This window comes from Tachyglossus aculeatus, chromosome X1, assembly GCF_015852505.1.
Source record: "Tachyglossus aculeatus isolate mTacAcu1 chromosome X1, mTacAcu1.pri, whole genome shotgun sequence".
NCBI lineage: Eukaryota > Metazoa > Chordata > Mammalia > Monotremata > Tachyglossidae > Tachyglossus > Tachyglossus aculeatus.
In genome coordinates, this window is record NC_052101.1 from 85,533,484 (window position 1) to 85,676,138 (window position 142,655).

General features: G+C 48.0%; 2 protein-coding genes and 1 non-coding gene across 4 annotated transcripts; 1 reads left to right on the forward strand and 2 right to left on the reverse strand.

Moving 5' to 3' along the window:
- Positions 1-13,341: 13,341 nt before the first annotated feature.
- On the forward strand, positions 13,342-73,060 carry PSKH1 (protein serine kinase H1). Of its 2 annotated transcripts, XM_038772868.1 has the most exons (4): positions 13,342-13,413; positions 24,813-24,919; positions 28,614-29,648; positions 72,257-73,060. In XM_038772868.1, the coding sequence occupies exons 3-4, from the start codon at positions 28,701-28,703 to the stop codon at positions 72,572-72,574; spliced, it is 1,266 nt and encodes a 421-aa protein (XP_038628796.1). In that variant the 5' UTR covers positions 13,342-13,413; positions 24,813-24,919; positions 28,614-28,700; the 3' UTR covers positions 72,575-73,060. The 2 variants fall into 2 exon arrangements, with proteins under 2 accessions (XP_038628796.1, XP_038628797.1); XM_038772869.1 differs by lacking the exon at positions 24,813-24,919 and having other exon boundaries at positions 13,396-13,413.
- On the reverse strand, positions 66,733-66,870 carry LOC119920686. The gene has a single exon (XR_005448415.1). It is a non-coding gene; the product is annotated as a small nucleolar RNA SNORA7 (small nucleolar RNA).
- A 7,809-nt stretch (positions 73,061-80,869) lies between the features above and the next one.
- On the reverse strand, positions 80,870-84,712 carry CTRL (chymotrypsin like). Its single transcript, XM_038740380.1, has 7 exons — positions 84,661-84,712; positions 84,102-84,205; positions 83,608-83,690; positions 82,857-82,938; positions 81,910-82,090; positions 81,402-81,535; positions 80,870-81,031 (listed from the first exon to the last, which is right to left on the reverse strand). The coding sequence occupies exons 1-7, from the start codon at positions 84,710-84,712 to the stop codon at positions 80,870-80,872; spliced, it is 798 nt and encodes a 265-aa protein (XP_038596308.1).
- Between the last annotated feature and the right edge of the window lie 57,943 nt (positions 84,713-142,655).

Genomic DNA, 142,655 nt, shown 5'->3' on the forward strand with positions numbered 1-142,655 from the left:
ATAAGAAGATAACACAAATCAAGGCAGTTTTGTTTATTTGGCTGGGATGATTGGGAATGATCAATCTGATTTTTGGATGGCTTTCGCTGGTGAGCATTTTAACTTGACGAAAGAGGCAATGGAAGCAGAATGGGGAAGGAGTTTGAAAACACATCTTCCCCAGATGGGAAAGTGGTGGGAATGCTCCTGTGGGCTGAAAAGAAGTTAGGACCAGGAGGGAACCCAAGGAGTTGTGGCAGAGATATTTCCCAAAGAACAATGAATAGTGAAGACTGATCTCAAACTAAAAGAACGGTATCTTTTATATGAAGGCATTTTAAAGAAACAGTAATATTGGCTCTTAAGTGGGAAGGATGTACAGGAGAGGAAATTGAAGAAACTTTTCTTAATTTAACTATGATGAACCTGGGACTGAATGTAAAGGTGTGGTGTGATTTGTCATGCAAAGGAGACAAGAGTAAAAGCGAATAATAATATTGAAGGTAACGTGGACAAAACATGCCCAAGAAAAGGATGCGAGGAGGAAATTCAAGAACACTTGATAGCTAGATGTCAAGTTGCCAAAAACGTTTGGACAACGCAGGTTATTTTTTTTTTAACTTTTATAAAAAGACTGCATGATGTTTGTAAAAACAGGAACTGTGGAGGAAAATAGATGTGGTATTATTGTATAGAAAAGTAGGAATACAATGTTATTTAAGGGGAGATCCGAGGATGGGTGGGTGGGAATGAAAAAGGCAAGGGGAGAATGACATAAAAGTAATCTACAATGAGGAAAAATGCTGTTAGTAGTACTACTTACTGTTTCAGAGACAGTTGTGGCTGCCGGTAGGGATGGGAAAAGGACAGGGGAGGGAGGAAGAGACAGGAGTGGATTATTTTAATGTCTGTCTCCCCCTCTAAAGTGTAACTCTGTTGTACTGTAATAATAATAATGGCATTTATTAAGCACTTACTATGTGCAAAGCACTGTTCTAAGCGCTGGGGAGTTTACAAGGTGATCAGGTTGTCCCACGTGGGGCTTACAGTCTTAATCCCCATTTTACAGATGAGGGAACTGAGGCACAGAGAAGTGAAGTGACTTGCCCAAAGTCACACAGCTGACAAGTGGCGGAGCCGGGATTTGAACCGATGACCTCTGACTCCAAAGCCCGTGCTCTTTCCAATGAGCCATGCTGCTTCTCCTGTACTCTCCCAAGTGCTTAGTACAGTGCTCTGCCCACAGTAAGAGCTCAAATACCATTGACTGACAGACTTACTGAGTGCCCATTTGGATGCAGTGCAGTGCACTAGGCATTTGGGAAGTATTGTTGTATTTAAAAGATATGTAAATGTCATTGGCTTCATAAACTGATTTCATAGGATTTTACCAAACTCATCTTCCCACCCAAACCTTGTCCTCCCCTAGACTTTCCCAACCCTGCAGAAAATACCACCATTCTCCCTGTCTCACAAGCCCGTAACCTTGACATTATCCTCGACCCATCTCCCATTCAACCCGCCTATTTGGTCATTCACTGAAATCCTGATGGTTCCTTGTCTTCCCTCCCAAACCCTGTCCTCTCCCTGACTTTCCCATCTCTGTTGACGGTACTACCATCCTTCCCGTCTCACAAGCCCGCAACCTTGGTGTCATCCTCGACTCCACTCTCTCGTTCACCCCTCACATCCAAGCCGTCACCAAAACCTGCCGGTCTCAGCTCCGCAACATTGCCAAGATCTGCCCTTTCCTCTCCATCCACACCGCTACCCTTCTCATTCAAGCTCTCATCCTATCCCATCTGGACTACTGCATCAGCCTTCTCTCTGATCTCCCATCCTCGTGTCTCTCCCCACTTCAATCCATACTTCATTCTGCTGCCCGGATTGACTTTGTCCAGAAACGCTCTGGGCATGTTACTCCCCTCCTCAAAAATCTCCAGTGGCTTCCAATCCATCTGTGCATCAGGCAGAAACTCCTCACCCTGGGCTTCAAGGCTGTCCATCACCTCGCCCACTCCTACCTCACCTCCCTTCTCTCCTTCTACAACCCACCCCGCACTCTCCGCTCCTCTGCCACTAATCTCCTCACCGTACCTCGTTCTCGCCTGTCCCGCCATCGACCCCCGGCCCATGTCATCCCCCAGGCCTGGAATGCCCTCCCTCTGCCCACCCGCCAAGCTAGCTCTCTTCCTCCCTTCAAGGCCCTACTGAGAGCTCACCTCCTCCAGGAGGCCTTCCCAGACTGAGCCCCTTCCTTCCTCTCCCCCTCGTCCCCCTCTCCATCCCCCCATCTTACCTCCTTCCCTTCCCCACTGCACCTGTATATATGTATATATGTTTGTACATATTTGTTACTCTATTTATTTGTTTTACTTGTACATATCTATTCTATTTATTTTATTTTGTTAGTATGTTTGGTTTTGTTCTCTGTCTCCCCCTTTTAGACTGTGAGCCCACTGTTGGGTAGAGACTGTCTCTATATGCTGCCAACTTGTACTTCCCAAGCGCTTAGTACAGTGCTCTGCACACAGTAAGCGCTCAATAAATACGATTGATGATGATGATGATGATGATGATGATGGTTCTACCATCACAACATCTCTAAAACCCACCCCTCACTCTCCAGCTATATTGCTACCGTGCTGGTCCAAGCACTTAATCACATTCTGCCTTGACTCCTCGCTGATCTCCCTGTCTCCTTTCTATCCCCACTCCAGTCTTACTTCACTCTGCTGCCTGGATCATTTTTCTACAAAATCGGTTAGTGCAGACCTCCCCACTCTTCACAAACCTCCAGTGGTTGTCCATCCATCTCCATGTCAAACAGAGACTCCTTACTGTCGGCTTTAAGGCACTCAGTCAGCTCACCGTCCTCTTACTATGACAGCACCCATGCACTTCACGCACACACACAATCTACTCTCTCTAACTCAATCTCATCTATCTCACCAACGACACCTTGCCCACCTCCTCCCTCTGGCCCGGAGCTCCCTCCCCCTTCATATCTGACAGACCATTATATCACTGTTTATCCTCAAAGCCTTGCCCTGCTGAGAGCCCTGCTGAGAGCTCACCTCCTCCAGGAGGCCTTCCCAGACTGAGCCCCTTCCTTCCTCTCCCCCTCGTCCCCCTCTCCATCCCCCCCATCTTACCTCCTTCCCTTCCCCACATCACCTGTATATATGTTTGTACATATTTATTACTCTATTTATTTATTGATTTCACTTGTACATAGCTATTCTATTTATTTTATTTTGTTAGTATGTTTGGTTTTGTTCTCTGTCTCCCCCTTTTAGACTGTGAGCCCACTGTTGGGTAGGGACTGTCTCTTTATGTTGCCAATTTGTACTTCCCAAGCGCTTAGTACAGTGCTCTGCACATAGTAAGTGCTCAATAAATACGATTGATGATGATGAAAGCCTTATGAAAATCATATCTCCAAGAGGCCTTCCCTGACAGCTCTCATTTCCCGTACTCGCCCTCCCTTCCACATCATTACTCTTTAAGCACTTGGATATTTACACCCCCACCTTCCAGGCCTGTATCCTTAGACTCTGCCATTTCTCCAATCTGTAGTTGATTTTAATATCTGCCTCCCCCATCAGACTGTAAGCTCGTTGTGGGCAGGGATAGTGCCTACCTACTCTATTGCATTGTCCTCTCCCAACTGCTTAGTACAGAGCTCTGCACACCGAAAGTGCTCAATAAGCAACATCAATCGATTGATCTACCTGTGCCAGATGGACCCTATTCCCACTCATCTCTTAAAAACGTTTGTGCTCACCCTCCTCCCCTCCCTTTCTGCTATCTTCAGATTCTGAGATGGCTCCACAGTGGCATGGCCGATTGTGTCAGAGCTGAAGGAGCTCTGTTTGATCCACTCCCCATTGCCAATGGGGCAAAGCAGGACTGCATAATAGGCCCAGTCCTGTTCGATTTATTTCATGGACCCATGCTGGAACATTCAACTTGGGTCTTGGACACCGGCATTAGACTAGGCTTCCGATCTTCAGAGAAGCTTTCAGCTCAGGCTATGAGCAGCATCAGAGATTTTAGAAATGTTCAGAAATTGCTATATGTGAATACCCCTCCAGCGTCTGAGCCACATCTCACTGCAGTGGCAGGGTGGAACAGCCATGTTAAAGAGCAGGAATGCCTGCTGGACCTCTGCGAAGTGTGTGTCCCACAACTAACAGGACATACACTTGGTTGGTTTCTGCAGTAGCGGTGATGATGGCTCTGAGCCATCCACGCTCTCTCTCTCTCCCGCTCTCCCAGTCCTCAGCGGCACGTGGTTGGAAATGGCTGGTAGGAAGAAGGGGTACGAGCTGTGGCCGCACAACAGAATACCCCTGAGACCTCAACAGCAGCTGACATTACTGCGCCCTCGCCCATTCCTTAAACCATCTTTGAGTATGATACACACAGTGGCTTAGTAAGGCATTCCACGGGATAGGCTGGCTCAGCAGGAGTCCTGTAAATAGCTGGTTAATGTGGGCAACGAAGACTGCAGTGGCTACGAAGGTGGCTACCCTGGCAGTTCCCCACCGAACTACGGTGCTTGGGCACAGCACTGGCACTCTGTTGCCGCCACTTTGGCTGCAAATAGGTTTTGTACCTATAATTCTTACAGTGTGCTACATCCCGGCCCACCGACTTGTTTGTTGCACTCACTGCCCTAGGGGAAACATGACTAGCAGGGATACGAGAGTGAAAGTAGCAATGCACAAACCACTGTCAGAATAATCAGTTCCTTTGGGCAGATCCTTGGGCCCAAGTTTCTGGGACTCAACTGACTGGGTGATGACAGAAGATTCCATCATCACAGGTGGGTGATTGTGCCCTAGAGGTACACACCAAGGAAGATATACAGAAGACCCACTTTGCAGAGTCGCCCTAGTTATGAACTGACAACAGGACTGAATAAAACCGAGGTAATACATCAGCCTGTCCAAGCAAACCCTGCATGCCACTTCCACTGACCACATGGAACTGAATACAGTCACCGAATTCTGTTACCTAGGCAGCATGCTGGCCAGGTATGCAGTGATAGACAAGAACATAGACAAGGGTCAGCATATTCTTTGGGGGACTGTCAGATGAAATGTTGTGGTAATGTGATAACCGCATATGTGGTGGTGAGACTTTGATCCACCACAACCAACAAACTTGAGCAGCTCCAGCAACTTCCTTCACTTACCGGCTTGAGAATGCCGTGAGAATAATTTCCTTAATCTATCCTGCTTCTGGCTTTCCCATTTCCATTTTTTTAATAAAAAAATTTCCGAGTACTCGAGCTCAAGGAGCTGGCAGGATCATAAGCAACCAAGTTCCGGGAGTCAAGTTCTTCGGTTCAGTGATGCTGCTGATAGTGAGACAAGTCCCACTGATACGTGTTACAGAAAGAATCTCTTGCACATTTTATCCATTAAAATACAGTGTTGCGCCTTCCTTGATCCCTTGCCATTCAAGTGACTTCACCCATAACTAGTTAAGAAGAGAAAGGCCACAACCAACAGGGCATACACTTGAGCTGTTTTTGCAGTAGAGGTAATGGTTGGCTTTGAGCCATTCAAGCTCTCTCTCCTGCTCTCCCTGTTCTCAGTGGCACGTGTTTGGAGATGGCTGATAGGGAGAAGGGATGCAAGGTGTGGTCGCAAAACAAAATATCTTCGAGACCTCAACAGCAGCAGACGCTACCGTGCCCTCACCCATTCCTTAAACCGTCTTTGAGTATGATACTCAGAGTGGCTTAGTAAGGTGTAGGGGGTCTCCTTCACTTTCTTTTAAAAGACAGCAGAAAGGCAAAAACAAGACACCCCCCAAAATATAGCAATCCCTATATCTGGCTTCCATATGTGAAAAGATTAGGACTAGTCTATAAAAATACAGACTGAGAAGGTATGTGATTGAAGTCTACAAGATCATAAAGGATATGGACCTGGCAAACACAAAATTGTTCACTAAATCCCACAGAATAGCATGAGGGAGCCTCTCTATCTAAGCTTGAAGATAGTAGATTCCAGAAAAACAGAAGGTGACAGATAGTTGTCTTCCTAGAGAATAGTATGCACAGTGAATGGGTTACCACAGGAAATAGTACAGGCAGAAAATACCACTGGGTTCAAGAAAGGTCTGGATGAATTCATGGATGAAAGGTCTGTAATGGGTCATACGAGAGGATAAAGGTAGTGAGGTCAAATAATGCACCCCTAAGTCATGCAGAAGAATGTCAAGGAGAGCAATCATCACATTCTTCTTCAAAACCATTTCTGGTGTCACTCGCAAATTGGGACACTGGAAAATGGATAGCAGTAAGATCCCCAAACTCTATGGTGAACTGAAATGGGGCTACCAAAATACAAAAGGGACAGAGGAAATATTTTAAGGCACTCCGTAAAACCCAACCTCAGACGATTTGACCTCACAGCTGAAAGCTTGGCATAGTGCAGTCAAAAAAAGAACAGCTCTTTTAGAGCAGAAGATTTGAGAGGATTGTGAGACAAAGGGGCAAAAACAATCAACGGGCTGCAAACATGTCATCACAACAAGGAATGCTCTTTGTGTGGGCATGATGTGGTTAAGATGGCCAATCCCCGCCTTGGTTTTATCAGCCACACCTGCATTCATAGTTAAACTTCACAGTGTATAATTAAATTCTTCAAAGAGGTGGCAAACACCTGCTGCCTCCATTTCCTCCCTTCCAACTCTCTTCTCAGCCACTAAGATCTGAAAATAGCCCTCAACTTTACTGAGACCAAGGTTTCCAATGAATTTATTCTGATACGATCTAAGCATCTCTCCTCTGTTGTAATGAGAGGCAGCATATCTTAGTGGAAAGAGCACAGGTCACGGAGTTGGGAGATTTGGGTTCTAATCCTGACTCCACCACTTTCTTCCTGTGTATCCTTGGGCAGAATACTTATCTTCTCTGTGGCTCAGTTTCTTCATCTGTAAAATGGGGACTCAATATCTGTTCTCCTTCCCCCCCCCGCCACCCCCGTGAGCCACCTCTGGGACCAGGATTGTGTCTGATCCGATTATAGTGCATCTACCCCAGACCCGAGGACACAGTAAGCACTTAACACACACCATAATTATTATTATTATTCATTCTGTTAGACCTTTGGCCTGTTTTGACACAGTTGACTATTCCCTCCTCCTAGAAACTTTCTTTGGACTTGGTTTTACAGACCCAGTGCAATCCTGGCTTTCATCCCACTTCTCCAATCAAGAGGAATCAGCATCTTTCTCAGTCTCCTTTGCTGAACTCCTCTTCCTCTCCTCACCCTTTAACGGTGGTGGGTGTCCTTCAGGACTCAATTCTGGGAACTCTACTCTTCTCACTTTACACTCATTCTCTTGGTGAATCGATCTGCTCAGTTTCTATGCAGATGACTCCCAAATCTTCATCTCCATCCCTGACCTCTCACCTGGTCTACAATCTCCCATTTCCTCCTGCCTTTAGGACATATTTTTTTTTCTAAAGGCATTTGCTAAGCACTTACTAGGTGCCAGGCACTGAACTAACCACTGGGGTAGATACAAGACAATCAGGTTAGACACCGTCCATGTCCCACATGGAGCTCCCAGTCTTAATTCCCATTTTGTAGATGAGGTGACTGAGGCACTAAGAAGTGAAGTGACTTGCCCAAGGTCACACAGCAGACAAGGAGCGGAGTCAGGATTAGAACCCAGGTTCTCTGATTCCCAGGCCCGTGGACTTTTCACTAGCCCACACTGTTTCTCATCTTCTGGATGATCTACTGGAAGAGAGGATTGAGCCCCGTGAGCCCACGTGACATCTTTATGTCACACTGTACATCCTGCACCCCTTCTGAGAAGCAGTGTGGCCTCGCGGAAAGAACACAGGCCTGGGAGACAGAGGCCCTGGGCTCTAATCCCAGCTCTGCCACTTGTCTGCCGTGACCTTGGGCAAATCACTAACTTCTCTGGGCCTCAGTTCCCTCATCTGCAAAAGGGAATTCAAAACCTGTTCTCCCTCCTACTTAGACTGTGAGGCCCAGGTGGGACCTGATTGTCTTGTATCTATTGTCGCACTTAGGACAGTGCTTGGCACAGAGTAAGCGCTTATCAAGTGCCACAATTATCATTAATTATTATTCTGTCTCCACCCCAAAACCACAGCTGGAGCCTGTCCAGGGAGAGGAGACAGAGGGGATTCCACAGCCAAACCTCAACTGCTGGCTCCTCTGGGAGATATCGAGGTTCTTCTCATGGGCTGCCCTCCACCCCTTTTAAGAGACAACCACACCAGTCAGCAGGGCTCCGGAAGCCTCCATCCTGGGGCTGGGCTCTGCTGAGAAAATGTGAAGGAGTGGGGGACACCATTGCCCAGAATTCTAGAGTGAGCCCGTTGTTGGGTAGGGACCGTCTCTACATGTTGACGATTTGTACTTTATTGAGCATACAGTAAGTGCTCAATAAATACGATTGAATGAATGGATGAATAGAAACATTTGATCCCGTACCTGGGACTAGGCAGAAACAGACCAGCTGCAAACCAAATGGTCTGGTGTAAACCTGGACAAAAGGCCACCCTAGCAGTCTCCCTCCTCGCCCTAAACACCACAGGAGTGAAATATGGAGAACGTTGCGGCAGTTCGGAATCAAGGGGAAAAAAAAAATCAGAGTAGTGAGGCGTCTTTACTTTTTGAAAGCATGTAGCAATAATCAGAAAGGGATAACTCACTCTTCTCCATTTAACTCAAGCAAGGGGAAATCTAGAATATTCAAACTGCCTCTGGGAAAATCTTTCGGATTAGTACAGCTCCCAGTTAACAGAGCAGCAACTCCTCCATCTCCCAGATTTTTTTTTAATGGTATTTGTTGAGTGCTCACTGTGTGCCAAGCACTGTATTCAGCGCTGAGGTAGATACAAGTTAATCAGGTTGGACACAGTCCATATCCCACATGGAGCTCACAGTCTTAATCTGTATTTTATAGTAGAGGTAACCGAGGCACAGAGAAGTTTTTTGTTGTTGATGTTAAGCACTTACTATGTGCCAGACACAATTTTAAGTGCTGAGGTAGATACAAGTTTATCAGGTTGGACACAGCCCATAACCCACATGGGGCTCACAGTCTTAATCCCCATTATACAGATGAGGTAACTGAGGCACAGAGGTTTTTAGGGGGTTCTTTTTTGCTATTTGTTAAGCTCTTACTATGTGCCAGACACTGTTCTAAGCGCTGGGGCAGATACAAGGTAATCAGGTTGGACACAGTCCATGTCCCACATGGCCCTCACAGTCCTAATCCCCATTTTATAGATGAGGTAATAATAATAATAATGGGATTTGTTAAGCACTTACTATGTGCCAAGCACTGTTGTAAGCGCTGGGTTAGAGAGAAGGTAATCAGGTTGTCCCACATAGGGCTCGTAGTCTTAATCCCCATTTTACAGATGAGGTAACTGAGGTACAAGGAAGTTAAGCGGCTTGCCCAAGGTCCCATAGCAGACAAGTGGCAGAGCTGAGATTAGAACCCACATCCTCTGTTGCCAATTTGTACTTCCCAAGCGCTTAGTACAGTGCTCTGCACATAGTAAGCGCTCAATAAATACGATTGATGATGATGATGATGCTCTATCCATTAGGCTATGGTATTTCTCCGTTAAGTGACTTCATTCATTCAGTCGTATTTACTGAGTGCTTACTGTGTGCACAGCATTCATTCAGTCGTATTTATTGAGCACTTACTGTGTGCAGAGCACTGTACTAAGCGCTTGGGAGAGTACAATATCTACCTCTGACTTGCCCAAGGTCACCCAGCAGACGAGTGCATTTTAGAGACTATCTAGTGTATAGAGCATGGGCCTGGAGGTCAAAAGGACCTGTGTTCTAATCCCTGCTCAATCATTTGTCTGCTGTGTGACCTTGGGTCAGTCACTTCACTGCTCTGTGCCTCAGTTATCTCTATCTGCAAGATGGGGGTGAAGGCTGTGAACCCTCTGTGGGACGGGGGCTGCGGCCGGCCTGATTAGCTTGTATCTACCCCATCACTTAGTAAAGTGCCTGGCACATAGTAAGTGCTCCACAAATACCATAAAAAAGTGGCGGAATTGGAATTAGAGCCCAGATCCCTCTGACTCCCAAGGTCCATGCTCTTTCCACTAGGCAACATTTGACACCCTCTAGCCCCTTCCTCCACCCACTCCAATAATAATAATTGTGGCATTTGTTAAGCGCGTGGCTTAGTGGCAAGAACCCGGACTTGGGAGTCAGAGGTCGTGAGTTCTAATCCCCGCTCTGCCACTTACCAGCTGTGTGACTTGGGGCAAGTCACGTCACTCCTCTGTGCCTCAGTTACCTCATCCGTAAAATGAGGATTAAGACTGTGAGTCCCATGTGGGACAGCCTGATGACGCTGTATCTACCCCAGTGCTTGGCACATAGTAAGTGCTTAACAAATACCGTCATCATCATCATCACGTGCCAAGCACTGTCCTAAGCGCGGGGTAGGTACAAGGTCATCAGGCTGTCCCACATGGGGCTCACAGACTTAATCCCCATTTTCCAGATGATGTCACTGAGGCACAGAGGAGTTAAGTGACTTGCTTTCTAGACTGTGAGCCCGTTGTTGGGTAGGGACCGTCTCTAGATGTTGCCGATTTGTACTTCCCAACCGCTTAGTACAGTGCTCTGCACACAGTAAGCGCTCAATAAATACGATTGAATGAATGGATAAATACAATTGAATGATAAGTGGCAGAGTCGGGATCAGAACTCACGACCTCTGACTCCCAAGCCCGGGCTCTTGCCACTAAGCCACGCTGACAACCCCTGGGGAACGAGGATGCGGGAGACACAAAGTCAAAGAAAGAAAAGAAGGAGAAGAAGAAATCTGCTAAGAGTAAGTAACCCCGCTGCTTCCAGGGATCTGGGCTATAACAGGGGTGTTGGACCCTACAGCGTAGCTCAGTGGAAAGAACCCGGGCTTGGGAGTCAGAGGTCGTGGGTTCTAATCCCGGCTCGGCCACATGTCTGCTCCGTGACCTTGGGCAAGTCACTTAACCTCCCTGAGCCTCAGTTACTGCATCTGTAAAATGGGGATTAAGACTGTAAGCCCCACGTGGGACACGCTGATCACCTTGTATCCCCCCAGCACTTAGAACAGTGCTTCGCACATAGTAAGCGCTTAACAAATGCCATTATTATTATTATACGGCCTAGTCAATCAATCAATCGTATTTATTGAGCGCTTACTGTGTGCAGAGCACTGTGCTAAGCGCTTGGGAAGTACAAGGCAACATATAGAGACAGTCCCTACCCAACAGTGGGCTCACAGTCTACAAGGTTTAGGGGCTGAGCCCGCAGCATGGCTCAGTGGAAAGGGTCCGGGCTCTGGAGTCGGAGGTCATGGGTTCAAATCCCGGCTCTGCCAATCATCAGCTGGGTGACTTTGGGCTAAGTCACTTCACTTCTCTGGGCCTCAGTCACCTCATCTGGAACATGGGGAGGAAGACTGCGCGCCCCACGTGGGACAACCCGATCCCCCCCAGCGCTTAACTCCTCACCCTGGGCTTCAAGGCTGTCCATCACCTCACCCCCTCCTACCTCACCTCCCTTCTCTCCTTCTACAGCCCACCCCGCACCCTCCACTCCTCCACCGCTAATCTCCTCACCGTACCTTGTTCTCGCCTGTCCTGCCGTCGACCCCCGGCCCACGTCATCCCCCGGGCCTGGAATGCCCTCCCTCTGCCCATCCGCCAAGCTAGCTCTCTTCCTCCCTTCAAGGCCCTACTGAGAGCTCACCTCCTCCAGGAGGCCTTTCCAGACTGAGCCCCTTTCTTCCTCTCCCCCTCGTCCCCCCTCCATCCCCCCCACCTTACCTCCTTCCCTTCCCCACAGCACCTGTATATATGTATATATGCTTGTACATATTTATTACTCTATTTATTTATTTATTTTACTTGTACATATCTATTCTATTTATTTTATTTTGTTAGTATGTTTGGTTTTGTTCTCTGTCTCCCCCTTTTAGACTGTAAGCCCACTGTTGGGTAGGGGCTGTCTCTATATGTTGCCAACTTGGATTTCCCAAGCGCTTAGTACAGTGCTCTGCACACAGTAAGCGCTCAATAAATACGATTGATGATGATGATGATGATGATAATCTCCTCACCATACCTCGTTCTCGCCTGTCCCACCATCGACCCCCGGCCCACGTCCTCCCCCGGGGCCTGGAATGCCCTCCCTCTGCCCATCCGCCAAGCTAGCTCTCTTCCTCCCTTCAAGGAGCTCACCTCCTCCAGGAGGCCTTCCCAGACTGAGCCCCTTCCTTCCTCTCCCCCTCGTCTCCCTCTCCATCCCCCCCATCTTACCTCCTTCCCTTCCCCACAGCACCTGTATATATGTTTGTACATATTTCTTACTCTATTTTACTTGTACCTATCGATCCTACTTATTTTATTTTGTGGATATGTTTGGTTTTGTTCTCTGTCTCCCCCTTCTAGACTGTGAGCCCACTGTTCATCATCATCATCATCAATCGTATTTATTGAGCGCTTACTGTGTGCAGAGCACTGTACTAAGCGCTTGGGAAGTCCAAGCTGGCAACATCTAGAGACAGTCCCTACCCAACAGTGGGCTCACAGTCTAAAAGGGGAAGCCAGAGAACAAAACCAAACATACTAACAAAATAAAATAAATAGAATAGATATGTACAAGTAAAATAAATAGAGTAAGAAATATGTACAAGCATATATACATATATACAGGTGCTGTGGGGAAGGGAAGGAGGTAAGATGGGGGGATGGAGAGGGGGACGAGGAGGAGAGGAAGGAAGGGGCTACCCTCCCCCTTTTAGACTGTGAGCCCACTGTTGGGTAGGGACTGTCTCTAGATGTTGCCAGCTTGGACTTCCCAAGCGCTTAGTACAGTGCTCTGCACATAGTAAGCGCTCAACAAATACGATTGATGATGATGATGATGATGATGTTGCCAACTTGGACTTCCCGAGCGCTTGCTCTGCACACAGTACGACCGATTGACTGTTGGGCAGGGACTGTATATGTTGCCAACTTGGCCTTTCCAAGCGCTCTGCACGCAGTAAGCGCCCAATAAATACGATTAGATGGAGTGATTAACAAATGCCTTAATTATTATTAGTATTATTATTACACGGCGAAGTCGGTTTAGGGGCTGAGGCGGACATTGGGAGCAGCTTTTCGCCAGCCCTAGGGGAGGCCGTCCACCCTCCGTCCGGCCGCCGTTGACTGACGGGCAGCTCTCCCAGTAGCGGCCGAGCCCCGAGCCTTCCCTCCGCCTCCTCGGGGAGCCGCCGGTTTGTTTTGGCGTCCGGCGCGCACTAATGTGACGCTCAAGGCGCTGACGGAAGACGATGGCGGCCGCAGCCGCCACCCCGGGAGCCGCCGAGGAGGCGAGGAGCCTGTGGGGGGGGTCAGAGGTGAGCGCGGCCCGGGCCGCCGGGGACAACAGCCCGAAAAGCCCCATTGTCGCCGTCCCCCCCAGTCCCCTCCCGAATAACAACAATAATGACGGCATTTACTAAGCGCTTACTATGTGCAGAGCACTGTCCTAAGCGCTGGGGAGGCCCCACAGTCTTCACCCCCCATTTTGCAGGTGAAGGCCCGGAGGAGTGAAGTGACTTGCCCAGAGTCACACCGCAGACAACTGGCGGCGCCGGGATTCGAACCCGTAATAATAATGGCATTTATTAAGCGCTTACTACGTGCAAAGCACTGTTCTAAGCGCCGGGGAGGTTACAAGGTGATCAGGTTGGCCCACGCGGGGCTCCCACTCTTCATCCTCAGTTTCCAGATGAGGTCACTGAGGCCCAGAGAAGTGAAGTGACTTGCCCACAGTCACAGAGCTGACACTTGGCAGAGCCGGGATTCGAACCCATGACCTCTGACTCCAAAGCCCAGGCTCTTTCCATTGCTCTGCACACAGTAAGCGCTCAATAAATACGGTTGATGGTGAGCCTCGCTGCAGTGACTGTTGCCTCCGTGAGTCCCCGTGGTCCTATATCATCATCATCAATCGTATTTATTGAGCGCTTACTATGTGCAGAGCACTGTACTAAGCGCTTGGGAAGTACAAATTGGCAACAAATAGAGACAGTCCCTATCCGACAGTGGGCTCACAGTCTATATTCCTGTCACTCCCCCTCCCCACGGCAGGAGTTACTTTCCCTGCCCTGCCATCTGAGCCACAGAATGCAGATAAGAACAGGGCTTGAAAGTGAATATATTCTGTGTTTTTGATACAATCTGTTTATTACAGGCGTAAGCATGTGTCTGCTAATGCAGTTTGAAATTATTTTCAGTATTTACCACTTTCGGTATAATCTGACTCTAGTGAATTCTTGGGGTTGTTAAAACGATAGTTTACAGTCACTGGAAGTTTATTATACCATAACCAAAACAGTGTCACCCTAGATAAACTACTTTTAAGAGAGAATGGTGAAGTTTGCATGCCTAAAATCCAAACGGGCACTTTAAAAAGAACATAAGTCTGTTAAATGCATGAATGAAGAGCTACTTACTCTTCATGCCCTCCGACTCCAAAGTCCGGGCCCTTCCCGGACTTATAGACTGTGAGCCCACTGTTGGCTCACTGTGAGCCCGCTCCAGAAGCAGCGTGGCTCAGTGGAAAGAGCCCGGGCTTTGGAGTCAGAGGTCATGGGTTCAAATCCCACCTCCACCACTTGTCTGCTGGGTGACTTTGGGCAAGTCACTTCACTTCTCTGTGCCTCAGTGACCTCATCCGTAAAATGGTGATTAAGATTGTATATATGTATATATGTTTGTACATATTTATTAAGCGCTTAGTACAGTGCTGTGCACACAGTAAGCGCTCAATAAATAAGATTGATTGACTGTCTCTATATGTTGCCAACTTGTACTTCCCAAGCACTCTGCACACCGTAAGCGCTCAATAAATACGATTGATTGATTGTCTCTATATGTTGCCAACTTGTACTTCCCGAGTGCTCTGCACACCATAAGTGCTCAATAAATACGATTGATTGATTCCCACTGAGCCACGCTGCTTCAGCGTGGTAGCAAGCAGCAGCAGCAGCAGAGCTAAATGGAGTTTGGTGGACAGATCTATACAATCCAGATTTCAGGGAGGTTAACCTGGGTTTTTAGAAGAGTGGATTGGAGGACAGAAAATAGGGGTAAAATGGGATAAAACACCAAAAGTCTTAAATAGACACAGTCATTCCTGCTACAAGGTGAGAGCTGCATTCTTGAAAAAAAAAAAAAAAAGCCCACCAGCTAAACCAAGGGTTAAAGGGGGAAGATGGAATGCAGACAATTGAATCAATTCACTGGAGGAAGTTCAAGGTATCCAGGATTCTGTCTTCCAAATTTTTTTCCAAACCGTCTGCATAGTTCTGATTCAAAAACATTGTGCAAATTTATTAGCATTTTACAGGGAACTGATCTGTAAAAGCTTTAAGTTCAGGGCTTCCAGTAAGCATATGGGAAGGGTGATCTTTAAACAATAACAATCCAATTCCTATACAACGACAGTGAAGGGATACAGAGATTCCAAGAAGGTTGCATCCCGGTCCCCCCCTTCACCCCACTCCAAGTTGCTGGGGGGGTCCTGCCTCCAGCCGAGTCCCGTCCCAGGCGGAACTGTCGGGCCCGGGTGGAAGATAGAGCCCTACATCCTTTCCCCACTCCTCGAAGCCGAAACTGTGTGCAGGACGAAACGACCTCGCTGTGTCCGGAGATCTGTTCCCCTGTCCTCCCACCTAGGTGGGCGGGATGCATCTGCACCGCCCCAGGAACTCACTTTCAAGCCCTCGGAAGCTCACGAGCGGCCCGGCAGTCTTGTTCTGCCAAAGCGATTTGTAGGCAGCTCACCGTTTCAACGTGAATTCTCTTAAGTGTGTTTCTGTCATTTGGGTTCTTGGGCATCTTGCACCGCCTTTGTTTGTGCCTGTCATACTGTTTCTGCCCGGTCTCATCCTTAGATTCTTGAGGGCAGGCTCTGTCTTCTCCCCAATCCAACACAGGGCTCTGCACAAACTGAGCCCGAAGCGTCTTCCTCACTCGAGTGCGGGAGACCAACCCAGACTTGTGAGATAATAATAATAATAGTGATGGCATTTATTAAGCGCTTACTATGTGCAAAGCACTGTTCTAAGCGCTGGGGAGGTTACAAAGTGATCAGGTTGTCCCACGGGGGGCTCACAGTCTTCATCCCCATTTTACAAATGAGGGAACTGAGGCACAGAGAAGTTAAGTGACTTGCCCAAAGTCACACAGCTGACAATTGGTGGAGCCGGGATTTGAACCCATGACCTCTGACTCCAAAGCCCGGGCTCTTTCCCACTGAGCCACGCTGCTTCTCAATGGCGGGGTAGGAGATGGAGGGGTAACCCACTTCCGTATGACTTGTATTGACACTGGAGTTGAAGGGGAGGTCCCCAGTTCTCAAGAACATCTCTTTTTCCCCTTCTCCTTTCTAAATCCCCGATTGCCATTCTATTCATCCATTCATTCGATCGTATTTATTGAATGCTTACTGTGTGCAGAGCACTGTCCTAAGCGCTTGGGAAGTACAAATCGGCAACATATAGAGATGGTCCCTACCCAACAACGGGCTCACAGTCTAGAAGGGGGAGAACACTGATGTCTTTTTTTCCTCCACTAATGCAGTCTGGGTGTCCCAACAGAGTGTCACCCTTGTTCACTGGGGTAATAATGCCCCAGGGGTTAGTGTTGGAGAGCTGCAGGTTCAGACAGTTACTTGGTTTCCTAAATTCTGGAGGGGCCTGACCTCTCTATGCTGCTGGCCGAAACGAAGGGCAACTAGATTGGATATGTGTTTAGAAATGTTTCCGTGGCCACACCACAGTCAGCAGCTAGCTCAGTACAGTGATTCTCTTCTTTGGAAAGATGGGTTGTGAGGGGCCCTTTGTCAGACCCAGGTTTGTTCAGCAGAACCCACTGAAGACATGGAAGGTAGGAACTGAGAGCTGAAACTAGAGAAGCATGGGCCCGGGAGTTGGAAGGACCTGGGTTCCAATCTCGAGTCCGCCCTTGCCTGCCGTGTGGCCTTGGACAAGTCACTTCACTTCCCTGTGCCTCAGTTACCTCATCTGTAAAATGGGGATTGATACTCTGAGCCCCATGTGGGACATGGACTGTGTCCAACCTGATTAGCTGGCCTCTACCCCAGTGCTTAGTCCAGTACCTGGCACACAGTAAATGCTTAACAAATACCATTAAAAAAAAAAGATGATGAAGAACTTGTTCTTGATGAATGCGTTCTTTTGGTCAGATTGTTTCCAACTTGGTGAGTGCATTCCTCCAAAATCAGGCTGATGGGCAAGTCTTGTGCCCAGCTTGGAGATGTATGATGCTAACACCTGCAGCCATTAATGGGAAAGTGGCTCTTAGTGGAAAGAGCCCAGGCCTGGGAGTGAGGCCCTGAGTTCTAATCCTGGCTCTGTCACTTTGCTGTGTGACCTCGGACAAGTCACTTAACTCCCCTCTGCCTCAGTTTCCTCATCTCTGAAATGGGGATTCAGTCATTCAATACGTGTTCTCCCTCCTACTTAGACTGTGAGCCCCACGTGGGACCTCATTATCTTGATTACCTCAGCGCTTAGTACACTGCTTGGCACATAGTGCGTAACAAATACCACTGTTATTGTTATCATTATTATTAATGGCGAGGAAGGGTTTAAGAGATCCCTGAGGACTTGTCTGAAACCAAATAGTGACTTGCTTTGGGTGACCTGGCCATTATGTGCTTGGGTGGGGGTTGGTAAGGGCAGCAGAGTGTGCCTCTTTGTCCCTTGTTCCACAGTGTGCAGCCAGCAGGTTTTCTGGCGGAGAACTTGATTTGCCTGATTATTTTAATCTGGCCCACTGAGTGCTCCCGAATCAGCAGATCAGTATATTCTCATTACATTCTGAGGTGTTCTTGCCAAAGAAATGGATAGTCCAACTAGCAGCTAGCTAGGTTTTTTGTTTTTTTTTTGGTCGTTTTTTTTTTTTTTAACCAAATTCCAGCTCCCAAGCCATTGATTCTCTTGACCCGGTGTCCCTGTATGGCTTATCAGCCCTCACTTCAAGTCTTGTCCATTGTCTTTCCCCTGGCTTTTGTAGGAATGTACCCTGGCACCTGACATCCCTGGCAGCTCTGTTTTGTTCAGTGGACTAGAAACAAACTTGAGCTTGACTTCCAGGAGGGCTCCCTTTAATGGGAAATTCATTCATTCAATCGTATTTATTGAGTGCTTACCGTGTGCAGAGCACTGTACTAAGCGCTTGGGAAAGTACAATGCAACAATAAACAGTGAGATTGCCAGCCCACAACGAGTTTACAGTCTGATGGGGGAGTGGTGAGAGTACCTTGCATTGTTCTGGAGCTAATGGAAATTACAGTTTTTGCGAGAAAATGAGCTGGGGTGGTATCACTATTGAAACATCATTACCTGGTGCTTAAGTGGGCAAACCCCTCTGGGTGATTTCATCGTTGTAGGCTGAAAAAAAGGTGAAAGATGTGGAAATGCTCAACTTGGCTGAAAACCTTCAGAGAGAGCGCCACAGGAAGTGAGGTTTGAAAATGTGAATCAACTCCACTGTCCAAATTTGGAGGTCCATGTTAAATTTATGTCATCTTCCCTCTGGGAAAATTTCAAATGGCTTTGTCTGCCTTAAAAGGAAACTTGACTTTATTAAGATGGTCGATGTCATATCTTTGAATCAGAGCTGTCCTTCAGTTCGAAGATGAGGCCGCCTACGATGCAATTGTATTCATGGTTGTGAGTGTCACATGCTAATCTCTTGCACACTCATTCACTGAGTTCATGAAAATACAGTAGGGCACCTTTCCTGGCCATTAGCCATTCAGGGTGTGCTTGGCTCAGCCACTAATGGTTAAGAGGGGAAAGGTATATATGACTGCTAGCAGGACATGTGCTTAGGTGGTTTTGCTTTAGTCACAGGGAGCCCTGAGCTCCATTGATCGATGGGATTTATTGAACACTTACTGTGTGCTGAGCACTGAACTAGTTGCTTGAGATCCGTAGGGGAGGCACCCCTCTAAAGAGGAACCTCACAAATAAAGTCCCTGCCTCGCAGATCCGCCTTTGCAGTCCAACTGGGTGACTTGTCTATTTACCTCAGAGAGTGATGCTTTTTTTCAGGATAGGCCGCTTGCCAAATAACATTTTATCTATTCTGTCCCCTTCTAGACTGTGAGCCCGTTGTCGGGTAGAGACCGTCTCTATATGTTGCCGACTTGTACTTCTCAAGTGCTTAGTACAGTGCTCTGCACACAGTAAGCGCTCAATAAATACGATTGAATGAAATGAATGAATTTTGATCTTCTTAAATCAGTTTTTTTGCACCCCAAAGTGAAAGGCAATTCTTCATATTTGTTTAATTAGGCTTACCTAGAATCAGTCAATGGCATTTATTGAGTGCTTACTGTGTGCAGAGCACTGTACTAAGCGTAGGGGTAGATACAAGCTAATCAGTTTGGCCACAGTCTATGTCCCACATGGGACTCAGTCTTAATGCCCATTTATTTTGCAGATGAGATAACTCAGGCACTAAGTCAAGTGATTTGCCCAAGGTCACGCAGCAGACATGCGGCAGAGCCGGTATTAGAACCCAGGTCCTCTGACTCCCAAGCCCAGGGTCTTTCCACAAGGTTACGCTGTTCCTGTGAACCAGGGATTCCCTGCATGAGTTTGTGTCATAAGGATAGGAAGACTGACTTTCAGGCTGAACTGCATTCCTCTCTGGGAAAAGTTGGAGAAGAGAGGGCAGTGCTGAATGGATGGTTGTCCAGTGAGTAGAATAATTGTGAAGGCAATGGACTTACTGCTCAAATATGTAGACCCAGGTTTCTAATGAGCTGCCTGGTACACAGAGGGCCTGTGATGTTGCCTGACTCCCTGTTGACCCTGAGGTTTGGCCTCTGTTAAGGTTAGGACTGAAGTCATCTTAGCATGTAGAATTGGTTGTAATGTCCAGGTTCCAGGGCTGCTGCTTTAAAATCGATTTCTTTCATTGTTCTAAGGTGGAATTTAGATGTTGGATTGTGTTTCCTTGTGCATCCCGGTTCGCTCCGGAGGGGCTGGCAAGTATAAGTCCGTCGTTCTGTCCTGCAAGATGTGGGAGTTATAATCTGCTTGATGAGGACAGAAGAAATCTTTGTCTTTGGGCTTTAGGTTTGCTTGTCTTCTGGAAACCCTATTTCTCTGTCTTATTTGAGCAGGCCGTGTCCCGGATCAGAAAGACAGACTTGAGCTAATGTTTGGTACTTCCCCTTTGTAGCCAGGGTGGCCAGGAAAATGGGACTGAAGGGGAAGGATGGGGGCAAACCTATAGAGTAGAACCCCCTACACCTTACGACCTTGTTGGAAAGGGGTTCTCCTTGAACAGGAACTCTTTGGAAAGACCAGCACAGGCATTAGATTTGGAACCCATACCCGCCCCGCACCTGTAGACCATTGGTCCTGAACCTGCATGATAAGTCTACTTAGCCGGCCCAGTCCACAACTTTTTTGCTACTATGAGTCTGGCCCAGTAAACTTCAGGTCTGTGCCGCAGGGAGGCTGCGGACCAATGGGCCAAGGTCTGCCCTTCTGCTCTCCCCGCCGGGCAGAGAAGATAGCGGCAGGGCTGGGAGGGGAGGAAAAAGGCTCAAAAAAGGAGGAAGGGGGTGGGGAGGCCTCAGGGTGGCCTGCCGTGCATCATCAGTCTGGCACCGGCCGACCTTTCCCGCCCCGGCCTACCCGTCTTCTGACCCAGGTTATCCGACCCGCCACTTCGCTGCGGGTATCTTGTGGGTCAAGTAAAGTGTGGGTATAGAGGTCTCTACCATGAGTTCTTCTCTGGGGTGGTGGTGGGGGAGATATGTGACAGAGTTTGACATTTCTTTAAGTGGTAGTTCAGTGAATCTGGTGTGGAGAAAGGGAGAGAGGGGTAGGGGGAGTTCCTAGAAACTGTCCTCTCTGACAGGCACAAAGGTGGAGATCCCCCTGTGTTCAGAAAGGGGTAACAGGTGGAAAGCGCTTAGTACAGTGCTCTGCACACAGTAAGCACTCAATAAATACTATTGATGAAACCATGATGAGCTGGCTCTACGCACTTCCTTTGCCTACCTCAGGAGCTTGCCTAAAGGAACCAATACAACTCTTGCATCAGGAACAAGAATGACCATGTTACCAGGGGTGGTCTTCCATGCAGCCATTTCGATGTGGAAAAATGCCATCAAATAACTGGGGAGGACTTGTAATGCAGCGCTTAGAACAGTGCTCCAATGCTTAGAACAGTGCTTGGCACATAAGTGCTTGACAAATACCATAGTAATTATTATTATTTTTTTTTAAGTACTTTTATGCTAAGCTGTGCAGTAAGTACAAGATTATCAGATCATATGTATTCTCCATCCTACACGGAGCTCTGCCTTATTCCCATTATACTGACAAAGAAACTGAGGCCCAGAAAGGTTATGTGACCTGCTCAAGGTCACCATAGCAGGCCAGTGGAAACTGCTTCACTGTGCATTTTCATCTCCATTAGATAGGGTCAGAAGTCAGCTGCTCAGGAAAGAGCTTCTTCAGGAGGGCCCTCACTAATCAGATGCTTTAAATGTGAGCTACTTGACCCAAATTCATCAATAGCTGACAGGTTTTCTTGGGCATATTATGTTTGTATATGCAGATGGCCAAGGAGGATGCTTTCTTAAAACAACAACAAAAAGCGTGTCTCCCTTATGCCATTTGGAAGGTTTCAGCTAACCAGAGAGCATCTGGCACTCTTGCCGTGATATGACTAGATCGTCCAGAACCCTTGCCCCCGGACCCCTGGAAGTAGGGACTTTTCATTTTCTTTCACCAGTGGTTGGTTGGTCCCTGCAGAACTTGGGTTCTGTGGGCTGGGTGTTCAGGGGACTATGGGTCACCGTGGTGGTCAACTTTCTGGGGGTGGGCCAAGGGGTCAGCCAGACTGCAGTACGGAGGGTGGTGTTTGTGAGCATGGTCGGAGCAGGGGGCAGAGAGAGGGAATCCATTTATCAATGTGCAGCTAAGAAAGAAATGAATTCTAAAAGGAAATGGCCTTCTCTTACCCTAGGTTACTGATCTTATAGTTCAAAACAACAAAACTGGATCTTTTCTCTGCTCATTTTGTTTATTTTTTTTGGTCCTCATTCAGCCAGCAAAGTGAAACTAGGTGACTGCCGTGATTGGTTATTAATCATCAGTGTCAGTCCCAACAACGCTTGTGGCACTCGACCAAACACAGAAGACAGGGGTGGCCAAGACTCACAAAGCAAACTCATAGTTCAGCACAGTGGCCGGAAATGGTAAAAGGAGGGCAACCCTGGGAGTCAGGAGACCTGGGTTCTAATCCTGGCTCTGCCACTTTTTTTTTTTTTTTAATGGTGTTTGTTAAAGGCTTACTATGTACCAAGCACCGGGGTAGAGACAAAATTATCAGGTTGGGCACAGTCCATGTCCCGCATGGGGCTCACTGTCTTAATCCCCATTTTACAGATGAGATAACTGAGGCACAGAGAAGTGAAGTGGATTGCTCAAGGTCACAGCAGATGCTGGGATTAGGACCTCTGACTCCCAGATGCATGCTCTTTTCACTAGTCTATGCCACTAGCCTGCTGTGTGACCTCGGGCCAGTTACTTAACTTTTCCGGACCTCAGTTTCTCCATCTGTGAAAATGGGGTTAAGATAGCTGTTCTCCTTCCCTTTTAGACTGTAAGCCCCATGAGGGAAAGGGACTGTGTCCTACCTGCTTATCAATAAATCATATTTATTGGGCGCTTTACTATGTGCAGAACACTGTATTAAGCGCTTTGGAGAGTGCAACAGAATTAGCGGACATGTTCCTTACCCATAACGAGCCTATGGTCTAGACAGGGAGACAGACATTACAATGAATAAATAAGTAAATTATAATATATAAATTACAGATATGTAAATAAGTGCTGTGGGGTTGGGAATGGGGTGAATATCAAATGGCCAAAGCTCACAGATCGAAGTGCATATATGATGCAGGAGAGGGAGAGTGAGTGTTGAGGAAAAGAGAGCTTAGTCAGGGAAAGCCTCTTGGAGGAGATGGGACCTTTGAAGGTGGAGAAAGTGGTGGTATGGCATATATGCTGCTATTGTATCTACCCTAGTTCTTATTATGGTGCTTGACACCTAGTAAGCACTTAATAAATATCAGCATTATTATTATGATAAGGCCTAGAACTGCAGGTCAAAACAGTAAGCGGGCGTTCCAGTGACAGTGGCAGAGAGGCTGGTTTGGTGGTGAATGGCAGAGAGCAGGCATTCCTAGGTGGGATGGGGCTGGTGGAGGTCAGTGGCAGCAGCAAACAAGATGCTTGGGGAGCCAGGGCTGGAGGTGGAGCCCATGTGGGTGCTGATACCATCACTACAACGTGGCTTAGTGAATAGAGCATGGGGCTGGGAGTCAGAAGGCCCTGGGTTCTAATTCCGGCTCTGCCACTTGTCTGCTATGTGACCTTGGGCGAGTTACTTCACTTCTCTGTGCCTTAGCAGTAAAACGGGGATCAAGACTCTGAGCCCCATGTGGGACATGTACTGTGTCCAACCTGATTGCCTTGTATCTACCCCAGAGCTTATAACATTGCCTGGCACATAGTAAGCAGTTAACAGATACCACACAAAGGAAAAGTGGCACGCTGCAGTCCAGTGCTGCTGCCACAGCCATGAACATGAATAAGTCACTAGTCTCATCATAAGAGAAGAAGAGATGTGTGAGACTCGTAAAACATGGTTCAGCCACCCCTCACCGAAGACCTGGGCCCCTGCTAGGGGTCAGTAAGACAAGAGGAGGCTTCCCCTACAAAACAGAGAAGCAGTGTCTGGGGATAAAGACAGGAGGTGTTAGGTTGCCTGCCCTCCATACCCCACAGCTGTTGGACTCTTCCTCAACAGAGAAAGGGTTAATTAAGGGGATGGATCATGAGTTTCTGACCCCAGATAGGTTATGACTGAAGATCCAGTCAAGCGCCCACCTTGGCAAGAAAGGAAGAAAAGGAGGTGATTTGGCCGTTGCCGTGCTCTGATGAAGTGGGTGGTGGGAGGTATGAAACTAGGAAATCTCCTGGGTTGAGTGAATGCTCTCTAGTACACTTTTTGTGGGATTTTTTTGGTTGGCTAATTGCCAGGTCTTTCCTAAGCCCAATGCTAAAATGCTAGTTACTCCTCTAAACGGAAGTATCCTCTGCTGAAGACTCAGCAGATTTGTGACTTTCCAGTAGGCTACATAGAAAAAATTCCCCTTTAAAATGGTAAGAAAATAAAACAATCTAATACAGTTTTGAAAGGCAGGAAAGGGTGCTTCATTCTCGGAAACTTGGTTAAAAGCTGGAGAAGGGCTCTGGCCCATTCATCCTGGAAAATGCCTCGAGAGAGTTTGCTGCCCAAGGAGACTGAGGGGAAGTTCTTGCCAATTTTCTCTCTTGGGTTGCTGCCCCCCTCTTTCTTTCTTTCTCTCTCTCTCTCTCTCTCTCTCTCTCTCTCTCCCCCTCTCTCTCTCCCCCCTCTCCCTCTCCCTCTCCCTCCCTCTCTCCCCCCCTTCCCCCCCCACCCCCCTCAGAGTACATAGTCAATCTGATTCATTCTAAACTACCTCTGTGGAACTTTCCCAGGATTTCCATTGCTTGAAAGACTGAAGCCTGTTTCTCACTTTGAGTTCAGGAAATTTTCTCTGAAAGGGAATGGGGATGAAGTTTGGGGTGCTTTTGGCTCTGGCTACATGTAAACCTTCTCTCACAGTTCTCTGTGTATGCCTTTTCTTCCTGTTTCACAGTTCCATCAACTCTGCCCAGTCAATCCAGCCCAGCATTGCCCCTCTTCTTCAGTCCTATGATTTCTTCCAGACTCATCTTCCGTACGGTAGAAACTACTGAACATGTGGTGAGATTTTAATGTTGTAAAAACAGAGAATTGTGTGTCTTGTTCCATCTGTGTGGATGGTACCGGGTCATCAGTTGGGACTGAGAGTGAAAATGGATGTATTATGAAGGAGCAGCGGCGGTAGCCGCTGCATTGTTGCTTTTTTTTTTTCCTTTTGGAGTTTTTGTGGTATTTGTTAAACGCTCGTTATGCACCAGGCACTATACTAAGCTCTGGGGTAGGTACAAGATAACCAGGTTGGACACAGTCCCTGTCCCACAAGGGGCTCACAATCTTAATCCCCATTTTACAGTTGTTCTCACTTGTCTTTTCCCAGATGCCTGTCCCATTGAGCTTTTGGATTTCTCTCCCTGTGCCTTTGGCATTTTCTACTGCCATGACTGAGGTGAAGCCCCTTTTACAGCGAGCTCTGGCTGTGTGGAGCTCCTGGCAGGGGGGTGTTTTGCTCTTCCTTCCCAGAAGTGGTTTCAGCAGCTGCCCAAAATATAGTTGTGGTCTGACCCTACTCTTCTGCCAACTGCAAAGAGGATTTGTTAAATGTGATTCGAGCGAGGAGCAGCTGTGGCCGTCTGGGGTCCAGTGATGCGCTGTGTCTGGGAAGGTGCAGCACCAGTATCTGCCTGGATTTGATGATTTCAATAGACTAAATGAAACCAGGAGATTATATCCCAGGAAGGAAGCAAGGTTGGAGGTCAGCTGGGGTAAATAAACCCTTGGCTCTCATTCACAGTTGACTTCCCAGGGCAGATCAAGATTTGCTTTTCAGAGAGAAATGGAAAATTATGTATTTTTGTCTTGCAAAACTTTAAATATTTCACGTCAGGATTGAAGTGTTAGATATGAAAAAGGGAGTGCATTTAACTGGAAAGTGGAAGCTACTTTTCTATGTAGCTGGAGCCTAGAATTTGGTCCTTCCCCAGAAGGAGCAAGACACCTTTGTGACCCCACCGTTGTGACCCTTGAAGTGAAAGCTTTGTCCTGAATTATTTTCTTTTGGATCAGAGGGGCAGGGGGGACTGCTTTTGGAGTTAGCACAGTTTTTGGGTTTGATTACTTCAGAATAATAATAGAGATGATTTATTTGGTTGTATTGTTGCCCACTGGCCTGAGAATTGGGGAGGCAGCTCCTTCCAAACCGTAGGGACACTAGTGGAAGTAGCATTTTTCCTGATCTATTGGCTTTCTACTCTGCTCTATTCAGTGCTCATGTTTCCTTTGTGAAGGAGATGAGACCACCAGATTCCAAAGTCTTTGCTCTGAGCTTTAAACTCAAGGAAGGAGGAATTCATTTTCAAATTGCTTAGTTTAAAAATTAATTTTTTGAGTCCACTGCTCGGGTCTATTGTGGCTGTGGCTTGTTGCTTACTCATGGGCAGTCAGACAAGAGTCCGGGCAAAACCTGAGCAATTTTGCAAGAGGAAGAGAGTGAGGAATTGCCCCATTATGGAAGAAAAGGGAAAGGAAACCTCATTTTAGCTGAGGAGCATTCTGATGTTTTCTTTCTAATGGAGACTCTAACCGTTGGCCTGGGTTTCTTTCAGTGCGTTTAATTGGTTTGGTTGGTTTTCATGCTGTATTAGTGAATAATTTAGCTACCTCTATTTTAGTATCTGTAAGAGTGTGTTTTGAATTCTTCCTCTCCCTCCCTTTCATTTCAAAGAGTACTTTGGGAGAGTTGAGGGGGCGACAAAAAGGCCTCGGCTCTTGGCAAAGAAAGGTTCGGGGCCTCTGCTTGAAACAGACTTTTTAATTTGGCATTTCTCATTTGCATGTGCTTTGCCATCAACAGTGAAAGAATTGTCACAGTAACCCTGAAAAGTGGGAGGGTGACACATCCCATCTTGTCTCTCCCCCAGGGGAACAGAGTGGCCAGCCTCTGGTCTCTCAATCAGGTCAGAACTCAGAATAAATGGTTCTCTTCCTGCTTTCCAGTGCCATTATTTCTCTCAGCTGAGGGTGTAGGTAAGGAGTGGGTGACAAGTGAGCTCTTGTTAGATAGGGCTACTCCTTGGGTTCTACTTCAGACCTGTGAAGCGGGCAGTTTTCTAGTTAGATTATTGGAAGCCGGGAAGAAGTGTAGGCCCTTAAGTGCAATATGTGATCTTGAGGAACAAGAGAAGTAGACCGAAAATAGTAGAATGGCCTCCTGAGAATGAAAGGACTAGTCAGACACTCGGGACAAAATTCTGAGGTAACTGGTGGGGAAATTTGCCCTTGGCAGTAGATCTGGAGCCTGTCTCCTGACTGAGCTGTTGACTATTCGGGTCAATTGCCATGCCGAGAGCCTTTGTTGGGAGCATGCTATTATTATTATTATTGTTAGTCTTATTGCGTGGCACAGTGGAAAGAGCCCGGGTTTGGGAGTCAGAGGTCGTGGGTTCTAATTCTGGCTCCACCACTTACCAGCTGTGTGACTTAGCAAGTCACTTAACTTCTCTGGGCCTCAGTTACCTCATCTGTAAAATGGGGATTAAAAGTGTGAGCCCCACCTGAGACGATCTGATTACCTTGTATCTACCACGGCGCTTAGAACAGTGCTCGGCACATAGTAAAAGCTTAACAAATACCATTATTATTATTATTATTATTATCATTATTCTATTAAGTACTATTTGTCAAGCACTGTTCTAGGTGATGGGGTAGATACGAGTTCATCAGGTTGGATACAGTCCTTGTCCCACATGGGACTCACAGTTTAAGTAGGAGGGTCATATACGGTCAAATCCCATTTTTCTAGAATCCTCTTTCTTTAGAAAGCCATCTCCATGGTCATTACTGTGTCCCCTGCTCTCTGCACAAGCTGAAGTCATCTGTCTTTGCCTGGAGTCAAAGAAGCTATGCCCACAGCCTCTTGACCTCAGGCTGGGTCGATGGGCAAGTGACTCGTGACTCCCAGCCACTTTGAAAAGACTCCACCATTCCCTTGCTCCTTCCCCCATCACTCCTGATGTAAATTTGACTGAAATATGGCTTCTCTAGAAAATCTCAAATGTTTCGGAAGGAGTGTGACAAGCCAATAAAAAAAACCAGCTAAAAATGAAGGCCATGAAGATTTGGTAAAGGGAACAAATTCTTCCACTCCTCCCAGAGCTGAGTGAACAGGAGTGGGATTAAACTGCGGCAGGAGGGATGTAAATTGAAAGTGGTTTACCTTTGGTTCAATCAATGGTATTTAATGAGCACTTACTGTGTGCAAAGCACTGTATTAAGTGCTTGGGAGAATACAGTATAACAGAGTTGGTAGACATATGTTCCCTGCCCACAAGGAGTGTACAGTCTAGAGGTTGTCTTTTGTTGTTATTCCTTCTTTCATCTCATGTGTCACAGTATCAAGCAGCCATTTGATCAAAGTCCAGCCAGGGAGCTTTAAAGCAGTCCTCCCCTTCCCTCCCCACAGAATGGCATTCAGGGGAGAAAGCTTTTCGAATGTTACCAGGAAGCCTCCTTGCAGTCACAACAATTCCTTAATCTGAAATGGCAGCCAAGCATTGAGACAGTTTGTGAGATCTTTAGGGATGGTCAGAGCTTAGGCAACAAACATGCCGGTCACAGTCTGGGGAATGGGATTTTTTTGAGAGAGAGAGAGAGAGAGAGAGAGAGAGAGAGAGAGAGTGAAAGTAAGTGCGTGTGTGTGTCTTCTCACCAAAGATTGGCCTTCTCTGATGACTCCCTCCTTCTCTTTGTCTCTGCCCAGGTCTGATCGGGGGCACTGCCCGAGAAGTGGGTCCTGCTGGCACTGACCTGAGAGAATGCCTCCCCGGCTGGGTGGCTCCCTTCCGTGATGGGCTGTGGGACAAGCAAAGTCCTCCCTGAGCCTCCCAAGGACATTCAGCTGGACCTGGTCAAAAAGGTCGAGCCTTACACTGGCCACAAGAATGATGTGTACAAACATTTCATCAAGGACGATGGAGGGTACACCATCAAAGCCGGCTCCCCTTCGCCCCCTCATAATACCAACCCCTCCCCTGGTGGACCCCTGGCTGGCCAGATGGAGTCCCCTGTGCCCCGCAGGAACAAAGTGGCCAGATACCGGGCCAAGTTTGACCCCCGAGTGACAGCCAAGTATGACATCAAGGCCCTGATTGGCCGGGGCAGCTTCAGCAGAGTGGTCCGGGTGGAACATAAAGCCACCAAACAGCCCTACGCAATCAAAATGATCGAGACGAAATACAGGGAAGGGAGGGAAGTGTGCGAGTCTGAGCTGTGTGTGCTGCGACGGGTCCGCCACACCAACATCATTCAGCTCATTGAGGTGTTTGAGACTCAAGAGCGGGTTTACATGGTGATGGAGTTGGCCACCGGCGGAGAGCTGTTTGACCGAATCATTGCCAAAGGCTCCTTCACCGAAAGGGATGCCACCCGGGTGCTGCAGATGGTCCTAGATGGGGTTAAGTACTTGCACACACTGGGCATCACGCATCGGGATCTCAAGCCAGAAAACTTGCTGTACTACCACCCGGGCACTGACTCCAAAATCATGATCACAGACTTTGGACTGGCAAGTGCCCGGAAGAAAGGGGATGATTGCCTGATGAAGACCACGTGTGGCACACCAGAGTACATTGCCCCCGAGATCCTGGTCAGAAAGCCCTACACCAATTCTGTGGACATGTGGGCCCTGGGAGTGATCTCGTACATCTTGCTGAGTGGGACCATGCCCTTTGAAGATGATAACCGGACCCGGTTGTACCGGCAGATCCTAAAGGGAAAGTACAGTTACTCAGGGGAGGTGAGTGTCCTTGCTGGACCCCTGGGGCATTTGCTCTTGTTTGCGAGGAGGGATGGGGACTCGGGGGCTGGCAAGCCCTTATATCTGGTGGGGAGCCACTGGGTTGGGATTTCTGAGGCTGTCGGCTAGGTGGGTAGTGCAAGGAAGGGAGGGAAGTGTGTGAGTCTGAGTTGTGTGTTCAGCTGTGTAAGCTGTGTGTAGTTCTAAAAGAAATTGCCTCTTTCTTACCTACCTTCACTCCCTCAGATTATCATTTTTATTCCTCTGGTGTCTCTTCTAGTCTGACTCCTCCTTCTTGTTGTCCTCCTATTGTCCTCCTCCTCTTCATTCTCCCCCCCCCCCCCGTTCTCCTCCTCCTCCCCCTCCCCGTTCTCCTCCTCCCCCTCCCCGTTCTCCTCCTCCTCCCCCTCCCCGTTCTCCTCCTCCTCCTCCCCATCCTCCTCCTCGTCCTCCTCCTCGTCCTCCTCCTCTTCCTCCTCATCCTCCTCCTCCTCCTCCCCATTCTCCTCCTCCCCGTTCTCCTCCTCCCCATTCTCCTCCTCCTCCCTGTTCTCCTCTTCCTCCTCCCCGTTCTCCTCCTCCTCCCCGCCCTCCTCCTCCTCCCCATCCTCGTCCTCCTTCATTCATTCATTCAATCGTATTTATTAAGCGCTTACTGTATGCAGAGCACTGAACTAAGGTTTGGGAGAGTACAATACAATAAAGAGTGACAGTCATTGCCCACAACGAGCTCGCAGTCAAGAAGGGGGGAGACCGACATCAATACAACTAAGCAGATATCAATACAAATAAAATTAGATATATACATAAGTGCTGTAGGGCTGGGAAGGGGGAAGAGCAAAGGGAACAAGTCAGGGCGCTGCAGAAGGGAGTGGGAGACGAGGAAAAATGGGGCTTAGGCTGGGAAGGCCTCTTGGAGGAGATGTGCCTTCAGTAAGGCTTTGAAGGTGGGGAGAGTGATTATCTGGCGGATTTTAGGAGAGAGGGTCTTCCAGGCCAGAGGTAGGACGTGGGCCAGGGATCAGTGGTGAGACAGGCGAGATGGAGGCACAGTGAGAAGGTTAGCACCAGAGGAGTGAAGTGTGCGGGCTGGGTTGTAGAAGGAGAGAAGCGAGGTGAGGTAGGAGGGGGCAAGGTGATGGAGTGCTTTAAAGCCAGTGTTGAGGAGTTTTTGTTTGATGCAGTGGTGGATAGGCAGCCACTGGAGATTTTTGAGGAGGGACGTGAGATGTCCTGAACATTTCTGAAGAAAGATGAATCTGGGCAGCAGAGTGAAGTGTGGACTGGAGTGGGGAGAGGCAGGAGGTTGGGAGGCCAGTAAGGAGGTTGATGCAGTAATCTAGGTGGGATAGGATGAGTGGTTGTATTAGCATGGTAGCAGTCTGGATGGAGAGGAAAGGGCAGATTTTAGTGATGTTGTGAACTGGGACCGACAGGATTTGGTGACGGATTGAATATATGGGTTGAATGAGAGAGAGGCATCAAGGATAACGCCAAGGTGACATGGGAAGGCTGGTGGTGCTGTCTATAGTGATGGGAAAGTCCAGGAGGGGACAAGGTTTGTGTGGGAAGATAAGGAGCTCTGTTTTGGACATGTTAAGTTTGAGATGATGGGAGGACATCGAAGTAGAGATGTCTTGAAGGCAGGAGAAGTTATGAGCCAGGAGAGAGGGAGAGAGATCAAGGGAGGAGACGTAGATTTGGTTATCATCTGTGTAGAGATGGTAGTTGAAGCCGTGAGAGCGAATGGGTTCTCCAAGAGAACGAGTGAAGATGGAGAATAGAAGGGGACCGAGAACTGAACTTTGATGGACCTCCCACAGTTAGGGGGTGGGAAGCAGAGGAGGAGCCTGTGAAGGAGACTGAGAATGAACAGCCAGAGAGTTAAGAGGAGAACCAGGAGAGGACAGAGTAAGTGAAGCCAAATTTGAATAACGTTTCCAAGAGAAGGGGGTGGTCCATAGTGTCAAAGGCAGCTGAGAGGTCGAGAAGGATTAAGATGGAGTAGAAGCTGTTGGATTTGGCAAGAAGGAGATCATTGGTGACCTTTGAGAGAGGCGGTTTCAGTGGAGTGAACGGATGGAAGCCAGATTGGAGGGCATCCAGCAGAGAATTGGAGGAGAAGAATTGGAGACAGTGGGTGTAGATGATTCGTTCAAGGAGTTTGGAGAGGAATGGTAGGAGGGAGATGGAACAATAACTGGATGGAGCTGTGGGGTTAAGGGAGGGTTTTTTTTTTTAGAATGGGGGAGACAGAGGCATGTTTGAAGGCAATGGGGAAGAAGCCATTGGGGAGAGAATGGTTGAAGATGGCTGTGAGGGAAGGAGGGAGGGGGCAAGAATTTGAATATGGTGTGAAGGAATGGAGTCCGGTGCACATATGGAGGGGGTAGCATTTGAGAGGCGGTAGATCTCCTGTGGAGATACTGCTGGGAATGATGGGAAGTTGAGGGGGAGGGATTGTGGAAGGGAAGGGGCCTGATGGTGTTAATTTTCTTAATAAAGTAGATGGCCAGGTCAGCAGGGGCAAGGGATTGGGGAAGCATGGGGACGGGGGGCCTGAGAAGGGAGTTAAATGTCTGGAACAACTGGCGAGGGCACTGAGCATGGGTATCAATAAGGGAAGGGAAATAGTTTTGCCAGGCAGAGTTAAAGCAAGCAAGGATAAACTTGAAGTAGACAAAGTCAGCTTGATATTTAGATTTCCGCCAGCGGTGTTCTGAGGCTTGGACACAAGAGTGAAGGAGGCGGACTGTGCAGGTGATCCAGGGCTAATGGGTAGTGTTTCGTGCTTGAAGGGATGGGGGTGTGGGGGCAGGCAAGTGAGTTGAGTTCATCTATTTGGTCATCAAGAGTGGGTGGACTGGATATGGAGGCTGTGGGGTGTGATGAGTTGAGAGCTGGATGGGGTCGAGAGATCAGAGGTCTCTGGGGGAATAGCACAGATTTACAGGGAGGAGTGTGGGAGAGGAGGCAAGTGAGAAGTTTGTGGTCAGAGAGGGATTTCAGAGTTGGTAAGCGTAGAGATTGTGCAGTGGTTAGAGATGATATCAAGTGTGTGTCCAAGTTGGTGAGTGGGGAAGGTGGGGTGGAGCAGGAGGTTGACAACCTCTCAAGCTTCTTGAAGCAGGGTTGGAGAAAGAAAGGGAGACATAGCCACACTCCAGGATATACATATATTTTTATTATTATTAAGTGCCGTCAAGTCGTTTCCGATTCATAGCGACTCCATGGATATACTTTCTCCAGAACGTCCTGTCCTCTGCCATAATCTGCAACCTTTCTAATGGTTCTTCCATTATCATTATGGTCTCTGTCCATCTACCTGCTGGTCGGCTTCTTCCATGTTTTCCCTGGACTTTTCCTAGCGCTAGTGTCTTCTCCAGAGAATTAGTCGTCCTGATTATGTGTCCAAAATATACTAATCTAAGTCCAGTTATTTGGCCTTTCAAAGACCACTTTGGTTTAATTTGCTCTAAAATCCATTTGTTTGTTTTTTCGGGCAGTCAGTGGTATCTGCAAAAGTCTTCTTCAGCACCACATTTCAAAAGAATTGATGTTCTTTCTATCATGAAATATATACGTATGTGTGTCTCTCTCTCCTGCCTCGTGAGGGCTGCATTTTGGGCTTGGTGAGAGCAAGGACCCAGGCCTCTTCTTGCCTTGTCCCCACCCCCTTGTTCTCTTTCTGCTGTTTCCCCTGGGGCCCAGCTAAGGCAGCAGTGAGTGCATGAAGAATTGTTCTCCAGAAGTAAGTATCCCCCAGATCAGATTGTAGGCTGGAGGTCAGATGCAGGACTGGTAGATCCTCAGTAGAACCGAGTCATAGCAGGGGTGGGAACTGTGCTTTCCTGGCCTCCTGGAAGCTCAAGCAGCTTGGGGAGCAGCTCGGGGCAAGGCTAGGCTTAGTGGGAGGGGTGGAAAGTTGGGGAGCTCCCAAATACTGCGCCATTTGGTCCCTCGGCGATACCGGTTTGGAGCATTGCATTTCTCTCTCTGCTCCAAACTGTAGCAGCAGTATAAACTCTGGAGGCCCTGAGGCGTGAGGTGAACTGCCAGGCTTTGGTGTGGTCAATAATAAGAGGAAATTCCAGCTCAAATCCCAGACTCACACTGGTCAGATCACAGCAAGGGCATGATGTGCTGATTTAAACATTAGCAGAGTGGTTGCATTTTAACTTACAATATTTCATTCCTGGAGCTGCTTTGGCTGCTGAGACCTCAGAGCAGGATTCAGGGTCTCTCCTGGCACAGTTGAAGGCAGGAGGGATCATGCCTACCAGAACTATTGTATTGTGCTTCTACCAAGCACTTAGCACACGGTAAGCACTCATTCAGTAGCATTGATTGATTTGGGCACCCCATGGCCATGTGTTTATTTTCTTTTGACTTGGGTGTCTGATTACAGGAGAGGCATTGATCTCAGGAGTTCTTTAAGCAGGTGCTCAGTCAATTTTTTAAACTTTACAAGCTCCTCCTAACTTCCTATTGATTTTTCAGAAGCTGAATTACAAATGAAGGCAGTGGTGATTTAACTTCTGTCATCAATGGACAGGGCTTGGATTGGGCAAGGGAGTTTTCTCTTCTAATCTTTCCAGACGAGATAGCCTGCCTGGTTCCAGATTGATGCACAGCTCTTACGTACATATCTGTAATGTATTTATATTAATGGCTGGCTCCTCCTCTACACTGTAAGCTCACTGTGGGCAGGAAACATGTCTGCCCTCTCTGTTGTACAATACTCTCCCAAGAGCTTAGTACAGTGCTCTGTACACCTCAATACATGCCATTGAGTGATTGATTGGGAAGTGATTTAGGCTGCTTTGTGCAAAGGGTTAAGAGGATCCTAAAGTCACTGTAAGCCTCACTGTGCGGTTCCCATGGCTGTACTTGAAGCAGCTGAAGCCTTGTCAGTCTGTAGTAAGCCCTTATACTTGCCAGTAGATGTGAATCCCCCATTTCCCTTAGCTAGGGACTCCTTATATGCCTTGTCCTCTGGCAGAATGGAAGGGACCATGCTCTAATTGTGATCTGTTCCCTTTAGCTCGCCTTCTGACTCTCCTTAGTTTAGAGGCAGGCTACCACTAGGCATCTCCCAGTCAGAGTTAGCTGGCCTTGGGTGGGGTGGTCGGACAAAGGAGAGGTGCCTGCTTTGAGGGGAGCGTGCCGTGTCCTTGTGGGGAGGAACGTCAAAGTTCATCTGAAATGGTCACCTCAGGTGTAAACGTCAAAAGCTCATCCACAAATTTAGAGCAGGAAAATCTCTTGTCTCCCGAATCTCCGAAACACAACCCTCTCTTCCTGGGGATGAGACTGGTGAGAGCCCTTAGCGCAAGTGATAATTTGGGGTGGGGGTTGGGGGCGGGGATTACAAGGGTAGGTTGAGTTGAAGCACAGAGTTCCGAGTCTTCTGCCTGACACTGATGGGGCCCGAGTGTGGATTCTGACCTGACTGTGCCGTTCCACCCTTCCCCTCCCCATTCCCCAGCGAGAGCTGGTTAAAAGGCCAAAATGCACGTTGTCTGGTGAAGTAGTCCCATTTTCTTGACGTGGCATGAAATGTCACCCAAGCTAATGCTGTGGCTTTCAGTGAGAGTTCTACTTGCCATTGAAGTTCTATTCCTGGAGTGCGGGCTGTGCTTGAAGAGGCTATTAGGAGGAGATCAATAGACAAGATATCTCATAATAGGTCTTTGAAGTCCTGCTGACGTCAGCTGCTCTAATTATCACTCCCATATCCTCTGGTAGCTTCTCCCCCATGCAGAGGGCAGGGTTCAGTGGAGTACAGAGATGAGCCAATTCGGGCCAGGCAGACCTGGGAAGAGCTCCTGTTGGCAGCTCGTTTGGGAAAGGGTGCCCGCAATTCCTCAGGCCACAGGGCCACAGGTCAACAGGAGGCCCTCTGCAGACAGAAATCAGCCTCAACTGTCTTATCAGCAGCACTCAGTTAAGTAGGTGGCAAGTCCAGCCCGATGGTAGAGTATCGAAAAGGACTTTCACATTACTGAATGTCCAAAGCAGGAAAGAACTGGCTTCCGTCGCATTCTGGATGCGCCCTCTAGACGCTAAGTTCGTTTTGGGGAGGGAATGTGTCTGTTATATTGTTATAGTGTACCCTCCCAAGTGCTTAGTACAGTGTTCTGCACACAGTGAGCACTCAGATACTATCAATTGATTGAACTCGACTGTCAACATAGTACCCCTCTCTCTTCCCCCTGCATGGGCTGGAATTATAGCCTGAAGAGTCAGAGCATCCAAGTGTTTACTTACCCCAGTGGCTTGAAGAGAAGGTGAGTGTTTGTACGAACTGAGAGATCTGAAGAGAGCCCCCCTGCCTCAGTGGTCAGAGTAAGCAAGCTTCCCCCTGAGAGGCTTATGTGCCAGCTTCTGGGCCATGGTCTTCTCATCCTCCTTTTCCTCTCTGTAAAGCCCACTCCCTGTCACCTGGGCTGCAAAACTTTCTCCCACAGATCCTATGGTCTTCTGACCCTATTTCAGAATGAGGCAGGAATGGGAGCAGCATCTCCATCCCTGCCAAAGCTGAGGCAGAGAACCATGTGTCAGGGAACATGAGTTAAAGGGCTTCTTCTTTCATTTCCTTCGCTGGCCCTGCCTGAGATCCCCACTGCAAGCTCCGCATAGCTAGGGAGCAACTCCCAAAGGTGAAACCATTCCTGGTGCCTAACAATCCCAAATACAGGTGGCCCCACAAACAGAAGGGTATAGGGTAGGTGGGCATGGGAGGGGGACAGTATGTATGTTTTGGTGTGTGTGTGTTTTGGGGGGGAGAATCCAGGGGGGGAAAAGGCAGAAGGGAAGGGAACTAGGCAACTGAATGGAATAAAATGAATTTCCTTACATTCAACCCTATCCATTTGGCCCAACATGTTTGAACCCATTCCTTTTTTCCTCTGCTGACTCTTTGTGTTGCTTCTTCAAACTCCTCTATTCACAGGGCAGCCAACTTCCTTTTCCTAATTTTAGGCTGTGGTGTGACAGTTCAAGAGAGCCAGATTGATTTCTGATTCCTGTTATGCAGTTGGGTGGCACCTTGATGACTGCAGCTTCTTGGGTTATAATGTGCATCAGTGCCTGGGGAGACCGAGGATTAATTCAGTCGTATTTTTTGAGCGCTTACTGTGTGCAGATCACTGTACTAAGCGCTTGGGAGAGTATAATACAACAATAATCAGACACATTTCCTGCACACAACGGGCTTACAGTCTAAAAGGGCACAGGGTTGTGTCAGCCTGCGATAAGTAGTGGAATCAGCCACAGTCCTGCCAGCATCCAGGAAAGGGCACAGATGTTTTTCACCTAGTTGTGGTCAGGGAACGTATCAACCAACTCTCTTATTTTGTACTCTCCCAAGTGCTTAGTACAGTGCTCTGCACACAGTAAATGCTCAGTAAATACCATTGATGACGATGATGCCTGCTTGTCTCAGGCAATTAAGAAAGACATCGTTTGAGGTCTTGCATCATGTCCGTGACTAGCTGGAGCCAGCATGGGTCTAATACTTGCTGTCACCTCTATTGTTTTTTTCCTCCCCGCTCTTCTCCTCCCCCCTCCTCCTCTTCCCCTCCTCCCTCTGTCTCGGCCTCCTATTATTGTTATTAATACTAAAATGTATTAAGTGCTTACAAGTATGCCAAGCACTAGGGGGAATTAAGACAACAATCAATTAAGATGCTTCCTAGCCCCAAGGGGCTCGCACTCAAAATGGGGGAGGATAGAAACATGAAATAGGAAGAATATTTAATCTAGTCATCAGTGAAAACAAAGCACATTTTTGCCAAAGTATCAAGAGTACAATTTGAGTTAAAGACAAATCTGGAAGTTAAACCCTACTGGGAGGAGGCAGTCCTTGGGCTCTTCCTCTCTGCTCCAGGCCAACAGTCCTGAACTGTGTGAAGGTGGCTTCTGTCCTCTCCTTCCATCTTCTTTCTCCCCAGGCCCCACCTTACCCTGTTCCTGGGGAGGGTGAGCCTTCGCACTCCCGTGGCGTTGGGTAGGAAGAGGGAGGGTGTCCCATCCATGGGGGAGTTTGTGTGGAGAGAGGTCTCTGTTACTGCCCCAGGGTCTATTGACCTGTTAGCCTCCAGCTCTTGAGGGATTGATGGTAAGGTCTCCTACTGGCCTGGGCCACTCTGGTGCTGGGTTTGGGGAACACCTGAGTGCAGCAAGACTTCTAACTGCCTGTGATTTATTTTGTCCTCTTCAGGCAGAATAGTATGGCTGCCTCATTTGGATGCAGAAATCGTTACTCATAGACTGACATAGCGTAGCCAACTGCCTCATGGGTGGGTGGGAGTGGGAAGTAGGGGAAGAGGAACAGCAAGACTACTATTTCTGTCTCAGGGCAGGAAGGGAGCTACAGGCAGAGCTCTCTTGGGCTGCCTTTGGCTCTCCAAATCACATATGAGCTTTTGGGCTCTAGCCCCTTTTTCCTTGGATATGTTGGAAGCCTCCCTGAGAACCTAGACTCACTTACCCCTCTGACTGCCAACAAGGAGCTTCAGTGAAGGGAAACTGCTTCCGCTGTGGGTGACAGACAGGGGCCTCTCCCCACGGCAACTCTTGTTCCTACAGCAACACTGCAGTCTCTGACCTGCCAGAGCAGTTCATTAACCCTGAGGTCAGAGTTGCTTTTAATAAATTCTGTCTCTTGTTCCCCCTCCTCCCCCACATGACTGTGAATGTACATTTGTCACCATTAATGAAAGATGATGTGCTCTCATGTTTAGAAGCTTCTGTGCTTACCTGCCAGAGATCACCTTTTCTCAGTTGTTTCTCTCCCACCCAGTCTACTGTAACCTTTACCTCACTGGTCCTCCAGCCTCTCTCGCCCCTGCAAATTGTCTATAGAACAGCTCCCACAGCGATCTTTCACTCCCCCGGGTCTTGCCTCTTGATGCCCTTTCTAAACCCTCCAACAATTTCCTTGTCCTTCATCATATTGCAGCCGTCTTTCACGCTGAACTGAGAAAGAACAGGATTGGAATCATGAAACTTCTTCAACAATAGGTGGTACTTGAATGGAGACTGCCTTTTTTGTTCACTAGCCCTAGACTACTGACAAGGGAATTTTTCCAACTCCACTTGCCAAGGGACTTAATGGACTCTTCCGCTTTTCCAATGCAGCAGAAAGATTTGCTCATGAACCTGGATTTTGGCAGAGGAAGAGTTCAGGTCCCTGATGGACTAGAATTTGCAAAGAAGAAGAATTTCAGTGGCTAGTTAGGGTTGCTGTTCAGCCCTGGCCCCATTGCCATCCAGGCCACTGAGTGACACTTGTGCAAAGGAGAAGCATACCATTGAGGGTGATGCGGGGAATTCTCTCCAGCTTTTTTTTAAGGTGGTATTTGTTAAGCGCTTACTGTGTGCCAGGCATTGTACTAGGTGCTGGAGTAGATACAAGATAATCAGATTGTCTGCATTGTTGTAGTTCTCAGGCACCCTCCTGAGTACAACTTAGAGGATCCACTCATTGAGAAGGAATGAGGCCTAATGGAAAGAGCCCGGGTTCTAATCCCAGCTCTGCCACTTGTCTGCTGTGTGACTTTGGGCAAGTCACTTCACTTCTCAGTGCCTCAGCTACATTGTCTGTAAAATGGGAATAGTAATAAGAATAATAATAATGACATTTATTAAGTGCTTACTATGTGCAAAGCACTGTTCTAAGCACTGGGGAGGTTACAAGGTGATCAGGTTGTCCCACGGGGGGCTCACAGTCTTAATCCTCATTTTACAGATGAGGTAACTGAGGCCCAGAGAAGTTAAGTGACTTGCCCAAAGTCACACAACTGACGATTGGCGGAGCCGGGATTTGAACCCATGACCTCTGACTCCAAAGCCCGTGCTCTTTCCACTGAGCCACTCTGCTTCTCTAGTACTGTGGGCTCCATGTGGGACACAGACTGTGTCTGACCTGACTAGCTCGGTTGTACCCCAGTTTTTTAAAAAATCCACTGGAATGAATTCTCTCCAGTATTCTCTCCAGTCCGAGATTTTGTAACTTTTTAACATTCCATCCCAGAACTGCCCTCCCTCTTGCTGCCTATTGCATTTACATCTGGAAAATTAAGTTCAGTTCCACCTTGAAATGGGGAAACCATTTAGGGGTTTCTGGTTTTGCATTTTTTCTTTGGACTTTCTTCCTTACGTCTTTGCTAGCCCTACTGAGAGCTCACCGCCTCCAGGTAGGCCTTCCCAGACTGAGCCCCCTCCTTCCTCTCCCCCTCCTCCCCCTCCCCGTCCCCCGCCTTACCTCCTTCCCTTCCCCACAGCACCTGTATATATATATATATATGTTTCTACGTATTTATTACTCTATTTGTACATATTTATTCTATTAATTTTGTTAACATGTTTTGTTTTGTTGTCTGTCTCCCCCTTCTAGACTGTGAGCCCGCTGTTGGGTAGGGACCGTCTCTATATGTTGCCAACTTGTACTTCCCAAGTGCTTAGTACAGTGTTCTGCACACAGTAAGCGCTCAAATACGATTGAATGAATGAATGCTAGGTAAATCGTTTGGTCTTCTGCTTATTCCCCTGCTCACTGTTGATGACATTCATTCTCAATTAACCTTTAGCTGGTGAGGTATCTTCATAAGAACACAAGACCATAAACAAGGCCAGATCAGTGGTCCATCAAGCTCAGCAGGCTGTCTCCGACAGAGACAACAGGATACTTGAAAGAACTATGTGATGGCTGCCCTCCTTAGCTTCCATCCTAATGTTTGGGGACGAACCATGTAGCATCCTTAGCTTTCCTTCTAGTAACCCATTATGGGGTTTTTGGTTTTTTTTTTTAGTTTAGTTTTAATGGCATTTGTTAAGCACTTACTATGTGCCAGACACTGTGCTAAGTGCTGGGGTAGTTACAAGATAATGAGGTTGGACACAGTCCATGTACCACATAGTCTTAATCCCCATTTTACAAAGGAAGTAACTGAGGCATAGTTACTTGGTTTACATAAAGTGACTTGCCCAAGGTCACATAGCAGACAAGTGGCAGAGCTGGGATTAGCACCTAGGTCCTCTGTCTCCCAGGCCTGTGCTGCTTCTCCTTGTCCAAATATTGATCCAAACTTGTGTTGAACCTGTTGCTGTTTTCCACCTGCACAACATCTTTTGATAATGTGTTCCATATTCTTACCTTCTGCGGTGTGAGGAAGTGTTTCTTTTTGTTTTGAACCAACCATTTTCAAGATCCAGTGGATGCCCCTTTTCTGCGGTGTGAGGAAGCGTTTCTTTTTGTTTTGAACCAACCATTTTCAAGATCCAGTGAATGCCCCTTTATCCTGCTGCTGTTAGATTTGGGGAACAAGAATTCCATGTTCGCTTTATCAGCTCTCTTTATGACATGGTAAGCTTCAGTCATGTTCCCTTTCACCTTTCATATTTCCAGAATGCAAAGCCTTAACTATGTTCAGAAGCTTCTCCATTCCTCTGATCATCTTGGTTATCCATGTCTGTACATTCTCCAGCTCCACTGTGTTCTTCCTAAAGACAGCATTCCAGATGCGGGCATACAATGATCTTACATCTTGGCAAAATTATGCTTTTTAGTTTGTCTATCCTTTTCCTTCCGGCCCCCGACATTGATTTGGTCAGTTGGCCTGATGATTTAAAGAGAAAAAAAAAGGCATCCGTGACTCCTAGATTTGCCCTGAGGCATGCCGCCCAATAGCTCACTCAGTTTTAGGAGTCTTTTTGAGGTATACCCCATCTGCACAGCATTTCACCATGGGGGAAAAACAGTATCATCTTGCAAACTTGTAGCTTTTTCTGTACACTCCCTCTTTCAGGCCATTTCTGAGGAAGTTAAAGAAGCACAGGGGTAGCACTGATCCCTGAAGGACGCCACCCATATCACATCAGTGCTCTGCACACAGTAAGTGCTCAGTAAATACCATTGATTGATCTCCATCCCCAAAACTGGCTGTTTATCCTTACCATCCATTTCCTGCCTTTGAGCCAGTTTTCCATCGACTGAACATTTCTTCCAGTTTCCTGAGTACTCAGATTTTTGAAAAGCCTTTGGAGTGGTACTTTGTTGAAGGCCTTTGGAAATCCCCTCCCATGCATGTTGATTCCTTGAAAGAACTCCAGCAGAGTAGTAAACTAGACTGTAAGCTCGTCACTAGACTGTAAGCTTGTCATGGGCAGGGAACGTGCTTGCCAATTCTGTTATATTGGACTCTCCAAAGCGCTTAGTATGATGCTCTGCATACAGTAAGTGCTCAATAAATATCATTGATTGATTAGTGAAACCTGATTTCTCTTTACAGAAACCATTTTATCTTTTCCCCCAATAGATTATGTTTTTCTAAATGCTCATTGATCCTACTAATTTGTCTGGTATAGAGTGAGACTCACCAGTCTCTAATTTTCAGGCTGTTCTGAGGAACCTTTTTTGAAGGTGAGCTTTGCATTAGTACCACCAGTACTCTGGTGCAGTGGTCCTTTGAAACAGTAGGCTGCACTCCCTTGACAGGGTTTATTTTAATTTTAACGGTATTTGTTAAGCACTTACTGTGTGCCAAGGACTGTATCAAGCCCTGGGATATAGATACCAGGTAATCAGATCGGACACAGTCCCTGGCCTACCCGGGGTTTAACCTCCCCTTCATGTTCCTAAGGTGAATGTAACCTGATTCTGGTGAATTGCTTATGCCCAGTTTATCAAGTCACGCTAAAAGATTCTATATCTTTTGGACTTAGTTTGATCAAGTTCTTCCAGCTCATCGTATTACAAAACAGATTTTGGATGTAGCCTCACGGCTATCTTCAGTTCCTCCTTGGGTGCAACTTTTAACCCCACAATCGTCAGACAACTCCGCTGGCTTGCTTTTGCTACAGTGCATGTTTTCATTACACCTTTTGGCTAGAACACAACTGAGGGCTTAGGGAGTTCTCTTCCGACAATGATTGACTAGAATGTGATGTGGGTGGCTTCCGTACTTCAACGTGACTTCTCCTTAATGCACGGTCCTCCAAGAATGCAACACCCACATTAAAGAACTGACTATTTGATGAATCTTTTGTTGTTCTTTGGCGTTTCGTACAAAGTTCTGCTCAAACTCCTTTGTGGCCTGCGTAATTTCCTGTTTGTGACTGACCTGGCACTCTCTGCGGACTTGCCCATTCTCAATTAAGTGAGATTTTTGTTTTTTAAAGAGATGACTTTTTCCTCCTCTAATGACTTATTTTGCCCTGCCGGATATCCTTACAGGGTTTCTGCTTGGTCACCAGGGTTTTTGTTCAGGGGCACTCACATGACCTGGGCTTCTTAAACGTTGGAATTAATTTTTTTTTTCTCTTCTATTCAGCTTCTTGACTAAATTTTGTTTTTGTTTCTTAGTTTCCTTTTCTAAAATGAAAAAAATCTATGTGGTTTTTTTTGAACATGTCCCCCTTAGGAAGAATGTTAAATTTAATTGAGTCACTATTGCAGAGTGGCTCTCCCGTATCTTGTCCACTACTCAAAATGAAATCGAATATATTGTTGGCTTTTTGAAGAGCAGTTCCAGAAAATGGCTATTTAGTCTATCCAAAAAACCTTCTCTCCACTTCTCTTCCTAATGAGTTATTTGGGCAGTCTATGTGTGGATAATTTGGATCTCCCACTCACTTGTCCTTTAGTTTGCTGTTTATTTTTCTTCTTGATCAAGTTGTGTAAAGTTAGAGACCTCACTCATTCCTAACCCCACCTCCTGAAAGAGTCTGCTGGATCTCTCATCCAACTTGGTACTGTAAATTGCCACTTTTTTTTTTTAAAGCTTTCTTTATCTCTTTCCTGAAACTTCATGCAGTTTGGCGTCCATGTGACAGTTCTAAGCCAAACCAATTTTAACTAATTTAGTGAGTAAAATTGGGTAGACACTGCATCATTTCCTGCAGTTAAATACGATATAGAACCTTTTTGGTGTTCCCTTCGTCTGAATTGAAAAATAACACGTTGGTCTACTGTGATTTATCCTGCGTATGCTACCAATTTTACTTATTGCTCACGACTCCATTATGTTCCAGGTGCTATGACTTTTTCAGTATTTGTTCCATTATTTTATTAAGTCTGGTCGTCAGTCTTTACTTACCTCACTGTTGCTGGTCTGTCAATATCGAAGTCCCCCCCCCCGCCCCAACTTCCCCCATTAGCAGAGATTGAACAAGACTGAGTCCTCCACATCTTCTGAGTCAGCTACCCATTGCCTGCCTGCACCTCAGTCCCCCCTGCCCCCCAATTCTCCTGTGTGATACCATGGATACGGACAGGTGGGGGCCCACAGTCTCAATTTAGTACTCATCTGAAGTTGCAGAGATGAGCAGGATGCTCACTAAAAAGGAGTTTTACTAACCGTGTTGTCACGTCTTTCCTTATTTTATTTTTGTGTCTCTAACTCTAGCAGCTTTCACTATCTATCATGTTTCTGACTCCTGGCTCCCCAATTCATACTCTTCCCTTCACTCTAACCTCAAGGGATGATGTCTCAGGTTTTTTTTTTTTTGGGGGGGGGGGGGGGGCGCGTTAATGGTATTGGTTAAGCATTTATTATGTGTCAAATGCTCTTTCTGAGCACTGGAGTAGATACAGATTCATTAGGATGGACACAGTCCCTGTCCTGCAGGGGACTCCCAGTCTAAGAAATAGGGAGAACAGGAGAACTGTGGCACATGTTAAATGACTCGCTCAAGGTCGCACAGCAAGCATGCTGTTCTGTCCCACCACATATCTTGGGTTAGAAGGAGGAAAGGGTATAACCTAGGTAGGAGTAGGATTGAGACCCATAGTCAGTTGAATTGGTGAGTCCAGCCAGAGGGCAGAGAGGTCGAGGTGTTTTTGGTGACTCAGTCTCAGGGAGCTGAGGAAAGGAAGGAAATCTGGGTTAGGCCGCCTCGCCCAGAGCTGGTGGTGTTTGACTCAACCTTATCATCCTGGGGTTTGGAATATTTGAAACCTAGGAATCTGGGATTAACCCTGTTTTCCAGGATTTCCTTGGACTGTTCTTCATTCCTCCTACCCACCCTTCATCTCCTTGTTCTGATCACTTGAGGCAGGAGCATAGACCAAGGAGAAAGTTTAGCCGAAGTATGAGTGAAGGCCAATGATCTGGCAAATAAGAAAGAATCCTAGTGAAAAAATTGGAGAAGAAATGCCTGAGGGAGACATTAATGGGCAGCCCTGAGAAAGAGCACTGTTTTTCTCTAGGACCCTTATTGCAAATCTTCCCTTTCACTGATTTGTGTGTATGTTTTTTCCTTGAGCGGCTGGCCAAGCTCCCCATCTCAGGAGGGTCTGGGAAATCCCCAACTCAAGAAAGCCCAAGCAGACCCTTGTTCTGGCTGTGAATCTGGTGGGAGTGATCCAGTTGGTTCCCTTCTACACCATGGCTGAAAAGAGCCAAGGAAACTTATTTTCTCTCCCTTTCAGCATATTGGTGGTAGCCATTTGTCTTTAATAATGATGGTGTTTGTTAAGCACTCGCTGGGTGCCAAACACTGCACTAAGCTCTGGGGGTAGATCATCCGTTCCTGTCACAGATGGGGCGCACAGTCTAGGTGGGAGGCAGAACAGGTATTGGATCCCCATTTTACAGAGGAAGAAACTGAGGCCCAGAGCAGTTAAGTGACTTGCCCGAGGACACACAGCGGCCAAATGGTGGAGCCAGGATTAGAACACAGGTCGTCTGACTCCCATGCCTGTGCCCTTTCTGCTGGGTCACACTGCTGTTACCCAAAGAACAAGAAGCCGTGTCAGTTGCAGTGCCTTGAAGAGTATTCCTGTTGCAAGTGCTTTATTATCAGGCTGACATTTTGAATACATTTGGGTGGGAAAATCTGTCATCTGAGCTGAAGGGAGATTTGGATCTTTTTTTCATTTCAGTTTTTAAACGCATCTCTTCCTTTCAGCTTTAGGGATGGGATCCAGTTAGTCCAGGAGAGCTTAAGAGGAGATGAGGTTGAGGGGGCCAGAGGGCACCCAGACCTCCGGATCCCAGTTGGCCTGCCGAGACCCTATCAAGTGATACTCCTCCGCCGAAGAGGTGCAGGGTGTTCTGGAATCAAGAGCAGGCACGGCGAGTCAGGAGAGCGTCTCTGCAGCCTCTCGAGGAGTTTGGGTCAGCTTGGCAGGGGTCGGGCTGCTGCAAGCATCTTAAACCTCCCCTTTCCTCCCTTTAGGGTTTCTTTTACTCAATCAAATCAATCAATGGGATTTATTGAGCACTTACTATGTGCAAAGCACTGTACTAAGTGCTTAGGAGAGTACAGTTGAACAGAATGAGCAGAAATGTTCCCTGACCATAATGAGCTTTCCACATGCAAAGGCCCTGTAGGCTTTTGTATGTAGGTAGCCAGCAAGGCTCCCCCCTGAAATCTCGGCACATCCAGTAGGAAAGCTTGGCACTGATACACTTTTAAAGGTCTTTTCAGCTTCCTGCCTGGGATGCTCCAGCGGTCCTTTGGAAAAGCATTTAGAAATGGACTGGAATGCTTTTATTTAATTTTGTTTTTGAAGATGTTAGCTTTGATCCCACCGCACTAACCTGAGGTAGCTGGAGCCTTGAGGATGCCAAAATATTTTAGAAGCGTAATGATGACTTTCCCCTTGTGTTCCGAGTTCAGAATTCAACAGCTGAATGCAGCAGGTGATAGCAATTCCAGGTGCAGGGCCGATGGGCTGCTGGAGCCAAGCCTGTCATCCTTCTGCTTGCAGACAGCCGGGCTCCTGCTTGCAGCTGCTGGAAATGGAGAAACGGGTTTCCAGAAATGGTGTTGGAAAGAAGATGTCTGGGCCGCGTGTGATGATGATGGTGGTATTTGTTAAGCGCTTACTATGCGTCAACTACTGTTCTCCGCGGTGGGGAAGATACAAGTTAATCAGGTTGGAAACAGTCCCTGTCCTACACAGGACTCACAGTCCAAGCGGGAGAGAGAAGGGGTCCCCATTTTACAGATGAGTAAACTGAGACACAGAAGTTAAGTGACTTGCTTGAGGTCGCAAGGCAGACAAGTGGCAGAGCCGAGATTAGAACCCGGGACTCCGCTCTTTCCATTAGGCCTTGCTGCTTCTCCACAAAAGCTTATGCTTTTTTGCTGCTGATGTGGGATCTTCAATTTACTTCGGTATTCCTTTTACCTTTGGTCTGTCCTGGGGGTGGATATTACGGTATTTGCATCGAGTGCTAGTTAGCTGAAGCTAGTGAGGGCAGCCGCTGCTGTCCTCCTTTAGTATTTTGGCCCGAGGGCTTGATTGATCTCAGAGCCTTGGGAAGGAAAGTGGAATGTGAGAGCTTCCTTGACGCAGCCTAAGGGGAGGAACGAGGAGCCTGGAAAAAAGAAATCCACATTGTGTACGATTACATTTTCATTTCTGCATTCCTGGACCCCAGAAAAATCCTGTTACTGGTCTGGGCAGGTTTCCTGGAAAATGAAGAGGACTTTATTTTTTATAGGGTCCCTGCTAAGATCACAGTCCTCCGCTTAAAGAAAATCTGCTCTCTTCCTCTGTTGCTTCTGACAGGATTTTAAAGTGCATATTGCCTTTTCCTTGCTTGCTTATTTGATTTGTTTTTGCCCTTCACTCAGTTTGGGACTAAAGACCGAGATACCCTTACTGCATCTTTTATGTAATTTTAGGCCTTGGCTCTGGGATGTTGTGCAGGGGCTACTGTAGAAATCTTAGTTTAATAATAATAATGACATCACTGTACTTAAGTCCTTTTATGTGCTATACACTGGGGTAGATACAAGAGATCGGACACAGACCCTGCCCAGCACGGGGCTCACAATCTATCTTCTCACTTTACAGATAAGGAAAGCGAGGCCCAGAGAGGGGGTGACTTAAGCTTGAGTTCACACAGTGGTGGAGTTGGGACTCAATCCTGGGTCTTCTGACTCCCAGCCCTATGTGCTTTCCGCTAGGCCATGTCTCTCTTGGAAACCTACCACAGAGTATTCCCTGGAGTCAGTAGAAATTGGCACTGAGTCTCAGGACAGCTAGGGAATGGATCACTAATATCAAACATATCAAATGTCTCCATTAGCATTCCCCCCCACCCCCTTGGATTAGCAATGCTTTTGGTCCCTGTGTATGAACATGAGGGGTGGATCAGTGCACCACCTCTTGGAAATCAATCGCTTGCCATTTGTAGAATCAATCAATGAGTGGTATTTATTGAGCGCTTGCTGTGTGCAAAGCACAGTACTAAGTGCTAGGGAGAGTACGGTATAACAGAGTTGGTGGACATATTCCCTGCCTGCAGGGAGCTTACAGTCTAGAGGTGGAGAGACAGGCGTTAATATAAATAAATAGATTAAATTACAGATATGTACACAAGTGCAAGTGCGGTGAGTCTGAGGGAGGGATGACTAAAGAGTGCAAATCCTAATGCAAGGGTGACACAGAAGGTAGTGGGCGAAGAGAAAATGAGGGCTTAATTGAGGAAGGCCTCTTGGAGGTGATGTGTTTTTAATAAGGATTTGGAGGTGGGGAGAATTGTGGTCTGTTGGATATGAAAGGGGAGGGTGTTTTAGGCCAGAGGCAGGATGTGGGCTAGGAGTCGATGATGAGATCGAGGTTCAGTGAGTAGGTTGGCATTGACCCCATGACTCCTTCCAGTTATCACCCCATCTCTCCCCTACCATTCCTCTTCAAACTCCTTGAGCGAATTGTCTACACCGGCTGTCTCCAGTTCCTCTCCTCCAATTCTCTCCTTGACGCCCTCCAATATGGCTTCCAGCCCCTCCACTCTATGGAAACAGGTTTGAGGTGTCAGCCAAGCCAAGTGAAGGCAAGGTTTTAGGATAAGGGAGACATGAGCTTGTTTGAAAGCATTGGAGAAGAAACTATCAGAGAGTGAACAGTTGAATGTGTCGGCCAGGGAGGGGAAAAAGGAAGTGGGAAAGCGTTTTGATAAGATCCGAAGGGATGGGGTCGGAGGTGCAGGTGGAGGGGGAGGATTTTGAAAGGAGGCGGGTGATCTCTTGCAATGCTGCTGGGAAAGATGGGAGAGTTGAAGGACGGGCAAGAGGAGGGAGGGACTGAAGAGAAGCAAGCGAGATTTTAGGGAAACCATGCCTAATGGTTTCAATTTTCTCAGTAAAGTACGTGGCTGGGTAATTAGGCACAAGAGATGGGGGAAAGCAAGAGGACGGAGGGTTAAGGAAGGACTTGAACACCTGAAACAAACGAGAACAGCCGGGAATGTTATCTTGGGTGAGAATGCTATTTTGTAGGTGCCGTCTGTTAGTCACACACAGTCAGCCTGGACCAACTCTGAATTGAGCCACAAAGCAGTACTTGTCTTGCATCACTGAGGGAGCAGCTCACCTTCACTGGCATGTCTGGATCAGAAGTGCAATCGGTAAAGAGCATACCTTAGTACCCCTTTCTTCGAAGGTAGATTGGAGGCTTTGCGTATGTTCTAGTTTGTTCACAAGGATCGCTGTGAAGCATAGACAGGGCATAGATTGGTCTTCCCATTTTACAAATTTTGGGTGCCAGGGCCCAGAACAACATGGTGGTTTGGATAACGTCAGTCAGCAACCGTGGGATTAGAGCCCAGACTTCCTCGCTTTTTGTCCAGTTCTCTTTCCTCGGCTTTGTGGCTTCCTGGGAAGAGTGAACTGTTTTCCAGTGTGGTGCCAGGGTTCTGTGATACCTGGGCTCTGAGGGTAATGACTGTGCCCTCCGGGGTATGTGGCGGAAGTCCTAGTGTGCGATTGAGTCTGGTATCATCCTGTCCACCCATCGTGGTGTGGGCTGAGTGGGGTGGGAAGTCTTCAACAGAAAGGGAAGAGGAAGGGCCCTTGGGAAGCAATCAATCAATTGTATTTATTGAGCCCTTACAGTGTGCAGGGCACCGTAGTAAGCGCTTGGGAGGGTATTATGCAACACAGTTGGTAGATGTGCTCCCTCCCCACAAGGAATTTACAGTTTAGAGGGGGAGACAGACATTAAAATACATTACAGATATGGTTCGTAAGTGCTGTGAGGCTGAGGGTGGGGTGAATATCAACTGCTTAAGGGGTACAGAGTCAAATGCATAGGAGTAGGGGAAATGAGGGCTTAGTTGGGGAAGGCTTCTTGGAGGAGGTGGGATTTTTTAATAAGGTTTTGAAGCCCTGGGAAAAGGTGGGTGCCATAGGTTGAACTCCAGTGATTCTTGTGGCCAGTGGCACTGAACTTGCAGATTGGTTGCTTTGGTGCCTTTGCCTACTCAGCGCCATCCTGAGGGGTTTCCCTCCACACTACCATCTAGTTTAGCTAGTCAGTGAATATTGGTGGGGCACCTCATTTGTGCCCTGTGTTTGCTGGGCATGATATAAAATTCAAGCTAAAAAAGACTTGCTCCGTTGTAGGCTAGCTCTGCTGTAAAAAAAAATAATAATTGCAAGAGCAGGGTGAGGAGAGGGAAATGAAATACTTATTAGTCAAATACTAGAAAGTAATTTAGTGTCATTCAACTCCCTTGAAAACTAAATAACATCAAGACTAGTAGTAATAGTATTTATGAAGTGCCTACTGTGTGCCGAGCACTGTACTCAGTACTGGGAACGATTGAATGAATGAATGAAAAAAATTATCCTTCAAATGCCATCTAGTCGTTTCCTACCCATAGAGACTTCATTGTCACACCCTCTTCAGAACGTCCCATTTTCTGTCATAAAGTCATTCTGGTATATGTATCCATAGAGTTTTCTTGGTCTAGATATGGAAGTGATTTACCATTGCCACCTTCTGTGCGGTAAAAACCTGAGTCTCTGCCATCGTCTTTGATCAATGTTGTGATCACTTGAGCATCTGTCTTTGACTCTTTCCCACATCGCTGCTGCCCAGCACAGGTAAATCGACTTTTCTGACGCTTCGGCATAGTCTTTTCCATTATGGGTAATTCTTTATGGCATAGCTCTAAGCTTCATCAGCTTATGCAGACTCTCCTGCCACAGTAAGGCATTGATTCATAGGAGAGGGGTAAAAAATACATGGATCATAATTAGACACGGTTCCTGGCCCTCAAGGAATTCATGCTCTAAGAATAAGGCAAGGAGAGGGGTTGGATGACAGACACATAAGAAGCGATGAACCAATAGAAATGTAAAAACAATATAAAAGACCAGGGCAATGATAAATACTACAAGAGGGATAGGGCATTGTAGCTAAAGGAATAGAGTTTCGGGCTCACTAGGGCTCATTAGATAACAGCCTTCCTACTACTGTTCTGAAAGTTGAAAAGGCATGTTATCACTGCTTCCTTGCCGTTCCTGCTTTAGAAGGCTCCTGGTGGAGGGGTGGGGGTGAGGGTAGTGTGCAGGTGGCCCCTCTCCTGTGCAGCTTATGATCCATCTGTCAGAGGTAGGGCCTTTCAGCCTTTGGGTTCATTTGGGTGAAGAAGCCAAGAGTATTTAGTGGCCATAGAGTCCAGTTCACACATGTCACCAGTAGTTAGCTAGCATCTGGACACAACTGGGATCTCCTCCTAGTAAGGCATCTCGTCTGGGTACGTTTAACCAGGGTGGGTGAAGTTCTGACTTGGTTGTTCCTGGAGCTGTGATATATGGGATCCAAAGCATGTGATAGTTGGCTGCTTCCCCTACCTGTAATTTATTTTAATAAGTGTCTCCTCTTCCCAGCTAGACTGTCAGCTCCTTCAGAGCAGGGATCGTATTGACTTTATTGAATGCTCCCAAGCGATCAATCCAGTGCGCTGCACATAGTAAGCCCCCAATCAATGCCATTGATTGTTGTCCAGGGGCTAGCTTAACATGATCAGGCTGTGAATGAGTGCGGGTGGGGGTGAGGAAGGAGGGGTTCCCGCCTCCAATCTGGGCCAGCCGAGGGCACGGAGATCCAGATGCCTTGCTTTGGTAAGGAAAAGCACCATCCTTGAAGTCTCTAGTGTCTGGATTTTGTGGGTTCTGAGTTTCAGGCTCCCCTGAAGCCACTGCACTAGCCAAATGCTGAGCTGAGAGTGTTCTCCAACAATTTCTGTGTTTAGTTTGCACATCTCCTCCAAGAGGCCTTCCCCGACTAAGCCCTTATTTCCTCTTCTCCCTCTCCCTTCTGTCAACTTTACACTATCAATTGTATTGATTGAGCACTTACTATGTGCAAAGCACTGTACTAAGCACTTGAGAGAGTGCAGTATAACGGAATTGGTACACATTCCCTGCCCACTAGGATTTGCACTCTTCATTCACCCCACCCTCAGCCCCACAGCACTTATTTACGTATCCATAATTTAATTGATGTATTCATATTAATGTCTGCCCCCCCTTCTAGACTGTAAGCCACTTATGGCCAGGGATGGTGTCTACTAACTCTGTTAGTAGAATTTTCTATTCTCCCAGGCGATCACAGTAAGTGCTTACTAAATACAATTAATTGGAGCACCAGGCTGGTGGAGCCCTTGGCTAACAAGGCTGTGGTTTTTCTTTTGCTAGATGACGGGCCTTCCCCCACCACCCCAGTTGCTGCTGCTTGCAATCGGCAGCCTGCTGACTGTGTGTGACTGCAGGCAGGGAAGCACCTATCAATGTGGTTTGTTTTGTGTGCTCTCCCTCCAGCGTGATACTTTGAGGCTATTAGGAATTTTCTGGAACCGGGCGCCAAAATGGAGCTGTTTAGGAAGTACAGCACATTCTCTTTTATCCTTCAAAATTGAGAGGGTTTTTGGCAAGGGCATTGCAAACAATGGATGATCCATATTCACATCCTCAGGCACATACACTCTGGACCCTGGGATGGCTTCAGTGTGGTTCTGGCTTGCCTGCCTTATCACGAGGATGACAGCACCTCTGTCCGTCCCAGTTGTGTGCTATGGGGGAACTGTATGCTGGGGGAGGAAAGTCCCTGGCCAGCTGGGAGGACTGGAGAGCCCTTTGGGGTGTGGATGGGTGAGGTGGCCACTGGATCCAGTCTAGAGAGGGATGAGTTGAGAGGTGGAAAAATTCCAAATCCACTCTAATACTCTGCAGGTCAACTGGCCACTGATAATTGATACTATACTCTAGTCTCAGGGTGTAGGTGGGCATGGGGAGGGAAGCTCATTTCTCATTGATGACCCACTCCTCTAATTTGCTGGCTTTTCCTTCCTTCCTCCCTCCCTGCCTCCTCCCTGCCCTGGAAAGTGTGAACTTCACTCCAGGGGCCTCAAAACAATTTCCAAATATGTGTTCTGGCTAGAAATGAATATTTGAGGTAGAGGAGGGTGTAACAAGCTGGAGAGATGGAATCCACCAAGGAGGGGTGAAAGGGTGGTGGTCTTGCTGATTGTCCTGAAGCCAGAAGTGAAAGCTGCTGTGGCTGGACACCCTATCGGCACCATTGAATGAATGAATGAATGAATATTTATTGAGCACCTTCTGTGCACAGAGCACTGTATGAAAACGTTAGGAACACACATCCTAAAAGTAAGCTACACCATCCCAACTCTTGAGGAATTTACAGTCCAAGCGGGTTAGACAGGCAGACACAAATTGTATACCTACTGTAGAAATGAGTGAAAGGGTAGATACCCCTTAAAAAAACAAAATAAGTAAAAAGTGAACCCATAGTTATACCCATGAATGCTAAGGGTATAATTATGTTAGAGAAGATAGTGGACCTGGATAATTAGCTTCTCTGTGCCTTAATCCTCATTTTACAGATGAGGTAACTAAGACTATGAGCTCCACATGGGGCATGGACTTTGTCCAACATGATATGCTTGTATCTACCCCAGTGCTTAGTCCAGTGTTTGGCACATAGTTAGCACTTAACAAATACCATTAAAGATGATTATCTTTCTACAGAAACGCTCTGGACATGTCACCCCCCGCCTCCTCAAAAATCTGCAGCGGCTGCCTATCAACCTTTGCATGAAGCAGAAGCTCCTCACTATTGGCTTCAAAGCTCTCCATCACCTCGCCCCCTCCTACCTCACCTACCTTCTCTCCTTCTGTAGCTCAGCCTGCACCCTCCCCTCCTCTGCCACTAACCTCCTCACTGTGCCTCATTCTCGCCTGTCCCGCCGCCGACCCCGGGCCACATCCTACCTCTGGCCTGGAATGCCCTCCCTCCTCACATCTGCCAAACTAGCTCTCTTCCCCCCTTCAAAACCCTACTGAGAGCTCACCTCCTCCAGGAGGCCTTCCCAGACAACCCCCTCCCCCTTTTCCTCTGCTCCTCCTCCCCTCCCCATCGCCCCTACTCCCTCCCTCTGCTCTACCCCCTTCCCCCGCCCCCTCAACACTTGTGTATATTTGTACATATTTATTTTTCTATTTTATTAATGATGTGTATATATCTATAATTCTATTTATTTTGATGCTATTTATGCCTGTCTACTTGTTTTGTTGTCCATCTTCCCCTTCTAGACTGTGAGCACGTAGTTGGGTAGGGATTGTCTCTATCTGTTGCTGAATTGTACTTTCCAAGCTCTTAGTACAGTGCTGTGCACACAGTAAGCGCTCAATAATGATTGAATGAATGAATGGATGAATGAAAAAATGGTGGATGAGAGGATGGTATAACTAGGAAAGTGAAGCTTAGTTGGGGAATGCCTCCTGGAGAAGGTGACTTTTTTGTTTGTTTAGGAGGGCATTAAAGTGGGGAGGGTCATGGCTAAGTGGATGGGAAGGGGGGGCGCTTATTATGTGTCAAGCACTGTGCAAAGCCTTGGGGTAGATGCAGTATAATCAGATGGGACATGGTCTCATCCCATATGGGGTTCACAGTCTAAGGAAGAGGGAGAATAGGTATTTCATCCTTATTTTACAGATGAGGAAACTGAGGCACAAATGAGTTAAGTGACTTGCCTAAGGTCACACAGCAGGTTGCTTTGCCCCCCCCCCCCCCAAATACGGCCAATGTAGAGCTCCTTAGCTTCTGGTTTTCTGTGCTTAACTTTACGAGGATGGGAGAAGGGAAAAGTGAGGTTACAGTGTGCAAGCTGCCCCTTCTGGGGATTTAACTCAGTTTCAGGACAGTCACCTGAACTGATGTAGAAGGTACTCCTGATCATCTCTGACTTGCAGCTGTAACCTGTGATTGCTTCGGAGGCTTTCTTGTGGAGGTGAAGCATTGTGGCCTCGAAGAAAGAGTCTGGTCCTGGGAGTCAGAGGACCTATCAAACAATGGTATTTATTGAGCACTTATTATGTGCAGAGCACTGTACTAAGTGCTTGGGAGAGTACAATGCAACAGAATTAGCAGACAAGGACCCTGCCCACAGCGAGCTGAAAGTTTGAAGAATTCAGATGGCTGAAAAAGCAGACTACAAGTGTCCGCAGAAGACACAATCAAACTGTATGTCACAAGGCAGATTTCTAGAGGAGAATCTACCTTAACTCTCATTATTTTGAGAGAACTCAGTAAGGGCACACCCAGTTTGACCATCACTATCACCTCCACCCCAGAGCCCAGTGCTAATCTTTAAAAGCCATATTAAAACAGAGACCCTTAAAATCAGGCCAGCGTAAATGGAAGCATTTCATAATTACACAATTTCACATCACACGAGGCAATTATGTGTTCCACAGAATACTGGTTTGACCAATTGAAATTCCCCTTTCAGTTTAAGTAATTTTTTAAAGGTTTTGCCTTTACTGTCCTTGGGTTCTAATCCTGGTTCTGCCACTTATCTGCTAAGTGACTTTGGCCTCAGTTACCTCATCTGTAAAATGGGGATTAAGACTGTGAGTCCCATGTGAGACAGAGACTGTGCCAACCTGATTACCTTGTATCCACCTCAGCACTTAGAACAGTGCTCACCACATAGTAAGTGCTTAACAAATACTATTTGTTCCAGGCCAGAGGCAGGTCCAGGCCCAGAGAGGTCACACAGCGGGCAACTGACGGAACTGGGACTAGAATCCAGATCTCCTGATGCCGAATCCCTTCCACTAGGAACTCCTTCCATTAGGACACACTGCCCCATGGTAAATCCTGTCCCTGACCTTGAGGAGATTATACTCCTAAGGGGGGAGACCAGTGGACACAAATTGCCAAATTTCCATTAGTTGTTATTATCATCAATAATAATAATAATAATGGTATTTAAGTTCTTATTATATAATAATAATATAAAATAATTCATTCATTCAATCGTATTTGATGATGGTAGCATTTATTAAGCGCTTACTCTGTGCCAAGCACTGTTCTGAATGCTGGGGAGGTTACAATAATAATAGTAATAATAATGGCATTTATTAAGTGCTTACTGTGTGCAAAGCACTGTTCTAAGCTCTGGGGAGGTTACAAGTTGATCAGGTTGTCCCACGGGGGGCTCACAGTCTTCATCCCCATTTTTCAGATGTGGTAACTAAGGCATAGAGAAGTTAAGTGACTTGCCCAAAGTCACACAGCTGACAATTGGCAGAGTCGGGATTTGAACCCATGACCTCTGACTCCAAAGCCCGTGCTCTTTTCCACTGAGCCACACTGCTTCTCAGGGTGATCAGGTTGTCCCACGGGGGGGCTCACAGTTTTAATCCCTGTTTTACAGATGAGGTAACTGAGGCACAGAGAAGTTAAGTGACTTGCCCAAAGTCACACAGCTGACTATTGGAGGAGCCGGGATTTGAACCCATGACCTCTGACTCCAAAGCCCGTGCCCTTTCCACTGAGCCATGCTGCTTCTCTTATTGAGTGCTTACTGTGTGCAGAGCACTATACTAAGCACTTGGGAAGTGCAAGGCGGCAACATATAGAGACAGTCCCTACCCAACAATGGGCTCACAGTCTAGAAGGGGGGAGACAGCCAACAAAGCATGTAGACAGGTGTCAAAACCATCAGAATAAATAGAATTATAGCTATAGGTACATCATTAACAAAATAGAGTAGTAAGTATGTACAAGTAAAATAAATAGAGTAATAAATCTGTACAAATATATACAAGTGCTGTGGGGAAGGGAAGGAGGTAGGGCAGAGGGGGTGGATGGGGAGAAGGAGAGGAAAAGGGTTCAGTCTGGGAAGGCCTCCTGGAGGAGGTGAGCTCTCAGTTGGGCTTCGAAGGGAGGAAGAGAGCTAGCTTGGCGGATGTGTGGAGGGAGGGCATTCCAGGCCCGGGGGAGGACGTGGGCCGGGGGTCGACGGCGGGACAGGCGAGAACGAGGCACAGTGAGGAGGTTAGTGGCAGAGGAGGGGAGGGTGCCGGCTGAGCTATAGAAGGAGAAAAGGTAGAAGAGGTAGGAGGGGATGAGGTGATGGAGGGCCTTGAAGCCGAGAGTGAGGAGTTTTTGCTTGATGCGTAGGTTGATAGGCAACCACTGGAGATATTTGAGGAGAGGAGTGACATGTCCAGAGTGTTTCTGTACAAAGATAATCCGGGCAGCAGAGTGAAGCGGGGAGAGACAGGAGGATGGGAGATCAGAGAGGAGGCTGATGCAGTAATCCGGTCAGGATAGGGTGAGAGATTGAACCAGCAAGGTAGCAGTTTGGGTGGTATTAAGCGCTGTTCTAAGTGCTGTAGTGGATACAGGCAAATCGGGTTGGACACAGTGTCCCTGTCCCACATGGGGCTCAATCTCAGCCCCCATTTTACGGATGAGAGAACTGAGTCCCAGAGAAGTGAAGTGACTTGCCCAAGGTCACACAGCAGACAAGTGACAGAGCCAGGATTAGAACCCATGACCTCCTGGCTTCCAGGCCGGTACTCTATCCACTACGCCGTGACCATACTAAGTACTGGCGTAAATACAAAGTAATCAGGTCCCACAAGGGGCTCACCCCCTAAGTAGGAGAGAGAACAGATACTGAATCCCCATTTTACATATGTGGTAGCTGAGGCACAGGCAAGTGAAGTGACTTGCCCTCGGGCACACAGAAGGCAAGTGGCGGAACCAGGATTAGAGCCCAGGTCCCCTGACTCCCAGGCTGGTGCTCTTTCCACTAGGCCACGCTACTTCTCTTGGTTAAAGGAATAAATAGAGCCCGGGCTTTGGAGCCTGAAGTCATGGGTTCAAATCCCGGCTCTGCCAATTGTCAGCTGTGTGACTTTGGGCAAGTCACTTCACTTCTCTGTGCCTCAGTTACCTCATCTGTAAAATGGGGAGTAAGACTGTGAGCCCCCTGTGGGACAACCTGATCACCTTGTAACCTCCCCAGCGCTTAGAACAGTGCTTTGCACATAGTAAGCGCTTAAAAAACGCCATCATTATTAGTAGAGGCACAAAGTAATCTAGCAAATCTAACATATAACAAATAATCAATCATTCAAGTGTATGTATTGAGCGCTTACTGTGTGCAGAGCACTGTACTAAGCGCTTGGGAAGTACAAGTTGGCAACATGTAGAGACAGTCCCTACCCAAATAAGCAGCTATACACAAGAGGGCTAAAGTGTTTGATGGGGTGGGACTACCAGAAACGTAGGGGATTATGAACTGAAATCCTAATTACACTAATTGATATGTTGGCAAGCACTTCCTTGAATTTAGCCTATTTTAAAATAAAGAATGCCAGCCCTCTAATCCCTTGTTGTTTCTGTGCAGAATGATTAACTACTCTCCGGTCAACGGAAATTGTTTTGGGTATTTCCATTCCTGTTAGTAAAACCCTGCCCTGGTTGAAATTCCAGAGCCCGATCCAGGCTTGACAAGTTCAGGGTTGTATCAGGCGCAACACCTGACGATCTCTGGACCAATTCCAACCTGACCTGGGATCAGGATTGCAGTGTAGCTCTCTTGAGAGGGGGCTGATGGAATTTGTAGTTCTAACACGTGTTTACACCTACTGGACATGTGGCGAGAGAGAATGTATGTGTGTGCGCGTGCGTGTGTATGCATGCGCTACTTTTTGGCAACTACAGCCACTGCGCTCACTGGTGGCCAAGATTCTTCCCAGCCTGTCAAGGGAATGGGCCACTCAGACTGCCTTCCATTGGCCCATCTTAATAGCCCTCAGGCCAGACTGTAACCGTAATACCTCCCTCTGAAGTTCAGCAACATTACTTCTCCTCCCTCATCTACTCCCTCCTGAAACCCTCTGGTGTCTCCATCTCCCCCGTCTCTTGCCCCAGTGACCTTGCCAACTATTTTGTTGATTCAATTGAAGTCATCAGGAGTGAGCTTCTCAAAGTATCCCCATCACCTCCCCAACTCCCCCTGACCTCTATAGGTACTCCCTAACCCTTCCCAGTCATCCCTTGAGGAAATCTCTCATATGCTTTCAGATTCTTCCTGTACCTCTGCCCCTACCACTTCTCCCCTTCTCAAAACTCTTGTTCACTCTTCTCCCTTCCTTGTCTGTCATTTTCAACCACTTGTTCTGTGATGGCTCCTTCAAACATGTTTATGTCTTTCCTATACTACAAAAAACTTTCTCTGGACTCCACTGCACCCTCTGGCTATCACCCCACTTCCCACCACCAATTCCTCTTCTGATTCCTTGACTGGATTGACTATATTTGCTGCTTCCACTCCCCCCACCCCTTTTGTATGGTATTTAAGTGCTTACTATGTGCCAGGTACTGTACTAAGCACTGGGGTAGATACAAGTTAATCAGGTTGGACACAATCCATGTCCCACATGGGACTTACAGTCTGAACCCCCATATTACAGATGAGATACTTGAGGCACAGAGTGATTAAATGACTTGCTCAAGGTCACATGGCAGTCCAGTGGTGGAGCCAGGATTAGAACCCAGGGCCTTCTGACTCCCACGTCCATGCTCTATCCATTAGGCCATGCTGCTTTCTGACACTTCCTTGAACCATTACAATCTGGTTTCCACTTCTTTCACTCCACTGGAATTGTACTCTTTAAAGTCACCAATGACTTCCTCCTTGCCAAATTAGCAGACTCTATCAATCAGTAGTATTTGTTGAGCATTTACTGTGTGCAAAGCGCCGTACTAAGCACTGTAATACTGTATCTTAATCCTCCTTGACTCTTTACTCCAAGCATTTTACTAAGTGCTGGAGTAGATAATCAGTTCACTTCTCCCATGGGGCTCACAGACCAAGACAGGAGGTCCTGTTCTTCCCTCTCTGGCCACTCCATCAATCAATCATATTTTTTGAGCACTTACTGTGTGCAGAGCACTGTACTAGGCACTTTGGAGACTATAACAGACTTGGCTTCAAAGCTCTCCATCATCTTGCCCGTTCTTACCTCACTTCCCTTCTCTCCTTGTACATCCCAGCCTGCACAATCCACTCTCTGGTGCTAAACTTCTCACTGTGCCTTGTTTTTGCCTGTCCCACCATCGACCCCTGGCCCATGTCCTACCTCTGGCCAGGAATGCCCCTCCTCAAATCCGCCAATCACACTCCCCCCACCTTCAAAGCCCCACTGAAGACTCACCTCCTCCAAGAGGCCTTCCCAGACTAACCCCCCTTTTCCCTTGGCTCCCCCGCCCCTCCACATTGCCCCAACTTGCTCCCTTTGCTCTGCCCCCACCCAGCACTTGTGTATCTATGTACATATTTATAATTATAATTTATTTTTTATTAATGATGTGTATATATATATCTATAATTCTATTTATTTATAATAATGCTACTGATGCCTGTTTACGTGTTTACTCTGTCTTCCCACTTCTAGACTGTGCGCCCATTGTGGGCAGCGATTGTCTCTATTTGTTGCTGAATTGTACTTCCCTAGCGCTTAGTACAGTGCTCTGCACACAGTAATCACTCAATTAATGCGATTGAATGAAGGAATGAGTGAATTTCTGTCTCCCTCCTTCTAGACTGTAAGCCTGGTGTAAGCAGGGATTGTCTCTATTGCTGAATTGTACTTTCCAAGCGCTTATTACAGTGCCCTGCACACAGTAAGCACTCAATAAATACGACTGAATGAATGAATTGGTAGGCATGTTCCCTGCCCACAAGGAGCTTACAGTCTAGAGGGACTCACAGTCTCTTTTGCTGGTTCCCCCTTTACCTTCTGCTCTCATCATGTGTGGTGTTACTATGGTTGTCACTTAAGTCTCCATTCTGGGTCCACTCTTCTCACTGTACATTTCCGGGAACTTAGCGGTTCCCATGGCTTCTGCTTCTCTCTCTTCGTGAGTCCTTCACACTTCATCTTGCCTCCAGGACAGGTCCACGTAAATGTCCAACCAGCGCCTTAATCTCAATATGTCTAAGGTTGAACTCCTCATTTTTCCTTTCAAATCTACTTCTCCAGCTGACTTTCCTATCATAGCTGAAAACCCCCACCATCCATCCCGTCTCCGAAGCCGGTGACCTTGGTGTACTCCTTGACTCTTCACTCTTTGTCAGTTCTCACATTGTCTGCAACTAAAACCAGCTGGTTTTCCCTCCACCATATTTCCCAGATCTGCCCCTTCCTCCAAAAGGCCACCCCCCTAGTCCAGGGACTCATCACATCCTGACGAGATTGCTATACCAGCCTCCAAACTGGCCTCCCTGTCTCCAGTCTAAACCCTTTCCAATCCATACTTCAGTCTGTTGCCTGGATCATTTTTTGAAAAATGCTGTTCTGCCCTTATCTTCCCGTTCCTCAAAAACCTTTAGTAAATGCCCATTCCTCTCTCCTTAACAAGCAGAAATGCAGCATGGCCTGGTGGATAAAGCCCGATGCTGGAAGCCAGAGGACCTGGGTTCTAATGCCGGCTCTGCCACTTGTCTGTTTTGTGACATTGGGCAAGTCACTTAAGCTCTCTGTGTCTCAGTTTTCTCATCTGTAAAATGGGGATTCAACATCTCTTCTCCCTCCTACTTAGACTGTGAGTCCCAGGTGGGTGACTAACTTGTATCTACCCCAGTGCTTAGAACAGTGCTTGGCAAATAGTCAGCGCTTAACAAATACCATAAAAAACAAACAAAAAAAACTGATCATTGACTTTAGGGTACCCCATCAACTCTCTCCCTCGTACTATATTCTCCCATTACACCCAAGCTTTCACTCTTCATTCCTCTCAAGGTAACCTATTCATTCATATATTTGTATTTATTGAGTGCTTACCATGTGCAGAACACTCTACTAAGCACTTGGGAGAGTACAATACAGCAACAGTGAACAGGCACAGTCCCTGCTCACAATCAGTGTACAGTCTAGAGGTGGGGGAGACGGATAGCAATACAATACAGATATGTACATATGTATTGTGGGGCTGGGAGAGGGGAAGACCCAAAGGAACAAGTCAGGGCTACACAGAAGGAAGCAGAAGAGGAAAAGAGGGCTTAGTCTGGGAAGGCCTCTTGGAGGAGATGTTCCTTCAGTAAGACTTTGAAGGAGGGGGAGAGTAATTGTCTATTGGATTTGAGGAGGGAGGGCATTCCAGGCCAGAGGCAGGCTGTGGGCGAGGGGTCGGCACTGTACCTCCTCCTCTCTTCTGCCCTCAAACCCCTTGCTCCCACCCTTCCTGCCTGGAAATCCCTCCCTCTCTAAATCTCTCCCCACTTTCAGGAGATTTAACTCCAATAAGTTTTGCCTCTCCCACGTTACATCCTCCCAACCACTACTTGAGCATTTTTGTGTCCCCTGCACACTTATGAACTTACAGCCACCCGAAGCACTTCGGTACATATCGTCTAACATACTCTTATATTTTCCACATAACCATCATCCTTTAGGGCAGTGATCAGGCCTTCTACCTCTGCCAACCCTTTGCCTACATCTTGCCTCTGGCCTGGAACTCGCTCCCCTTTCATATCTGACAGATGATCACTCTTCTCATCTTCAAAGCCATATTACAAGCACATCTCCTCCAAGAGGCCTTCCCTAAGTCCTCATTTCCCCCATTCCCTCACCCTTCTGCATCGCTCTTGCACTTGGATCTGTACCTTTCATTCACCCCACCATCAGCCTCATAGCAGTTATGTACATATTTGTAATTTATTTTGTCGTCTCCTCTAGAATGTGAACTCGTGTGCGGGGAACATGTCTACCACATCTGTTATGTTGTACAAGTGCATAGTACAGTGCTCTGCACACAGTAAGCACTCAATAAATGATTGATTCTACTCCTACTGTACTGTCCCAAGCAGTTTGTATACTGCTTTGCACCCAGATATGCTTCTCAGCCCAGCAGAATGGACTCTTGGGGAATTGGAGAGAGCCTTATGTTTACTCTCCGAGGAGCCTCATTTTTGTGGCAGCTGTGGAATCCAGCCAGTTTGTGTTTGCGTGCATAAAGTCCACTGTGCAATTTCATTGGAAAAATCTGGGTTACAGTAGTTCATGGCACCAGATGGCTGTACCTACTTAGAAAGCTGTGGATTATTAAAGGGCTATTGTGGTTCCCTTTCACATTCATTCCCCCTTCCGCATCATCAAATTATTGTTGAATGCTTAGGGAAACTTGTAGGGCTCAGTGTAATACAGAGTATTGGGAGAGGGAAGGGTGTGTGTAAATGAGATGCATCTTGACTTTTTTTTCCAGCCATTTTGCAAAATTCCTTCATTCTGCTGCACCTTTTCCGTGATTGTCAATGAGCCCTCCCCAACCCTCCCCCCTCCCCAATTCACCCATCCTTAGTGTTGCTCAGGGCTCAGCTTTCCTGCCTCACAAACATTGTGTTTGGGGTTTGAGAGCTCAGCCAGATTATAAAGCCATCATGTGATGAATTTACTTAGTGGAGTAGTCCTTCATGGGATTTAATGGAGGGTCTGGGGGAACTGATTAGGGAGATTTATTTATTTATTTATTTTTTTAGGGTCCAGAAACGGGATAGGAGGGAATGGGGGTTTGTGAAAGGGGTGATAGGAATTGTCAGCAGTGGGAGGAGACCTGTGTCTAGGAAAGCAGGAAAGGCTGCTGACAAAGCAAAGAGCTTTGGCAGAGAGAAGAGGGATCTGAAGACCAGAGGAAGTAAAAATCAAATGAACAAACAAAAAAAACCCTGAAAAGCTTTTAGTTGAAAGAAGCTCCCATTGCCAACCCTTCTGTAAAGTCTGTAGGATTAAGCCTGTGAAGACACCCCTATTAGCTGTTTTCATTCATTCATTCATTCAATCATATTTATTGAGCGCTTACTGTGTGCAGAGCACTGTACTAAGCGCTTGGGAAGTACAAGTTGGCAACATATAGAGACGGTCCCTACCCAACAGTGGGCTCACAGTCTAGTTCTGAGGTGAGTCATTAATTCATTCATTCCATCGTATTTATTGAGCACTTAATGTGTGCAGAGCACTGTACTAAGCACTTGGAAAGTACAATTCAAGTCCTGGCCAGAGGTTCTGTCCACCTTGGGCACGGACAACTGAAGGACAAAGCTGTATCACTCCTCAAGGCTCTGCATCTTCCAAGTGGGTTCTTGAGGAGCAGCTCCTATTGGGTGCAAAGCACTGGGCTAAATGCTGGAAAAAATACAAGGTTGAGAATTAGATATGGTCCCTGGCATCCAAGAGGCGCACAATCTAAGAACAAGAAAGGGACTGGGATTGAAAGTGGGGGAAGAGGAGAAGGAGAAGCGGAAGAGAGGGAGCCAAAAAAAACAGTGTCAAAGATGAACAGATGGGATGACACCTGGGTAGACCCCAGCAGGTAATTTCCCCATAGTAAATAAGTGACATTTAAGTGCCAAGATATATGGTTATAATCAGATCGGACAGCGTCTGTCCCTCCCAGGGCTCCTAGTCTAAGGGGAAGGGAGAACAGGTATTGAATTTCACAGAAGGCAAGTGACTTGTTCAGAGTCACACAACAGGTGTTTGGCAGAGCTGGGATTAGAACTTGGCTGTTCTGATTCCCAGGCCTCTGCTCTTTCCACTAGGCTACACTGCTGAAAGCAGAATGAAATTTTGCCTATGCACTTGGCTTTGTACCCTTTAAGCACTTGATATTCACCCCACTCTCAGCCCCACGGCACTTAGATACGTATCCCTATACTCTCCCATTTCCCCTATCTGTGACTGATTTTAATGTCTGTCTCCCCCTCTAGTCTGTAAACTCCCTGTGGGCAGGGATCGTGTCTGCCAACTCTGTTGTGTTGTACTCTCCCAAGCCCTTAGTACAGTGCTCTGCATTGATTGGGTCATCATAGTACAATTTTATTAATTAATCATATTTATTATTAATAATAGTAATGACGGTATTTGTTAAGTGCTAACTGTGTGCCAAGCACTGTTCTAAGCATTTGGGGTAGATACAAGGTAATCAAGTTGTCCCACATGGGGCGCTCAGCCTTAATCCCCATTTTACAGATGAGGTAACTGAGGCACAGAGAAGTTAAGCGACTTGCCCAAAGTCACACAGCTGACAAGTGGTGCAGCCAGGATTAGAAATCACGACCTCTGACTCCCAAGCCCACGCTCTTTCCACTAAGCCATGCTGCTGCTTCTATTTATTGAGCACTTACTGTGTGGAGGGCACTGTACTATATGTTGCTGATTTGTACTTCCCAAGCACTTAGTACAGTGCTCTGCACACAGTAAGCGCTCAATAAATACGATTGAATGAATGAATACTAAGCACTTGGGAAAGTACAGTATAGCAGATTTGATAGATATGTTCCCTGCCCACATGAAGTTACCGTTTGTTTTCCTACAAAGTTAAATCAAATGGCCAATGACCAGCATTGCTAAATTATTGCCTGCTCTCTCAAGGAAGCCATTAGAATACTTTCTCAATTCCTAAGGACAGTAGTTTCTGCCTAGTAGCCTGGGTCCGAAGTTACCCGCTTTTTGTCACAACCCCCACCCTACCCTTTTGTGCTGCCAGTGGACTGTAAGCTCCTTGAGGGCAAGGACTGGGTCTCTTTCTCTTTTGGATTGTTCCCCAGCTGCGTAGTACAGTGCTTTGCACGTACGTGCTCAAAGCTGTGGCCGATGATGGTGAGCTCAGTATAAGTGTAGCAGAACCTCACTGGTGTTAGAGAATAGAATCTGTTCTCATCTTGATGTCTGGTCCGCCTGCCCATTAGGAACTCTGTGTTGGTTACTCCTATTGTCATTACTTAAGCTTTGGAGTGTCTTTCCACTAAGTGGGTACATGGGCCGCTAGCTTTTCCTTTTCATTAAGGAAATAAGTTGTCACATTTGGCAAAGCTGTTGATAAATAAGTGTTTCTAGGACTGGAGTGGTTCAACCATTACTGCTCAGCACTGCGCAGGAAAGTTGAGGTGAGGAAATCTTAGTCTCCATGATGTGTGGCCTCTTCCACTGTTTTGAGAATTCAGTTATGGGTTTCTGCTGGTTCCACCCATCTGCATTTGGGAAACTTCAATTCCTCTTACTTCTAAAGGAAGCAAAGATGAGACATTTTGAATAGTCGGGAGTGGAGTTTGTTGTGTTACCACCCCTCCAGGAAGTGGAATATGGCCTGAATTTCTGGTCCCTTCCCCTCCCTTGGATGTCGTTTTTTAGGTTTTTGTTTTTTTTTTTTACCCTTTGAAGGGCATTAGAACAAGGGCCATGGGCAGGATTTGTGGGAGACAGATGGCTGGCAAAGTAAGGATTATGTGACTTAAAAGGAGGAGAATTAGAGGGCACGTGAAAGGTGTCTGATGGTGACAGACAGAACAGTCCTTCTCTGTGTGCTTGTCATAATTGGGGTATTTAAGCACTTACTATGTACTAAGTGCTGGGGTAGATACAGTACGATCAGATCCTGTCCCTGTCCCAGTTGGGGCTCACAGTCGGAGCAGGAGGGAAATCAGGAATTTAATCCTCATTTGACAAAGGAGGAGACTGAGGCTCAGAAAAGGTAAATCCCAAGGTCACACAGCAGGCAAGTGGCAGAACTGGAATTAGAACTCAGGTCCCCTGACTCTGAGGCCTGTGCTCTTTCCACTAGGCCATGCTGCCTCTCTTTGCTTTCCAGGAATGTTGAGTTGGCCCAGTGGGGAAGGGACACAGACAAGAGGAATTATTTTAGTGGCATCCTGATGAGTGCATTTTGAGTTTGGGACTATGGCTAGGCTAGGATTTAGCTGCAACTGGACTTGGGTTCTCAGGGCTTGTCTTGTCTTATGCTGAGTCATCTCCAACCCATAGCAACTTCTTGGAAACATCTCTCACAGAACGCCCCACCTCCATCTGCAGTTGTTCTGATAGCGTATCCATAGAGGTTTCTTGGTAAAAAAATATGGAAGTGGTTTACCATTGCCTTCTTCCTCAGAGTAAACTTGAGTCTCTGCCCTCAGTTCTCTTCCATGCCACTGCTGCCCAGAACGGCTGAGTTTTGACTTGTAGCAGATTGCCTTCCACTCACTAGCCACTGGCCAGCAAGGAATGGTATGGGTATGTCTCTGCTTTGACTCTCCCTCCCATAGCCTGGACTGGTAGAGTATTAGGGACTCTCCAGGTGAGATCCTGAGAGGGGTTCTCAGGGCTTACCCATTTTGGAAAGTTGGCTGTCCCAGGAAGGAAGAGGAGGAGGAAGAAGGAGGGAAATGGGAAGGCTTTCTATTTTCATCCTTAGAGAAGCAGCGTGGCCTAGCAGAAGGAGCACAGTCCAGGGAGTCAGGAGGACTGGGTTCTAATCCTGGCTCCTCCACTTGCCTGCTGTGTGACCTTGGGCAAGTAGTCATTTATCTGTGCCTCATTTTCTTCTCATCAAAAATGGGGATAAAGTATCTGTTCACCCTCCTCCTGAGACTGAACCCCATGTGGCATAGGGACTGAGCTTGAAAATAATAATAATAATAATAACAATAATAATATTGATGGCATTTATTAAGCGCTTACTATGTGCAAAGCACTGTTCTAAGCACTGGGGAGGTTACAGGGTGATCAGGTTGTCCCACGGGGGGCTCACAGTCTTAATCCCCATTTTACAGATGAGGTAACTGAGGCACAGAAAAGTTAAGTGACTTGCCCAAAGTCACACGGCTGACAATTGGTGGAGCCGTGATTTGAACCCATGACCTCTGACTCCAAAGCCCTGGCTCTTTCCACTGAGCCCCGCTGCTTCGCTGCTTATAAGCTGCTTGATCTGCTTATACTCTACCCCAGTGCTTAGGTATGGTATTTGGCACACAGTAAGCTCTTAACAAGTGCTATTATTATTATTTCTCCTCTGCCGCTAACCTTCTCACTGTGCCTCATTCTCGCCTGTCCCGCCGTCGACCCCCGGCCCACGTCCTCCCCCTGGCCTGGAATGCCCTCCCTCCACACATCCGCCAAGCTAGCTCTCTTCCTTCCTTCAAAGCCCTACTGAGAGCTCACCTCCTCCAGGAGGCCTTCCCAGACTGAGCCCCCTCTTTCCTCTCCCCCTCCCCATCCCCCCGCCCTACCTCCTTCCCCTCCCCATAGCACCTGTATATATGTTTGTGCAGATTTATTACTCTATTTATTTTACTTGTACATATTTACTGTTCTATTTATTTTGTTAATGATGTGCATCTAGCTTCACTTCTATTTATTCTGATGACTTGACACCTGTCCACATGTTTTGTTGTGTTGTCTGTCTCCCCCCTCTAGACTGTGAGCCCGTTGTTGGGTAGGGACCATTTCTATATGTTGCCAACTTGTACTTCCCAAGCGCTTAGTACAGTGCTCTGCACACAGTAAGTGCTGCATAGATACGATTGAATGAGTGAATGAATGAATTTCTCTTATTATTAGTGTTTTCCTTTCATGATGAGACCCTGGACTTCCCTCACCCACTCCATGCAAGGTTTTGAGAGCTAGGTCATTCCTCCCCCAAAGTATTTTTGTAGTGCCTGTCTATGCTGTGGTGAAGAGAGTGAGACAAGCCTGGCCCCATGCTGACACGGTGGTCTAGCAAACTCCGCAGAAATTCTTGAGGAGTAGCTGCAGTTTTGCCCTTCCAGAGATCTGCCCTCTTCATTTTCAGGGATGAGAGTGACCAGAAGCAGAAGACATCCTTGCAGAAGCCTCAGAAGCTCGTTGCAGGCAGGGAACGTGTCTACCATTGCTGTTCTCTTTTACTCTCCTAAGTGCTTAGTATAGTGTTGTGCGCACAGTAAGCACTCAAATTTGATTGATTGATGGAGCTCAGGGATACCAGATGGTAACTCTTGACTTGGTTCTTGCGAGGGAAAATTCAGAAAGTATTCTGGGTCTGGAGCCAGGGGTGACAGCAGGGCCCAGATCTGCCTGGAATCTTGGATGATTCTCTGGTAGCCTCGGAGGCTGTTTGGTAGAAGGAACCGTTCCCTTTTGCTTCCCTCCTTCACTTCCCCCACACCTCAGCAGAATACCACGTCAGCTGGAATGGTGACTCCAGCAGAGTGTAAAAGGCCCATGGGGCGGTTGTGACTTATGGTTTGGAAACTAAGGTCTGAAAGGGGAGAGTGCGCAGTGAGCAGGCTTTCAGTTTTGTGTAATTGTGTTTTAATGAGAGTGGATTGTTACTGTCTGGGTTCCTCCACTTAATGGTGGCGATGATGATGGTGGTGGGTCAGAGAGCCCAGTTCCTTCCCAAAACATTCGAAGTGTCAGCTTTCCAGAGACAGGAACTTGGTCTAGGGCAGGATAGCTATGTCCGGGGACTCACCAGGCCTTGTTTCGTGCGGAGAGGTGAGGGTTGAGGACAAGTACTTTGGCTGAACAGTGGGCAGATTTATGATGTCCTTTCCTTTCCTTCCCCACAGCACCTGTATATATGTATATATGTTTGTACATATTTATTACTCTATTTTACTTGTACATATCTATTCTATTTATTTTATTTTGTTAGTATGTTTAGTTTTGTTCTCTGTCTCCCCCTTTTAGACTGTGAGCCCACTGTTGGGTAGGGACTGTCTCTATATGTTGCCAACTTGTACTTCCCAAGCACTTAGTACAGTGCTCTGCACACAGTAAGCACTCAATAAATATGATTGATTGATTGATGTCAAACAGACCAGCGTTACTACAGTATACTCCAAAAGTGATTTTATTTAGTATTGGATTGAGTGGTCAGAAAAATCCTGCCTTAAGGCGGAGCACCTTTTTACCAGTCCCAACCAGCTTGGTCATGGGCTACTCCTTTGAGAGAACAGGGATACTGAACTCTCTGCTCAGCTCTCCCTAAAGAACAAAGACCTAATTTATTGTACATTCATCTCCTGTCGTATTCCCCCTGTTCATTCATTCAATCATATTTATTGAGCGCTTACTGTGTGCAGAGCACTGTATTAAGCACTTGGGAAGTACAAGTTGGCAGCATATAGAGATGGTCCCTACCCAACAATGGGCTCAAAGTTGTGTCCCCTTCTGGGACGATAATCTTTCTGGACAACCCCTTGCATCTGTCTGGCAGCGTCTGGGGTTGGGCTCCATTAGGGCTGATTGGGAGCCATCCACGGGACCCCATGCTGAGAAACCCCCCATCCCTCCAACCCCTTTTGGCTTGTAGCCTCAGTGATACGTTGTTAGCTTTCAAAGGGATTTAATGAATTAAAATTGGAGAGTCGGAGAGTACAGCTGGTAAGCCCTCGAGAAACATAAACAGATCGATACTCTGATTTGTGTTTGCTGACCAGAAGAGATTTCCTCATTACAGACCCCCTCCACCCCACCCTCTGCCAGCTTCCCCTCCTGATGGAAGCCCAGCAGTTGGATGCAAAAGAAATCCAATTTGCTCCTGTTAAAGAGTTTCCCCTTAGTTTTCATTGAACCAAGTTGCTAAAGCTGATTTGCTCTGTGAGTGTGTGATTGGGTAAAGGTGTGTTAGTGATGAAAATCCCCTGTCCGTTCCCCCAACATGAACCTAGTAAGCAGTGAACATTCCCAGATGGGGCACTGTTTTAGTGTCCTTATAATAATAGTAATTGTGGTATTCGTTGAGCACTTACCATGTACCAGGAACTGTACTAAGCTCTGGGGTAGGTACGAGGTAGTCATGTTGGACACAGTCCCTGTCCCACATAGGCTCACAGTCTTAATCCCCATTTTACAGATGAGGTAACTGAGGCTCAGAGAAGTGAAGTGACTTGCCCAAGGTCACACAGCAGACAAGTGGCAGAGCCGGGATTAGAACCCAGGTCCTTCTGAGACTCAGGCCCGTGCTCTATCCGCTAGGCTTGGGGTACTGGGCCAGTGGTGGAAGGTGAAGTGTCTCTCCTGCTGTAGTCAGGGATATTGTAATCCATTTCTGGCCAGGGCTGCTGCCCCTCTGGTCTCGTTTTGGCCACTTTAGCAAGAGTTTCTGAGGGAGTGATGGCCAGCACAGGACTCTGCCCACCTATTCCTCTGCCCATCACCCACTGCCATCAGCATGACTGATCCACCCTCAACTGCCTTGGAAGTTTCACCTCCATAAGGACCAGAGACCCAGTTTCCTTTGCATTTGTACTTTCTCATTCCCCCTGTTGCTTCCCTCAATTTAGGAGGAGAATCTTCTTTCTGAACAGTTCCTACCTACTCACCCGGATGTCTACACCTTAGTTATGAGGGATAATACTAATTGTGGTGTTCATTAAGCACTTACTCTGTGCCAAGCACTGTACTAAGTGCTGGGGTAGATACAAGGTCATCAGGTCCCATGTGGGGCTCAGTCTAAGTAGGGGGGAGACGAGTTATTGAATTCCCATTTTACAGCTAAGGGAACTGAGGCTCAGAGAAGTTAAGTGACTTGCCGAATGTCACACAGCAGGTAGATGGTGGAACTGAGATTAACAAAAAGGAAATCCTCACCTCCGGAGAGAGAATTGCCCTGCTAGGGAATTGGAAAGGCCGTAGTAAAGTGGCCCGAGGACGTGGGAGCAGAGAAGCAGCGTGGCTCAGTGGAAAGAGCATGGGCTTTAGAGTCAGAGGTCATGGGTTCAAATCCCCGCTCTGCCAATTGTCAGCTGTATGAATTTGGGCAAGTCACTTAACTTCTCTGTGCCTCAGTTCCCGCATCTATAAAATGGGGATTTAGACTGTGAGCCCCCCGGGGGACAACTTGATTACCTTGTAACCTCCCCAGCACTTAGAACAGTGCTTTGCACATAGTAAGTGCTTAATAAATGCTATTATTATCATTATTATTATTTATAAAGCCAGCCCTGAAAGGGTACGCTGTCTTTTATAAAGCGTGCTCCGAAATGCACAAACACCATTTTAGCTGCTCATCACCGATTCCCAGACTGAGAGACAGCAGCGCTCTTGTAAGTGCTGGAATCTAGTAGTAGCAATATTTATTTATGAAGTACGTACTGTGGGCAAAGCCACAGTGTTTTTCCCAAGCACTGGGGAGAAAATACACAGATGAGGATTAGACATGGTCTCTGGCCCCCAAGGGGATCTCAGTCTGAGAATGGGGGTGGAAGAGGGGAAGGAATTGGCAACAGATACATAAGGAAAGATGCAACAATAAAGACACAAAATCATCAAGCAAGACAAGGACAAAGGTAAAGCCAAAAAAAATTAAAATAAAAGCACAAAAGAGCCAAAGGGTGCAGTGGCTGGAGGAGCAGAGTTTGGGGCTTCTGGTGGTTTACTCCAACTGCCACAGCCCTCTCAACAGTCTCAGTCTTGTGGAGGCTGTAATCTCGAGCCCTTCCCGCTGGAGCGAGGCCCCAGGATGGCCTAGAGGATGAGGGTTGGCGAGGTTCCCCAGCGATGTGGCTCGGTAGCCCGAAGGCCAAAGCCAGCACTCCTGGTGCTGGTGGCCCTCCCCCAGACAGCTTGTTAGTAATCAGGGCTGCCTCATCTCCTGGATCATGCCAGGCCTTTGGGTTGGGAAAGACTTCAGAAAAGGGGAGCTCAGGGAAACGGGTCGGTCATGCCAAATGCTCTTTGGCTTCAATAGATTTTTCCCCTTGTAATTTTTCTAGCCTTGGCCCAGCGTGTCCAACCTGGCAAAGGATTTCATTGACCGCCTTCTGACTGTGGATCCTGGGGACCGGATGACAGCTCTACAAGCCTTAAAGCACCCGTGGGTGGTCAGCATGGCTGCCTCCTCGTCCATGAAGAACCTACACCGCTCTATCTCTCAGAATCTCCTCAAAAGGGCATCTTCCCGCTGCCAAAGTACCAAGTCGGCCCAGTCCACCCGTTCCAGCCGCTCCACCAAATCCAACAAGTCCCGGCGGGTGCGTGAACGGGAGCTGCGTGAACTCAATCTGCGCTACCAGCAGCAGTACAACGGCTGAGGGCCTCATGGGGGAGCCCGTCTGAAGTCTTCCCAGATGCACCCCATCTCCCTCCCCTCATCCCTGGCCAAACTGGATAAAGAGCTGGGAATTGGGCCGGGGGGAGGAGGTGGGGGTGAAAGGAGGGATAGTGAAACTTGCCCGCACGGCGTGCCCACCGAGACATCCGGGCTCCTGTTACCTCCTGACCCCACAGCCGGGGGAAATGAGGTTGGCCAGCAGCTCACGAAATCTGTGCTTTTCTGGGGGAAGTGGGGGTATGGGGTGGCCATCAGGAGCCAGTGCATAGGTGAAAGAGTAAAACCTTCCTGCCCTCCATTACCCGGGCTCAGCCAGGCCAAAGTGGGCCAGTGTCACAAGTTCCAAAGTGCCTCTACTCACACAAAGATCAGCTAAGCACCAAATGAAAAGGACAGTCACCATGTGGGTCCAGCTCCCCTGAGTTTATTTATTAGTGCCAGAATCTAAGGCCTTAGACCGTGTGTGTGTGTGTGTGTGTGTGTGTGTGTGTGCGCGCACGTGTGTATATGCATGCACACAGGCATTCACATTCATGGACCCACATGGGTGTTTGGTGGGCTCCATCTTTTGGAGCAGCCAGAGAGCCCAGCTCTTGTTGGACTCCTGCAGGGTGTTTCCTGTGCTGCTGGAGTGAATGGAGGTTTCTGTGATTCACCTTATTGCCTTTCCAGAGCTAAAGAAAAACTTGGTAGCCTTTTATAGTCCCCTTGTCACAAGGAGCGAGGGCAGGATGGGGAATGGTTGGACATGTATGTCTGTCTTGGAGCCCAGACCTTGGGCAGTAGTAAGTAGTCTGAGACTCCATGCAGGAGTTGGGAAAGACCCTGAAAACAGTGTTTCTTGGTGCACTGGAAAACCCAATGGGAAAAAAAAGCACACCCCCCCCCCAATTAAAGAAACAATCCCCCCTGGAAAGCCTTCTCCTCCCCCTGGCAGCCTCTGGCTAATACTGGAAGGAGTGTCTGCTGGCCAGGCCGGCCTTGAGCTGAGATTTGGTTGTACTGTTCAGTGTTGGTCTTTCCCCACTAACAGTCCTTGCTGGAAGCTGCTGCTGACATCTGCCTCCTCCTCAGTTCTTCCTCGCTCAGGGGAACAGCAAGACCAACAGCTTCCAAGGACCCAATCCGGCTTATCTTCATCTCCAGGGGCTCCTCTGGCAGAGGAGGAGGACACGAAGATGATGGTTGGGAACTGGAGAGGTGTCACCAGCACTCCTGAAAACGAACACCTCTGGCTGGAGTGCTGTAAACTGTTTCCATTTTGTTGTAAGCAGCATTGGGAGAGGGAGAACTGGACTCCCATGGGAGGAGGAAGTGTTTAAAATGTGCTCATGTAGTTAGCACTCTTTGAAATCCCACAGCTCCTACTCTGCCTTCTGTACAGTGAGCCATTTTCCTGGGGGGCACACGGCAGGACAACATCCTCTTACCTCCGGGGGAAAAAAATCATCTGTCCTAGAGTTGGACACCCCCCTTCCCCCAAGCCAGAGCCCCCTAGTCCAGATTTCTGTGTCCTTCTGGAGGTTGGGAAGTGTTGGTACCACCTGACTCCTTAAGGTCTTTGACCCTTCTCCAGCTCGATCATTGATGACTGAGAGGAGGGCAGCGGGGACAGCAAGTGCTGTCAGTCTGCCCAGCAGGGAGAGTGTTACCCCAAGGGCACTTGATTATGGGACCATTTTGAGCCGCTCTACCCAGAGTCCCATTCCCAGCTCTGGGGAAAGCAGGGAGAATTCCCCCTGCCTGAGGTCTTGGGTCTCACCTGGAAGAAGAGGGCTGTCTCAAGGAGTCACTCTGCCCCAGAAAGTGGGAAGCTCTCCAGTTCAGCATCCCATCCATTCTTGCCTTTGGAAGGTGGGGAGTGGCTGGAGCGCTCTGCTATCTTTAGAGCAAGGCCAACTGGTTCTTGGCCTTGGGTGTTGGCCCTGTCTGGGGAGGTCAGGGAAGAAGAGAGACATTCTCTCCCAGTGGGCCAGATTGGGTTTGGGGTTTCCTTACCCTGAATTCAGTTGGGGCAGCATCTAGGTTTCCTGGCAATGGCTGGAGGGTTCCTGAGCAGCCCAGAAGCTCTGTCTTGGCCAATGTATGTGGCTCAATCCCGGCTTCCATGTTGAAGTCAGTGTGGGATCTGCAGCAACTCCGGGCTGATTCTCGCTCATTCGTCTTGGCCATTACTGGATTCCTTTCCATGAGAGCTCTCGCCAGCCTTCCCTGCCCATGCGGGGAGTAGAGCTTGGTGTGCCGGGGACTTTGGGGACTTGTGCTCCTGCTCTTTGCTGCAGGTTTGCGTTGGACCTGTCTCATCCATCCTGGCCCACAGTTCTCTGGCAGATGCTAGTGCCTTTCTGTGTGAGCTTTGGTGGTTGGCTGCAGTTGGCAGCCTTGCTTTTTCTTCTCTCCACTCTGCCTGAAGACAGTGCTGTGTCACCTAAGGGAGAGACTCCCTGCCCATATGTGAAGTTTTGCTTTTGGCTTCCTTGCACTTGTAGCCCACCTAAGACTCAGCAACTGCACTGTCATCTGCCTTGCCCTGGTGTTATGTCTTTTTTCCCCCCATTCCTGTTTCCTGATGGTGGGGGGGTTACAGTTGACCCAAGAGGTGTTTTTAAGGCCTCAGAATGTCCTCTAGTCAGGGGATGGTGTGACATAGGCCACCGAAGGCCATAGACTTTCCAGAAGAAGGAAACGCGAAGAATCTGGAGATGACGTTTGAGTTCTCTCCCCATGTGGCTGCGGAAAAGAGATCCAAGGACATCTGATAAGGACCAGACAGTGCACTTTTGCCAATGGATGTGCCTTTCTTGAGGGCTTTGTGGTGCTGGGAATGAGGCCTCTCTGCGCAAGATTTGGTGACTCAGGTTGGAATTGAGTGAGGGGGCTGGAGGAACCACCAAGGGTGTGAGTGGCACTGAGTCACTGCAACACATCTCCTGTTGTGCCCGGTAGGTGATCTGGGCCCATGCTCTTCAGATCCTGTTTGGGGGTGGGGGGGAAGCCAGGAGGCCATGGGACTGGGAGTCTGAGCACTCCAGATTCTTTCCCCTGGCATGGCTTTCTGCAGGAATTTTCCATAAATGAAAGAGAGTGTAAAATTCACACTCTGTGTGTGTGTTTGTGTGTGTGTGTGTGTGTGTGTGAGAGAGAGAGAGAGAGAGAGAGAGAAATTCACACCATCCATGTCTGACCACCAAATCCATTGATTCCCTGAGGCACCCTGATTACTTCACCCTTAGTACTTGCTAAATGTGGAATCTGTACCATCCTTTAGATATCCATACCTGAGCTAAGGTTGGCTCAGCCTTAAGCGGCCAACTTTGGGGCCCAGTCTCAAAGGTGGTTGCCCTCACAGCAGATGCACGACACACCCACCCAATCCGTCGATCAGTGGTATCTGTTGAGCGATTACCCTAAACTTCCTGGCACAGAGGGAGTTGTCCCCCTCTCTGATCACTCTTACAGCAGCCCCTGGCTGACAGCTCCCATCTGAGCTGCTGCTACTCCTTTGGTTCTAATATGCCTCCCCTAATGGATAGCCTCATGTTTCTACTGGGGTAATCAGCCACCCTCACCACTGCTGTTCTCAGGCCTTCCTCACCTCACTCATGTTTCTCTTTCCCACAGGTCTGTGTTCTGACTCCCTGGTTGAGAGGTGAATGAGGGGGTCTTCCCAGGTGAAACAACAGAGCCTACCTTTCTGTTTTCTCTTTAGCCCTAGGTGCTGTCTGGAGAGTTGGGTAGGGACTGTCTCTGTATGTTGCCAACTTGTACCTCCCAAGCGCTTAGTACAGTGCTGTGCACACAGTAAGTGCTCAATAAATACGATTGATAGTGAGGGTTCCTTGGGCTAAGCTGCCGTTTGGGGGCTTAGAGTGACATCTAGTGGCCAACTGAGGTATCTGATTTGGAGCGATTCTCCTATTTTGAGGATCATCATCATCATCAATCGTATTTATTGAGCGCTTACTGTGTGCAGAGCAGTGTACTAAGCGTTTGGGAAGTACAATTTGGCAACATATAGAGACAGTCCCTACCCAATAGTGGGCTCACAGTCTCTCGTTTACATTGAGCACTTAGGGACAGCACTAGGCAGAGAGTCTCAGCTGGGGGAGAGAGCCACGGGCAACAGTACGGCCATGTAGGACTGGGTATTAGTGAGGCTACACCCTACCCACCCGCGCAACCCCCACTTCTCTCTGGCTCCTACCTCCAAGTCCCACGGCCAAAAGCAGTGCTGGTGTTTACGAGGCTGGACCTGGGAGGGGAATGCAGTGGTTCAGGCAAGAGGGGAGGATGGGGGACTCAGAGCTACCTGAGTGGCTTCAGGTGGACTTCCTTCTGACATCACTACATTGCTCCGCGTGCCTGATGTAACGTGCACAGCATTGCATGCATCTGGTTGGATGGTGTCTGCCACCTAGGGAGGAGGCAATCAGTGGTATTTATTGAGCACTTACTTTGTGCAGAACACTGTACTAAGCACTTGTGAGAGCACAGTACAACAGAGTTGGCAGATACATTTCCTAGCCACAACAAGTTTACAGTCTGAGGTAAGTGTGTTGTAGACAGGGAATGCATCTACCAACTCTATTATATTGTGCTGTCCCAAGCGCTCAATATAGTGCTCTGCATACAGTGAGTGCTCAACAAATACCATTGATTGATTTGATTGTTAAGGAGGAGGCAGTGTTTTCCCCCCTTCTCCACCCTCAAGACAGCCAGATGTCTGTGAAAGCCGGCCCTGGTGGCAATTGCTCCTTGCTGCATTCCCTCCCTGGCCACTATTGTCCTGGGGGTAGAGCCCTGCATAGGCTGTGAGTAGACTGGAATGAGATCCGACCTCAAAGCACTGTCCTCCTGCCCCCATTGTTGGCATTTTGGGCTTGTGGCGGAGGTGCTTCTGGACCAGAAATGTCCAAGTGGCTCAGCATTCACCTGCAGGTGGATGCTATGTGATAATTTCACACATGCATGGTTGTCCCTTGGGCTGCCGAGAATACAATTTCCAGCAGTCCTTGAAGCAGCCCCATGTATATAACAGCACCCTCTGGAATTGAGGTGGCGGTCATTTCCGGTCCAGTCCAGCTCAGACCCAAACTGGATTCACCAACTGAGCCCAGATATCTTGGGGAGGGGAAATGTGAGACACTCCTTATCTCTCCAGCTTCCCGGGAAGCTCCTCTGGTTCTAGTTACCTAGATGGCTCTTTTAAGATGGGAGTTAAAGGGGGCTTCTTTAAAGACTGGATGAGTAATGTAAGGAGTTGGAGAAGCTGGGGTACACCCTGCTGTGCTAAGACGAATGACCCAACTGACCTGGAGGCCTAGAGGTGAGGAAGTGAATCAGATGACCTCTTGAGATCCCTGCCATTATTGTGCTATTTTATGAGTGCTCTCCCTCATCCACCTCCCTGCTCTTCCCAGGATTGGTTCTTGGGCAGGCAGGGAAGTCCCCCTCCAAGTGGAACTTAGCAATACTGTGTAAATCTTTACTAGGCCTAGGAGGAAGGCGGGGTCAAAGCAAGTGCCTTTCTAAGGCCTCTCTCTTTGTTCCAGAAGAGACAAGAATGAGGGGGTGGTCCTCCAAGCATTGACCTGCACACTGTCCAGCAGCTTGGCCCCAGTGCCAAGCTGTCCCCTGACAAATTTTTCCCTACAGACACCCTCTATTCCCCAGGCCCTGGGGAATCGACTCCAATGAGTGGTTGGGCTGGACTTTTTAAGTGGGCAGAAGAGATGTTATGCCCTTGGCTCCAACAGGGCTCAGGGAAAGCAACAGCAGGAAGCTGTAAGTGTGATATGGAATGAAGCAACAGTGAGGCCAGAGAAGCCCTAATGATCGGCAGCCCCACTGGGTGGTTTCTCCTTTTCCTCTTCATTCTGGCCTTCAGTATCTAGGGATGTGGTTTTCTGCGGCTCACAGTTTTCCTTTGTCTGGCCCTGCCCCAGGGACCAACCTCCACTGTCGATTGGTCCTCAGACTAAGCTGTCTCAGCCTTCTCCCAGCACTTTTCAGAAGGGGCCTGGGGACAGATGTGACTTCAGAATTCATAGCATGAGCTCCCTGGCTAACTGTGTTTCTGCTTGGAGAGGGGAATTCCCCAGGGAAGTGAGGCTTGGGCTCCCCTCCGGCCTGGACCGGTATGGGACGTGAATGCAAAGATAAAGTTGGCTGTTTCCTATAAAAGCCATAACTCGGGCCTCTCTGGTTCAGCGATAAATGGAACATTGCCCGGGTCCCTGGGCTTCCTGCCCCTTACTTTCCCCAGGGGAGGGAAGAGAAATGGGTCCCTGTGACCATTTGTCAAGCCAAAGTGATAGAGTGTGTGTGTGAGAGAGAGATTGTGTGTGTGTGGTGTGTAGTATGAGACACTAGGTTGGGATTTCATTGCGAGCTGCCTGCCCTCACCTCTTATGACCTCCCCTGTTGTACTCTGGTTTCCTGTTGGCTCAGTGGCCTACTGGGGGGGTCCTGCTTTTTTGCCCACCCAATCTAAAAGAGCCTCCCAGACAGGAGTGATGCTCCCAGAGCATGCCCCCAAAAACAAGGCAGCAGGCGAGTTGTGGTTGGCCTAAAGGTTTGGAATGGGTCACCCGGCCCCCCTGGGGTTGGGAATATGTGATCCTGAATGGCTGGAGCTCACAGGGACTAGATCTTGGCTCTGCACCCAAGGCTCTGGGAAGGCCGAATGCTGCCGTGCACCGAGGGAGCAGAGCCGTCCTCAGGTAGGGGAAAGGATGGGGCGGTGGGCTGTCCCAAGGGCCGGGTGTTCAGGAACAACTGGGTGTTTCAGCACCTTCCACCTCCTCCCCATCTCTAGCAATCATGAACATACACTGCCACACTCTTGTAGAGTCCCTTAGTGGAGGGTTTGTGAGCCACAATGGTCCCTGGGGAAAAGGTGCACTGTAGTGATTCTGGCCCAGGTGGAGGGAGTTCTGTGGCTAGGCCTTCCGGGAGCCACAGAATCCTTCCCTTTGCCCAAGGTGCCCTTTTGAAACGGTAGGTCACGGATCCCTGATCCACATCCTTGGATTTTCTCCAGTGCCAAATCCCACCCCCGACATGGTCTGTTCCAACTTCTCCCTGGGGTGGGTTGGGGGCAGGGGAAGAGTCTGATTTGTCCCAGGTACTTTTTACACTAAGGGATCACTCCTCGATTGATCTGTAGTCCCTGGGAATGCCTAGCATTCGGACTAGGATTGTATAGTTATTTATTTTGTGTATTCAGTTTGTAAATGTATCCTGCATATTCAATAAATCTTGGACTGTCCCCTCCTGCTAGTGACTTGGTCCCTGTGGGTCCCCATTGACTGTCGATGACTTCTGACCATTTCCCCCTGGTCAGAGACTGGCCCAGGGACTTGCCTGCTAGCAAGCAGTTTTACCTGGGTCCCTTCTGCTGGCCTAGCCGCTTCCCAGCCCGCAGCCCCCAGCCCCTGCTTTGGTAAGGTTCAGTTGTATTGTGTGGCTTTGTGGTGGGGGATGGGGGGCATAGGGAGAAGAGAGATTGGTTTCTCCATTTATAGTCTGACTCCTTTCTCTCAGGGGACCCACAGTAGCTTCCCTCAACCCAGGAGAATGGACACTCTCCTATTCCCAGAGGTAAGGCTGAGTTGGGAGTGATTTTGGTTTGGCAATCAGAGGGAGAGCCATTCCCTGGCAGGCATTCCCCGGGGGCTCCTCTGGGCCGGGCCTCTCCCTGGAGTCAGGGGCCAGCAGCTCGTGACCTTTACGGGATCTTCCTCACAGTGGCAAATTGGAAGACCCTCTAAACCCTCAGTCAGTGGTATCTACTGAGTGCTTACTGTGGGCAGAGCACTGTACTAACTGCTTGAAAGAGTACAGTATAACAATTGACAGACACGTTCCCTGCCCACAACAAGACTGCTGTAGACTGTGAGCCCGCTGTTGGGTAGGGACCATGTCTATATGTTGCCAACGTGTACTTCCCAAGCGCTTAGTACAGTGCTTTGCACACAGATATAATTGAATGAATGAATGAATAAACAAACTTACGGTCTAAAGCACCGTTTGTCTTTCCCCTGTTTGTGCCCTTTTCATCCCACTAGGGAGGCAGGAGTGGAGTAGAAATAACAGTAAGAACCGTGTCTCAGAGGGAATTGTGAATTTATTACACTACAGAGATGAGCGAGGACAGAAAGGGCTGCCCAGGTGAAGTAAGGTCTGGTGCAGGCGGAGCGGGGGCTCCCCTCGCCTGGCTTTACCTTCCTGGCTCACTGAGCACTTGCTGCCCTCCAGTCCGGAGACAGGCTTCTCAGTTGCTGGCCACAACCTGGCTGATCCAGGTACTGAACAAGCTGACACGGGTGTACATGGCAGGTGATCTCACATCACAGTTGGAGGTTCCCCAGGAGACTATTCCAATGAGGACCCACGAGTTCCCCTTCAGGCACACGAGGGGGCCACCAGAGTCACCCTGAGGAAGTGGGAGGAGAAAAGCCAGGTGAGCTGGGTGTAGAGGGAAGGCAGAGAGCCACCTAAGGAGAAACTGGTGAGGGTATGTGTTTGGGGATATAGGGTTGTGGGGTAGGGTAGCGTAGCATGGGGAGATGGGGCTGCACTGTGATCAGTCTCTTTTCTCTGAAAGGAATCAGTGACTGTTGAAGATGAGAGGTTTGCCCCACTGCATCCCAGTCCAGCCTGTGGCTCTCGCCTCCAGGAGGGTGTTCAGGGACACCCAAAAGAACTGAGTCCCACAAAGACCTGGGGACTGGAACTAGGGATGGAAACCAGGGTCAGACTCCCATCTCGGGCGTGCTCAGAGGCAGGCCAGCCAAAAGCGCTACCTGGCAGGAGGAGGCTCCTTGGCCGCCAGCACAGATCATGGAGTCAGTGATGCGGTTCCCCCAGTACGTCTTGCACTGGTTCACGGTCACCAGGGGCAGAGCCACCTGCTGCAGACGATTGGGGACGATGTTACCTGCAAGTCGAAGAAGGAAAGTGAGACTCTTGGGTCAATGTGGATACCTGCATCCGCCCCACTGCCTTCAGGTATTGTTATTCAGGTCCCATTATTAGCACACGGGGATTGGGCCCTGAGGAAGGGGATGGGACTTTGCCATCAGTCCTGATATCCTGCCTCCTGTGGGGATGGCCAGGGATTGAAAAGCCACTCTGGTGGCAGCCAATAGAGGTTAATGGAAGCCACTGTTAAGCAGAGGACTCTGGGGTCCCCGTGTCTCAATCTTGGCATCTTGTGGGCCAAGCACCCAGTTGGGGGTGTGTGTGTCAGAGGCCAGATTACTCAGAATCTGCGAACTGCTTGGATTCCCCCACCACATAGCCCTACTATACCTATGCCACTGATGCGACCCCAACCCGTGGTGACACAGGTGATCCCCTGGGGGAGGGCCTCAGTCGGGGAGGCCAGGCAGACAGGGGAGACGTAGGTGGTCAGCTGGGCGGGGGAGGAGAGTTTCAGTAGGGTGATGTCATTGTTGAACGTGTTGGGGTTCCAGCCTGGGTGAGTGATGGCCTGCAGGATGTAGACAGGGGTGGTGAGGACGTGAGGACATAGTCCTTGCTACTTGTTCCCGATTATTAAAGGTCCAGAGGTGGGACCCAGAGCAGGACACCCAGGGTTTGTAAGGCAGAAAAATATAACTTTGCTGGGGACAGCATCTTCTCTTGTAGGGGTGTCTCTGGAGTATTGATGTAGCAGGTGGGTTTAAGCAGAGAGATTAAGGTAGCAAGGAGGTTGGTTTTAGAGGGCGTTTGCTCAAGGCAAAGGGACAGCGAGGAAGGCCCAGAGGTCTAGATGGGAGGAGTTGCAGACAAGAAGGTTCTTGCTTCTTTAGAAATCCAAGGAAATAAACAGAGCCAAATTAGTCCCACTGATCCAAACCACCTCCTCCCAGGGAAATGACTTCTGGGCCTGTATCTTCAGCCGGATCCCAGCCTGAGCCCCCCCAAGCTCCTACAGCAGCTGGCAGTGCAGCTGGAGGTAACTCCCCTCCTGACACCGTCTCGCTCACTCCCACTCTTATGCTTATCCTTAGGGCAGGGCTGAGGCTCAGGCACTGCCCCCGCCCATTTGGGTCTACGGTGTAAGATCAGTGTCTAGTGTCACTCAGGTGGCTCTGGGGCCCATCTGGCAGCCTTGGAGGTTTCCTGGGCCTCTCTGCTGCAAGCATCTCTCTTGGCCTAGAGGGATAACTTGCCCACCCCCGCCTCCAAAGTCACTACTGGGCCACAGTGTCCTGGTGAAGCAGTAGACACTGCTTCTGTGATTAGAGACTTACCCTGGAGATGGTCTTGACCTGAATGGGCTCGGAGTTGGAGGACATGTCATATTGTCCAAGGACAACAACGTGGCGGCTTGGGCTGTAGGGTGAGAGTGGAGTGCAGATTAGCCCTTTTCCCCCAGAAGTCTGGGGTTCTGTTCTACCCCTTACTGCATGACAGGGAAGGAAAGCAGCAGCCAAGGGAGTGGGAGGCCCATATGTCAGCAGAGAGCTGAGAAGTGACCCATGTGGGTATTACGTAGGTCAGGAGGGAGAGTTGGTCACTGCGAATTGTCCCTCATCTGAGAGATCCTGAAAGCAAGAGGTGGAGATGGGGGAAGAAAATTGATTTCAGAATTCTGGGCCACTCAGAGCAAGGAAAACAGGGGTTTCTCTTGGCTTCGTCCCGGTGTCAGGGCCTGCCCCGGGACCCTGGGGTGAGAAGTAATGGAGTGAGCGCTTCAGCAGGCTGGAGTCGGAGGGCAGTCTTAGCTAAGCCTTTGTTCCGTTTCTCCAGAGATGCAACCTTCCCAAGTCCAGTCATTGCCCCCTTGGGCCCAGCTTGCAGCTTCTACTGTGGTTGAGCCAGGGGCTGCCTAAACACCAGAGGAAAATGCCTAGATATTATAGAAAAGAGCAAATCATCTGTCCATCCATCCCTGGGAGTTGTGCTAGATTTGGGGATGGGTTGGCCAGCTGGCCTTTTATGAGTGGTGTCCAGCTCCATTGGAGGATCTTGCCAAAGCACCCAGCAGAAAAGCATCCTCACCTCACGTTGCAGTGGGCAGCCGTGACCGCCCAGTACTGGTTGATGAGGGAACCGCCACAGAAGTGCCCTCCGCTGCTTCTGTCCTGAGGGTGGGAAAGGAGAAGGGAAGTGGGAAACAGGCCATTGAGCAGGTTTGGACGGGAGAACTAGCCCCTGCGTCTGGGACAGGGGAGGGTTAGTTTAATTTGGCAAGTAGGCCAAATCATAAATTGGCCGGGAGAAATGAGGGTTCCCTCCCGTTTAGCAACTGGGAAGCAGCGGCGTCTTGAGGAAAGAGCCCGGGCCTGGAGTCAGGGGACCTGGGTCTTAATCCCAGCTCTACCACTGGCCTGCCGTGTGACCTTGGGCAAACCATTTAACTTCTCTGGGCTTCCGTTTCCACATCTGTAAAGTGGGGATTCAATACCTGTTCTCCCTGACCCCGGGATCTCCTTCCACCCTTCCCTGCAGCTCCAGCCCCTCTCTGACGTATCCCCGCAGACAAAGGTCTTTACCTTCAAGGACACTTGCCAGGGCCAGGAGCCAGGCAATGAGTTCTCTCCGTTCACAATCCGCTGGGAGGAGTCGACAGCGGGACTAATGATCGGGATCCCGCAGCCTAGAGCAGACCCAGAGCAGGCCTGGTGAGGAGGGCAGGGGGATACGTAGGGGGGACATCTCTCGGCATTGTTAACCTGACCCAATGCACCCCCCCACCCCCCCCCCACGCCTCCAGCAGGTGCTTCCAATTGCTAAGGCTGAGGTGATGGAAGCGCTCCCCCCCACCCCTCCCCATTGCCCTGTGTTCCCCATGTCTACCCATTCTCTCCTCCCCCGCACCCTCGCCAGTTTCCTCCTCTTCATCCTCTGCTGTTCTCCCACAAATCTCTTTCTAAAGAGGCTTCCGTGGACTGCATCAACTTGGTAGTGAGCTCCAAGGTAAAAGCTCCTCTGCTGAGCAGGCAGCCCAGTTAAGTGTCCCAAAGTAGCCCTGCCTGGGCTGTTCAGGGGCAGATGGGTCTCTCCAGGGTTCTGTACAGATGACAGAGAGCCCCTAGAAGAGGCCAGGCTTACCATAAGAGCTGCCAAGGAGAGCCAGGCAGATGGCCACCCACAGAAACGCCATCTCTGCTTGTCCAGAAAAGGTGGTTTGAGTTGGGTGCGATCCTACTTTATACAGCTCGAGATCTTGATGACCTTGAGCTGTTTTTACGGTGCCCAACTCAGTGACCAGCTGTACCACCACTGCACCCTCTCACGCTCTCTAAGCCAAGTTCACCTACTAAAGCATGTGTGTCCAGCCTCTTGGGAAGCGGTGATGAGCACCTACCTGGGAGTAGTTCTAATTCCAGGTGCCACAGGGAAAGGGCCTGTCTAATAATAATAATAATAACAATAATAATAATTATTATGGTATTTAAGTGCTTATTATGTGCCAGGCACTGTTCTAAGTACTGGGGTAGATACAAGACAATTGAGTTGGACCCGGTCCCTGTCCCACATAGGGCTCACAGTTTTAATCCCCATTACACAGATGAGGGAACTGAGGCACAGAGAAGTTAAATGATTTGCCCAAGATCACACAGCAGACAAGTGGTGGAACCGGGATTAAAACCCACGACCTTGAACGAGACCTTAAATAATAATAAATAATTGAGGTATTTTTAAGCGCTTACTATGAGTCATGTATTGTACTAAGCCCTGGGGTAGATACAAGATAACCAGGTCCCGCATGGGGCTCACAGTCTTAGGAAGGAGGACAGGTACTGAATCCACATTCTGCAGATGAGGGAACTGAGGCCTGGAGAAGTGAAGTGACTTCTAGACTGTGAGCCCGTTGTTGGGTAGGGACCGTCTCTATATGTTGCTACTTTGTACTTCCCAAGCGCTTAGTACAGTGCTCTGCACACAGTAAGTGCTCAATAAATCCGTTTGAATGAATGAAGTGACTTACCCAAGGTCACACAGCAGAAAAGTGGCAGAGCTGGGATTAAAACCCAGGTCCTCTGACTCTCAGGCCTGTGCTCTTTCTACTAGACCGCGCTGCGATCAGGGAGGGTCCTGATTGGCCCCAGCCTTTTTTTTTCCCCCTCACTCAATCTCCATTTTACCGATGAGGTAACTGAGGCCCAGAGAAGTTAAGCGACTTCCCCCAAATCACACAGCAGACAAGTGGCAGAGCCCAGGATTAGAAGCCAGGCCCTCTGACACCTAGGCCTGTGCTCTTTCTACTAGGTCATGCTGCACTGAGGACAGAACCCAGTTTGTCCTTTCATTCAGAGTCCTTGAAGTAGAGTCTGCAGGCTCCCTGTCTCTTCTCTCCCTCTTCCCCAATGTGCAAACCTAGAGCAAGGTTTTACTGTTCCTGCATGGCTGGCCTCAAGCGAGAGCGATGTCCTTGTCGGGACACAAGCTGAGCAGCTCCTCAAACTCACCCCTGGCTTAACCCAAGGGGAGAAATAGCTGGGTTGGGAGAGAGAGAGAGAGAGAGAGAGAGAGAGAGAGAGAGAGAGAGAGAGAGAGAGAGAGAGAGAGAGAGAGAGAGAGAGAGAGAGAGAGAGAGAGAGAGAGAGAGAGAGAGAGAGAGAGAGAGAGAGAGAGAGAGAGAGAGAGAGAGAGAGAGAGAGAGAGAGAGAGAGAGAGAGAGAGAGAGAGAGAGAGAGAGAGAGAGAGAGAGAGAGAGAGAGAGAGAGAGAGAGAGAGAGAGAGAGAGAGAGAGAGAGAGTGTGTGTGTGTGTGTGTGTGTGTGTGTGTGTGTGTGTGTGTGTGTGTGTGTGTGTGTGTTTGGCAGGCCCTGAGTGGGTTATGGGGGAGAGGGAGAGGTGCATCTCTTTTATGTCAGACCCAGGATGAGGAGTGAGGGGGAAAAATTCACAAAACAGGGAGCAGAGGGACTTTGAATTCCCCCTTCCCCTACCAGTTGGGCCTACCGTTCCCTGCAGGAAAGAGAAAAACCTTCACTCAAGTCTCCTGTGGCCTGGAACCAGGTGGAATGAAGCAGAAAACTCTCATTTTCCCCATAGGACCGTGGTGTCCATCCATTTTATTTCTTTAAATTTGGGGGTTTGGAGAGGGCAGGGGCCACATCCACTGCTGTCTGTCTAGTACATGTGGGTGTTCAGGTAAGAGCTAATTTCTAGTGCTGCATGAGTAGAAGAAGGAGGAGTTTGCTGCCTAGGCTGTTGTCTAATAATAAACTCTAAGTGCTTACAAGGTGACAAACACTACACTAAACACTGGGATATATACAGGCTAATTGGTTTGGACACAATCTCTGTCTCATATTGGGCTCATAGTCTAAGTGGAAGGGTGAACAGGTATTCATTCCCCATTTTACAGATGAGGAAACTGAGGCCTAAAGAAGTGAGTTGACTCGTCCAAGGTCACACAGCAGGCAATCGGCAGAGCCATAATTAGATTCCTCTCCTCTCCAACTCCAGGACTCACAAAAGGTCCTTACAGCTCAGTCAGCGGACTGAGTTTCATGGTAATTGTTTAGGGCAGATGGAGAGGAGTGTCCCTGTTTGTTCTGAAGCTTCCTGGATCCCAGGTCCCTGGAAACTTTCAGGCTACTAACTTCCCTGCTTCTGGAAACAGAGACTCCCATTGGACCAAGCTTATCAGAGTACAGGTGTGAAGTGTTCCCAGCAGAGTGGTTCCTCCCTCAACACCCCCGGCCCCAGGTCTAGAGCAGGTGGCCCAGTAGATGCCTTTCCCACTAAGGGCCCTGATTGATGGTGATAAAGCCGCAAGTTTGAGGGACAGCTCAACATGAGAGGGTTGTTGGGGGTTTGGAGGCAAGAAAATATCAAGTCTGGATTTTGTTGCAGACTGGGGTCCTTCTGCCTTATTTGGCAAGCTCTGCTTGACTCCTTTTTCCCTTGGCGCATCTCCCCCAACTGCTGGCCTATGAGAAAAGCTGAGAAGTCTCCCCTAGTTTATTCCAACATTAGCATTGTCCAGATCATCTCCCCAACCAGTGCCAGCGAAGGGCTGTCTGCAGGACACTGTCCTTTAGGAAAGAGACCTTCCACTTCCTGCTCTTTTTTATGGTATTTATTTGCTCAGTGCTTACCGTGTGCCAGGTACTATACTAAGTGCTGGGGTAGATATAAAGCACGGGCTTTGGAGTCAGAGGTCATGGGTTCAATCCCTGCTCCGCCAACTGTCAGCTGTGTGACTTTGGGCAAGTCACTTAACTTCTCTGTGCCTCAGTTACCTCATCTGTAAAATGGGGATTAAAACCGTGAGCCTTCCGTGGGACAACCTGATCACCTTGTAAACTCCCCAGCACTTAGAACAGTGCTTTGCACATAGTAAGCGCTTAACAAACACCATCATCATCATCATTATTTTTATTATATAAACTAATCGGGCTGGACACAAACCCTGTCCCTACACAGGGCTCACAGTCTTAATCCCCATTTTACAGATGCAGCCACTGCGACCCAGTGAAGTTAAGTTACTTATCTGAAGTCACACAGCAGACAAGTGGCAGAGCCGGTGTAGAACCCAGGTAATAACAAAAGGAATAATAATAACAATGATAATAATTATAGTACTTGTTAAATGCTTACTATGTGCCAAGCACTATTCTAAGCACTGGGGTAAATATAAATTAACCAGGTTGGACACAGTCCCTGTCCCACATGGGGTTCACGCTCTTAATCCCCATTTTACAGATGAGATAACTGAGGCCCAGAGAAGTTAAGTGATTTGTCCAAGGTCACACAGTAGGCAAGTGGCAGAGCCCAGGAATAGAACCCAGGTCTTCGGCCTACCAGCCCCGTGCTCTTTCTACTAGGCCATGCTGCATTGAGGACAGAACCGTTTGTCCTCTCTTTCAGAGCTCTTGAGGTAGAATCTGCAGGCTCCCTGTCTCTTCTCTCCCTCTTCCCCAGTGTGCAAACCCAGAGTAAGGTTCTACTGTTTGGCCAGGCCTCTTGGATGACCTCAGGGGAGAGCAATGACCTCCCAGAGAAGCCATAGCAGATTCCCCAATTCCCTTTGGTCTAGAGCAGTGTAAAACCTCATATGTGGATGAAGCAGATGTCAACCGGAGACTGACTCATTTCCCATTGCTGAATTGCCCTGAGATTAATGGAATCGCAGATTCCGAAGAACAGCAGAGCTACTTGGGTTTCAGAAATGGCCCCAGTCACAGATTTTGATGAGAACAAATCATGCTTTAAGTTTCTGTACCTACCTTTGGACGCAGACTGTAAACTTGTTGTGGGAAGGGAACATGTCTATGGAGTCTGTTATACTGTCCTCTCCCAAGTGCTTAGTACAGTGCCCTGCACACAGTAAATGCTCAATAAATACGATTGATGGATGGTGTGCAAGACTCAGGATTATCAAGCACCTGTCCTATTGGAATTGCTCAGGTTCCTCTGGAATTTTGGAGACGAGTTTACGAAACTCAGACCCCTCTTGCAATTTCTGGTTATGCGGCCCACCCCTGGACCATGTTTGGATCCACCTGATTCTCTGAACGGACAGTCTCCTTTCCCGGAAACTGCTGAAGTTGCAGCTGAGCGGCACCATGAGTGCTACGAAACCAGAGTCAGAATGGAGCTGGGCCCTGACTGAATCCATCCCAGAGTGCTAGAGAAGAGTGCACTCTGATAAATGCCAGTATTGTCATTGACTTGATCAACGTTTTCCAGGGGCTAGCACCAGTTTTGGGACTGCCTGCTCTGGCGAGCACTAGAAGAGCTGATTAAACCATTTTGTAAACTTTTCAGCGATTATTAAAAAAAAAGCATATTTTTTCAATAGCTAGCAGGCTCAACCAGTGTTATCACAAAAAATGCCTATGGCCTGCTTGTGTTTGGAGTTCTGGTCATGTGGCCCATTATTGTTAAGACTTGGCTACTCCTGGCCTAGTGGAACCCTGCCTATCAGTGCCACCCTTCAACTGGCTGCCCATGTAGCCACACCAGATGTCCCTGCAGGGAGTGGGAGAAGGGGGAGGTGGCATGGGCAGGTCTAGTTGGGAAATATCAATATTTGGATAATAAAGGAACAAACTATTTAAAAACATTGCAGGAGCCTAACCTGGTCAGATTTGCCCAGAGGTAGAAGAAGGGTGACTCTGCACTGTTACTGAAACAACTGACCTTGCCTACAAATACCCAGCTCAGATGGTCCTGTTGTTTTCTGGCTCCAGTCTATTTAGTTCACAGAGGACAACTGATGGTTTTATGTGAGGGTTTTTTTTTCGTTGTTGCTGTTGTTCTTTGTTTAGTTTTTTGAATGGTATTTGTTAAGTCCTTACAATGTACTAATACTGGGATAGATATAAGCTAATTAAGTTGGGCACAGTCCACGTCCCACACGAGACTCACAGTCTTAATCCCCATTTTACAGATGAGGTAACTGAGGCCCAGAGAAGTTAAGTGACTTGCCCAAGGTCACACAGCAGACTAGTGGCAGAGTCAGGATTAGAACGCAGGTCCTTCAACTCCCAGGCCTGTGCTCTATCCACTAGGCCTTACTGCCATGCTGCTTCTTGTTTTCACTTTTTTTGGTTTTGACATCAAAGTGGAAAGGACCCCCTCAAAACTTCTTAAGCCACTTTACCAAATTAGGGGTCAGGGGTGGCCGTAATGGTGTTGGCTGCTGTCGTGGCCTCAGAGATACTCTGTTCTGTGACCACAGACTATACTCGTTCTCACCAGATATTTCACAATGCTTGATGCTTGACACGGAGACTGGGTGAATGAGTGCTCAGTGCAAACTATCATCACTACTGAAAAAACAAACAAGAAAATCAACTGTCCTGTGGGTAGGGCATATCTTTCCCCACTGGGCCAGTAGTCATTCATTCGGTTGTCAGTATTCAGCACTTACTGTGTGCAGAGCACTGGTACTAAGCACTTGGGAGAGTACAAGAATAAACAGGCACATTCCCTGCCCCCAAAGAGCTTACAGTCTAGAGACTGTAGACTGTACACTGCCAGTTGTGTCTGAGAATTGCTCACGGGAATGGCAAGGGGGTCAGGAAAGGTACAATACTGTATTTTCACTGGCAAAGTATGCAAGAGATTCCCTGTCAAAGACCCCAATGAATGCAGACTCTTGTCCACAGCTCGTCTTTGAACTGAAGCACAATTCAACTGCATTGCCATGAAGGAATGATTCCCCCTCTCCATCCCCCCCCCCCCCATCTTACCTCCTTCCCTTCCCCACAGCACCTGTATATATGTATATATGTTTGTACATATTTGTTACTCTATTTATTTATTTATTTATTTATTTTACTTGTACATATCTATTCTATTTATTTTATTTTCTTAGGATGTTTGGTTTTGTTCTCTGTCTCCCCCTTTTAGACTGTGAGCCCACTGTTGGGTAGGGGCTGTCTCTAGATGTTGCCAACTTGGACTTCCCAAGCGCTTAGTCCAGTGCTCTGCACACAGTAAGCGCTCAATAACTACGATTGATTGATTGATTGACTGATTGTACATATCTATTCTATTTATTTTATTTTGTGAGGATGTTTGGTTTTGTTCTCTGTCTCCCCCTTTTAGACTGTGAGCCCACGGTTGGGTAGGGGCTGTCTCTATATGTTGCCAACTTGGGCTTCCCAAGCGCTTAGTACAGTGCTCTGCACACAGTAAGCGCTCAATAAATACGATTGATTGATTGATTGATTGTACATATCTATTCTATTCATTTTATTTTGTGAGGATGTTTGGTTTTGTTCTTTGTCTCCCCCTTTTAGACTGTGAGCCCACTGTTGGGTAGGGGCTGTCTCTAGATGTTGCCAACTTGGACTTCCCAAGCGCTTAGTACAGTGCTCTGCACACAGTGAGTGCTCAATAAATACGATTGATTGATTGATTGTACATATCTATTCTATTTATTTTATTTTGTGAGGATGTTTGGTTTTGTTCTCTGTCTCCCCCTTTTAGACTGTGAGCCCACTGTTGGGTAGGGGCTGTCTCTATATGTTGCCAACTTGGACTTCCCAAGTGCTTAGTACAGTGCTCTGCACACAGTAAGCGCTCAATAAATACGATTGATTGATTGATTGTACATATCTATTCTATTTATTTTATTTTGTGAGGATGTTTGGTTTTGTTCTCTGTCTGCCCCTTTTAGACTGTGAGCCCACTGTTGGGTAGGGGCTGTCTCCAGATGTTGCCAACTTGGACTTCTCAAGCGCTTAGTACAGTGCTCTGCACACAGTAAGCGCTCAATAAATACAATTGACTGATTGATTGATTGAATGATTGTACTTATCTATTCTATTTATTTTATTTTGTGAGGATATTTGGTTTTGTTCTCTGTCTCCCCCCTTTTAGACTGTAAGCCCACGGTTGGGTAGGGACTGTCTCTATATGTCGCCAACTTGGACTTCCCAAGCGCTTAATCCAGTGCTCTGCACACAGTAAGCGCTCAATAAATACGATTGATTGATTGATTGACTGATTGTACATATCTATTCTATTTATTTTATTTTGTGAGGATGTTTGGTTTTGTTCTCTGTCTCCCCCTTTTAGACTGTGAGCCCACTGTTGGGTAGGGGCTGTCTCTAGATGTTGCCAACTTGGACTTCCCAAGCGCTTAGTACAGCGCTCTGCACACAGTGAGCGCTCAATAAATACGATTGATTGATTGATTGATTGATTGATTGATTCCTCCCTCCTCCTCCCCTGCCCCGCCCCTCAGGGGCCGAGACCGAGATTCCGTTGTTAGCCCCGCCCCTCTCGCGAGACTTCCTTCTCTGCCTGCTGAGGCGAGAACGCGCCGTCGTTAAGCTCGTTGAGGGAAGCGTCACGTGGGGCGGGGAGAAGGGGGGGCGGCTCGTGCCTCAACGGTTTCCCGCTCACTCCCTCACAGCCGTTAGTGCGGGCGGTTATGCGCCCGCCCTTCTCCGTCTAATGGGCGTCGAAAGCGACGGTTTCCGCCTAGTCGGGGCGGGGAAAGTCGGCCATGATCTCGCCAGGGGCGGCGAGGCCGCTTGCATTTGTCCAAATAAAACTATTCAAATGAAATACGGGCTTGGAAAAGTGGGGCTGGGGAAGGAGACAGGGCGTGCGGGCGTCAAGACGAGAGGGACTCGCACGGTATCGCCATATTGGGATCTGAGGGGAGTTGAAAATGGCCTTGAGGGAAGGAGATAGGAGCCCAGCCTGCTGTGTGTTTAAGTGGGGATGAGCTGAACGACTAAGGGTATCAAATATGACCAAGATGGGGGTGTTAAATATATATCCCGAATACTCCAGAATAGCTTGCTGATGAGTTAACAATTCAGGCACGTTTGATCAGGGAACAAAGATATGGGGTATATGCACTTCTGGAGCCCCAGGAAGAAGAAGAAAATCCCGACCCAAATATCCAGTTTTGAGTTACCATCCTCGATGAGGGGGAGAGGGACACCCTTAGTACATGGCACATAGTAACAAATACCGTTGTTGTCTATGCTTCTGTGAAGATAAAACAAATGATCTTTTGGGAAGTGGTAGTGAGCTTTTCACCCGGAGCCCAGAACACACGGGTGAAATGTTTTGAAGCCATTGGTGAAGAGATTGTAAACGCCAGAGAAAGAACAGGGGTGAATCAGTCCAAACACCTCAGTTTGAAACAAAACTAATCAAATAGACAAAGTCGAAAAAACCCCAAGAAATAGAAACCCTCCTCAAATTGAAGCTTCTTAATCTAATACAACTTCACCAAAGCTCATCCTGTGCTGCTGAGTGATTTTTTTTTTCTCTGCTACCTTCAAATACTTAGGGTTTTTCAGTTGGTTTCAGGTTTTAATCTGCAATAATAATCTTTTGAAAAGTTGTTGACACCACTCCTCAGTGACTTCTAAGTGCTATTTATTTGAATCCCCCTCAGATGGAAATTTCTGAAGAAAGAAAAACTTAAAAAAAAACCCCAAAACTCAAACCTTCAGATAGGTTTCGTTGGATTTAGTAATGCCCCATCAGAGCAATAGCGTTGTCCTCTGATAAAACTACTCCATTTAACATCAGCCTCCCAGCCTTCAGAAGCAACTTAGCCTATCTTTCAGTAGAAGTTTTAAAAATAGAAATGCCCCGAGAATTTTGATCCCTGCCCAACCCTCTCCAACCAAGAAAACATAATGCTTGCTTTATTTAAACTCCCCGCTTAGCTAGCTTTTAAAACGATTTTCCACCTAGATTGAATAATAGGTTGAAAAGAAAAAGAGACCAACTGGTGAAAATGCAGGTCATTCCAGAAGCTAGCTGAGTAACCGATTTTAAACGACTGTTACTAAACAACAACTGATACTAAACTCAAATTGATTCCTGCCAGTGACTGCTTTAGGCCCAAGTGGACCATTATCCATTTTTTAGCTTGCCTATAAGTACCCCAATAATAATGTTATTATTATTGGTGTGCATAATTGAATTACATTACTGTGTAACACATAGGACATCACTTGCAGATGGGTGTCCAGTATCCTGGAGGCCATCAGTAGCCACCCTATTCAATCACTACTAGGGTTTGTCTACAAATTGGGTGTCAGCTTTACAATTCATTAACATCCCCCAAAGTGGGTTTCAGATGTGTTTGTACAAGCCAAACTTGTTTTTCCTTCCATGACTGGTTGCCTTAGATCAAGGGGAAGCAGTGTGGCTTAATCCAGGCTCTGTCCCCTGTCTGCTGTGTGACCCTGGACAAATCACTTAATTTCTCTGTGCCTCAGTTACCTCATGTGAAAAATGGGGTTTAAGACAGTTTGGCCCATGTGGGACAGGGACTGTGTCCAACTTAAGCAGCACGGTGTAGTGCATAGAGCAAGGGCCTGGGTGTCAGAAGGTCATGGGTTCTAATCCCAGCACTGCCGCTTGTCTGCTGTGTGACCTTGGGCGGGTCACTTTATTTCTCTGTGCCTAAATTACCTCATCTGTAAAATGGGGATTGAGACCACGAGTCCCACGTGGGACAGGGGCTGTGTCCAATCCAGCTCTTAGTTGAATGCCTACGACACATAGTAAGTGCTTAACGAATGCTGCTCAAAAAAACAGATTTATGAGTCAGCAAGGATCACAGGATTTCCAGAGGTGCAGGAAATCAACTTCAGGATCTTGTGATGAACTGCACAGTTTGCCAAGGTCCAGGGCTTTGGTCCTGAGTAAATTTTTTTGAACCAAAGTGGCAGCACCTGGTTCCAAATCTACACTTCCAAGTTCAAAGTAGTAGTATCTTATCGCCTTACCCAACTGCTCTCTGGTAAGATGCCAGTGAACTTTCACAGATAAAAAGTAGCAGCACAAGTGTAGGCATTCCAACATCAGAAGCAGTTGAAGTCATGGACAGCAGGAAAGGGAAGCTCCTGGAAAGCAAGTTTCTCAGTAAAAATCGGAAAAACTACATCTATATGATTCTGAATTTATAACTCTGCTTTAATGTTACGGCTGAAAAGGCGGTTGTGAGAACTTTAGGCCACAGAAAAGTTGATTTCTTACAACTATCATATTCAAGGAATTAGCTGCATTTCTAACGCCATGGTGACCCCCAGAGATAGTTTTCATTTGGGATGTTAGGCTGAGGACAGAAACCTTGATCTAGGAGCATTTTTAGGGACTTCCTGCTGCCCGTCTGCTACCACCTCTTCTATGACCTTCCTTTTTAATTCAGATGATTATAATTGAACATAGTTTTTAGTGGGGACATTTATAAGTGTATTTTCCCAGATGTTTTCCAAAACTTTAGTAGCTACTGCATTGTTGAGAGTTTAGGAATATTTTCCTACAAATTAAAGCAGATGTTAAAACACATCTGCCCAAGGGGCCGACATGGACGGCACACTGAGGAAGAGAGCCAAACCAGTCAAAGAGTTTATATTTATTAAGCAGTTACTGAGTGCAGAGGACTGTTCTAAGAGCTTGGGAAAGTAGAACAGTAACAAAGATACACCTACACTTCCTGTAGAGAGCGTACAATTTAATGGGAGAGGTGGACCAAAAGTATTCAGATTGAAAACACCAGAGAAAGAACAGGGATGAATCAGTACAAAAACCTCAGGTTGAAACAAAACTAATCAAATGGAGAGATAAATGTATACAAATATCCACAAGTGTACTATGGCATAGATAAAGATGTCGAACCAGTGGTTTAAACTTCGGTATGTCTAGGACATAAATAATGGTCCCCAGCGATTTCCCCTACAATTCAAATAATATGGAGAGAGGATGGGAACCCCAGACCCTCTTTTAGCTTCAAACAAATAAGACCTTCGTGGGAAGAAACAGGATTGATTAGTTGTTCCATAATCACAGCTCTGAAAAGTTCATCTCTGAAGCTCTCCTATATGAATTCGAAGAATGGTGCCATTGTCAATGAAAATCGCTCTGCAAGATGCTTGGTCTCCTGGGCAGCCAAATGGAAGGTGCATGGCTAGAGAAGTGTCTCCCAGCTGATTTTCTAAGACTAAAGCCGTAGCAAGAAGTCTGACATATTTCACAAAACAAGCAGTGTGATTAAGTGGAAATGGGCAAGGGCCCGTGAGTCAGAAGACATGGGTTTCTACTCCTGGCTCAACCACCTTTCCACTGTGTGACCCTAGGCTATTAACGTCCCTTTTCGGTGCCTCCATTTCCTCATCTGTAAAATGCAGATGAAATTCTATTTCCTCATATGGAGACTGTGAGAAGGACAGGGACTGTGTCCACCTTGATTTTCTTGTATCTACCTCAGTTTCAATGCATTGGTGGCCTTTTTCGTTCTCATATCGCCCTCGTTGTCACTGAGAGGGAAGAAATGCAAAAATTCCTACTCCATGTGGCCTTTGTGCAGTTGTATCTGTCCTGTCAGGGCAACCTTGCATCGGGTACCCCATTTCTGCCAACAAAACCATTAAAAGGACACGGCAGTTTTGCTCAGGTTGGGTCGGGCTTAATGGGTGGGAAGAAAGTGTTTGGGACCCAGTAGTGAGTGCAGGGAGGTTGCGTCTCCTACCCCACTGCTCTGTGGCAATGCTGGTGACCCGAGAAGGAGGTTGAATGAAGGAGTGTGCCAGCGGAGGTGCCAACGCAGAGGTGGCCTTTTGATTTCTTGGTTTCTGCTTCTGTACTGCATGGCAGGGCAAACCAGAGGGTGACTTTGGGGTATTTTTAGGGAGGAAAGGTTCCCGCTCTTACCCAACCCATCCTTGCTTCTGCTGGTGGCCCTCTAAGATGGCTGCATTGAGCAGATGTCAGCGGAGATGCCCGCTCAAGTGTAACAAAGCTATCCTCCATTCCCCCATGCCCACTTGGCCGGTGGAAGATTTCCAGCCATTATACTTTATGTGTGTTAGGTGAAGGAAGACTGCTCCTAACGAGGCAAATTTGCACCTGCTTCTCCATTTCTGCCCACAGTAACATTGTAGGAGGAAATGTGTAATTCAGGTGCAAGCTAGCTTTTCCTTTAGAATTGCCTTGCAGAGCAAACCCTGGTGACTTTGGAATATTTTTAGGGAGGAGAGGTTCTGGTTTGTCCCCAACCTTTTCTTGGTTGCTCTGGTGGCTGCAAAAGTTGGGTTCATTTGGCAGCTCAAGTGTAACTACCCTATCCTCCATATCCCCTTGCCCACTGGGCCGGTGGACGTTTTCCAGGCATTATTACTCCATCCATGTTAGATGAAGGAGGACTGCTCCAAACAGGGGCAACGTGTCTCCTGCTTCCTCATTTCTGCCCACAGTAACATTGTTGGAAGGATGCTGTGATTGAGGTGCAACCTTGCTCGTGCTTCGCCATGGCCTGGCAGGTCCAACTCCGGGGTTACTTTAGGGTTTTGGAGAGGGTGGAACAGCTCCTGCTCTTCTGCAGCCCATCGGTGGGCATGCTGGTGGCCCTCCAAGATGGCTGCGTTGGGCAGATGTAAGCAGAGATACCAGCTCAAGTGTAACTACCCTATCCTCCATTTCCCCTTCCCCACTTGGCCGGTGGACGTTTTCCAGGCATTACTACTCAGTCCATGTTAGATGGAGGAGGACCGCTCCAAACAGGGCAACGTGTCTCACCTGCTTCCTCATTTCTGCCCACAGTACCATTGTGGGAATGAAGGTGTAATTGAGGAAGGAGGAAACTAGCAGACTCTGAAAAGAGCTGTCCTGAATATTGAAGTGTTTCCGGTGTTTGGGGCCCAGTAGTGCAGGGAGGTTGCGTCTCATACCCCACTGGTCTGTGGCAATGCTGGTGACCCGTGAAGGAGGTTGAGGGAAGGGAACCCAAAGGGCTCTTCTTGTTTTGGCATTTTTCTTTAAATTCAAGAATGATTTTTATCATAAGTTCATCGATGGCCGCACTGGAGGGTGCACAAACGAAGACACGGTTTCGTTTAATTTTGGCGTTCAAGTTCTGAGCCGGTCTCTCCTTAGCTGTCTCATTCAGGATGCGATGAAGGAGTGTGCCAGCGTAGGTGCCAACGCAGTGGTGGCCTTTCGATTTCTTGGTTTCTGTTTCTGTATTGCGTGGCAGGTCAAACCACAGGGTGACTTTGGGGTATTTTTAGGGAGGAAAGGTTCTCAATCTTACCCAACCCATCCTTGGTTCCGCTGGTGGCCCTCTAAGACTGCTCCATTGAGCAGATGTCAGCGGAGATGCCCGCTCAAGTGTAACTAATCTATCCTCCATTCCCCCTTGCGCACTTGGCCGGTGGAAGAATTCCAGGCATTATACTTTCTGTGTGTTAGGTGATGGAAGACTGCTCCAAACGAGGCAAATTTTCAACTGCTTCTCCATTTCTGTCCACAGTAACATTGTGGGAGGGAATGTGTAATTCAGGTGCAAACTAGCTTCTCCTTTACAATTGCCTTGCAGAGCAAACCCTGGTGACTTTGGAATATTTTTAGGGAAGAGACGTTCTGGTTCGTCCCCAACCTTTTCTTGGTTGCTCTGGTGGCTGCAAAAGTTGGGTTCATTTGGCAGCTCAAGTGTGACTACCCTATCCTCCATATCCCCTTCCCCACTGGGCCGATGGATGTTTTCCAGACATTACTACTCCATCCATGTTAGATGAAGGAGGACCGCTCCAAACAGGGCAACGTGTCAACTGCTTCCTCATTTCTGCCCACAGTAACATTGTGGGAACGAAGGTGTAATTGAGGAAGGAGGAAACGAGCAGTCTCTGAAATGAGCTGTCCTGAGTTTTGAAGTGGTTCCGGTGTTTGGGGCCCAGTAGTGCAGGGAGGTTGCGTTTCATCCCCCACTGCTGTATGACAATGCTGGTGACCAGTGAAGGAGGTTGAATGAATGAAGGAGGTTTAAAACCAGTGGTTTAAACTTCGTTATGTCTAGGACATAAATAATGGTCCCCAGTGATTTCCCCTACAATTGAAATAATACGGAGAGAGGATGGGAACCCCAGACCCTCTTTTAGCTTCAAAGAAATAAGACCTTCGTGGGAAGAAACAGGATTGATTAGTTGTTCCATAATCACAGCTCTGACAAGTTCATCTCTGAAGCTCTCCTATATGAATTCGAAGAATGGTGCCATTGTCAATGAAAATCGCTCTGCAAGATGCTTGGTCTCCTGGGCAGCCAAATGGAAGGTGCATGGCTAGAGAAATGTCTCCCAGGTGATTCTCTAAGACTAAAGCCATGGCAAGAAATCTGACATATTTCACAAAACAAGCAGTGTGATTAAGTGGAAATGGGCAAGTGCCCGTGAGTCAGAAGACATGGGTTTCTACTCCTGGCTCAACCACCTTTCCACTGTGTGACCCTAGGCTATTAATATCCCTTTTCAGTGCCTCCATTTCCTCATCTGTGAAATGCAGATGAAATTCTACTTCCTCATATGGAGACTGCGAGAAGGACAGGGACTGTGTCCACCTTGATTTTCTTGTATTTACCTCAGTTTCAATGCATTGGTGGCCTTTTTAGTTCTCATATTGCCCTCCTTGTCTCTGAGAGGGAAGAAATGCAAAAATTCCTACTCCATGTGGCCTTTGTGCAGTTGTATATGTCCTGTCAGGGCAACCTTGCATCGGGTACCACATTTCTGCCCACAAAACCATTAAAAGGACATGGCAGCTTTGCTCAAGGTTGGGTCGGGCTTAATGGGTGGGAAGAAAGTGTTTGGGGCCCAGTAGTGCAGGGAGGTTGCGTCTCATCCCCCACCGCTCTGTGCCAATGTTGGTGACCCGAGAAGGAGTTTGAATGAAGGAGTGTGCCAGCGGAGGTGCCAACGCAGTGGTGGCCTTTTGATTTCTTGGTTTGTGTTTCTGTACTGCGTGGCAGGGCAAACCAGAGGGTGACTTTGGGGTATTTTTAGGGAGGAAAGTTTCCTGCTCTTACCCAACCCATCCTTGGTTCCGCTAGTGGCCCTCTAAGATGGTTGCATTGAGCAGATGTCAGCGGAGATGCCCGCTCAAGTGTAACTAATCTATCCTCCATTCCCCCTTGCCCACTTGGCCGGTGAATGATTTCCAGGCATTATACTTTATGTGTGTTAGGTGAAGGAAGACTGCTCCTAACGAGGCAAATTTGCACCTGCTTCTCCATTTCTGCCCACAGTAGCATTGTAGGAGGGAATGTGTAATTCAGGTGCAACCTAGCTTCTCCTTTAGAATTGCCTTACAGAGCAAACCCTGGTGACTTTGGAATGTTTTTAGGGAGGAGAGGTTCTGGTTCATCCCCAACCTTTTCTTGTTTGCTCTGGTGGCTGCAAAAGTTGGGTTCATTTGGCAGCTCAAGTGTAACTACCCTATCCTCCATATCCCCTTCCCCACTGGGCCGGTGGACGTTTTCCAGGCATTACTACTCCATCCATGTTAGATGAAGGAGGACCGCTCCAAACAGGGCAACGTGTCAACTGCTTCCTCATTTCTGCCCACAGTAACATTGTGGGAACGAAGGTGTAATTGAGGAAGGAGGAAATGAGCAGTCTCTGAAATGAGCTGTCCTGAGTTTTGAAGTGGTTCCGGTGTTTGGGGCCCAGTAGTGCAGGGAGGTTGCATCTCATCCCCCACTGCTGTATGACAATGCTGGTGACCAGTGAAGGAGGTTGAATGAAGGAGTGTGCCAGCGTAGGTGCCAACGCAGTTGTGGCCTTTTGATTTCTTGGTTTCTTTTTCTGTATTGCGTGGCAGGGCAAATCAGAGGGTGACTTTGGGGTATTTTTAGGGAGGAAAGGTCCCCGCTCTTGCCCAACCCATCCTTGGTTCTGCTGGTGGCCCTCTAAGCTGGCTGCATTGAGCAGATTTCAGCGGAGATTCCCGCTCAAGTGTAATTAAGCTACCCTCCATTTCCCCTTGCCCCCTTGGCCAGTGGAAAATTTCCAGGCATTACTACTTCATGTGTGTTAGATGAAGGAAGATTGATCCTAACGAGTCAAATTTGCACCTGCTTCTCCATTTCCACCCACAGTAACATTGTAGGAGGGAATGTGAAATTCAGGTGCAACCTAGCTTCTCCTTTAGAATTGCCTACAGAGCAAACCCTGGTGACTTTGGAATATTTTTAGGGAGGAGAGGTTCTGGTTCGTCCCCAACATTTTCTTGGTTGCTATGGTGGCTGCAAAAGTTGGGTTCATTTGGCAGCTGTCAGAGGAGTTGCCAACTCAGAGGTGACTGCCTAATCATCCATTTCCCCTTCCCCACTTTGCCAGGGGAAGATTTCCAAGCATTCCTCCTTCATCTGTATCAGACGAAGGAGGACCGCTCCTATTGGGCAAAAGTGCACCTGCTTATTCATTTCTGCCCACAGTAACATTGTAGGAAGGATGGTGTGATTGAGGTGCAACCTTGCTCGTGCTTCTCCCTGGCCTGGCAGGTCCGACTCCGGGGTGACTTTAGGGTTTTGGGGAAGGTGGAACATCTCCTGCTCTTCTACAGCCCATCACTGGGCATGCTGGTGGCCCTCCATGGTGGCTCTGTTGGGCAGATATAAGCAGAGATGCCAGCTCAGGTGTAACTACCCTATCCTCCATTTCCCCTTCCCCACTTGGCCAGTGGTATCCAAACATCCACAAGCGTACTATGGCATAGATAAAGATGTCGAACCAGTGGTTTAAACTTCGTTATGTCTAGGACATAAATAATGGTCCCCAGCGATTTCCCCTACAATTCAAATAATACAGAGAGAGGATGGGAACCCCAGACCCTCTTTTAGCTTCAAACAAATTAGACCTTCGTGGGAAGAAACAGGATTGATTAGTTGTTCCATAATCACAGCTCTGACAAGTTCATCTCTGAAGCTCTCCTATATGAATTCGAAGAATGGTGCCATTGTCAATGAAAATCGCTCTGCAAGATGATTGGTCTCCTGGACAGCCAAATGGAATGTGCATGGCTAGAGAAATGTCTCCCAGCTGATTTTCTAAGACTAAAGCCGTAGCAAGAAGTCTGACATATTTCACAAAACAAGCAGTGTGATTAAGTGGATATGGGCAAGTGCCCGTGAGTCAGAAGACATGGGTTTCTACTGCTGGCTCAACTACCTTTCCACTGTGTGACCCTAAGCTATAAACGTCCCTTTTCGGTGCCTCCATTCATCATCTGTAAAATGCAGATGAAATTCTACTTCCTCATATGGAGACTGTGAGAAGGACAGGGACTGTGTCCACCTTGATTTTCTTGTATTTACCTCAGTTTCAAGGCAGTGGTGGCCTTTTTCGTTCTCATATCGCCCTCCTTGTCTCTGAGAGGGAAGAAATGCAAAAATTCCTACTCCATGTGGCCTTTGCGCAGTTGTATATGTCCTGTCAGGGCAACCTTGCATCGGGTACCACATTTCTGCCCACAAAACCATTAAAAGGACACGGCAGCTTTGCTCAATTTGGGTCGGGCTTAACGGGCGGGAAGAAAGTGTTTGGGGCCCAGTAGTGCAGGGAGGTTGCGTCTCATCCCCCAGTGCTCTGTGGCAATGCTGGTGACCCGAGAAGGAGTTTGAATGAAGGAGTGTGCCAGCGGAGGTGCCAACGCAGTGGTAGTCTTTCGATTTCTTGGTTTCTGTTTCTGTACTGCGTGGCAGGGCAAACCAGAGGGTGACTTTGGGGTATTTTTAGGGAGAAAAGGTTCCCGATCTTACCCAACCCATCCTTGGTTCCGCTGGTGGCCCTCCAAGACTGCTCCATTGAGCAGATGTCAGCGGAGATGCCTGCTCAAGTGTAACTAATCTATCCCCAATTCGCCCTTGCACACTTGGCCGGTGGAAGAATTCCAGGCATTATACTTTATGTGTGTTAGGTGAAGGAAGACTGCTCCAAACGAGGCAAATTTTCAACTGCTTCTCGATTTCTGTCCACAGTAACATTGTGGGAGGGAATGTGTAATTCAGGTGCAACCTAGCTTCTCCTTTAGAATTGCCTTGCAGAGCAAACCCTGGTGACTTAGGAATATTTTTAGGAAGGAGAGGTTCTGGTTCATCCCCAACCTTTTCTTGGTTGCTCTGGTGGCTGCAAAAGTTGGGTTCATTTGGCAGCTCAAGTGTGACTACCCTATCCTGCATATCCCCTTCCCCACTGGGCCGATGGATGTTTTCCAGGCATTACTACTCCGTCCATGTTAGATGAAGGAGGACCGCTCCAAACAGGGCAACGTGTCAACTGCTTCCTCATTTCTGCCCACAGTAACATTGTGGGAACGAAGGTGTAATTGAGGAAGGAGGAAACGAGCAGTCTCTGAAATGAGCTGTCCTGAGTCTTGAAGTGGTTCCGGTGTTTGGGGCCCAGTAGTGCAGGGAGGTTGCGTTTCATCCCCCACTGCTGTATGACAATGCTGGTGACCAGTGAAGGAGGTTGAATGAATGAAGGAGGTTTAAACCAGTGGTTTAAACTTCGTTATGTCTAGGACATAAATAATGGTCCCCAGTGATTTCCCCTACAATTGAAATAATACGGAGAGAGGATGGGAACCCCAGACCCTCTTTTAGCTTCAAAGAAATAAGACCTTCGTGGGAAGAAACAGGATTGATTAGTTGTTCCATAATCACAGCTCTGACAAGTTCATCTCTGAAGCTCTCCTATATGAATTCGAAGAATGGTGCCATTGTCAATGAAAATCGCTCTGCAAGATGCTTGGTCTCCTGGGCAGCCAAATGGAAGGTGCATGGCTAGAGAAATGTCTCCCAGCTGATTCTCTAAGACTAAAGCCATGGCAAGAAATCTGACATATTTCACAAAACAAGCAGTGTGATTAAGTGGAAATGGGCAAGGGCCCGTGAGTCAGAAGACATGGGTTTCTACTCCTGGCTCAACCACCTTTCCACTGTGTGACCCTAGGCTATTAATATCCCTTTTCGGTGCCTCCATTTCCTCATCTGTAAAATGCAGATGAAATTCTACTTCTTCATATGGAGACTGTGAGAAGGACAGGGACTGTGTCCACCTTGATTTTCTTGTATTTACCTCAGTTTCAATGCATTGGTGGCCTTTTTAGTTCTCATATTGCCCTCCTTGTCTCTGAGAGGGAAGAAATGCAAAAATTCCTACTCCATGTGGCCTTTGTGCAGTTGTATATGTCCTGTCAGGGCAACCTTGCATCGGGTACCACATTTCTGTCTACAAAACCATTAAAAGGACACGGCAGCTTTGCTCAAGGTTGGGTCGGGCTTAATGGGCGGGAAGAAAGTGTTTGGGGCCCAGTAGTGCAGGGAGGTTGTGTCTCATCCCCCACCGCTCTGTGGCAATGTTGGTGACCCGAGAAGGAGTTTGAATGAAGGAGTGTGCCAGCGGAGGTGCCAACGCAGTGGTGGCCTTTTGATTTCTTGGTTTGTGTTTCTGTACTGCGTGGCAGGGCAAACCAGAGGGTGACTTTGGGGTATTTTTAGGGAGGAAAGTTTCCTGCTCTTACCCAACCCATCCTTGGTTCCGCTAGTGGCCCTCTAAGATGGCTGCATTGAGCAGATGTCAGCGGAGATGCCTGCTCAAATGTACCTAATCTATCCTCCATTCCCTCTTGCCCACTTGGCCAGTGAAAGATTTCCAGGCATAATACTTTATGTGTGTTAGGTGATGGAAGACTGCTCCAAACGAGGCAAATTTTCAACTGCTTCTCCATTTCTGCCCACAGTAGCATTGTAGGAGGGAATGTGTAATTCAGGTGCAACCTAGCTTCTCCTTTAGAATTGCCTTGCAGAGCAAACCCTGGTGACTTTGGAATATTTTTAGGAAGGAGAGGTTCTGGTTCGCCCCCAACCTTTTCTTGGTTGCTCTGGTGGCTGCAAAAGTTGGGTTCATTTGGCAGCTCAAGTGTAACTACCCTATCCTCCATATCCCCTTGCCCACTGGGCCGATGGATGTTTTCCAGGCATTACTACCACATCCATGTTAGATGAAGGAGGACTGCTCCAAACAGGGCAACGTGTCAACTGCTTCCTCATTTCTGCCCACAGTAACATTGTGGGAACGAAGGTGTAATTGAGGAAGGAGGAAACGAGCAGTCTCTGAAATGAGCTGTCCTGAGTTTTGAAGTGGTTCCGGTGTTTGGGGCCCAGTAGTGCAGGGAGGTTGCATCTCATCCCCCACTGCTGTATGACAATGCTGGTGACCAGTGAAGGAGGTTGAATGAAGGAGTGTGCCAGCGTAGGTGCCAACGCAGTTGTGGCCTTTTGATTTCTTGCTTTCTTTTTCTGTATTGCGTGGCAGGGCAAATCAGAGGGTGACTTTGGGGTATTTTTAGGGAGGAAAGGTCCCCGCTCTTGCCCAACCCATCCTTGGTTCTGCTGGTGGCCCTCTAAGATGGCTGCATTGAGCAGATGTCAGCGGAGATGCCCGCTCAAGTGTAATTAAGCTACCCTCCATTTCCCCTTGCCCCCTTGGCCAGTGGAAGATTTCCAGGCATTACTACTTCATGTGTGTTAGATGAAGGAAGATTGCTCCTAACGAGTCAAATTTGCACCTGCTTCTCCATTTCTACCCACAGTAACATTGTAGGAGGGATTGTGAAATTCAGGTGCAACCTAGCTTCTCCTTTAGAATTGCCTACGGAGCAAACCCTGGTGACTTCGGAATATTTTTAGGGAGGAGAGGTTCTGGTTCGTCCCAAAGCTTTTCTTGGTTGCTATGGTGGCTGCAAAAGTTGGGTTCATTTTGCAGCTGTCAGAGGAGTTGCCAACTCAGAGGTCACTCCCTCATCATCCATTTCCCCTTCCCCACTTTGCCAGGGGAAGATTTCCAAGCACTCCTCCTTCATCTGTATTATACGAAGGAGGACCGCTCCTACTGGGCAAAAGTGCACCTGCTTATTCATTTCTGCCCACAGTAACATTGTAGGAAGGATGGTGTGATTGAGGTGCAACCTTGCTCGTGCTTCTCCCTGGCCTGGCAGGTCCGACTCCGGGGTGACTTTAGGGTTTTGGGGAAGGTGGAACATCTCCTGCTCTTCTACAGCCCATCACTGGGCATGCTGGCGGCCCTCCAGGATGGCTGTGTTGGGCAGATACAAGCAGAGATGCCAGCTCAGGTGTAACTACCCTATCCTCCATTTCCCCTTCCCCACTTGGCCAGTTGTATCCAAATATCCACAGGTTTACTATGGCATAGATAAAGATGTCGAACCAGTGGTTTAAACTTCGGGATGTCTAGGACATAAATAATGGTCCCCAGCGATTTCTCCTACAATTCAAATAATACGGAGAGAGGATGGGAACCCCAGAACCTCTTTTAGCTTCAAACAAATAAGACCTTCGTGGGAAGAAACAGGATTGATTAGTTGTTCCATAATCACAGCTCTGACAAGTTCATCTCTGAAGCTCTCCTATATGAATTCGAAGAATGGTGCCATTGTCAATGAAAATCGCTCTGCAAGATGCTTGGTCTCCTGGACAGCCAAATGGAAGGTGCATGGCCAGAGAAGTGTCTCCCAGCTGATTTTCTAAGACTAAAGAAGTAGCAAGAAGTCTGACATATTTCACAAAACAAGCAGTGTGATTAAGTGGAAATGGGCAAGGGCCCGTGAGTCAGAGGACATGGGTTTCTACTCCTGGCTCAACCACCTTTCCACTGTGTGACACTAGGCTATTAACATCCCTTTTCGGTGCCTCCATTTCCTCATCTGTAAAATGCAGATGAAATTCTACTTCCTCATATGGAGACTGTGAGAAGGACAGGGACTGTGTCCACCTTGATTTTCTTGTATTTACCTCAGTTTCAAGGCAGTGGTGGCCTTTTTCGTTCTCATATCGCCCTCCTTGTCACTGAGAGGGAAGAAATGCAAAAATTCCTACTCCATGTGGCCTTTGTGCAGTTGTATATGTCCTGTCAGGGCAACCTTGCATCGGGTACCCCATTTCTGCCCACAAAACCATTAAAAGGACACGGCAGTTTTGCTCAGCTTGGGTCGGGCTTAATGGGCGGGAAGAAAGTGTTTGGGACCCAGTAGTGAGTGCAGGGAGGTTGCATCTCATCCCCCAGTGCTCTGTGGCAATGCTGGTGACCCGAGAAGGAGTTTGAATGAAGGAGTGTGCCAGCGGAGGTGCCAACGAAGAGGTGGCCTTTTGATTTCTTGCTTTCTTTTTCTGTATTGCGTGGCAGGGCAAACCAGAGGGTGACTTTGGGGTATTTTTAGGGAGGAAAGGTTCCCGCTCTTACCCAACCCATCCTTGCTTCTGCTGGTGGCCCTCTAAGATGGCTGCATTGAGCAGATGTCAGCAGAGATGCCCGCTCAAGTGTAACAAAGCTTTCCTCCATTCCCCCTTGCCCACTTGGCCGGTGGAAGATTTCCAGGCGTTATACTTTATGTGTGTTAGGTGAAGGAAGACTGCTCCTAAAGAGGCAAATTTGCACCTGCTTCTCCATTTCTGCCCACAGTAACATTGTAGGAGGAAATGTGTAATTCAGGTGCAAGCTAGCTTTTCCTTTGGAATTGCCTTGCAGAGCAAACCCTGGTGACTTTGGAATATTTTTAGGGAGGAGAGGTTCTGGTTTGTCCCCAACCTTTTCTTGGTTGCTCTGGTGGCTGCAAAAGTTGGGTTCATTTGGCAGCTCCAGTGTAACTACCCTATCCTCAATATCCCCTTCCCCACTGGGCCGGTGGACGTTTTCCAGGCATTATTACTCCATCCATGTTAGATGAAGGAGGACTGCTCCAAACAGGGGCAACGTGTCACCTGCTTCCTCATTTCTGCCCACAGTAACATTGTTGGAAGGATGCTGTGATTGAGGTGCAACCTTGCTCGTGCTTCGCCATGGCCTGGCAGGTCCAACTCCGGGGTGACTTTAGGGTTTTGGAGAGGGTGGAACAGCTCCTGCTCTTCTGCAGCCCATCGGTGGGCACGCTGGTGGCCCTCCAAGATGGCTGCGTTGGGCAGATGTAAGCAGAGATACCAGCTCAAGTGTAACTACCCTATCCTCCATTTCCCCTTCCCCACTTGGCCGGTGGACGTTTTCCAGGCATTACTACTCAGTCCATGTTAGATGGAGGAGGACCGCTCCAAACAGGGCAACGTGTCTCACCTGCTTCCTCATTTCTGCCCACAGTACCATTGTGGGAATGAAGGTGTAATTGAGGAAGGAGGAAACTAGCAGACTCTGAAAAGAACTGTCCTGAGTATTGAAGTGGTTCCGGTGTTTGGGGCCCAGTAGTGCAGGGAGGTTGCGTCTCATACCCCACTGCTCTGTGGCAATGCTGGTGACCCGTGAAGGAGGTTGAGGGAAGGGAACCCAAAGGGCTCTTCTTGTTTTGGCATTTTTCTTTAAATTCAAGAATGATTTTTATCATAAGTTCATCGATGGCCGCACTGGAGGGTGCACAAACGAAGACACGGTTTCGTTTAATTTTGGCGTTCAAGTTCTGAGCCGGTCTCTCCTTAGCTGTCTCATTCAGGATGCGATGAAGGAGTGTGCCAGCGGAGGTGCCAACACAGTGGTGGCCTTTCGATTTCTTGGTTTCTCTTTCTGTATTGCGTGGCAGGGCAAACCACAGGGTGACTTTGGGGTATTTTTAGGGAGGAAAGGTTCCCAATCTTACCCAACCCATCCTTGGTTCCACTGGTGGCCCTCTAAGACTGCTCCATTGAGCAGATGTCAGCGGAGATGCCCGCTCAAGTGTAACTAATCTATCCTCCATTCCCCCTTGCACACTTGGCCGGTGGACAAATTCCAGGCATTATACTTTATGTGTGTTAGGTGAAGGAAGACTGCTCCAAACGAGGCAAATTTTCAACTGCTTCTCCATTTCTGTCCACAGTAACATTGTGGGAGGGAATGTGTAATTCAGGTGCAAACTAGCTTCTCCTTTAGAATTGCCTTGCAGAGCAAACCCTGGTGACTTTGGAATATTTTTAGGGAAGAGAGGTTCTGGTTCATCCCCAACCTTTTCTTGGTTGCTCTGGTGGCTGCAAAAGTTGGGTTCATTTGGCAGCTCAAGTGTGACTACCCTATCCTGCATATCCCCTTCCCCACTGGGCCGATGGATGTTTTCCAGGCATTACTACTCCGTCCATGTTAGATGAAGGAGGACCGCTCCAAACAGGGCAAGGTGTCAACTGCTTCCTCATTTCTGCCCACAGTAACATTGTGGGAACGAAGGTGTAATTGAGGAAGGAGGAAACGAGCAGTCTCTGAAATGAGCTGTCCTGAGTTTTGAAGTGGTTCCGGTGTTTGGGGCCCAGTAGTGCAGGGAGGTTGCGTCTCATCCCCCACTGCTGTATGACAATGCTGGTGACCAGTGAAGGAGGTTGAATGAATGAAGGAGGTTTAAACCAGTGGTTTAAACTTCGTTATGTCTAGGACATAAATAATGGTCCCCAGTGATTTCCCCTACAATTCAAATAATACGGAGAGAGGATGGGAACCCCAGACCCTCTTTTAGCTTCAAAGAAATAAGACCTTCGTGGGAAGAAACAGGATTGATTAGTTGTTCCATAATCACAGCTCTGACAAGTTCATCTCTGAAGCTCTCCTATATGAATTCGAAGAATGGTGCCATTGTCAATGAAAATCGCTCTGCAAGATGCTTGGTCTCCTGGACAGCCAAATGGAAGGTGCATGGCTAGAGAAATGTCTCCCAGCTGATTCTCTAAGACTAAAGCCGTAGCAAGAAGTCTGCCATACTTCACAAAACAAGCAGTGTGATTAAGTGGATATGGGCAAGGGCCCATGAGTCAGAAGACATGGGTTTCTACTGCTGGCTCAACTACCTTTCCACTGTGTGACCCTAAGCTATAAACGTCCCTTTTCCGTACCTCCATTCCTCATCTGTAAAATGCAGATGAAATTCTACTTCCTCATATGGAGACTGTGAGAAGGACAGGGACTGTGTCCACCTTGATTTTCTTGTATTTACCTCAGTTTCAAGGCAGTGGTGGCCTTTTTCGTTCTCATATCGCCCTCCTTGTCTCTGAGAGGGAAGAAATGCAAAAATTCCTACTCCATGTGGCCTTTGTGCAGTTGTATATGTCCTGTCAGGGCAACCTTGCATCGGGTACCCCATTTCTGCCCACAAAACCATTCAAAGGACATGGCAGCTTTGCTCAATTTGGGTCGGGCTTAACGGGCGGGAAGAAAGTGTTTGGGGCCCAGTAGTGCAGGGAGGTTGCGTCTCATCCGCCAGTGCTCTGTGGCAATGCTGGTGACCCGAGAAGGAGTTTGAATGAAGGAGTGTGCCAGCGGAGGTGCCAACACAGTGGTGGCCTTTCGATTTCTTGGTTTCCGTTTCTGTACTGCGTGGCAGGGCAAATCAGAGGGTGACTTTGGGGTATTTTTAGGGAGGAAAGGTTCTCGATCTTACCCAACCCATCCTTGGTTCCGCTGGTGGCCCTCTAAGACTGCTCCATTGAGCAGATGTCAGCGGAGATGCCCGCTCAAGTGTAACTAATCTATCCCCAATTCCCCCTTGCGCACTTGGCCAGTGGAAGAATTCCAGGCATTATACTTTATGTGTGTTAGGTGAAGGAAGACTGCTCCAAACGAGGCAAATTTTCAACTGCTTCTCGATTTCTGTCCACAGTAACATTGTGGGAGGGAATGTGTAATTCAGGTGCAACCTAGCTTCTCCTTTAGAATTGCCTTGCAGAGCAAACCCTGGTGACTTTGGAATATGTTTAGGGAGGAGAGGTTCTGGTTCATCCCCAACCTTTTCTTGGTTGCTCTGGTGGCTGCAAAAGTTGGGTTCATTTGGCAGCTCAAGTGTGACTACCCTATCCTCCATATCCCCTTCCCCACTGGGCCGATGGATGTTTTCCAGGCATTACTACTCCGTCCATGTTAGATGAAGGAGGACCGCTCCAAACAGGGCAACGTGTCAACTGCTTCCTCATTTCTGCCCACAGTAACATTGTGGGAACGAAGGTGTAATTGAGGAAGGAGGAAACGAGCAGTCTCTGAAATGAGCTGTCCTGAGTTTTGAAGTGGTTCCAGTGTTTGGGGCCCAGTAGTGCAGGGAGGTTGCGTCTCATCCCCCACTGCTGTATGAGAATGCTGGTGACCAGTGAAGGAGGTTGAATGAAGGAGTGTGCCAGCGTAGGTGCCAACGCAGTGGTGGCCTTTTGATTTCTTGGTTTCTTTTTCTGTACTGCGTGGCAGGGCAAACCAGAGGGTGACTTCGGGGTATTTTTAGGGAGGAAAGGTCCCCGCTCTTGCCCAACCCATCCTTGGTTCTGCTGGTGGCCCTCTAAGATGGCTGCATTGAGCAGATGTCAGCGGAGATGTCCGTTCATGTGTAATTACGCTACCCTCCATTTCCCCTTGCCCACTTGGCCGGTGGAAGATTTCCAGGCATTACTACTTCATGTGTGTTAGATGAAGGAAGATTGCTCCTAACGAGGCAAATTTGCACCTGCTTCTCCATTTCTACCCACAGTAACATTGTAGGAGGGAATGTGTAATTCAGGTGCAACCTAGCTTCTCCTTTAGAATTGCCTACAGAGCAAACGCTGTTGACTTTGGAATATTTTTAGGGAGGAGAGGTTCTGGTTCATCCCCAAGCTTTTCTTGGTTGCTATGTTTGCTACAAAAGTTGGGTTCATTTCGCAGCTATCAGAGGAGTTGTCAACTCAGAGGTCACTCCCTAATCATCCATTTCCCCTTCCCCATTTGCCGGGGGAAGATTTCCAAGCATTGCTCCTTCATCTGTATTATACGAAGGAGGACCGCTCCTATTGGGCAAAAGTGCACCTGCTTCTCCATTTCTGCCCACAGTAACATTGTAGGAAGGATGGTGTGATTGAGGTGCAACCTTGCTCGTGCTTCTTCCTGGCCTGGCAGGTCCGACTCCGGGGTGACTTTAGGGTTTGGGGGAAGGTGGAACATCTCGTGCTCTTCTACAGCCCATCACTGGGCATGCTGGTGGCCCTCCAAGATGGCTGTGTTGGGTAGATGTAAGCAGAGATGCCAGCTCAGGTGTAACTACCCTATCCTCCATTTCCCCTTCCCCACTTGGCCGGTGGTATCCAAATATCCACAAGTTTACTATGGCATAGATGAAGATGTCGACCAGTGGTTTAAACCTCGTTATGTCTAGGACATAAATAATGGTCCCCAGCGATTTCCCCTACAATTCAAATAATACGGAGAGAAGATGGGAACCCCAGACCCTCTTTTAGTTTCAAACAAATAAGACCTTCGTGGGAAGAAACAGGATTGATTAGTTGTTCCATAATCACAGCTCTGACAAGTTCATCTCTGAAGCTCTCCTATATGAATTCGAAGAATGGTGCCATTATCAATGAAAATCGATCTGCAAGATGCTTGTTCTCCTGGGCAGCCAAATGGAAGGTGCATGGCTAGAGAAGTGTCTTCCAGCTGATTTTCTAAGACTAAAGCCATAGCAAGAAATCTGACATATTTCACAAAACAAGCAGTGTGATTAAGTGGAAATGGGCAAGGGCCCGTGAGTCAGAAGATCTGGGTTTCTACTCCTGGCTCAACCACCTTTCCACTGTGTGACCCTAGGCTATTAATGTCCCTTTTCTTTGCCTCCATTTCCTCATCTGTAAAATGCAGATGAAATTCTACTTCCTCATATGGAGACTGTGAGAAGGACAGTGACTGTGTCCACCTTGATTTCCTTGTATTTACCTCAGTTTCAATGCAGTGGTGGCCTTTTTCGTTCTCATATCGCCCTACTTGTCTCTGAGAGGGAAGAAATGCAAAAATTCCTACTCCATGTCGCCTTTGTGCAGTTGTATCTGTCCTGTCAGGGCAACCTTGCATCGGGTACCACATTTCTGCCCACGAAACCATTAAAAGGACACGGCAGCTTTGCTCAATTTGGGTCGGGCTTAACGGGCGGGAAGAAAGTGTTTGGGGCCCAGTAGTGCAGGGAGGTTGCGTCTCATCCCTCACTGCTCTGTGGCAATGCTGGTGACCCGAGAAAAAGGTTGAATGAAGGAGTGTGCCAGCGGAGGTGCCAACGCAGTGGTGGCCTTTTGATTTCTTGGTGTCTGTTTCTGTACTGCGTGGCAGGGCAAACCAGAGGGTGACTTTGGGGTATTTTTAGGGAGGAAAGGTTCCCGATCTTACCCAACCCATCCTTGGTTCCGCTGGTGGCCCTCTAAGACTGCTCCATTGAGCAGATGTCAGCGGAGATGCCCGCTCAAGTGTAACTAATCTATCCCCCATTCCCCCTTGTGCACTTGGCCGGTGGAAGAATTCCAGGCATTATACTTTATGTGTGTTAGGTGATGGAAGACTGCTCCAAACGAGGCAAATTTTCAACTGCTTCTCCATTTCTGTCCACAGTAACATTTTGGGAGGGAATGTGTAATTTAGGTGCAACCTAGCTTCTCCTTTAGAATTGCCTTGCAGAGCAAACCCTGGTGACTTTGGAATATTTTTAGGGAGGAGAGGTTCTGGTTCGTCCCCAACCTTTTCTTGGTTGCTCTGGTGGCTGCAAAAGTTGGGTTCATTTGGCAGCTCAAATGTGACTACCCTATCCTCCATATCCCCTCACCCACTGGGCCGATGGATGTTTTCCAGGCATTACTACTCCATCCATGTTAGATGAAGGAGGACCGCTCCAAACAGGGCAACGTGTCAACTGCTTCCTCATTTCTGCCCACAGTAACATTGTGGGAACGAGGGTGTAATTGAGGAAGGAGGAAACGAGCAGTCTCTGAAATGAGCTGTCCTGAGTCTTGAAGTGGTTCCGGTGTTTGGGGCCCAGTAGTGCAGGGAGGTTGCATCTCATCCCCCACTGCTGTATGACAATGCTGGTGACCAGTGAAGGAGGTTAAATGAAGGAGTGTGCCAGCGTAGGTGCCAACGCAGTGGTGGCCTTTTGATTTCTTGCTTTCTTTTTCTGTACTGCATTCCAGGGCAAATCAGAGGGTGACTTTTTGGTATTTTTAGGGAGGAAAGGTCCCCGCTCTTGCCCAACCCATCCTTGGTTCTGCCAGTGGCCCTCTAAGATGGCTGCATTGAGCAGATGTCAGCGGAGATGCCCGCTCAAGTGTAACTAATCTATCCTCCATTCCCCCTTGCCCACTTGGCCAGTGAAAGATTTCCAGGCATTACTACTTCATGTTTGTTAGGTGAAGGAAGACTGCTCCTAACGAGGCAAATTTTCAACTGCTTCTCCATTTCTGCCCACAGTAGCATTGTAGGAGGGAATGTGTAATTCAGGTGCAACCTAGCTTCTGCTTTAGAATTGCCTTGCAGAGCAAACCCTGGTGACTTTGGAATGTTTTTAGGGAGGAGAGGTTCTGGTTCGTCCCCAACCTTTTCTTGGTTGCTATGGTGGCTGCAAAAGTTGGGTTCATTTGGCAGCTATCAGAGGAGTTGCCAACTCAGAGGTCACTCCCTAATCATCCATTTCCCCTTCCCCATTTACCAGGGGAAGATTTCCAAGCATTGCTCCTTCATCTGTATTATATGAAGGAGGACCGCTCCTATTGGGCAAAAGTGCACCTGCTTCGCCATTTCTGCCCACAGTAACATTGTTGGAAGGATGGTGTGATTGAGGTGCAACCTTGCTCGTGCTTCTCCCTGGCCTGGCAGGTCCGACTCCGGAGTGACTTTAGGGTTTTGGGGAAGGTGGAACATCTCCTGCTCTTCTACAGCCCATCACTGGGCATGCTGGTGGCCCTCCAAGATGGCTGTGTTGGGCAGATGTAAGCAGAGATGCCAGCTCAGGTGTAACTACCCTATCCTCCATTTCCCCTTCCCCACTTGGCCGGTGGTATCCAAATATCCACAGGTTTCCTATGGTATAGATAAAGATGTCGAACCAGTGGTTTAAACTTCGGTATGTCTAGGACATAAATAATGGTCCCCAGCGATTTCCCCTACAATTCAAATAATACAGAGAGAGGATGGGAACCCCAGACCTTCTTTTAGCTTCAAACAAATAAGACCTTCGTGGGAAGAAACAGGATTGATTAGTTGTTCCATAATCACAGCTCTGACAAGTTCATCTCTGAAGCTCTCCTATATGAATTCGAAGAATGGTGCCATTGTCAATGAAAATCGCTCTGCAAGATGCTTGGTCTCCTGGGCAGCCAAATGGAAGGTGCATGGCTAGAGAAATGTCTCCCAGCTGATTTTCTAAGACTAAAGCCATGGCAAGAAATCTGACATATTTCACAAAACAAGCAGTGTGATTAAGTGGAAATGGGCAAGGGCCCGTGAGTCAGAAGACATGGGTTTCTACTCCTGGCTCAACCACCTTTCCACTGTGTGACACTAGGCTATTAATATCCCTTTTCGGTGCCTCCATTTCCCCATCTGTAAAATGCAGATGAAATTCTGCTTCCTCATATGGAGACTGTGAGAAGGACAGGGACTGTGTCCACCTTGATTTTCTTGTATTTACCTCAGTTTCAAGGCAGTGGTGGCCTTTTTCGTTCTCATATCGCCCTGCTTGTCTCTGAGGGAAGAAATGCAAAAATTCCTACTCCATGTGGCCTTTGTGCAGTTGTATATGTCCTGTCAGGGCAACCTTGCATCGGGTACCACATTTCTGCCCACAAAACCATTAAAAGGACACGGCAGCGTTTCTCAATTTGGGTCGGGCTTAATGGGTGGGAAGAAAGTGTTTGGGGCCCAGTAGTGCAGGGAGGTTGCGTCTCATCCCCCACTGCTCTGTGGCAATGCTGGTGACCCGAGAGGGATGTTTAATGAAGGAGTGTGCCAGCGGAGGTGCCAACGCAGTGGTGGCCTTTTGATTTCTTGGTCCGTGTTTCTGTACTGCGTGGCAGGGCAAACCAGAGGGTGACTTTGGGGTATTTTTAGGGAGGAAAGGTTCCCGCTCTTACCCAACCCATCCTTGGTTCCGCTAGTGGCCCTCTAAGATGGCTGCATTGAGCAGATGTCAGCGGACATGCCCGCTCAAGTGTAACTAGTCTACCCTCCACTCCCCCTTGCCCACTTGGCCGGTCAAAGATTTCCAGGCATTATTCTTTATGTGTGTTAGGTGAAGGAAGACTGCTCCTAACGAGGCAAATTTGCACCTGCTTCTCCATTTCTGCCCACAGTAACATTGTAAGAGGAAATGTGTAATTCAGGTGCAACCTAGCTTCTCCTTTAGAATTGCCTTACAGAGCAAACCCTGGTGACTTTGGAATATTTTTAGGGAGGAGAGGTTCTGGTTCGTCCCTAACCTTTTCTTGGTTGCTCTGGTGGCTGCAAAAGTTGGGTTCATTTGGCAGCTCAAGTGTAACTACCCTATCCTCCATATCCCCTTCCCCACTGGGCCGGTGGACGTTTTCCAGGCATTACTACTCCATCCATGTTAGATGAAGGAGGACCGCTCCAAACAGGGGCAACGTGTCACCTGCTTCCTCATTTCTGCCCACAGTAACATTGTTGGAAGGATACTGTGATTGAGGTGCAACCTTGCTCGTGCTTCGCCATGGCCTGGCAGGTCCAACTCCGGGGTGACTTTAGGGTTTTGGAGAGGGTGGAACCGCTCCTGCTCTTCTGCAGCCCATCAGTGGGCATGCTCGTGGCCCTCCAAGATGGCTGCGTTGGGCAGATGTAAGCAGAGATACCAGCTCAAGTGTAACTACCCTATCCTCCATTTCCCCTTCCCCACTTGGCTGGTGGACGTTTTCCAGGCATTACTACTCAGTCCATGTTAGATGGAGGAGGACCGCTCCAAACAGGGCAACGTGTCTCACCTGCTTCCTCATTTCTGCCCACAGTACCATTGTGGGAATGAAGGTGTAATTGAGGAAGGAGGAAACTAGCAGACTCTGAAAAGAGCTGTCCTGAGTATTGAAGTGGTTCCGGTGTTTGGGGCCCAGTAGTGCAGGGAGGTTGCGTCTCATACCCCACTGCTCTGTGGCAATGCTGGTGACCCGTGAAGGAGGTTGAGTGAAGGGTACCCAAAGGGCTCTTCTTGTTTTGGCATTTTTCTTTAAATTCCAGAATGATTTTTATCATAAGTTCATCGATGGCCGCATTGGAGGGTGCACAAACGAAGACACGGTTTCGTTTAATTTTGGCGTTCAAGTTCTGAGCCGGTCTCTCCTTAGGTGTCTCATTCAGGATGCGATGAAGGAGTGTGCCAGCGGAGGTGCCAACGCGGTGGTGGCCTTTCAATTTCTTGGTTTCTGTTTCTGTATTGCGTGGCAGGGGAAACCAGAGGGTGACTTTGGGGTATTTTTAGGGAAGAAAGGTTCCCGATCTTACCCAACCCATCCTTGGTTCCGCTGGTGGCCCTCTAAGACTGCTCCATTGAGCAGATGTCAGCGGAGATGCCCGCTCAAGTGTAACTAATCTATCCCCCATTCCCCCTTGCCCACTTGGCCAGTGAAAGAATTCCAGGCATTATACTTTATGTGTGTTAGGTGATGGAAGACTGCTCCAAACGAGGCAAATTTTCAACTGCTTCTCCATTTCTGTCCACAGTAACATTGTGGGAGGGAATGTGTAATTCAGGTGCAAACTAGCTTCTCCTTTAGAATTGCCTTGCAGAGCAAACCCTGGTGACTTTGGAATATTTTTAGGGAAGAGAGGTTCTGGTTCATCCCCAACCTTTTCTTGGTTGCTCTGGTGGCTGCAAAAGTTGGGTTCATTTGGCAGCTCAAGTGTGACTACCCTATCCTCCATATCCCCTTCCCCACTGGGCCGATGGATGTTTTCCAGGCATTACTACTCCATCCATGTTAGATGAAGGAGGACCGCTCCAAACAGGGCAAGGTGTCAACTGCTTCCTCATTTCTGCCCACAGTAACATTGTGGGAACGAAGGTGTAATTGAGGAAGGAGGAAACGAGCAGTCTCTGAAATGAGCTGTCCTGAGTTTTGAAGTGGTTCCGGTGTTTGGGGCCCAGTAGTGCAGGGAGGTTGCATCTCGTCCCCCACTGCTGTATGACAATGCTGGTGACCAGTGAAGGAGGTTGAATGAAGGATTCTGCCAGCGTAGGTGCCAACGCAGTGGTGGCCTTTTGATTTCTTGCTTTCTTTTTCTGTATTGCGTGGCAGGGCAAATCAGAGGGTGACTTTGGGGTATTTTTAGGGAGAAAAGTTCCCCGCTCTTGCCCAACCCATCCTTGGTTCTGCTGGTGGCCCTCTAAGATGGCTGCATTAAGCAGATTTCAGCGGAGATGCCCGCACAAGTGTAATAAGCTACCCTCCATTTCCCCTTGTCCACTTGGCCGGTTCTACTGTTCCTGCATGGCTGACCTCAAGCGAGAGCGATGTCCTCGTCGGGACACAAGCTGAGCAGCTCCTCAAACTCACCCCTGGCTTAACCCAAGGGGAGAAATAGCTGGGTTGGGAGAAGAGAGAGAGAGAGAGAGAGAGAGAGAGAGAGAGAGAGAGAGAGAGAGAGAGAGAGAGAGAGAGAGAGAGAGAGAGAGAGAGAGAGAGAGAGAGAGAGAGAGAGAGAGAGAGAGAGAGAGAGAGAGAGAGGAGAGAGAGAGAGAGAGAGAGAGAGAGAGAGAGAGTGTGTGCGTGTGTGTTTGGCGGGCCCTGAGTGGGTTATGGGGGGAGAGGGAGAGGTGCATCTCTTTTATGTCAGACCCAGGATGAGGAGTGAGGGGGGAAAAATTCACAAAACAGGGAGCAGAGGGACTTTGAATTCCCCCTTCCCCTACCAGTTGGGCCTACCGTTCCCTGCAGGAAAGAGAAAAACCTTCACTCGAGTCTCCTGTGGCCTGGAACCAGGTGGAATGAAGCAAAAAACTCTCATTTTCCCCAAAGGACCGTGGTGTCCATCCATTTTATTTCTTTAAATTTGGGGGTTTGGAGAGGGCAGGGGCCACATCCACTGCTGTCTGTCTAGTACATGTGGGTGTTCAGGAAAGAGCTAATTTCTAGTGCTGCATGAGTAGAAGAAGGAGGAGTTTGCTGCCTAGGCTGTTGTCTAATAATAATAATGATGATAAACTCTATTTAAGTGCTTACAAGGTGAGTCTGTTATACTGTCCTCTCCCAAGTGCTTAGTACAGTGCCCTGCACACAGTAAATGCTCAATAAATACGACTGATGGATGGTGTGCAAGCCTCAGGATTTTCAAGGACCTGTCCTATTGGAATGGCTCAGGTTCCTCTGGAATTTTGGAGACGAGTTTACGAAACTCAGACCCCTCTTGCAATTTCTGGTTATGTTGCCCACCCCTGGACCATGTTTGGATCCACCTGATTCTCTGAACGGACAGTCTCCTTTCCCAGAAACTGCTGAAGTTGCAGCTGAGCGGCACCATGAGTGCTACGAAACTGGAGTCAGAATGGAGCTGGGCCCTGACTGAATCCATCCCAGAGTGCTAGAGAAGAGTGCACTCTGATAAATGCCAGTATTGTCATTGACTTGATCAACGTTTTCCAGGGGCTAGCACCAGTTTTGGGACTGCCTGCTCTGGCGAGCACTAAAAGAGCTGATTAAACCATTTTGTAAACTTTTCAGCGATTATTAAAAAAAAGCATATTTTTTCAATAGCTAGCAGGCTCAACCAGTGTTATCACAAAAAATGCCTATGGCCTGCTTGTGTTTGGAGTTCTGGTCATGTGGCCCATTATTGTTAAGACTTGGCTACTCCTGGCCTAGTGGAACCCTGCCTATCAGTGCCACCCTTCAACTGGCTGCCCATGTAGCCACACCAGATGTCTCTGCAGGGAGTGGGAGAAGGTGGAGGTGGCATGGGCAGGTCTAGTTGGGAAATATCAATATTTGGATAAGAAAGGAACAAACTATTTTAAAACAGTGCAGGAGCCTAACCTGGTCAGATTTGCCCAGAGGTAGAAGAAGGGTGACTCTGCACTGTTACTGAAACAACTGACCTTGCCTACAAATACCCAGCTCAGATGGTCCTGTTGATTTCTGGCTCCAATCTATTTAGTTCACAGAGGACAAGTGATGGTTTTATGTGAGGGTTTTTGTTTTCGTTGTTGCTGTTGTTCTTTGTTTAGTTTTTTTAATGGTATTTGTTAAGTCCTTACAATGTACTAATACTGGGATAGATATAAGCTAATTAAGTTGGGCACAGTCCACGTCCCACACGAGACTCACAGTCTTAATCCCCATTTTACAGATGAGGTGACTGAGGCCCAGAGAAGTTAAGTGACTTGCCCAAGGTCACACAGCAGACTAGTGGCAGAGTCAGGATTAGAACGCAGGTCCTTCGACTCCCAGGCCTGTGCTCTAGCCACTAGGCCTTACTGCCATGCTGCTTCTTGTTTTCACTTTTTTTGGTTTTGACATCGAAGTGGAAAGGACCCCCTCAAAGCTTCTTAAGCCACTTTACCAAATTAGGGGTCAGGGGTGGCCGTAATGGTGTTGACTGCTGTTGTGGCCCCAGAGATACTCTGTTCTGTGACCACAGACTATACTCGTTCTCACCAGATATTTCACAATGCTTGATGCTTGACACGGAGACTGGGTGAATGAGTGCTCAGTGCAAACTATCATCACTACTGAAAAAACAAACAAGAAAATCAACTGTCCTGTGGGTAGGGCATATCTTTCCCCACTGGGCCAGTAGTCATTCATTCGGTTGTCAGTATTCAGCACTTACTGTGTGCAGAGCACTGGTACTAAGCGCTTGGGAGAGTACAAGAATAAAAAGGCACATTCCCTGCCCCCAAAGAGCTTACAGTCTAGAGACTGTAGACTGTACACTGCCAGTTGTGTCTGAGAATTGCTCACGGCAATGGCAAGGGGGTCAGGAAAGGTACAATACTGTATTTTCACTGGCAAAGTATGCAAGAGATTCCGTGTCAAAGACCCCAATGAATGCAGACTCTTGTCCACAGCTCGTCTTTGAACTGAAGCACAATTCAACTGCATTGCCATGAAGGAATGATTCCCCCTCTCCATCCCCCCCCCCCATCTTACCTCCTTCCCTTCCCCACAGCACCTGTATATATGTATATATGTTTGTACATATTCGTTACTCTATTTATTTATTTTACTTGTACATATCTATTCTATTTATTTTATTTTGTTAGTATATTTGGTTTTGTTCTCTGTCTCCCCCTTTTAGACTGTGAGCCCACGGTTGGGTAGGGACTGTCTCTAGATGTTGCCAACTTGGACTTCCCAAGCGCTTAGTACAGTGCTCTGCACACAGTAAGCGCTCAATAAATACGATTGATTGATTGATTGATTGACTGATTGTACATATCTATTCTATTTATTTTATTTTGTGAGGTTGTTTGGTTTGTTCTCTGTCTCCCCCTTTTAGACTGTGAGCCCACTGTTGGGTAGAGGCTGTCTCTATATGTTGCCAACTTGGGCTTCCCAAGCGCTTAGTACAGTGCTCTGCACACAGTAAGCGCTCAATAAATACGATTGATTGATTGTACATATCTATTCTATTTATTTTATTTTGTGAGGATGTTTGGCTTTGTTCTCTGTCTCCCCCTTTTAGACTGTGAGCCCACGGTTGGGTAGGGGCTGTCTCTAGATGTTGCCAACTTGGACTTCCCAAGCGCTTAGCACAGCGCTCTGCACACAGTGAGCGCTCAATAAATACGATTGATTGATTGATTGATTGATTGATGGATTCCTCCCTCCTCCTCCCCTGCCCCGCCCCTCAGGGGCCGAGACCGAGATTCCGTTGTTAGCCCCGCCCCTCTCGCGAGACTTCCTTCTCTGCCTGCTGAGGCGAGAACGCGCCGTCGTTAAGCTCGTTGAGGGAAGCGTCACGTGGGGCGGGGAGAAGGGGGGGCGGCTCGTGCCTCAACGGTTTCCCGCTCACTCCCTCACAGCCGTTAGTGCGGGCGGTTATGCGCCCGCCCTTCTCCGTCTAATGGGCGTCGAAAGCGACGGTTTCCGCCTAGTCGGGGCGGGGAAAGTCGGCCATGATCTCGCCAGGGGCGGCGAGGCCGCTTGCATTTGTCCAAATAAAACTATTCAAATGAAATACGGGCTTGGAAAAGTGGGGCTGGGGAAGGAGACAGGGCGTGCGGGCGTCAAGACGAGAGGGACTCGCACCGTATCGCCATATTGGGATCTGAGGGGAGTTGAAAATGGCCTTGAGGGAAGGAGATAGGAGCCCAGCCTGCTGTGTGTTTAAGTGGGGATGAGCTGAACGACTAAGGGTATCAAATATGACCAAGATGGGGGTGTTAAATATATATCCCGAATACTCCAGAATAGCTTGCTGATGAGTTAACAATTCAGGCACGTTTGATCAGGGAACAAAGATATGGGGTATATGCACTTCTGGAGCCCCAGGAAGAAGAAGAAAATCCCGACCCAAATATCCAGTTTTGAGTTACCATCCTCGATGAGGGGGGAGAGGGACACCCTTAGTACATGGCACATAGTAACAAATACCGTTGTTGTCTATGCTTCTGTGAAGATAAAACAAATGATCTTTTGGGAAGTGGTAGTGAGCTTTTCACCCGGAGCCCAGAACACACGGGTGAAATGTTTTGAAGCCATTGGTGAAGAGATTGTAAACGCCAGAGAAAGAACAGGGGTGAATCAGTCCAAACACCTCAGTTTGAAACAAAACTAATCAAATAGACAAAGTCGAAAAAACCCCAAGAAATAGAAACCCTCCTCAAATTGAAGCTTCTTAATCTAATACAACTTCACCAAAGCTCATCCTGTGCTGCTGAGTGATTTTTTTTTTTCTCTGCTACCTTCAAATACTTAGGGTTTTTCAGTTGGTTTCAGGTTTTAATCTGCAATAATAATCTTTTGAAAAGTTGTTGACACCACTCCTCAGTGACTTCTAAGTGCTATTTATTTGAATCCCCCTCAGATGGAAATTTCTGAAGAAAGAAAAACTTAAAAAAAAACCCCAAAACTCAAACCTTCAGATAGGTTTCGTTGGATTTAGTAATGCCCCATCAGAGCAATAGCGTTGTCCTCTGATAAAACTACTCCATTTAACATCAGCCTCCCAGCCTTCAGAAGCAACTTAGCCTATCTTTCAGTAGAAGTTTTAAAAATAGAAATGCCCCGAGAATTTTGATCCCTGCCCAACCCTCTCCAACCAAGAAAACATAATGCTTGCTTTATTTAAACTCCCCGCTTAGCTAGCTTTTAAAACGATTTTCCACCTAGATTGAATAATAGGTTGAAAAGAAAAAGAGACCAACTGGTGAAAATGCAGGTCATTCCAGAAGCTAGCTGAGTAACCGATTTTAAACGACTGTTACTAAACAACAACTGATACTAAACTCAAATTGATTCCTGCCAGTGACTGCTTTAGGCCCAAGTGGACCATTATCCATTTTTTAGCTTGCCTATAAGTACCCCAATAATAATGTTATTATTATTGGTGTGCATAATTGAATTACATTACTGTGTAACACATAGGACATCACTTGCAGATGGGTGTCCAGTATCCTGGAGGCCATCAGTAGCCACCCTATTCAATCACTACTAGGGTTTGTCTACAAATTGGGTGTCAGCTTTACAATTCATTAACATCCCCCAAAGTGGGTTTCAGATGTGTTTGTACAAGCCAAACTTGTTTTTCCTTCCATGACTGGTTGCCTTAGATCAAGGGGAAGCAGTGTGGCTTAATCCAGGCTCTGTCCCCTGTCTGCTGTGTGACCCTGGACAAATCACTTAATTTCTCTGTGCCTCAGTTACCTCATGTGAAAAATGGGGTTTAAGACAGTTTGGCCCATGTGGGACAGGGACTGTGTCCAACTTAAGCAGCACGGTGTAGTGCATAGAGCAAGGGCCTGGGTGTCAGAAGGTCATGGGTTCTAATCCCAGCACTGCCGCTTGTCTGCTGTGTGACCTTGGGCGGGTCACTTTATTTCTCTGTGCCTAAATTACCTCATCTGTAAAATGGGGATTGAGACCACGAGTCCCACGTGGGACAGGGGCTGTGTCCAATCCAGCTCTTAGTTGAATGCCTACGACACATAGTAAGTGCTTAACGAATGCTGCTCAAAAAAACAGATTTATGAGTCAGCAAGGATCACAGGATTTCCAGAGGTGCAGGAAATCAACTTCAGGATCTTGTGATGAACTGCACAGTTTGCCAAGGTCCAGGGCTTTGGTCCTGAGTAAATTTTTTTGAACCAAAGTGGCAGCACCTGGTTCCAAATCTACACTTCCAAGTTCAAAGTAGTAGTATCTTATCGCCTTACCCAACTGCTCTCTGGTAAGATGCCAGTGAACTTTCACAGATAAAAAGTAGCAGCACAAGTGTAGGCATTCCAACATCAGAAGCAGTTGAAGTCATGGACAGCAGGAAAGGGAAGCTCCTGGAAAGCAAGTTTCTCAGTAAAAATCGGAAAAACTACATCTATATGATTCTGAATTTATAACTCTGCTTTAATGTTACGGCTGAAAAGGCAGTTGTGAGAACTTTAGGCCACAGAAAAGTTGATTTCTTACAACTATCATATTCAAGGAATTAGCTGCATTTCTAACGCCATGGTGACCCCCAGAGATAGTTTTCATTTGGGATGTTAGGCTGAGGACAGAAACCTTGATCTAGGAGCATTTTTAGGGACTTCCTGCTGCCCGTCTGCTACCACCTCTTCTATGACCTTCCTTTTTAATTCAGATGATCATAATTGAACATAGTTTTTAGTGGGGACATTTATAAGTGTATTTTCCCAGATGTTTTCCAAAACTTTAGTAGCTACTGCATTGTTGAGAGTTTAGGAATATTTTCCTACAAATTAAAGCAGATGTTAAAACACATCTGCCCAAGGGGCCGACATGGACGGCACACTGAGGAAGAGAGCCAAACCAGTCAAAGAGTTTATATTTATTAAGCAGTTACTGAGTGCAAAGGACTGTTCTAAGAGCTTGGGAAAGTAGAACAGTAACAAAGATACACCTACACTTCCTGTAGAGAGCGTACAATTTAATGGGAGAGGTGGACCAAAAGTATTCATAGATTGAAAACACCAGAGAAAGAACAGGGATGAATCAGTACAAAAACCTCAGGTTGAAACAAAACTAATCGAATGGAGAGATAAATGTATACAAATATCCACAAGTGTACTATGGCATAGATAAAGATGTCGAACCAGTGGTTTAAACTTCGGTATGTCTAGGACATAAATAATGGTCCCCAGCGATTTCCCCTACAATTCAAATAATACGGAGAGAAGATGGGAACCCCAGACCCTCTTTCAGCTTCAAACAAATAAGACCTTCGTGGGAAGAAACGGGATTGATTAGTTGTTCCATAATCACAGCTCTGACAAGTTCATCTCTGAAGCTTTCCTATATGAATTCGAAGAATGGTGCCATTGTCAATGAAAATCGCTCTGCAAGATGCTTGGTCTCCTGGGCAGCCAAATGGAAGGTGCATGGCTAGAGAAGTGTCTCCCAGCTGATTTTCTAAGACTAAAGCCGTAGCAAGAAGTCTGACATATTTCACAAAACAAGCAGTGTGATTAAGTGGAAATGGGCAAGGGCCCGTGAGTCAGAAGACATGGGTTTCTACTCCTGGCTCAACCACCTTTCCACTGTGTGACCCTAGGCTATTAACGTCCCTTTTCGGTGCCTCCATTTCCTCATCTGTAAAATGCAGATGAAATTCTACTTCCTCATATGGAGACTGTGAGAAGTACAGGGACTGTGTCCACCTTGATTTTCTTGTATTTACCTCAGTTTCAAGGCAGTGGTGGCCTTTTTCGTTCTCATATCGCCCTCCTTGTCACTGAGAGGGAAGAAATGCAAAAATTCCTACTCCATGTGGCCTTTGTGCAGTTGTATATGTCCTGTCAGGGCAACCTTGCATCGGGTACCCCATTTCTGCCCACAAAACCATTAAAAGGACACGGCAGTTTTGCTCAGCTTGGGTCGGGCTTAATGGGCGGGAAGAAAGTGTTTGGGACCCAGTAGTGAGTGCAGGGAGGTTGCGTCTCCTCCCCCACTGCTCTGTGGCAATGCTGGTGACCCGAGAAGGAGGTTGAATGAAGGAGTGTGCCAGCGGAGGTGCCAACGCAGTGGTGGCCTTTTGATTTCTTGGTTTCTGCTTCTGTACTGCGTGGCAGGGCAAACCAGAGGGTGACTTTGGGGTATTTTTAGGGAGGAAAGGTTCCCGCTCTTACCCAACCCATCCTTGCTTCTGCTGGTGGCCCTCTAAGATGGCTGCATTGAGCAGATGTCAGCGGAGATGCCCGCTCAAGTGTAACAAAGCTATCCTCCATTCACCCTTGCCCATTTGGCCGGTGGAAGATTTCCAGGCATTATACTTTATGTGTGTTAGGCGAAGGAAGACTGCTCCTAACGAGGCAAATTTGCACCTGCTTCTCCATTTCTGCCCACAGTAACATTGTAGGAGGAAATGTGTAATTCAGGTGCAAGCTAGCTTTTCCTTTAGAATTGCCTTGCAGAGCAAACCCTGGTGACTTTGGAATATTTTTAGGGAGGAGAGGTTCTGGTTTGTCCCCAACCTTTTCTTGGTTGCTCTGGTAGCTGCAAAAGTTGGGTTTATTTGGCAGCTCAAGTGTAACTACCCTATCCTCCATATCCCCTTGCCCACTGGGCCGGTGGACGTTTTCCAGGCATTATTACTCCATCCATGTTAGATGAAGGAGGACTGCTCCAAACAGGGGCAACGTGTCACCTGCTTCCTCATTTCTGCCCACAGTAACATTGTTGGAAGGATGCTGTGATTGAGGTGCAACCTTGCTCGTGCTTCGCCATGGCCTGGCAGGTCCAACTCCGGGGTGACTTTAGGGTTTTGGAGAGGGTGGAACCGCTCCTGCTCTTCTGCAGCCCATCGGAGGGCATGCTGGTGGCCCTCCAAGATGGCTGCGTTGGGCAGATGTAAGTAGAGATACCAGCTCAAGTGTAACTACCCTATCCTCCATTTCCCCTTCCCCACTTGCCCGGTGGACGTTTTCCAGGCATTACTACTCAGTCCATGTTAGATGGAGGAGGACCGCTCCAAACAGGGCAACGTGTCTCACCTGCTTCCTCATTTCTGCCCACAGTACCATTGTGGGAATGAAGGTGTAATTGAGGAAGGAGGAAACTAGCAGACTCTGAAAAGAGCTGTCCTGAGTATTGAAGTGGTTCCGGTGTTTGGGGCCCAGTAGTGCAGGGAGGTTGCGTCTCATACCCCACTGCTCTGTGGCAATGCTGGTGACCCGTGAAGGAGGTTGAGGGAAGGGAACCCAAAGGGCTCTTCTTGTTTTGGCATTTTTCCTTAAATTCAAGAATGATTTTTATCATAAGTTCATCGATGGCCGCACTGGAGGGTGCACAAACGAAGACACGGTTTCGTTTAATTTTGGCGTTCAAGTTCTGAGCCGGTCTCTCCTTAGCTGTCTCATTCAGGATGCGATGAAGGAGTGTGCCAGCGGAGGTGCCAACGCAGTGGTGGTCTTTCGATTTCTTGGTTTCTGTTTCTGTATTGCGTGGCAGGTCAAACCACAGGGTGACTTTGGGGTATTTTTAGGGAGGAAAGGTTCTCAATCTTACCCAACCCATCCTTGGTTCCGCTGGTGGCCCTCTAAGACTGCTCCATTGAGCAGATGTCAGCGGAGATGCCCGCTCAAGTGTAACTAATCTATCCTCCATTCCCCCTTGCGCACTTGGCCGGTGGCAGAATTCCAGGCATTATACTTTCTGTGTGTTAGGTGATGGAAGACTGCTCCAAACGAGGCAATTTTTCAACTGCTTCTCCATTTCTGTCCACAGTAACATTGTGGGAGGGAATGTGTAATTCAGGTGCAAACTAGCTTCTCCTTTACAATTGCCTTGCAGAGCAAACCCTGGTGACTTTGGAATATTTTTAGGGAAGAGACGTTCTGGTTCGTCCCCAACCTTTTCTTGGTTGCTCTGGTGGCTGCAAAAGTTGGGTTCATTTGGCAGCTCAAGTGTGACTACCCTATCCTGCATATCCCCTTCCCCACTGGGCCGATGGATGTTTTCCAGGCATTACTACTCCATCCATGTTAGATGAAGGAGGACCGCTCCAAACAGGGCAACGTGTCAACTGCTTCCTCATTTCTGCCCACAGTAACATTGTGGGAACGAAGGTGTAATTGAGGAAGGAGGAAACGAGCAGTCTCTGAAATGAGCTGTCCTGAGTTTTGAAGTGGTTCCGGTGTTTGGGGCCCAGTAGTGCAGGGAGGTTGCGTCTCATCCCCCACTGCTGTATGACAATGCTGGTGACCAGTGAAGGAGGTTGAATGAATGAAGGAGGTTTAAAACCAGTGGTTTAAACTTCGTTGTGTCTAGGACATAAATAATGGTCCCCAGTGATTTCCCCTACAATTGAAATAATACGGAGAGAGGATGGGAACCCCAGACCCTCTTTTAGCTTCAAAGAAATAAGACCTTCGTGGGAAGAAACAGGATTGATTAGTTGTTCCATAATCACAGCTCTGACAAGTTCATCTCTGAAGCTCTCCTATATGAATTCGAAGAATGGTGCCATTGTCACTGAAAATCGCTCTGCAAGATGCTTGGTCTCCTGGGCAGCCAAATGGAAGGTGCATGGCTAGAGAAATGTCTCCCAGCTGATTCTCTAAGACTAAAGCCATGGCAAGAAATCTGACATATTTCACAAAACAAGCAGTGTGATTAAGTGGAAATAGGCAAGTGCCCGTGAGTCAGAAGACATGGGTTTCTACTCCTGGCTCAACCACCTTTCCACTGTGTGACCCTAGGCTATTAATATCCCTTTTCAGTGCCTCCATTTCCTCATCTGTGAAATGCAGATGAAATTCTACTTCCTCATATGGAGACTGCGAGAAGGACAGGGACTGTGTCCACCTTGATTTTCTTGTATTTACCTCAGTTTCAATGCATTGGTGGCCTTTTTAGTTCTCATATTGCCCTCCTTGTCTCTGAGAGGGAAGAAATGCAAAAATTCCTACTCCATGTGGCCTTTGTGCAGTTGTATATGTCCTGTCAGGGCAACCTTGCATCGGGTACCACATTTCTGCCCACAAAACCATTAAAAGGACATGGCACCTTTGCTCAAGGTTGGGTCGGGCTTAATGGGCGGGAAGAAAGTGTTTGGGGCCCAGTAGTGCAGGGAGGTTGCGTCTCATCCCCCACCGCTCTGTGGCAATGTTGGTGACCCGAGAAGGAGTTTGAATGAAGGAGTGTGCCAGCGGAGGTGCCAACGCAGTGGTGGCCTTTTGATTTCTTGGTTTGTGTTTCTGTACTGCATGGCAGGGCAAACCAGAGGGTGACTTTGGGGTATTTTTAGGGAGGAAAGTTTCCTGCTCTTACCCAACCCATCCTTGGTTCCGCTAGTGGCCCTCTAAGATGGTTGCATTGAGCAGATGTCAGCGGAGATGCCCGCTCAAGTGTAACTAATCTATCCTCCATTCCCCCTTGCCCACTTGGCCGGTGAATGATTTCCAGGCATTATACTTTATGTGTGTTAGGTGAAGGAAGACTGCTCCTAACGAGGCAAATTTGCACCTGCTTCTCCATTTCTGCCCACAGTAGCATTGTAGGAGGGAATGTGTAATTCAGGTGCAACCTAGCTTCTCCTTTAGAATTGCCTTACAGAGCAAACCCTGGTGACTTTGGAATGTTTTTAGGGAGGAGAGGTTCTGGTTCGTCCCCAACCTTTTCTTGTTTGCTCTGGTGGCTGCAAAAGTTGGGTTCATTTGGCAGCTCAAGTGTAACTACCCTATCCTCCATATCCCCTTCCCCACTGGGCCGGTGGACGTTTTCCAGGCATTACTACTCCATCCATGTTAGATGAAGGAGGACCGCTCCAAACAGGGCAAGGTGTCAACTGCTTCCTCATTTCTGCCCACAGTAACATTGTGGGAACGAAGGTGTAATTGAGGAAGGAGGAAATGAGCAGTCTCTGAAATGAGCTGTCCTGAGTTTTGAAGTGGTTCCGGTGTTTGGGGCCCAGTAGTGCAGGGAGGTTGCATCTCATCCCCCACTGCTGTATGACAATGCTGGTGACCAGTGAAGGAGGTTGAATGAAGGAGTGTGCCAGCGTAGGTGCCAACGCAGTTGTGGCCTTTTGATTTCTTGGTTTCTTTTTCTGTATTGCGTGGCAGGGCAAATCAGAGGGTGACTTTGGGGTATTTTTAGGGAGGAAAGGTCCCCGCTCTTGCCCAACCCATCCTTGGTTCTGCTGGTGGCCCTCTAAGCTGGCTGCATTGAGCAGATTTCAGCGGAGATTCCCGCTCAAGTGTAATTAAGCTACCCTCCATTTCCCCTTGCCCCCTTGGCCAGTGGAAAATTTCCAGGCATTACTACTTCATGTGTGTTAGATGAAGGAAGATTGATCCTAACGAGTCAAATTTGCACCTGCTTCTCCATTTCCACCCACAGTAACATTGTAGGAGGGAATGTGAAATTCAGGTGCAACCTAGCTTCTCCTTTAGAATTGCCTACAGAGCAAACCCTGGTGACTTTGGAATATTTTTAGGGAGGAGAGGTTCTGGTTCGTCCCCAATCTTTTCTTGGTTGCTATGGTGGCTGCAAAAGTTGGGTTCATTTGGCAACTCAAGTGTAACTACCCTATCCTCCATATCCCCTTCCCCACTGGGCCGGTGGACGTTCTCCAGGCATTAGTACTCCATCCATGTTAGATGAAGGAGGACCGCTCCAAACAGGGGCAACGTGTCACCTGCTTCCTCATTTCTGCCCACAGTAACATTGTTGGAAGGATGCTGTGATTGAGGTGCAACCTTGCTCGTGCTTCGCCATGGCCTGGCAGGTCCAACTCCGGGGTGACTTTAGGGTTTTGGAGAGGGTGGAACAGCTCCTGCTCTTCTGCAGCCCATCAGTGGGCATGCTGGTGGCCCTCCAAGATGGCTGCGTTGGGCAGATGTAAGCAGAGATACCAGCTCAAGTGTAACTACCCTATCCTCCATTTCCCCTTCCCCACTTGGCCGGTGGACGTTTTCCAGGCATTACTACACAGTCCATGTTAGATGGAGGAGGACCGCTCCAAACAGGGCAACGTGTCTCACCTGCTTCCTCATTTCTGCCCACAGTACCATTGTGGGAATGAAGGTGTAATTGAGGAAGGAGGAAACTAGCAGACTCTGAAAAGAGCTGTCCTGAATATTGAAGTGTTTCCGGTGTTTGGGGCCCAGTAGTGCAGGGAGGTTGCGTCTCATACCCCACTGCTCTGTGGCAATGCTGGTGACCCGTGAAGGAGGTTGAGGGAAGGGAACCCAAAGGGCTCTTCTTGTTTTGGCATTTTTCTTTAAATTCAAGAATGATTTTTATCATAAGTTCATCGATGGCCGCATTGGAGGGTGCACAAACGAAGACACGATTTCATTTAATTTTGGCGTTCAAGTTCTGAGCCGGTCTCTCCTTAGGTGTCTCATTCAGGATGCGATGAAGGAGTGTGCCAGCGGAGGTGCCAACGCAGTGGTGGCCTTTCGATTTCTTGGTTTCTGTTTCTGTATTGCGTGGCAGGGCAAACCACAGGGTGACTTTGGGGTATTTTTAGGGAGCAAAGGTTCCCGATCTTACCCAACCCATCCTTGGTTCCGCTGGTGGCCCTCTAAGACTGCTCCATTGAGCAGATGTCAGTGGAGATGCCCGCTCAAGTGTAACTAATCTATCCTTCATTCCCCCTTGCGCACTTGGCCGGTGGAAGAATTCCAGGCATGATACTTTATGTGTGTTAGGTGATGGAAGACTGCTCCAAACGAGGCAAATTTTCAACTGCTTCTCCATTTCTGTCCACAGTAACATTGTGGGAGGGAATGTGTAATTCAGGTGCAAACTAGCTTCTCCTTTAGAATTGCCTTGCAGAGCAAACCCTGGTGACTTTGGAAGATTTTTAGGGAAGAGAGGTTCTGGTTCATCCCCAACCTTTTCTTGGTTGCTCTGGTGGCTGCAAAAGTTGGGTTCATTTGGCAGCTCAAGTGTGACTACCCTATCCTGCATATCCCCTTCCCCACTGGGCTGATGGATGTTTTCCAGGCATTACTACTCCATCCATGTTAGATGAAGGAGGACCGCTCCAAACAGGGCAACGTGTCAACTGCTTCCTCATTTCTGCCCACAGTAACATTGTGGGAACGAAGGTGTAATTGAGGAAGGAGGAAACGAGCAGTCTCTGAAATGAGCTGTCCTGAGTTTTGAAGTGGTTCCGGTGTTTGGGGCCCAGTAGTGCAGGCAGGTTGCGTCTCATCCCCCACTGCTGCATGACAATGCTGGTGACCAGTGAAGGAGGTTGAATGAAGGAGTGTGCCAGCGTAGGTGCCAACGCAGTGGTGGCCTTTTGATTTCTTGGTTTCTTTTTCTGTACTGCGTGGCAGGGCAAATCAGAGGGTGACTTTGGGGTATTTTTAGGGAGGAAAGGTCCCCGCTCTTGCCCAACCCATCCTTGGTTCTGCTGGTGGCCCTCTAAGATGGCTGAATTGAGCAGATGTCAGCGGAGATGCCCGCTCAAGTGTAATTAAGCTACCCTCCATTCCCCCTTGCCCACTTGGCCGGTGGAAGATTTCCAGGCATTACTACTTCATGTGTGTTAGATGAAGGAAGACTGCTCCTAACGAGGCAAATTTGCACCTGCTTCTCCATTTCTACCCACAGTAACATTGTAGGAGGGAATGTGAAATTCAGGTGCAACCTAGCTTCTCCTTTAGAATTGCCTACAGAGCAAACCCTGGTGACTTTGAAATATTTTTAGGGAGGAGAGGTTCTGGTTCGTCCCCAAGCTTTTCTTGGTTGCTATGGTGGCTGCAAAAGTTGGGTTCATTTGGCAGCTATCAGAGGATTTGTCAACTCAGAGGTCACTCCCCAATAATAATAATAATAATAATAATAATGATGATGGCATTTATTAAGCGCTTACTATGTGCAAAGCAGTGTTCTAAGCGTCAGTGGGTTGCAAGGTGGTCAGATTGTCCCAAAGGGGGCTCACAATCTTAATCCCCATTTGCAGAAGAGGAAACTGAGGTACAGAGAAGTTAAGTGACTTGCCCAAAGTCACACAGCTGACAATTGGCAGAGCCGGGATTTGAACCTATGACCTCTGACTCCCAAGCCCGTGCTCTTTCCACTGAGCCACGCTGCTTCCCAGCCACGCTGCTTCCCTAATCATCCATTTCCCCTTCCCCACTTTGCCAGGGGAAGATTTCCAAGCATTCCTCCTTCATCTGTATTCGACGAAGGAGGACCGCTCCTATTGGGCAAAAGTGCACCTGCTTCTCCATTTCTGCCCACAGTAACATTGTAGGAAGGATGGTGTGATTGAGGTGCAACCTTGCTCGTGCTTCTCCCTGGCCTGGCAGGTCCGACTCCGGGGTGACGTTTGGGTTTTGGGGAAGGTGGAACATCTCCTGCTCTTCTACAGCCCATCACTGGGCATGCTGGTGGCCCTCAGAGATGGCTGTATTGGGCAGATGTAAGCAGAGATGCCAGCTCAGGTGTAACTACCCTATCCTCCATTTCCCCTTCCCCACTTGGCCGGTGGTATCCAAATATCCACAGGTTTCCTATGGCATAGATAAAGATGTCGAACCAGTGGTTTAAACTTCGGTATGTCTAGGACATAAATAATGGTCCCCAGCGATTTCCCCTACAATTCAAATAATACGGAGAGAAGATGGAAACCCCAGACCCTCTTTTGCTCTTTTAGCTTCAAACAAAGAAGACCTTCGTGGGAAGAAACAGGATTGATTAGTTGTTCCATAATCACAGCTCTGACAAGTTCATCTCTGAAGCTCTCCTATATGAATTCGAAGAATGGTGCCATTGTCAATGAAAATCGATCTGCAAGATGCTTGGTCTCCTGGGCATCCAAATGGAAGGTGCATGGGTAGAGAAATATCTCCCAGCTGATTTTCTAAGACTAAAGCCATGGCAAGAAATCTGACATATTTCACAAAACAAGCAGTGTGATTAAGTGGAAATGGGCAAGGGCCCGTGAGTCAGAAGACATGGGTTTCTACTCCTGGCTCAACCACCTTTCCACTGTGTGACTCTAGGCTATTAATATCCTTTTTCGGTGCCTCCATTTCCTCATCTGTAAAATGCAGATGAAATTCTACTTCCTCATATGGAGACTGTGAGAAGGACAGGGACTGTGTCCACCTTGATTTTCTTGTATTTACCTCAGTTTCAATGCATTGGTGGCCTTTTTCGTTCTCATATCGCCCTCCTTGTCTCTGAGAGGGAAGAAATGCAAAAATTCCTACTCCATGTGGCCTTTGTGCAGTTGTATATATCCTGTCAGGGCAACCTTGCATCGGGTACCACATTTCTGCCCACAAAACCATTAAAAGGACACGGCAGCTTTGCTCATGTTGGGTCGGGCTTAACGGGCGGGAAGAAAGTGTTTGGGGCCCAGTAGTGCAGGGAGGTTGCGTCTCATCCCCCACTGCTCTGTGGCAATATTGGTGACCCGAGAAGGAGTTTGAATGAAGGAATGTGCCAGCGGAGGTGCCAACGCAGTGGTGGCCTTTTGATTTCTTGGTTTGTGTTTCTGTACTGCATGGCAGGGCAAACCAGAGGGTGACTTTGGGGTATTTTTAGGGAGGAAAGGTCCCCGCTCTTACCCAACCCATCCTTGGTTCTGCTGGTGGCCCTCTAAGATGGCTGCATTGAGCAGATGTCAGCGGAGATGCCCGCTCAAGTGTAATTAAGCTACCCTACATTTCCCCTTGCCCACTTGGCCGGTGGAAGATTTCCAGGCATTACTACTTCATGTGTGTTAGATGAAGGAAGATTGCTCCTAACGAGTCCAATTTGCACCTGCTTCTCCATTTCTACCTACAGTAACATTGTAGGAGGGAATGTGTAATTCAGGTGTAACCTAGCTTCTCCTTTAGAATTGCCTACAGAGCAAACGCTGGTGACTTTGGAATATTTTTAGGGAGGAGAGGTTCTGGTTCGTCCCCAACATTTTCTTGGTTGCTATGGTGGCTGCAAAAGTTGTGTTCATTTGGCAGCAATCAGAGGAGTTGCCAGCTCAGAGGTCACTCCCTAATCATCCATTTCCCCTTCCCCACTTTGCCAGGGGAAGATTTCCAAGCATTCCTCCTTCATCTGTATTGTACGAAGGAGGACTGCTCCTATTGGGCAAAAGTGCACCTGCTTCTCCATTTCTGCCCACAGTAACATGGTTGGAAGGATGGTGTGATTGAGGTGCAACCTTGCTCGTGCTTCTCCCTGGCCTGGCAGGTCTGACTCCGGGGTGACTTTAGGGTTTTGGGGAAGGTGGAACATCTCCTGCTCTTCTACAGCCCATCACTGGGCATGCTGGTGGCCCTCCAAGATGGCTGTGTTGGGCAGATGTAAGCAGAGATGCCAGCTCAGGTGTAACTACCCTATCCTCCATTTCCCCTTCCCCACTTGGCCGGTGGTATCCAAATATCCACAGGTTTACTATGGCATAGATAAAGATGTCGAACCAGTGGTTTAAACCTCGTTATGTCTAGGACATAAATAATGGTCCCCAGCGATTTCCCCTACAATTCAAATAATACGGAGAGAAGATGGGAACCCCAGACCCTCTTTTAGTTTCAAACAAATAAGACCTTCGTGGGAAGAAACAGGATTGATTAGTTGTTCCATAATCACAGCTCTGACAAGTTCATCTCTGAAGCTCTCCTATATGAATTCGAAGAATGGTGCCATTATCAGTGAAAATCGATCTGCAAGATGCTTGGTCTCCTGGGCAGTCAAGTGGAAGGTGCATGGCTAGAGAAGTGTCTCCCAGCTGATTTTCTAAGACTAAAGCCATAGCAAGAAATCTGACATATTTTACAAAACAAGCAGTGTGATTTAGTGGAAATGGGCAAAGGCCCGTTAGTCAGAAGATATGGGTTTCTACTCCTGGCTCAACCACCTTTCCACTGTGTGACCCTAGGCTATTAATGTCCCTTTTCGGTGCCTCCATTTCCTCATCTGTAAAATGCAGATGAAATTCTACTTCCTCATATGGAGACTGTGAGAAGGATAGGGACTGTGTCCACCTTGATTTTCTTGTATTTACCTCAGTTTCAACGCAGTGGTGGCCTTTTTAGTTCTCATATTGCCCTCCTTGTCTCTGAGAGGGAAGAAATGCAAAATTTCCTACTCCATGTGGCCTTTGTGCATTTGCATCTGTCCTTTCAGGGCAACCTTGCATCGGGTACCCCATTTCTGCCCACAAACCCATTAAAAGGACACGGCAGCTTTGCCCAGGTTAGGTCGGGCTTAATGAGTGGGAAGAAACCTCAAGCGTTTGCCGGAGAGTAACCGAAGGATGGTTTATCCCTTTGCTCGAGCAAGGAGGGAAAAGAATACTTTACCTGTATTTAATGAAGGAGGACATCGCCTAACAGGGCAACGTTGCACCTGCTTCTCCATTTCTACCCACAGTAACATTGTAGGAAGGAAGGTATAAGGAAGGTGTAATTAAGGTGCCAACTTGCTTCTGATTATCCATTGCCTGGCAGGACAAACCCTGGGGTGAGTTTGGGGTTTCTTAAAGGACAGAGCGGCTCCTGCTCTTCTGCGACCCGTCTTTGGGTATGCTGGCTTTCTAAGGTGGCTGCATTGGGCAGATATCAGAGGAGTTCCCAGCTCAAGGATGACTCCCTTATCTGCCATTTCCCCTTTCCCACTTGGTAGGGGAAGATTCCATGCATTCCACCTCCATCTGTATTTGACGAAGGCAGACCGATCCAAATGGGGCAAATTTGAACCTGCTTCTCCATTTCTGCCCACAGTAACATTGTTGGAAGAAAAGTGTGATTGAGGTGCAAACTTGCGCCTTGTTCTCCTTTGCCAGGCAGGGCAAACCCCGGGGTGACATTGGGGTATTTTTCGGGAGAAGAAGTTCCCGCTTTTACCCAATCTATCCTTGGTTCTGCTGGTGGCCCTCTAAGATGGCTGCATTGGGCAGATGTCAGCGGAGATGCCCGCTCAAGTGTAACTAAGCTATCCTCCATTCCCCCTTGCCCACATGGCCGGTGGAAGATTTCCAGGCATTACTACTTCATGTGTGTTAGATGAAGGAAGACTGCTCCTAACAAGACAAATTTGTACCTGCTTCTCCATTTCTGCCCACAGTAACATTGTAGGAGGGAATGTGTAATTCAGGTGCAACCTAGCTTCTCCTTTAGAATTGCCTTGCAGAGCAAACCCTGGTGACTTTGGAATATTTTTAGGGAGGAGAGGTTCTGGTTCGTCCCCAAGCTTTTCTTGGTTGCTCTGGTGGCTGCAAAAGTTGGGTCCATTTGGCAGCTATCAGAGGAGTTGCCAACTCAGAAGTGACTCCCTAATCATCCATTTCCCCTTCCCCACTTTGCCAGGGGAAGATTTCCAAGCATTCCTCCTTCATCTGTAATAGACGAAGGAGAACCGCTCCTATTGGGCAAAGCTGCACCTGCTTCTCCATTTCTGCCCACAGTAACGTGGTTGGAAGGATGGTGTGATTGAGGTGCAACCTTGCTCGTGCTTCGCCATGGCCTGGCAGGTCCAACTCCTGGGTGACTTTAGGGTTTTGGGGAGGGTGGAACATCTCCTGCTCTTCTGCAGCCCATCAATGGGTATCCTGGTGGCCCTCCAAGATGGCTGCGTTGGGAAGATGTAAGCAGAGATGCCAGCTCAAGTGTAACTACCCTATCCTCCATTTCCCCTTCCCCACTTGGCCGGTGGACGATTTCCAGGCATTACTACTCCATCCATGTTAGATGAAAGAGGACCGCTCCAAACAGGGCAACGTGTCACCTGCTTCCTCATTTCTGCCCACAGTACCATTGTGGGAACGAAAGTGTAATTGAGGAAGGAGGAAACGAGCAGACTCTGAAAAGAGCTGTCCTGAGTATTGAAGTGGTTCCGGTGTTTGGGGCCCAGTAGTGCAGGGAGGCTGCATCTCATCCCCCACTCCTCAGTGGGAATGCTGGTGACCCGAGAAGGAGGTTGAGTGAAGGCTACCCAAAAGGCTCTTCTTGTTTTGGCATTTTTCTTTAAATTCAAGAATGATTTTTTTCATAAGTTCATCGATGGCCGCATTGGAGGGTGCACACACTAAGACACGGTTTCGTTTAATTTTGGCATTCAAGTTCGGAGCCGGTCTCTCCTTAGGTGTCTCATTCAGAATGCGATGAAGGAGTGTGCCAGTGGAGGTGCCAACACACTGGTGGCCTTTTGATTTCTTGGTTTCTGTTTCTGTATTGCGTGGCAGGGCAAACCACATGGTGACTTTCGGGTATTTTTAGGGAGGAAAGGTTCCCGCTCTGACCCAACCCATCCTTGGTTCTGCTGGTGGCCCTCTAAGATGGCTGCATTGAGTAGATGTCAGCGGGGATGCCCGCTCAAGTGTAACTAAGCTACCCTCCATTCGCCCTTGCCCACTTGGCCGGTGGAAGATTTCCAAGCATTGCTACTTCATGTGTGTTAGATGAAGGAAGACTGCTCCTAACGAGGCAAATTTTCACCTGCTTCTCAATTTCTACCCACAGTAACATTTTAGGAGGTAATGTGTAATTCAGGTGCAACCTAGCTTCTCCTTTAGAATTGCCTTGCAGAGCAAACCCTGGTGACTTTGGAAGATTTTTAGGGAGGAGAGGTTCTGGTTTGTCCCCAACCTTTTTCTTGGTTGCTCTGGTGGCTGCAAAAGTTGGGTTCATTTTGGAGCTGAAGTGTAACTACCCTATCCTCCATATCCCCTTCCCCACTTGGCCGGTGGATGTTTTCCAGGCATTACTACTCCATCCGTGTTACATGAAGGAGGACTGCTCTTAACAGGGCAACGTGTCACCTGCTTCCTCATTTCTGCCCACAGTAACATTGTGGGAACGAAGGTGTAATCTAGGAAGGAGGAAACGAGCAGACTCTGAAAAGAGCTGTCCTGAGTATTGAAGTGGTTCCGGTGTTTGGGGCCCAGTAGTGCAGGGAGACTACGTCTCATCCCCCACTCCTCATTGGGACTGGTGGTGACCCGAGAAGGAGGTTGAGTGAAGGCTACCCAAAGGGCTCTTCTTGTTTTGGCATTTTTCTTTAAATTCAAGAATGATTTTTTTCATAAGTTCATCGATGGCCGCATTGGAGGGTGCACACACTAAGACACGGTTTCGTTTAATTTTGGCGTTCAAGTTCTGAGCCGGTCTCTCCTTAGGTGTCTCGTTCAGAATGTGATGAAGGAGTGTGCCAGCGGAGGTGCCAATGCAGTGGTGGCCTTTTGATTTCTTGGTTTCTGTTTCTGTACTGTGTGGCAGGGCAAACCAGAGGGTGACTTTGGGGTATTTTTAGGGAGGAAAGGTTCCCGCTCTTACCCATCCCATCCTTGGTTCCGCTGGTGGCCCTCTAAGATGGCTGCATTGAACAGATGTCAGCGGAGATGCCCGCTCAAGTGTAACTAAGCTATCCTCCATTCCCCCTTGCCCACTTGGCCAGTGGAAGATTTCCAGGCATTACTACTACATGTGTGTTAGATAAAGGAGGACCGCTCTTTCATGGGGCACATTTGCACCTGCTTCTCCATTTCTACCCACACTAACATTGCAGGAGGGAATATGTGATTCAGGTGCAACCTAGCTTCTCTTTAGAATTGCCTTGCAGAGTAAACCCTGGTGACTTTGGAATATTTTTAGGGGGGAGAGGTTCTGGTTCATCCCCAACCTTTTCTTGGTTGCTCTGGTGGCTGCAAAAGTTGGGTTCATTTGGCAGCTATCAGAGGAGTTACCAACTCAGAGGTGACTCCCTAATCATCCATTTCCCCTTCCCCACTTTGCCAGGGGAAGATTTCCAAGCATTCCTCCTTCATCTGTATTAGACGAAGGAGGACCGCTCCTATTGGGCAAAATTGCACCTGCTTCTCCATTTCTGCCCACAGTAACATTGTTGGAAGGATGGTGTGATTGAGGTGCAACCTTGCTCGTGCTTCTCCCTGGCCTGGCAGGTCCACCTCCGGGGTGACTTTAGGGTTTTGGGGAAGGTGGAACAGCTCCTGCTCTTCTGCAGCCCATCAGTGGGCATGCTGCTGGCCCTCCAAGATGGCTGCGTTGGGCAAATGTAAGCAGAGATGCCAGCTCAAGTCTAACTGCCCTATCCTCCATTTCCCCTTCCCCACTTGGCCGGTGGACTTTTTCCAGGCACTACTACTCCATCCATGTTAGATGAAAGAGGACCGCTCCAAACAGGGCAACGTGTCACCTGCTTCCTCATTTCTGCCCACAGTACCACTGTGGGAACGAAGGTGTAATTGAGGAAGGAGGAAACGAGCAGACTCTGAAAAGAGCTGTCCTGAGTATTGAAGTTGTTCCGGTGTTTGGGGCCCAGTAGTGCAGGGAGGTTGCGTCTCATCCCCCACTGCTGTGTGACAATGCTGGTGTCCTGAGAAGGAGGTTGAATGAAGGAGTGTGCCAGCGGAGGTGCCAACGTAGTGGTGGCCTTTTGATTTCTTGGTTTATTTTTCTGTACTGCGTGGCAAGACAAACCAGAGGGTGACTTTGGGGTATTTTTAGGGAGGAAAGGTTCCCGCTCTTACCCAACCCATCCTTGGTTCCGCTGGTGGTCCTCTAAGATGGCTGCATTGAGAAGATGTCAGTGGAGATGCCCGCTCAAGTGTAAGTTATCCTCCATTCCCCCTTGCCCACTTGGCCGGTGGAAGATTTCCAGGCATTGCTACTTCATGTGTGTTAGATGAAGGAAGACTGCTCCTAACGAGGCAAATTTGCACCTGCTTCTCCATTTCTGCCCACAGTAACATTGTAGGAGGAAATGTGTAATTCAGGTGCAAGCTAGCTTTTCCTTTAGAATTGCCTTGCAGAGGAAACCCTGGTGACTTTGGAATCTTTTTAGGGAGGAGAGGTTCTGGTTTGTCCCCAACCTTTTCTTGGTTGCTCTGGTGGCTGCAAAAGTTGGGTTCATTTGGCAGCTCAAGTGTAACTACCCTATCCTCCATGTCCCCTTGCCCACTGGGCCGGTGGACGTTTTCCAGGCATTATTACTCCATCCATGTTAGATGAAGGAGGACTGCTCCAAACAGGGGCAACGTGTCACCTGCTTCCTCATTTCTGCCCACAGTAACATTGTTGGAAGGATGCTGTGATTGAGGTGCAACCTTGCTCGTGCTTCGCCATGGTCTGGCAGGTCCAACTCCGGGGTTACTTTAGGGTTTTGGAGAGGGTGGAACAGCTCCTGCTCTTCTGCAGCCCATCGGTGGGCATGCTGGTGGCCCTACAAGATGGCTGCGTTGGGCAGATGTAAGCAGAGATACCAGCTCAAGTGTAACTACCTTATCCTCCATTTCCCCTTCCCCACTTGGCCGGTGGACGTTTTCCAGGCATTACTACTCAGTCCATCTTAGATGGAGGAGGACCGCTCCAAACAGGGCAACGTGTCTCACCTGCTTCCTCATTTTTGCCCACAGTACCATTGTGGGAATGAAGGTGTAATTGAGGAAGGAGGAAAATAGCAGACTCTGAATAGAGCTGTCCTGAGTATTGAAGTGGTTCCGGTGTTTGGGGCCCAGTAGTGCAGGGAGGTTGCGTCTCATACCCCACTGCTCTGTGGCAATGCTGGTGACCCGTGAAGGAGGTTGAGGGAAGGGAACCCAAAGGGCTCTTCTTGTTTTGGCATTTTTCTTTAAATTCAAGAATGATTTTTATCATAAGTTCATCGATGGCCGCATTGGAGGGTGCACAAACGAAGACACGGTTTCGTTTAATTTTGGCGTTCAAGTTCTGAGCCGGTATCTCCTTAGCTGTCTCATTCAGGATGCGATGAAGGAGTGTGCCAGCGGAGGTGCCAACGCAGTGGTGGCCTTTCGATTTCTTGGTTTCTCTTTCTGTATTGCATGGCAAGGCAAACCACAGGGTGACTTTGGGGTATTTTTAGGGAGGAAAGGTTCCCGATCTTACCCAACCCATCCTTGGTTCTGCTGGTGGCCCTCTAAGACTGCTCCATTGAGCAGATGTCAGCGGAGATGCCCGCTCAAATGTAACTAATCTATCCTCCATTCCCCCTTGCGCACTTGGCCGGTGGAAGAATTCCAGGCATTATACTTTCTGTGTGTTAGGTGATGGAAGACTGCTCCAAACGAGGCAAATTTTCAACTGCTTCTCCATTTCTGTCCACAGTAACATTGTGGGAGGGAATGTGTAATTCAGGTGCAAACTAGCTTCTCCTTTAGAATTGCCTTGCAGAGCAAACCCTGGTGACTTTGGAATATTTTTAGGGAAGAGAGGTTCTGGTTCATCCCCAACCTTTTCTTGGTTGCTCTGGTGGCTGCAAAAGTTGGGTTCATTTGGCAGCTCAAGTGTGACTACCCTATCCTGCATATCCCCTTCCCCACTGGGCCGATGGATGTTTTCCAGGCATTACTACTCCATCCATGTTAGATGAAGGAGGACCGCTCCAAACAGGGCAACGTGTCAACTGCTTCCTCATTTCTCTCCACAGTAACATTGTGGGAACGAAGGTGTAATTGAGGAAGGAGGAAACGAGCAGTCTCTGAAATGAACTGTCCTGAGTTTTGAAGTGGTTCCGGTGTTTGGGGCCCAGTAGTGCAGGGAGGTTGCATCTCATCCCCCACTGCTGTATGACAATGCTGGTGACCAGTGAAGGAGGTTGAATGAAGGAGTGTGCCAGCGTAGGTGCCAACGCAGTGGTGGCCTTTTGATTTCTTGGTTTCTTTTTCTGTACTGCGTGGCAGGGCAAATCAGAGGGTGACTTTGGGGTATTTTTAGGGAGGAAAGGTCCCCGCTCTTGCCCAACCCATCCTTGGTTCTGCTGGTGGCCCTCTAAGATGGCTGCATTGAGCAGATGTCAGGGGAGATGCCCGCTCAAGTGTAATTAAGCTACCCTCCATTCCCCCTTGCTCACTTGGCCAGTGGAAGATTTCCAGGCATTACTACTTCATGTGTGTTAGATGAAGGAAGATTGCTCCTAACGAGGCAAATTTGCACCTGCTTCTCCATTTCTACCCACAGTAACACTGTAGGAGG

Bases quoted from the DNA above. Each gene is read 5' to 3' on its own strand.
- PSKH1 (XM_038772868.1), top strand. From the start codon at position 28,701: ATGGGCTGTGGGACAAGCAAAGTCCTCCCTGAGCCTCCCAAGGACATT. The intron at 29,649-72,256 runs GTGAGTGTCCTT...TAATTTTTCTAG, and splicing joins AGTACAGTTACTCAGGGGAG to CCTTGGCCCAGCGTGTCCAA.
- CTRL (XM_038740380.1), bottom strand. From the start codon at position 84,712: ATGGCGTTTCTGTGGGTGGCCATCTGCCTGGCTCTCCTTGGCAGCTCT. The intron at 83,691-84,101 runs GTAAAGACCTTT...TCCCACCCTCAG, and splicing joins CCTGGCAAGTGTCCTTGAAG to GACAGAAGCAGCGGAGGGCA. The intron at 82,091-82,856 runs GTAAGTCTCTAA...TACATCCTGCAG, and splicing joins AGGTCAAGACCATCTCCAGG to GCCATCACTCACCCAGGCTG.